At 38.1% G+C, this 121896-nt stretch overlaps 1 non-coding gene and 1 pseudogene across 1 annotated transcript; both read right to left on the bottom strand.

Annotated features, from left to right (window-relative positions):
- Positions 1 to 68471: 68471 nt before the first annotated feature.
- Positions 68472 to 120692, bottom strand: LOC122440897 (annotated as a pseudogene).
- TRNAY-AUA lies at positions 81356 to 81427 on the bottom strand. The gene has a single exon. It is a non-coding gene; the product is annotated as a tRNA-Tyr (tRNA).
- Positions 120693 to 121896: the final 1204 nt, after the last annotated feature.

Raw genomic sequence — 121896 nt, forward strand, 5'->3', positions numbered from 1 at the left:
TCCGAGAGCATTGTGAACCCCAAATTCTACTTCCAAATCTTTCTTATTTCCTATTTCAGTGTATATACTCTATGAAATAATTCATATACATATTGCACAGATGTTATAAAGGCAATGCCACGTATACCCAGGAGCCTCTTGGTTTGAGCTTCATCTACCAGCTGTTGCCACCTAAGTACCAAATATTGTTCTCATGGCAAGGTTGAGGAATGACGGTCTTTTTTGTCAGAAGAGAAGAAAATGTACATTTTTATGTCACACATGCAGTGTTCCTCACTTGAGTTATCATTGTGATTTAAAACATAATTGTTTTAAGGAGTTTCAGTTATGGGTGGGTATAACAAAATCCCTATTTCCTTTCCTATAAAGGAGCCCAAACGCTGTCTCCTTTATTCCATTTCTCCAGGGTGAAACTGTAGCTGTGAAAATGTACTCTGCTCAGCCCACTGACAGAACACACTCACAGCCAAGAGTGAAGTTTCTCAGAGCAGATATGAGAATAAGAGTCTTGGAAATAATTTATTTGAAAATATGAAAGTAGCCCAGAACATGAGATCACTTTTGGCAGCCTGAAAAAAAAGAAACAGAATTGACCATTGTACTCATAACATGCAAAACCAGGGTCAGCCTTCCAAGAGCTCAGCTGAAGGTCGCAGAAAGAAATCAGATACAGAGAAACTTTCAAAAGAAAGAAAAGGAAAGAAAAACATGTTCGATCCCCTGCCTCTGGCCTGCACTGATGCCCATAGGAGAAGTAACAGTAGATTACACGATGGCAGAGTAATTTCCCTGCCAGTAAATAGTTCTGGGGAAAGGTGAATTGGAAAGGATCAACCGAATTAAAGGTAGAGGTTGTCTGTAGATTTCAAGTATGTGTTTCACTGTTGTTCCACTTTATCATAAATAATTATCAGGTGACAGGAAAGTTTTGTAAAAGTATATAAAAGAATGAATCAGCAGAGTTAGCAGAATTATAAGATGACTTTTCTGGTTTGTGAAATTGTTTGAAAACCGAGTATGGCCTTATACTTAACACAGAGTATAAAGGTTCAACACAGATATTATAATCTGATAATAAAATTATAGAATGTCTCTCTCTTCTTTACCTAACATAGGGTTTACTTACAAGAAAAAAACAAGACTTGGTTTCCGATAGGAATCTGGCTTCCATTCCTGACAGAGATCCAGGGAACGGAGCCTCTTGGTTTGAGCTTCTTATATTATGTAAAGAAATTCACAGACAGAGGGGAATACATTGTGTCTCGGGGGGCTCAAACCAAACTAAGGCTTCTTCAACCTATCTGTGCCACTTAAATCTTTATAAAATTCAAGAAAAGGATTTGTCTTCTCTTTCTTAAGTTCCTGGGAGAAACAAACAGTTTTGAAAGCTGGAAAACATGGACACCATTGTGCTACTGACACCATGACCTTGACAAGTAAACCCAACATCACTGAACCTATGATTTCTTTCTATATACCTGCCTGTCTTACCTCACTTAACAGGAAATAAATTCAATAAGAGAAATAAAATCCTTTTGGCTCTTTGAAAAGCAAGATGCTATGGAAGAAAGACTTTTTAGATAATTTCTTCTACTGCAACGGGAGATAGAAGCTAACACAATGGCCGGTTGTGCATTCACGCATGTTCACTTCCCAAGTCTTCCCATTTTGACTGTTCCCCTTGATCAGAAAATATAGAGTGCAGCTGTGTGTTCCTAGATGCAGCAGAAATAAACATTCACAAGCTTCAGAAACACGCATGAGGAGGCTTCAGCTTGCATGATTCACTACCGCTTTTGACACTCTTCACAAATCAAGTTTGATTGGGTTTCTCATTGAAGCGATCTGACAGCCTAACCAAGAGCCCTCCTGGGGCTGTTTTTTTTTCTTTTTTTTTTTTCCTTAGTAATAGATAAAAAAAAAAAAAAAACCCAGAAACCAGTAGGTTGGAAGTATCCAAACTTAGTTTTCTTTTTTATTTATTGTCATGCAATTGCTTCTTTAACCCACTCTATTGATCTTGAGTGGGAGGAAGAGGGGGCTGGATGGAAGGGGAGCATTGCTCAGAGTCAGGCATCTGTGGTTTGGTCCTGAGGGAAAGAAATAAATAGTCCCAACCTAGAAGATGAGGGAGGAGAAGGTTAAAAAAAAAGCAAAACAAAACAGAAGATTGACTGGCTTGCAAGGGATCCCAGTGGATTCCTGCTTACACCAGAGCATCATTTAAGCCTATGTTCTTCCATCTACCTTGTTTGCAGTAAATAGCTGCCCATTATGTCAGGTCAGGCAAGTGCCGGGGCGTCACAGCTCAGTGGCCGTGATCTGCCCGCAGAGCAGCCAGAAAGGTCCCCCAGAGAGCGCATGCGTGTGTCAAGTTCTGGAGCTGTCAAGGTTCTAAGCGACAGCTTATCTTGAGGGTTTAAAACATGCAAGCTGTCCCTGCTTGCTTCTCTCCTCCCCCACCCACCACTCTCGCTCTTCTCCCGTTTTCCCGTCCCCTCCTCCCCAGCACTTTTCCCTGTTGGCAATCTGCTTGAAAGAAGACAGATGCTGGAACAGTTTTCCTTAAGTCGGCTCTAATTCCATAAGGTACAATCCACCAAACGCAACTCTGTCCATCTTTTGAAAAGGCTAACATCCCGAGGCAGCCCCATTTATTATTTGTCTTGACACTAACACAAATATCTTCAGATGGGTTAGAGTCTGTCACTTTACCATCCTTATGTTCTTTGCCCTCAATAAATAAGACACATTAAAGTTCTTAAAGGCAAACAAAGAACTGTATCCTGGGTACCATTTGTCCTGCAGTTGCCATGTTTAATTGAACATTTTATAGCACTCTAATGCCATGTCAGATTCTTAATGTGACGTGTGTTCCTCTCTTACATTATCAGCGGCTAAGAACATCACAGAATCTTCCTTGAATTTGTGTGTATGAGAAGTAAGATTTATCCTGTGCACTTCACTGAATCATTTATGAGTTGCCTTATCTCACCCAGGCAATTTTATAACTTGTAAATGGCCCCTCTGGTCTGCTGTCTGAATTTTGTTTACTCTAAAATCCCAAAATAGTAGGACTACTTTCAAGATAGCAAGCTAAATTTTGCTGCAGTGTAGAATTACCCTGTATCTGTCCTTTACTTTGCCATTTTGGGGTCCCAGATAGAAGGATGGACCCAAATGGGGGGTGGCAGACAATAGACAAAATAAACATATTTCAGAGATGGTTTATACAGGCAGTGTGGTTTCTGCCAGTCCACGGCCATAGTGTGAGGAGTCTAAGTTTCCCAAGTCCTCTACGTAGTCTTGAGTTTTTCTATGTATTCTGACAATAAATGCAACTTAATGTTTATCTCTAATGTCTATTCATTTCAGAATGACCCCCTTCACTTTTGGAAGCTCCATGTAATCTATAAGATGTGTGAAATAGTCTTTGCTCTGAACCAAAAGCATATCTTTTATTTTTCAAAAATTACCTTTAAAATTAAGTTATGAATATGACACTAGAAATGGTTTTTCAGGTATTTTTCATGGGGGGCAGTGCAGCACAGTGAATTAATCTGGATTTCATACCTGTGTCCGTCATTTTCTTCTCAAGTCTCAGTTTACTCATCCATAAAATGTAAATAATGAGCTTTATATGGTAAGCCAGTTATAAAGACTGCATATGAACTGTTTAACCCAGTATCTAGAACACTCACAGGCACTAAATAAATGCCTACCGTTATTTTTGTTGTTTTTACCATTGTTAGATTTATGTAAGTCTGATTTGTGAAACCCCAGAATAGACTGTGTATAAAATATTGTCAGACACTTTCTAACTGTATTTTCCTTTAACTTGCCATCATAGATCATGGTAGTAGCAGAATAAGGGTGACGTGGTTGCCTATACTCATTTATTATTTCCACAAATGTGTATTGAGTGTCTGCCATGTACAAGCATTATGAGAAGATGAGACGGCAAATACTCCTGCTAAATAGTCATGAGGGTTATAGTTACAACTGAAAACCAGTCCTCAAGCTCATATGAAATCTTCTGATAGGTATTCAAAGGGATAGGGAATCTCTGGATTCTATCCATGTTAGGAAATCCACTAAATCCGATGATTCAGACTTTTTGGTCCAAAGTTCACCCCATTCCCATAGATATGTCTAAATTTCTTTAAATTTCCACGAGTAACATTTTTTTAGTTGAAATATAGTTGATTTACCATGTTGTATAGTTTCAGGTATCCAGCAAAGTGATTCAGTTCTGTGTGTGTGTGTGTGTTTGTGTGTGTGTGTGTGTGTATACTTATCCTAGAGAAGGGCATAGCAACCCACTTCAGTATTCTTGTCTGGAGAATCCTATGGACAAAGGACCCTGCAGGGCTACAATCCATGGGGTCACAAAGAGTCAGACACCACTGAAGCAACTTAACATGCATGCATATATACTTTTCCATTATAGGTTATTGTAAGATATAGAATATAGTTCTCTGTGCTATACAGTAGATCCTTGTTCATCTGTTTTACATATATTAGTCTGAATCTGTTAATCCAAAACTCTTAATTTATTCCTCCCCCTCTTCCCCTTTGGCAAGCATAAGTTTGTTTTCTATGTCAGTAAGTCTGTTTTTGTTTTGTAACTAAGTTCATTTGTATCATATTTTAGATTCCACATATAAATGATATCATATGATATCTGTCTTTCTCTTTCTGACTTATTTCACTTAGTATGATGATCTCTAGGTCCATCTATGTCACTGCAAATGGCATTTTTCATTCTTTATAGGCCAAGTAATATTCCATTATATTTGTATATATCTCTCACATTTTTATCCAACCATCTGTCAATGGACACTTAAGTTGTTTCCACATCTTGGCTATTATAAATAGTTCTACTATGAACATTGGGGTACCTGAAGCTTTTTGAATTAGAGTTTTCATCTTTTCTGGGTACATGCCCAGGAGTGGGGTTGCTAGATAATATGGTAGCTCTATTTTTAGTTTTTTGAGGAACCTCTGTGCTGTTCTCCGGGGGCTCCCCAGGTGACACAGTGGTGAACAATTCACCTGTCACTGCAGGAGATGGAAGTGACTTGGGTTCCATCCCCGGGTTGGGAAGATCCCCGGAGAAAGAAACAGCAACCCAGTCCAGTATTTTTGCCTGGAAATTCCATGGATAGAGGAGCTTGGCGGGCTATAGTCCCATGGGATGGCAAAGAGCTGGACACAACTGAGCCACTGAGAACATTACATTATGTCAGAAATACTGTTCTCCACAGTGGCTGCATCAGTTGACATTCCTACCAACAGTGTAGGAGGGTTTCCTTTTTTCCACATCCTCTCCAGCATTATTGTTGGTAGATTTTTTGGTGAGGGCCATTCTGACCAGTGTGAAGTGATGCCTTATTGTAATTTTGATTTGCATTTCTATAATAATTAACAGTGTTGAATATCTTTTCTTGTGCCTGTTGGTCATCTGTATGTCTTCTTTGAAAAAATGTCTGTTTAGGTCTTCTGCTAATTTTTTTATTAGATTGTTTGCTTTTTGATACCGAGCTGTATGAGCTGTTTGTATATTTTGGAAATTCAGTCTTTATTGGTAGTATCATTTGCAAATCTTTTCTCCCATTCTGTAGATTATTTTTTCATTTAGTTGTTGGTTTCCTTTGCTAGGCTAAAGCATATAAGTTTGATTAGATACCATTTGTTTGTTTTTATTTCTTTTTTTTACCTTCACCAATGCCATCTTAATATAAAAATATTATTAAATCTTTTTCTTAATCAAAGTCATCATAAAGGAAGGCTGACAGATCCATTCTTATCTCTGCATCCTTTCCAGTCATTGTAGCAACCCCTGTTATTAAAATGTTTTTTTACAGATGGGCAATTCATATCAAGCCTGTAATAAATCTTTCCCCTTTCCCCAGGATGCAAATGTGAGAAATATCAAAGAAATTCAATTACAAAAACCTATTTTCATTCAGTTAAGGACAGGAAAATTTATTACTGGTTGCTATTTTCCATGTTTCACACAAGCATAAATGAATTCAATTTCAATCAAGGTATCAGCTCTGTCCTATTAAGTTTTGACTGGACTAAACATAAGCCTCTTGGCTTGAGAGGATGCAGTTCTACAAGTAAGCTTACAAAAATAAAGTTAGATACATGGATACATTTACTATTTGGTTCTGAGCATCTTTAAGCAGGGTACATATGAGGTAGGACAGTTAAGATTTTGATGGGTACCTTTTGTTCCACATTAGCAGTCTAGTCTTACTTGAAAAAGAAGAGGAGGTAAGAGGCCCATGACCACTCTCTTGGGTACCCATTTGCTTCTTAGAAAGACTTCAGCTTGGTCATTCCAGCCAGTGCTGCTGAGTAAGGGATCTTGAGGTGTGCTCAAACATCTGGCAATCAAGGGGCCTTGCCTTCTTTGTAATAGGCTGGATTATTCGTGGGCCAGCGGTATATCCTTTCTCTACAACGCCTCCTCCTTCAGCTCACTTATTACAGGATGGAGCACAGTGAAGTTTTATTTTTTTCTTTTAAGCCTAGGGTCTGAGTAAAGTGTTAAAGTGAAATAATTCCAAAGAGAGTTCAATATAGGTTATCTCAGTACCCCATATCCCAGGTGGCAAAGTGGGTCATCAGCTGGGGAGAGCATATAGGTACAACCTCATGTAAAATAATTTGACATTACTTTCTTATCATTTAAAGTCTGCACGACTCAGGTATATACCCAATTCCACTCCCAGGGATACAACGTGGAGACTTTGTTGCCTCTGTGGACCCAGAGAACCATACAGGAATCACCTTTGCAGCAGTGTTTGTGATAATAAAAATTGAGAACCCTTAAAGTGTCTGATAGAGTGAATAGGGTTGCAAAGTGTAGGACAGGACCGAAGCGACTTAGCACACATGCAGGCAGTATTTTCAAACAATGGATTGTTGCAAAGCAATGAAACTAAATATATTCTGTCTTTCTGCAATAGCAATATTAATATCATAATGGGGTCTGAAAAAACAAGTCAGAAAACTATATTATATATACATATACATGTATGGGCTCCCCTGGTGACTCAGAGGTAAAGTGTCTGTCTGCAATGTGGGAGACCTGGTTGGATCCCTGGGTCGGGAAGATCCCCTGAAGGAAATGGCAACCCACTCCAGTACTCTTGCCTGGAAAATTGCAAGGACAGAGGAGCCTGGTAGGCTACACTCAATGGGATGGCAAAGAGTCATACATGACTGAGCAACTTCACATCTCATGAATATTAATATCATAATGGGATCTGAAGAAAACAAATTAGAAAACTATACAATATTTACATATACATGTGAGATACATGTAAGATACAATTTTTGATAAAGCTTGGAATCCTGAAAAAACAAAGTCTAAGATAGTATTTACCTCCAAGATGGTGTAGGTGTGGGGAAGAGTACCTTAGTAGTAACAACAACATTAGTAATTTCTGTAGTCTTCAGTTGAGTAGTAGATGTGCTAGTAATTAGGGTTCCTTGGTGGCTTACACGGTAGAGAATCTACCGGCAAGGCAGGAGACCCAGGTTTGATCCCTGGATTGGGAAGACAATAATAATTTTATTACCATGTCTTATGATTTACACATATTCTATTGTGTGTATGAAATAGTCAGATGATTGAAATTCCATTAAAAAAATCTTAGCTAAGATTCCCTGGTGGTCCAGTGGTTAGAACTCCCTGCTTCACTGCAGGGGAGATGGGTTCCAACCCTGGTGAGGGAACTAATATCCCACATGCCAAGTGGTATGGCCAAATAATAATGAAAAATAAATAAATAAATAAACATAAAAGAAGGAAAAGCATTTTAAAGCCTTTAAAAACAAAAATATCTTAACCTAAAACAAAATTTCAGTGGAGTTCATATAAAACCATATATACATAGACCTCATCTCGAGAGATAATTTCTGAGCACTTGACAATGGAGAGATATATAAGTAGACATAATGAGGATACAACACACAGTACTATTTCAGAGTTTATCTGCAACTCTTGCTTTCAATGTGCCCATGTTACTTATAGGCCTTTTTTCACACCTACTGTAGCTCATGAATGAACTTCTAAGGGTCACATTTACTTGATAAAGCATCTAGGAGCTCTTTCATATTGTTATGCTTAAAATATCAAATGCAATTGTCCATATTCCCATTTGGGATCCCAGTAGCATCTTATTCTTCCTAAGGGACTTCCTAGAGCTTTACCTGCCGACTCACAGACAAAACAGGTTTTCGTAATAATAAACTTACAGTTTAAATGCTTATAAATTCCCACAGTAGCTCTTTTTTGAAAACTCTTTGTTATTTTCTTCTACTTTAAAATAAGATTGTGTAACCTGTTTTATTTATCAGTGAGATAGGAAACTTGTAAAAATTATATGTGTTCAAGGTTTTGAACCCCAGAGAAAGGCACCATTCAAAGTCATGAGGAATTATAACAATGAATGCAACTCCATTCCTCATATATGTAGTTGAAATGTATAGACATTCAAAATAAAAAATACAGAAAATGAAATATGGGTTAACAGTGGCTAATTCTTTTGCAGCTGATATCGTAATGGCAAGTGTTTTATCCCTTTAGTCTGAAACATTAGAAGTAGTTTTCATAACATTATGGAAAAATGTCAAAAAGAAAAGAAGTTGTTAAAGTTCTGGAAAAATCCTTAAGATACCGATGGAGCCCCATTATTGCAAGTGTGGGTATTTTCACCCAGTGATTAGAAAGTGCCATTATAAGAGGAATTATTGGTTGTAAAACCACCACAAAATACATTGACCTAATGGCAGTTTCTCAAAGCTAAGTCAAAATGTTCCATGAGCTTCTCTTTATTGATTGTTGTTCCCATGTGCACCTCTGGGAACAGAACAGCAAAGAAATGTTTTGATCGGAGAAAGAGTGACCTTTTCTATGGAAGTGTTTTAATGCTGTGATATGCTGAAATAACTAACTGAAAGGATAACAAAGTGGGGGAAAAAAACCTTATTATTCTGTAGCCCATGGGGAAATGGGCATTTTTTACACTTTTCTACAAAATCAGGGCTCTGATAAAATTCTTGAGGCTAGCTCAGCAATACTATGCTCTTGATTGAAGTAGGCATAATGTCATCGCATAACCAATGGCTTGGTAACTCAAATAACTGATTAGAACTATAGAAAATGATTTAAAAAGAAAATGCCACGTACCTGAATGGTAGCAAATAAATGTTTCTCAGTTCAGTTCAGTCGCTCAGTCGTGTCTGACTCTTTGTGACCCCATGAACTGCAGCACACCAGGCCTCCCTGTCCATCACCAGCTCCCAGAGTTCACCCAAACTCATGTCCACAGCTTCAGTTTCAGTGCTTGTAATTGGGTTGTCCATAATTTCTATTTCTTCCTGGTTCAGTCTTGGAAGATTGAACTTTTCTAAGAATCTGTCCATTTCTTCCAGCTTAACCATTTTATTGCCATGTAGTTATTCATAATAGTCTCTTATAATCCTTTGTATTTCTGCATTGTCTGTTGTAACCTCTCCTTTTTCATTTCTAATTTTGTTGATTTGATTCTTCTCTCTTTTTTTCTTGATAAGTCTGGCTAAAGGCTTGTCAATTTTGTTTATCTTCTCAAAGAACCAGCTTTTAGTTTTATTAATCTTTACTATTGTTTCTTTCATTTCTTTTTCATTTATTTCTGCTTGAATCTTTATGATTTCTTTCCTTCTACTAATTTTGGGGTTTTTTTGTTCTTCTTGTTCCAGTTGTTTTAGATGTAAAGTTAGGTTGTCTGTTGGATGTTTTTCTTGTTTCTTGAGGTAGTGTTGTATTGCTATAAACTTCCCTGTTAGAACTGCTTTTGCTGCATCCCATAGGTTTTGAGTTGTCATGTTTTCATTGTCATTTGTTTCTAGAAATGTTTTTTTTTTCCCATTTGATTTCTTCAGTAACCTGTTGGCTATTTAGAAAGGTGCTGTTTAATCTCCATGTGTTTGTGTTTCTTACACTTTTTCCTTGTAATTGATATCTAGTCTCATAGCATTGTGGTTGGAGAAGATGCTTGATATGATTTCAATTTTCTTAAATATACTGAGGTTTGATTTGTGACCCAAGATGTGGTCTATCCTAGAGAGTGTTCCATGTGCACTTAAGAAGAAGGTGTATTCTTCTGCATTCGGATGGAATGTCCTGAAGATATCAATGATATCCACCTCATCTACTATATCATTTAGGACTTGTGTTTCCTTATTAATTTTATGTTTTGATGATCTGTCCATTGGTGTGAGTGGAGTGTTAAAGTCTCCCAGTATTATTGTGTTACTGTCAATTTCTCCTTTTATGTCTGTTAGTGTTTGTCTTATATATTGAGGTGCTCCTATGTTGGGTGCATAGATACTTGTCTTCCTTTTGATTGATCCCTTGATCATTATTTAGTGTCCTTCCTTATCTCTTGTAATCTTTATTTTAAGGTCTATTTTGTCTGATATGAGGCTTGCTACTTGCCAGTTTTCTTTTCCTTCCCATTTGCATGGACTGTATTATTCCATCCTCTCACTTTTAGTCTATATGTGTCTTGAGGTCTGAAGTGGATTTCTTGTAGATAGCATGTATATGGGTCTTGTTTTTGTATCCGTTCAGCCAGTCTGTGTCTGTTGGTTGGAGTATTTAATCCATTTACATTTAAATAAATTATTGATGTATATGTTCCTATTGCCATTTTCTAATTGTTTGGGGTTGACTTTGTAGATCTTTTGTCTTCTGTTGTATTTCTTGGCTGTATATATAAGTCCCATTAACATTTGTTGTAAAGCTGGTTTGGTGGTACTGAGTTCTCTTAACTTCTCCTTGTCTGAAAAGCTTTTTATTTCTCTGTCAATTCTGAATGAGATCCTTGCAGGGTACAGTAATCTTGGTTGTAGAGTTTTCCTTTTCAGTACTTTAAGTATATCCTGCCATTCCCTTCTGGCCTTCAGAGTTTCTGCTGAAAGATCAGCTGTTAAATGTATGGGGTTTCCCTTGTATGTTTCTTGTTGCTTCCCCCTTCTGCTTTTAATATTCTTTCTTTGTGTTTAGTCTTTGTTAATTTGATTAGTATGTGTCTTGGCATGTTTCTCCTTGGATTTATCCTGTATGGGACTCTTTGTGCTTCTTGGACTTGATTGACTATTTCCTTTTCCATTTTGGGGAAATTTTCAACTATAGTCTCTTAAAATTTTCTCATACCCTTTCTTTTTCTCTTCTTCTTCTGGGACCCCTATAATTTGAATGTTGGTGCATTTGATATGGTCCCAGATGTCTTTGAGACTGTCCTCAGCTCTTTTCATTCTTTTTACTTTATTCTGCTCTTCAGAAGTTATTTCCACCATTTTATCTTCCAGCTCACTGACTCATTCTTCTGCTTCAGATATTCTGCTATTGATTCCTTCTAGAGTATTTTTAATTTCAGTAATTGTGTTGTTTGTCTCTGTATTCTTCTAGGTCTTTGTTAATGTATTCTTGCCTTTTCTCCATTTTGTTTTCAAGGTTTTTGATCATCTTTACTACCATTATTCTGAATTCTTTTTCAGGTAGTTTGCCTGTTCTATTTCCTCTTCATTTATTTGGACTTCTGTGTTTCTAGTTTGTTCCTTCATTTCTGCGATATTTCTCTGCCTTTTCATTATTTTTTTTTTAAACTTATTGTGTTTGGGGTCTCCTTTTCCCAGGCTTCAAGGTTGAATTCTTTGTTCCTTTTGGTTTCTGCCCTCTTAAGTTTGGTCCAGTGGTTTGTGTAAGCTTTGTATAGGGTGAGATTTGTGCTGAGTTTTTTTTTTTTTTTTCCCTCTGATGGGCAAGGCTGAGTGAGGTAGTACTCCTGTCTGCTGATGATTGGATTTGTATTTTTGTTTTGTTTGTTGTTTAGATGAGGCATCCTGCACGGGGTGCTACTGATGGTTGGGTGATGCTGGGTCTTGTATTCAAGTGGTTTTTCTTTGTGTGAGTTCTCACTATTTGATACTCCCTAGGGTTAGTTCTCTGGTAGTCTAGGGCTTTGGAGTCAGTACTCCTATTCCAGAGGCTCAGGGCTTGATCTTTGGTCAGGAGCGAAGATTCCACAAATGGTCTGTTATGGCATTAAGTGAGATTAAAACAAATATCCAAAAACAATAAACCAAAGATGAACCCCAGACAAATGGCAGTTACAAAATCAGGCAAATAATAATAAAATAATGGGATATATACGTATACATATGCACCCACGAGCAAAGTGAACGCAGTCCAGCAAAAAGAGTAGATCAACCTGGCAAACAAAGGAAATAAAAAATTATATTTACCAGTTAAGAACAAAACTAACTAAAACACAAACCGGAAAGCAAAACTGAAGCAAGGTGCCAAGTGGGGACTAAGACAATGAAAACAAAACCAACAAATATGTTGAGAGGAAAAGTAAGAAAGAAAAGAAAGGAAGAATAGATACGCAAGGTTAAATAGAGGTAGTTGAAGAAGATTTATATACATTAAAGATTAACTGTGAACTACATCTTATCCAACTTTGCATCATCCTGTCCTGCTGTCATACATGTTGAATTTATTATCATTGAATTTATTGCCCATTTATTTATGACACACCAAAAATGCTGGTCTCAAAGACAGTCTAAGATGATTTTCCAGAGGAAGCATGCATAAACAGAGTTTTAAGAAAGGTTTAGGATTTAGCCAGGCAGAGTTCTTACAAATTCAAGCTCTAGTGTCAAGGATTAGTGCAGATCACATTCTTTACGAAATGAAAACTTAAAAGTGAGAGCAATGGTGCTATGCTCCGTCACGATAACAAGGATGGTACTGCAGAACACAGCGGTCTCAGGGTCTAAGGAAGCAATCTTTACTGCATAGAAATAAGTACAGCCAGGTACTGAGCTCTTTGTAGTCTTTGGGCAAGTTGACTTCAGTTCACTCTTGAAAAATAAAGAAACAAGTGATAGACAATGTCCATCAATCTCATCATCTGGATGAAGTCTAGTGCATGTTGGTGCTCACGACCCACAATTTTGAGAGCCATACTCTATTTAACCCTACAGTGGCACTATGATAAAAATCAAATTGCTCCAGGTTCCAGAATGTCACTATTTTTTAAAGTCTCAGCACATATGAATATAATAAATCTAGCCATCTTCGCAGATAAGATTAAACACTGGCAAGATTCTTTTTGTTGTCTTTATAATAGGTTGTTATTTACCCAAATGGCAGGATTTTTTTTAAAGTTTCTCTTTCTGTAGATCTTTGGAGACATAAGAGATATGCACTGCATGCTTAAAGAAAAACAACTTTGCTCTGTCCTCAAGAAAAGAGGGGTGTAGGATATTGATGCTAGGCATTTTCTAAAGCACGTATACACAGAATCAGTCTCTTGCACAGCTTTAGAAAGCTCGATGCACCTGGATTTGTTTTAGATAGCCACGTAGAGTTAGTCCATGGGAAAGCAACTTTGAAAAATTGTAAAGGCCTATGAGTTGGATGTTGAAGTGCCAAAACCAAGGTGCCAAAAAATACTTACTAAAACAATTACTATGCCAAAAATACACACAAATTAAAATTACCAAGTAACTTGGTAACGTACACTTAAAGTAGAATTTCCAGTGGCTCATGGGTCTCAGATAACAGGCAGGCAGTAATATGAGATTAGACATGTTTTCTTTTCTACTTTTCTTCTCAGCATTGCTCTTTTATGAGTCAAGTAATACATACATGAGGCTATGAAAATTTGATGATAATGAAATGAGAAAATAAAATGTGTGGGAACCATTTTGGCTTATCTTCTAGAAAGAGGGTCCTCAAGGCCAGCTTTGGCAGAAGACATAAAATGTCCCTTGTTGTAGCCCTCAGCTACATATCACTAAGCTATCCTGACTGCTACTGCAGCTTTAGCCACAGCAGGTAAGCCACCTAAGAGTTCCCAGCCTTTCCTTGGAAGCCTTCAACCTGGCTCACATCTGCCCTACAGCTGTGTACCCAAAGCAGGAGGAAGACAGTCAAGCTCGCATCGTTGATATTCCTAAAACCAATAGCAGTAGACAAAAATCTCCCAAACATATATCCCTGCCTCTATTTTCAGCTCCAGATTACAAGGAGACATCTAGTGGATGGTAAACATTCATCAAAGAAGTAAGACATTTAACCCCTTCAAGCTTGATTGCCAGCTCAAGATTTTGACCTCCAGTTTACTGAATGGTTTGAGAGCAAGTATCCTGTACCTACGATCCACAGTCCATAAAAAATCAGCAGATGATCTTAAGTGGGCCTGTGAACCCTGAGAACATAAGAAAAATTGTGTATGTGTATGCACACACATAAACACACACATGCAATTTTCAGGGGATTCTCAAATGAATCTATGATCAAAAAAATTTAAGACCCTTGGAACTCTGTTCTCTGATGCAATTCATATTGTTTGAGAATCCAGGAAGAACTTCAAACAACCATCTAGCACACTATGCGTGATGAGTTCTTTACATTCAAATAATTCCCAGATGTTAACGCAAAAGGCTGACTCAGCCCCAAGAGTAGAACAGAGATCTATACCTAAAATACAACAGCATATCAGAAATTGCAGGGTTAATTTTTGTCACATTTCTGCTATTAGATATAAGGTAGAAAAAAAAAATGAACCCTCTGAATTTCACATCTGTCTTCCACCTACCTACAATGGGGTCAAACATGGTGCAAAGTGGTCACCAAGTACCCCCTATTCTTTACAGAGCCACCAGAGACACCTTAAAGCCAATATCTGATAAAATAATAGGCTGTTCTTGAAATCTTATTATCACGCCTCTCTAACATCTATATTAGAAGTTCAACATGGTTCAAGGTGCCCCATGGCCTGTTCCTACCATATATTGAGCTTCAAGCTCCCACCACTTTGACTCTGGTACCCAGCACTCCAGCCAGATCCAGATATTTGGTGCCTTGATGTTTCCATGCGTTGTGCTCCTATACATAGCACAGCCCTCCTCAAAAGCCCGTTCATTTCTCAAATTCCCTCTCATCCTTTGAGACACAGCATAAAAGGGTTGACTTGAACTTTCTTTGTAGAGTGACCTATTTTCTTCTCTGTCCCTCAACTTTTATTCTCCCCTATTTAGTTTGTATCACACAGCTATATGCATATATGCTATTAGAGTATAAGCTCCTTGAAACTGTCTTATTTATCTGTTGCCCCCCATTGTCTGATACCTGGTAAACAACCATAACTAAGTGGCAAGTTGAATATTCTGTGGATCTAGGCAAACAAGGGATCCAGGCCAAGTGGTCAAGTAACTTAGGAATAAACAAGTGATTCAAGTGAGTGCCGTAGATCAAGTTCAACCTCCTGATTCTGGAAAAAACCATCTGCCTTCCATTCTAACTGTATGATCCCTTAGTATGGGATGATAGCATGGGATAGAAAGGAGGCAGGACACTGGAGAAGGTGTTTACAAAATGAAGAAACAGTGTGTTCCCAGTGATCTACAGCTACCACGCCCAGACTTCTACAGGCCTTCTCTTACTGTCTGACTTACCCTTTTCTCTCTGTTCCCCATCTTAGCAAGCATTGGTTTTGACTCCAACACAGATTAAGGAAAATTCTATGGAATTTCGTGGAAAATTCTGTGGAAAATTCTTAAAGAGATGGGAATACCAGACCATCTCACCTGCCTCCTGAGAAACCTGTATGCAGGTCAAGAAGCAACAGTTAGAACTGGACATGGAAAAACAGACTGGTTCAAAATTGAGAAAGGAGTACATCAAGGCTGTTTATTGTCACCTTGCTTATTTAACTTGTATGCAGAGTACATCATGTGAAATGCCAGGCTGGATGAAACACAAGCTGGAATCAAGATTGCTGGGAGAAACATTAACAACCTCAGATATGCAAATGACACCACCCTTATGGCAGAAAGTGAAGAGGAACAATAGAGCCTCTTGATGAAGATGAAAGAGCAGAGTGAAAAAGCTGGCTTAAAACTCATCATTCAAAAAACGAAGATCATGGTATCTGGTCCCATCTCTTCATGGCAAATAGATGGGGAAACAATGGAAACGGGGACAAGCTTTATTTTCTTGGACTCCAAAATCACTGCAGATGGTGACTGCAGCCATGAAATTAAAAGACAGTTGCTCCTTGCAAGAAAAGCTATGACCAACCTAGATAGCATATTAAAAAACAGAGACATTACTTTGCTGACAAAGGTCAACTAGTCAAAGTTCCAGTTTTTCCAGTAGTCACATATGGATGTGAAAGTTGGACATAAAGAAGGCTGAGGGCTGAAGAATTGATGCTTTTGAACTGTGGTGTTGGAGAAGACTCTTGAGAGTCCCTTGGACAGTAAGGAGATCCAGCCAGTCAATCCTAAAGGAAATCAATCCTGAATATTCACTGGAAGGACTGATGCTGAAGCTGAAAGTCCAATACTTTGGCCACCTGATGTGAAGAACTGACTCATTGAAAAAGACCCTGATGCTGGGAAAGATTGAAGGCAGGAGGAGAAGGGGACGACAGAGGATGAGATGGTTGGATGACATCACCGACTTAATGGACATGAGTTTGAGCAAGCTCTGGGGGTTGGTGATGGACAAGGAAGCCTGGCATGCTGCAGTCCATGGGGTTGCAAACAGTGGGACACGACTGAGTGACTGAACTGAACTGAGAAAGGAGAAATAGAAAAGGAAGGACAAAAGTTATTTTTTGACTGTACCATTATGAAGTGGCTTCATCTTCTCTGAACATCTGCCTAGAACATATCTTAAAAGGGCTAATTCTCTCTCAGGCACTTTCACATCATCTTCTGAGGTCCCCATGGAGGGACGACTTCACATCACATCCTATCCACCATAGATGGGTGGAAGACAGATGTGAAATGCAGAAGGTTCATTTTTCCCTGCCTCGGTTCTAATAGCAGTGGGAGTGCCACAGAAGTCAACCCAACAATTCTTGATATGCTGTTGTATTTCAGGTATAACTCTCTATGCTACTGCACTGCTGCTGCTCTGCCTCAGTCCCTGGTTTTTCCACAGTCCACTTACTACAGACTACTGGGATCCCACTGTGTTTCCAGGCAGTCTTAAACAAGGTGTAGAGGAGCTTCAGTCCAGCTTTATCTCCACCTGGCCCATATTTGGTCCATAAGAGAGCTCAGGCATTCTTGATCCCCACCGTTGGTGGGAATATGCTTGGGTTCTCCCTCTCTATCACCTTGGATGCAAGACACAAATTTTTGCCCTTAGATCTCTCAAGCTTGTGTCTCTTCCTCACTCCAGTGTGCCCCTCCAACCCCTAGGGACATGTTGCTCTTTAGGGGCTTTCTTAGGCCCCTTTCACCAAAATGAAGGTGAAAGGCAATCGCCACCCTTACTCTTTGAAGTGAAACTAGGACTCATAGCTCAGCTTTCCCCAATTCTCAATCTCCCTTTCCTTTTCATACCCGCCTCCAGGAGATAGCACCTAATGTATATTGGTATTTCAGTTTTATGTTCTCGTTTCACATCTTAAACCCTAAGAACCTTAAGGCCGCTGTGAGAATCCAGGTAAAGCACTTACCACAGTATGGGTTAAGCCTTTCGGAGTAACCATGCTATTTTCATAGCTGATATGCAGGCTGTTACTTTGAAATAGAGATCTGTTTAAGCACCTGTCCCTCTCAGCTTTCTCTGTTACATATTTTCATCTCCCTCAGGGAAGTACACCTTTCTGATACACATGAAAGGAGAACCTTTGCCAGCTTAAAAGGGACACAGTTCCATTCAAATGTTCAGCTGTCAGTTCAGAAATGTGTTGATGTTAAGGCTCCTTTTGCATTTTCCCTCACGTTCACTGAGGTGAAATGAATCGAATTCCCACATCCCATCCAAGATCCCATTGGAAGTGGTGGTTCTTCATTTCACATTTTTCTGCCTCCTGAAAGGTCCAAATCTCTCTCTCTCTTTTGTTTTTTGTTTTGACAGGAATGTTCCATTTTTAAATGCTATCACCCAAGCATTTTAAAGGAGGTGTCAATCATTTCATTTATATGTGTGATGAGACCTCATTCAGTCTGAACCCCCCCAAGTTCAGCTTAAATCAATATTTGTGTACAAGATGATATGTTTTAGTGAGAGGAGGAGATGGCATTTGTGGCAGTGTAGCAGAGAAGCCTCTCCACAAAAAAAAAAAAAAAAAAAAAAAAAAAACATAAAAATTCCACATGCAGTAGAACAGAAAGCACTTTTTCATAAGTATCTGAGGTTGAATTAAAAGGGCAATCAAATGTGCTACAAGTGAAAAGAGAACACAATGTTTTTACCTGATGCTGTTGAGGCCTAGGGTGGATGTAAGTCTGGAAGAAGACCCCAGTGGGACTTATGGCTTGGCGCCTCAGGGAGGAAGCTAGAGTTTTAACAGCCATGAACGTCAGTGGGGATAGTAAAGCAGACAGCTGGTCATGAGATCCCTATTCTGGCAAATGTACATGGAACATTGACTAATTTTGACAATATGTTCACCCATTAAACAGCTCTCAGTACATTTCAGAGTATTGAAATCTTATAGAATATGTTGCCGGAATACAGTAAAATTAAGGTAGAAATCTATAACCAAAGCAAACTATGCAGTCCCCATATTCTTCAATAATAAGAAAAATAACTTCTAAATTACCAATGGAAAATTAGATGGTATTTTTAATGATTGGTAATAAAATACTACATATCAAAATGTGTAGATGCTGCTAACTCATCGCCTAGAGAGAAATTTGTAGCCTTTAATTTAGAATATTAAAAATATCAGAAAAGAACAAAAGGTAAAAATCAAATAAGTGTTCATTGCAAGAAGTTAGAAAAAGAGGAGGAAATTAAACCCCAAAATAGGAAAAGGAATAGAACAAATACACAGGAGAGGGAACCCTCAAAGTCAGTTCCTTGAAAAGACCAAAAAAAAAAAAATCCTATAGAAACTGTCAATGAAAAAAATTAAGAAATAACCACCAATATCGAGGATGAAAAGAGAGACAATATTATAGATACTGCAGATATTTTAAAAATTATAAGTATATCCCTTGATATGATGTGATGAGAATGGCACTTCTCTAGTCTTCCTCCCCAAAACACAAAAGCCCAGCTTAACCACAGGAAAACATTAGAAAACTCAAATTGAGGGATGCTATACAAAATACTGACCAGTACTCCTCAAAATGATCAAGATCATCAAAAACAAAGTCTAAGAAAGTGGAATATGACAACTAAAGGTAGTGAGATACTCTAAATGAGATCCTAGAACAGATTAAAAGGTATTAGGGAAAAACTAATGAAATCCACCCAAAGCGTCAAGTTTAGTTCCCTCGTAGCTCAGTCGGTAAAGAATCTGCAATGCAGGAGACCTGGGTTCAATTCCTGGGTTGGGAAGACCCTCTGGAGAGGGAAATGGCCATCCACTCCAGTATGCTTGCCTGGAGTGTCCCAGGGACAGAGGAGCCTGGCAGGCTACAGCCTGTGGGATCGCAAGAGTCAGACACGACTTAGTGCCTAAACTACTACCATGTGTAAACATTGGTTCATCACTTGTGACAAATGTACCATATGATGTAAGCTGTTAGGAAAAATGAAAATGGGGTCTGAGCTATTAGAATAATCCTTCGTAATATACTGCAACATTTCTGTAAATATATAGCTATGCTAAAATTAAAATTTAAGAAAAATTATGAGGGTATTATGAAAAATATGCAAGTAAACTATTAATTTTTATACAATGAACAAATTCCTAGAAAAACACAATTTACACAAACTGATACGAGGAGAAAGAGTACACACACACACACACACATGAATAATCCTTGATATATGTATGTGCTCAGTCGAGTCCAACTCTTTGTGACCCCACGGACTGTAGCCCTCCAGGGTCCTCTATCCATGGAATTTTCCAGGCAAGAATATTGGAGTGGATTGCCATTTCCTGCTCCAGGAGATCGTCCTGACCCAGAGATCAAACCTGCATCTCTTGAGTCTCTTGCATTGGCAGCAGATTCTTTACCACTAGCGTCACCACCTATAATTATTTAAAATTAGACTTGTAGTTTAAAATCTTATCAAAATCTTAGGCCAAAAAGTTTCACTTACTAAATTGTTCCAAATATTTAAGAAGGAAATAATGCTATTCTTGCTCAGAACTCCTCCAGAGAACTGAAATAGAGGGAATACTTTCTAATTCATTTTCATTCTATAAAATTTGATAAGAGCCTTGCAAGAAAGGATAATTTTAGACCAAAGTTATGAAAAACACCACCACAAAAATCTTAAACAAAGTATTAGCAAACTGAATCCAGTGATATATAAAAGGGTTAATACAACAGAATACAGTCAAGTTGAGTTTATTTTAGCATTGCAAAGTTGGTTTAAAATTTGAAAATCTGTGCAATTCATCACATTAATAGAATAAAGGAGACAAATAATTTAAGCATCTCAATAGATGCAGAAAAGCCCCTGTTTATGCTAAAAGTTATTAGCAAACTTGAAATAGGAGAGAGCTTATTAATCAAACATACTTCTGAATATAAAAAATAAAAATAAATCTATAGATAAAATTTTAGAATTAGTAAATTTTCAAGATCACTGATCAGTAAATGAGATGCAATTTTATTCCTATAAACCTGGAACAAGCAGTTAGAAAATTTTTTTAAGATACTGTATATAATAGCATCAAACATTACTGGCTATCTAGAAACATATATATTAAAAGATATAAAAATCTTTCACACAGAGATCTAGACAAATATTGTTGATGAAATTATATAAAACTTCTTAAATTTACTTGCAATTAATTTAGCATAGGATGTGAGGTAAAGATTTAACTTTTTTCCAATGAGTGAAGCAACTATTTCAGCACTTTAAATATTCTTTGCTGACTTGAAATGTCACATTTCTCCCACCTTAGAATTTTTTTATTCTGAGGGCTGTTTGGGGGTTTGTTTAGTCTAATCTGGGGTTCCCTGATAGCTCAGTTGATAAAGAATCTGCCTGCAATGCGGGAGACCTGGATTCGATCCCTGGGTTGGGAAGATCCCCTGGAGAAGGGAAAGACTACCACTCCAGTATTCTGGCCTGGAGAATTCCATGGACTAGTCCATGGGTTCACAAAGAGTCGGACACAGCTGAGTGACTTTCACTTTCACTTAGTCTAATCTTGTACTGATAGTGAATGATTTAAATATGATTTTTTTATAATGTATTACATTATCCAGTATGATGATTCTGTCTTTGCTGCATTTTTAAATTCCTAGGTCATTTCATTATGTTTATTCTTTGTGATGAGCTTTAGAATTCCTTTGTTGGCTCTCCCTCAAAATAGAAATTTTTTGCTGAAATTGCAAAACAAACAAAATCAATAGCAAAACCTATTGCCTAACCAGAATAGGGAAGAAATTGAGGCTTGTTTATGATATTGAATCTCCCCATACACTAGGAATACACAGTATATAACAGTATTCATGGCAGCCCTGTGTGAGCCAGGATAAAACATGAATTTAAAATTGCTAAATCTTTCTTTGTGATAAGGATGTCTACTAATTCATGCAGGATTTTGAATGTCCCTGGTTCGAATCTCAGCTCTATCTCCTTCTAGTGGTATAATCACGGAACACGGAGTTACTCTCTCTGAGCTTTTCAATTCCCTCATAGAAAAATCCTTTTTTTAGGGTTTCTCTGAGATGAAAGAGACTATATAGAAAGTACTTGGCTCATTGCCTAGTGCCTGGTTCACATTCAGATTATACTGGTTGTCGTCCCTGTTGCTGCTGTTGTCACTACTACTGTCTCTAGCACCTCGTTCAACTTCTTGTACATGAAGGCACTCTATAGGTATCTGTCTAATGGATATATGCTCATGTTTTGATCAGTGACATTTGAAATAAGGAATTTAAATTCTCTTTAATCCATTTGTGATCATACTGGAGTTAATGCTGGAAGTGAGCTTTCTCAATAGCCTAAAGAGAAATTGCAGGACAACTTCAGCCTAATCTCCTTTCCTAGTTGATCTTTCCAGGTATCTAAATAGGGTTCAGGGCAGATAACAATCAATTGCCAGCTTGAAAAGGAGTGAAAAGAGCTCCTTACTTTTTCTAAGAACAACCTTCTATAAAGAAAGCTAGAAGGAAAATATTTCTTATGGGGGCTATTTTGGAGAAAAATCATTCATTCATTTCCAAGAATGACTAACAGGAGATATTCATTTATTTTTGTCTAGATGCTAATAGTTAAGACTTACCTGCTTCCACACATACAGAAATCTCAGACCCTGAAAAGATACACGAAGAAGATCTGAGGAGGTTCAAATAACAGAAGCATGATCAGGGAAACAGGGCTTTGCTAGTCCAAATACCCTTGTTCCTCAAAACAAAGCATGCCTCTCACATAGTGAATGAACAGAGAGAATGCCATCTTCGGATGGATGTAAGGCAGTAATAACAACAAAGAACCCTCGGGTTCATTTTGTATTCAAGGTGGGCTGCTGTAGAACATTTGTTTCACAACCAAAAGTTGACAGAACAAATCCAAAACATTTCTGTGTACATGTTTACATGTGCAGCGATTGGCATCCGCTGTGGGTCTGAAGGTGTTCCTCAAGTCCCTTATGCTTTTTGTAACATTTTCAAATTCATTGCTGTCTTCCAGATGACAGGAAATGCAGGTCTGCCTTCCTCCTGGGAGATCTTTATTCACAGACAAGTCAAAAACCCTTGACAAAAGGCAACCAAGGGAACTTGTTGACCTTTTAGCTGTCTGGCTAACATCAGTGCAAGTATTGTTCCATGATAAAACAAGAAATTCAATTTAAGGGGAAATTTAGAAGGCATTTGAGGCACTCTCATTTTATTTTACCTCTTGGGCTGTCTTTCAAACTGAGAACAAATGTAAATAAACAAGAGCTGCACTCTCATTCCACAGATAAAATAACAAATATCTGGCCTCACAGCTTGATGTAAATGAGACATGGTCCCCTTGTTTGTTTCTCCTTTCAGCCATTTGTAGAATTTTTTTTACCCTTTTTCTCTCTCTCTCTCCCTCCCTCCCTCCCTCCCTCCCTTCCTCCCTCTCTGTCTCTCCCTCCTTCTCTCTCTCTCTCCCTCCCCCCTCCACACACAATTATTGAGAAGTTAAAGCTTTCACTTCTTCAACTAGATGATTTGTTTTCTTTTTCCCTTTCATTTGTTACATCTTGAAAAGCTATGTTCTTTTATAAATGAGCTAAAAAAGAACAAATAACATGCCCATAATGCGCTCTCAAACATTTATTACTTGTGTTATGAATCTAAAGTGAAGATTTTCAAGTCAAGAACTTGCTAATCTCTATTACACAGTGATTTTTTTTTTAGTTTGTAATAATTTTTATTTTAACAGACATTGTGTCATCAAAATATTTTTCTCCACTGGAGTTGATGAAACATTCACTCATCAAACAATTAAGTGTCAGGCACTGTACATACTAAGGTGCTTCAGTCATGTCCAACTCTTTGTTACCATATAGACCACAGCCCCCCAAGCTCCTCTGTCCACAGGATTCTCCAGGCAAGAATACTGGAGTAGGTTGCCATTCCCTTCTTCAGGGGATCTTCCCAGCCCAGGGAAGAAACCCATGTCTCTTATGTCTCCTGCATTAGCAGGCGGGTTCTTTACCACTAGCGCCACCTGGGAAGTCCAGGCACTGTGCTAGGAGTATAAAATCAAATCAGGAAGAAAGGTGCGAGCTAAATCTAGATGCCAAAGAGGGTAATGCAAGCTAGATCTAGGTGCTCACCAAGGGACATGAATTGCTTTCACAGCTATAAGGATGCTCCCCCACACAAAACACTCGCAAAGTATTCTATTTCTGCTTAATAGCGTCTCATATTACCATAATTTTTACAGAGACCTCACATTTGAACCCCTTCAGCTAAACTCAGCACTTTTGAGTAATATAATAGTTCAGTATGTTGTGGGGAGTGCCTTGGAATAGGGTGGAAGGAAGAGAAGGAGAAAGGAGTCTTTTTTAGATCTATCGTCTTCCTTCATTAAAATAGGTTTAAAGCGTTTGTGCAACATAGCACAGGAAAGCATAATAACGGGAGAGAGTCTGAGAGGCCCTCAGAGTCTATAGAATTATCAGTTACTGAGAGGTGTGAGCTAAGGGTGCTCAGCAAAAGATTTCTACCTCTTTCAGAGCAACAATTGTTGGGGAGAAGGTGATGGGAGACTAATGTTACCTTCTTTCTTTTACTATTGTACTCTCCATTGCATCATGTCTTGTCTACTAGGCCTGGTTTCTAACAATAGCAAAGCTGTCATAGAACACAGTGGCTCTAGCTAGTGACTAAGCTAGAAAATAAAGAGGTTTGGGGAGTTTGGTCCTTCCAGTGAACCCAATGCTTTGACCTCAAAGATTCAAGCAAGGAGTAGGTATATCACTACTTATTTGGCTTCATTCCAGTTCACCCACTAAGAGCATAACTCCAGTCCAGTGTTTTAACCCGTGGACACGTAAACTGGGAGCAGCTGGGATGGAGAGGATGGGCCAGGTAGGACAGCTGGCCCTTGTGAGTTTTGCTGTTGAGACTCCTGAGGCCTTCCTGGGCAGCTGGAAGCCAGGCTCTTGGAGCCACCCTGCCCCACCCCAAGATGGCAAAGGGAAAACAAGCAAAGCTACCTGTGCATGACTATTCCCAGAGTTCTGTCCCTGGTTAAAATATCATTCCAAGGAGCCATTCCTTGCGAAATTCTACAATTTCTGAGCATAATTCTCAAGGGCTCACAATACTGTGATTAGGATGTTTGCCCAGTGACCCAGTCATGTAGCTCCTAGCTCAGGTTTCCTACAACCATGATGTTCAGCCTACAGCCTGCAGCAACAGTTGTGGCATGACCTGGGTGTGGGCCAGACCACGAGACCGGATGGCAGACGGAGAGAAACCCCAGGCCTTTTCTGGAAGCTTCACCAGGAGGGTCAACTCAGAGGTCTTTCAGTTTGTTTTTATCTTGACTCAGTAACTGAGTAAAAAGTAACATTAACATCACAATCCAGTACACACAAACATACACAGAGTCATAAAACTGAAACAAAAATTTCATAAACACACAATTATACTTACAACATGCCCTGTATACCACTTTTAATTTTTATTTGATTCTTTGTGGCATTTTATTTTGTATTGGAGTATAGCTGATTAACAATGTTGTGATAGTTTAAGGTGAACAGCTAAGGGCCTCAGCTATACATATACATGAAGGGCTATACATATACGTGAAGGGCCTCAGCTATACATATACATGTATCCATTTTCCCCCAAACCCCTCTCCCATCGAGGCTGCCACATAACACTGAACAGAGTTCCATGTGCTATACAGTAGATCCTTGTTGGCTATCCATTTTAAACATAGCAGTGACACATGTCCATCCCAAATGCCAACTATCCCTCCCCCCGGCAACCATAAGTTTGTCCTCTAAGTCTGTGAGGCTCTTAGGACATGGAAGCAACCTAAATGTCCATTGACAGAGGAATGGACAAAGATGATGTGGTACATATATACAGTGGAATATTACTCAGCCATTAAAAACAATGAAATAATACCATTTGCAGCAACATGGATGGACGTAGAGAGTGTCATCCTGAGTGAAGTAAGTCAGAGAAGGAGAAATATTATATGGCATCCCTTATACATGGAATCTAAAAAGAAATGATGCAAATGAACTTAGTTTATATTTTATTTTTTAGCTATTGGTTTTGACCCTCTAAGTTGATTTTAAGACTCCATGGTAGTAAAAAAATAAAAATAAAAAACAACTCCATGGTTTACCACTTGTGGTTTAAAAGTAATCCTGATCTAATTACCCACCCACCACCTCCCAACACACATGCCTTGCTTGTTCAGTAGTTTTGAGACTGTTAGTAGTAGTGATATTAGTCAGTCAGTCATGTCTGTCTCTTTGTGACTTCATGGACTGTAGCCCACCAGGTTCTTCTGTCCATGGGATTCTCCAGGTAAGAATACTGGAATGGGTTGCCATTCCCTTCTCCAGGGGATTTTCCCATCCTGGGGATTGAACCTGGGTCTCCTGTTGATGGATACCAAATCCATGGAATCAGGAAAAATGTGTGGTATGAACAATTAAATGCCTATTGTGAGAGACTTTATATGCATGTTTAGCGGTAGACCAGGATGTTGAATAGGGTTCAGAATCCTTCTAAGAGGAGATCCCTACAGTCATGTAAAAGGAGGAGGCCATCACTCTCTAGCCCTACCATCTACCCAAAGTTTGAAAGGAAGAGAACAAATCTGAAATACTTATTCTCTTTGTCTGTCTCTGGTTTTGCCCTACCCATTTTCAAATAGTGTGTGCATGTATGTATACACATGTGAATTAACCATATTTCCTCTTTACCTAAAAGCTCACATCCAAAGTCAAACCTTCTATCATGTGTGGTACCACTATTTAACAACCCTGTTGAGGTGTCTATTGCATAAAACTTCAACACTACCAACACTTAGAGAGTTTGGCACTGCGTGAGGCCTGCTTACTCTGAGCTCCCATAGTAACTAATGTATTCCGTTCACACTGCCTTCATCATATTGGTGGTGGCTGCAGCAAAACTAGGTACTCAAGAGTAGGAATCATGTCTCATTCATCTCCTGACTTTAACTGAGAGACTGAGATGTAGTAGTGTGAGGCTGCGCCATGACAGGCAGCCTAGATTAGGAGTAGGCCTGGTTTTCCAGGGTAACATGATTATCAGGCCACCTGGAGCCAGCCAATCAACATGTGCCTAGCAAGAAAAAGGGAACCTATCGGGGGAAAGCTGAAAAGCCCGCGAACGCCCAAGTTTGAAAAAAGCCCGCGAAGGTTTGGGCCAATAAGATTAGTTTGCAAACATGTAACCAATCTGCTTAAGCCAGCTACCAACTGCTTATGCACACCTTATAAATTGGGTAACAGCTTGGGCTCAGTGCTCTCTGACCCCGTACCACTGCGTTGGACGCGCGGCAGGAGCCCTGACTCGAGTCTGCAATAAACTTCCCTTTCTTTGCGTGTTGCATTGTCTTGGAAGCCTTCTCTCTTCCCGCTCGGGGATTCAGACATCGGGCATAACAGTAGTTTCTCATTAATTACTTATTGAGTAAATAGATGGAAGAACGGATGAGAGTGAATGGATGGATGCAGGAATGATATGAAAAAGCTTTCTCAATGTTCTTTACCTCAACCAAGCTAAGGATCTTAAGACAGCTTCTCACTGGGAACACATCTACCCTTTAGAGAAACTGTCTTGTTTAATTTTAATTTTCTGTCCTGTGATAGTAAAAAATCTGCCCTGAGCCCTCTATATCTACTGGAAATGGATCAAAGAATGACTCATGTGTGATCCATTTGTGAGATCCACATCCAAGTGCATTTACAACTCACTGCTTAATGCACCCTGCGCCTTGTTTATCACCCAAATTCACCCACCACCCACAACAAAAGTTTTCTCATGGATCCTGTCTGTAGGCAAGGCAGTGTTTGTTTGAAGAAATCACTATCGATGGGATTCAAGGTTAAGGACAGATCTTCCCCCTCATCTCCCACAACACTTTCGACATGTCCCAGCCTCAGACAATTATAATGTTTAAACTTTAAGTAAGGATTTATAGTTTATAAGACAGTCATGTAGATAATCTCAGTTAATCCTCATAACAGTCCTGTGAGGTAAGAGGGATCCTGCAGATTTAGAGTGACCCTGTCCTGCTTTTCTCTTCCTGGTCTTTCATTCTGGTGAAGTGTAGCTTTGCTCCCTTCACTATTCCAGGGTTGGTAAGTATTAGCAGATTACTCAACATTGACCAGCATCTGACATCAGCCAGAACTTATTCCTGACAGTGTTCTATAAAAGTTCGAGAGTTAATTTATATTCCCTTAACCATCCATATGGCCCTGATCTTATTTTTGTATCTAGCCAATTGATATTGATCATCTCTTCTATGAAATGCCCAAATAGGATCCTTAGTGAATAATGTTTATAACAATGATACAATCCTTGTGGGGTTTTTATTCTTCTAGGAAAACATTAAAGAAAAGGAATATTCACACATATTTTATTGCATATTTATTTAATAAGAGAGAGCAAGAGATTGGGTGAGATGAGTGTAAAAAAGGCCCCTAAGAAAACGCTAAGGGGCAGGAAGTAGGAGTGAGAGAACTGAAAACACAATACTGTCAAATTCCACAGAGCCATCAAGGGAACCAGTTAAATGCTGATGAATAGAACCCTTTCTTCCTATACATAATGTCCTGGTACTGACCCCATCCTGGCTGAAGTTTAATATACTCTGTATCTGCCAGTTCTGAAGGCTATTTCTACCACTTCGAACTGTGAGTCAACTCTAGCTGTAAACTTAGACATAGCAAGTTTGAATTGATTAAGACAGTGTCTGAGTCTGTCGGGCCTTAAACAGACTTGTCATCACCCACTGGGAGACTAACGCCCGTGTGTTATACTGGGTTTCGGAGAGTCCTTGTGTGGAGATGGTACTGCTTTGACGTGGCCTTAGGAGGAATTTGCAGATAGGATGTCAACCTATAATGATCAGGTTTAACAATCTGCTTCAAACTCAGTTCACAGCCTTGTCCCTAAAAGGGGGGATTGCCCTGTCAGATTAGAGAGGTTGGTGAGCGCACTCTAGGACACGCCCGCACACAAAAGGACAATGGCGTAGAAAGGGTCAAGTGTGCTCTCGGAACAGTTTGTTTCTTTGACTTCACAGACAAAATGCAAAACTGCATTTTATAGAGTATGCAAAGGAGTAAAAGTCTAGTCATCTATTCTTGCTTGACCAGCTCTCTGTGCTGTGTTTAGTCACTCAATTGTGTCCAACTCTTTGTGATTCCATGGACTGTAGCCCGCCAGGCTCCTCTGTCCATGGGGATTGTACAGGCAAGAATACTGGAGTGGGTTGCCATACCCTCAGGGGATCTTCCCAACCCAGGGATCGAACCCAGGTGTCCCGCATTCCAGGTGGATTCTTTACCACCTGAGCCACCAGGGAAGCCCAAGAATACTGGAGTGGGTAGCCTATCCTTTCTACAGCAGAACTTCCTGATCCAGGAATTGAACCAGGGTCTCCTGCATTGCAGGCAGATTCTTTACCAGCTGAGCTACCAGGGAAGCCCAGCTGCTCTCTGTTTCCCTCAAATTTGACTCCACAGTCTTTAGATGTTACTCCTGTAGAGAAGTCTTACTGGCTCCCTGACACCCTTAGGAATCGCAGGCAGACATAGTCTGGAGAACCATCCTTGCTGATTCTCCTTGATTACAGATCAACCCCGATGTAGAAGCCATCTCCTTAAGAAATTAACAGGGAAGATGGGTATTTCTCAAATTTTCACGTGGGATCCCAAAAAATATGGTGATGGTTAGTTGCTCAGTCGTGTCCAACTCTTTGCAACCCCATGGACTGTAGCCAATGGGATTTCCCAGGCAAGAATACTGGAGTGGGTTGCCATTCCCTCCTCCAGAGGATCTTCCCAACCCAATGATCGAACCCAAGTCTCCTGCATTGAGGGAAGATTCTTTACCATCTGAGACACCAGGGAAGCCCAAAAGATATACTTCTTCCATTAGCACCCTTTCCTTTGCTAATATCCTGGTAAGCACAAGATGAATATTCAAACTGACCGCTAAGACTCTGAGGGGTTTAAGAAAGCTGACCTTGGGAGGAATGTCTTCAATGTCATTTAGTGTACATTCTTTTCTTTTAGTTGTGAAGTGCCCGAGTACCCAGTCTTTGTTTGTTTTGGCTTTGTTTTTGTTTCTTAAGAGAAAATCAGTGATTACTAGTAGCCTATTTGACAACAGTATAATCCATGCAGATTTTTAAAAACCAATGTGGCTGTAAGTTTTTATCTCCCTTCAGATACGTAAAATAGGCAAGTAGTGCTCTGATTTCCAAAGAAGAGGTGTTTGCTCTTAAAAGTCTATGAAATCCAAGGAGACGGTCCAAATTATTTTAAAGACCCCCTTGTGTGAAATTTGCCATTCACTTTTGCAATATGCCAGTGTCACAGCTGCCCTCTGATGAAGCCTGGGTTCCAATCTGTGCCTCTCCCGCAGTCTGTGTGCCCACTGCTGCCAGGTGGCATCGGCTCGCTCACAGCGTCCTCCTCCTGTCTGCCATGAGGGAATAAAGCCGCGTCTCCCTGGGAAGCTTCCATCGGTGGCTCGGAAGAAATCTGTCTGCAGACAAGAGATGGCAGGCGTACTTGGAAGTTTGAATTATTGCTGTCATCAGCACATTGCCTTCCTTTCGTATTGAACCTTTGACATTGAAACATTTTGCCTACGTGTAGTTACAGTATTTGTCATTTGCCTTGGGCTTGCTGAAATGTAGAGATTCATGGTTGTGGCTTTGTAGGAAGCAGAACATTGTTCTTTGTAAACTTAATGAAAAGAAAATTAGCAAATGGATGCTCAAGTAAGTTGCCTCAAAATGTTTGCAATTATCAATTTATTTTTTTATTTTTAGAAAGTACCATCAGAGAGAACTACTCTAAATTAACAGGCTAAAATGTGAATATATATAATCTCAAACATCTTTGCTATTCCAAAGAAAAGTAGACAATCCTTGGTTTAAAATTTAGCATATCCCCCAGAGAAAGAAGAAAGAATGACAAAGGAAAGAAAAATGCTGAGACCACCTGTGAACTTGGGTCTGCATCTTTGCACTTCAGGGACAGTTGTGGCAATTGTGCTGATGAAAGGGAATTTATGGATGTAAATCATTTGTGCCAATATAGCTCTAGCATATATAGCTGTTGGTGCAGTTGGTAAATGCAAAATCAGCCATTTGCAAGGAAACAGTTTTTCACCTTCCGAACATCCTCAAAGGTTTTCATTATGAAATAATCCATATCTGACTTATTCCTTCTTAGACCAGTGGGAAGATCCTTGATCTTGAAGAGATCCTTGATCAATTTATACCCCAACATTGCAAGATCTTAAGGTAGAAATTTTCAATCACTTCAAAAATTAGTTCTTAAGCAACTGACTTGCTTAAACTGTTACGGTGAGAATTGATAAAGTAGGTTAAATAAGTAAGTGGAAAAAGTGTGATGGGAAATCACCTTGTTCTTTAACCACAATATGTGACCATTAAGAAAATGTTAGCAAAATAGTTTTGATTTGGAAGAATGTTTAAATAGAGATGTTAGGCAGATGTTTTCCTATCATTGGTTCTACTTCACTGCTCCCGAACAGTGTTAATTGTAGTTTTCTTATTAATTTAATTTATGTAACCTGAGCCTTTTTTTCATGATGGAGAGGGAGATTTAACATAAGTGCCAGGTAATAGAGAATAATTAACAACTGTTTTCAAGGCGATGCTTTGTTTTAACAGTAACTGTTCGGTCACTCAGTCGTGTTCAACCCTTTGTGACCCCATGGACTTTAGCATGCCAGGCTTCCCTGTCCATCACCAACTCCTGGAGCTTGCTCAAACTCATGTCCATCGACTTGGTGATGCCATCCAGCCATCTCATCCTCTGTCATCCCCTTCTCCTCCTGCCCTCAATCTTTCTCAGCATCAGGGTCTTTTCCAATGAGTCAGTTCTTCGCATCAGGTGGCCAAAGTATTGGAGTTTCAGCTTTAGCATCAGTCCATCCAATGAATATTCAGGGTTGAATTCCTTTAGGATGGACTCGTTGAATCTCTTTGCAGTCCAAGAGACTCTCAAGAGTCTTCTCTAGAGTTCAAAAACACCAATTCTTCAGCACTCAGCTTTCTTTATGGTCCAACTCTTACATCTATACATGACTACTGGAAAAACCATAGCCTTGACTAGACGGACCTTTGTTGGCAAAGTAATGTCTCTGCTTTTTAATATGCTGCCTAGATTAGTCATAGCTTTTCTTCCAAGGAGTGAGCATCTTTTAATTTCATGGCTGCAGTCACCATCTGCAGTGATTTTGGATGAACTCATGGTACCAGATGCCATGATCTTAGTTTTCTGAATGTTGAGTTTTAAGCCAACTTTTCACTCTTCTCTTTCACTTTCATCAAGAGACTCTTTAGTTCCTCTTTACTTTCTGCCATAAGGGTGGTGTCATCTGCATATCTGAGGTTACTGATATTTCTCCCAGCAATCTTGATTCCAGCTTATGCTTTGTCCAGCCTGGCATTTCACATGATGTACTCTACATATAAGTTAAATAAACGGGGTGACCATATATATCCTTGATGCACTCCTTTCCCAGTTTGGAACCAGTCCATTGTTCCAAGTCCAGTTCTAACTGTTGCTTCTTCTTGCATATAGATTTCTCAGGAGGCAGATCAGGTGGTCTGGTATTCCCATCTCTTTAAGAATTTTCCACACTTTTTTTGATCCACACAGTCAAAGGCTTTGGCATAGTCAATAAAGCAGAAGTAGATGTTTTTCTGGAACTCTCTTGCTTTTTCTATGATCCAACAGATGTTGGCCATTTGATCTCTGGTTCCTCTGTCTTTTCTAAATCCAGCTTGAACATCTGGAAGTTCTCAGTTCAAGTACTGTTGAAGCTTGGCTTGGAGAATTTTGAGCATTACTTTGCTAGTGGGTGAGGTGAGTGCAATTATGCTTTGTTTTAGTTTTTGACATATTATTAATTTTCAACATACACAGTACACTTAACTCATACAACTGATCTTTCTCTCCAGGGCGAGTACTGAGGTGCAAAACTTAAGGGGACAGGCTCTCTCAGAGTCAAGTGAATGCGCTTCAACTTTGCCCTCTGGGTGCCTTATTCGCCGCACTTTAGCCCAGGCCCTATTGGACCTAGACTAATGGTACAACAGCCAGTCTGCTAAATTCACATTCAAATAGCTGTTATTTTGTCCAATCACAAGTGTCTGGCCATATTTGCTTCCTAACTCTCCATCTAAGTGAAAGATAATGATAACTAGCTTCAAAGTCTAATTGCCAGCTAACAATTGTATGATTAATTTCTATTTTATATGGTAAGAAAACTCATACCATTTTGCTCAGAAAACTTTTTTCTTCATTTTGTGTTGAAAATATCTTCTTATTTAGTCACTAAGCTGCATCCAACTCTTTTGTGACCCTATGAAGCCTGCTGGGTTCCTCTGTCCTTGGAATATATTCTTGGGTGCAAATTATTGCATGATCCTGTTTTCCTAATGACTTAGGGAAATATATGATTTGTGTCAAAAAGTGAAACTGGCCACAGGATTAATGATCGTTTTTTTCCCATCACTGATTGTGATTGAAGCAAATTACAACACCATGTCTTCTTATATCTTTTTTCATTGATCCACATTCATTCCTTGCTTTTAATGTTGAAACATACTTTTTAGATTTATCTCCAGCATTGAATTACCTCAGGCAAGTCACAGTTCTTCTGTGCTTTATTTGAGTTATCAAATAATGATGAATCTATGAAAATCTAAGCTCTTTTGCTGTAACAAGATGGAAAGTAATGAGAGCATTTAGAAAATATGACTTAATCTTAAAATATTGTGTTTGATTAAAAAAATACATATCAAGTTGTGGTCTAAAAGATTTTGGTGACATCATTGCAAAGTCCTAGATGGGACCTCAGACAATTGCTTATATGGCAAGTCATTGCTTTCCAATCAATGCATGAGGCCCAGTTAGTATCTTTATTAGTAAAGGATCTTGTGGAGAGAAATGTTTGGAAGTCTGTTTCTGAAGCATTTCAAAAATACTTACCTAAACACTGAAGCGGTGACTCTTTTCCCATGGGAAGAATTTAGAATTACACTTCATGGAGTGGGCATGACAGCAGGAAGCAAGGGTTTGTCCGTCTCTGGGCTTGAGAATATAACGGAGTTGCAATCGCCTGTCCTTATCCACAGAATCTGGCTAACTTTTCTTTTCATTGCATTATATTCCTCTTCATCATGTTCAGTGAACACTGCTAATGTTGTAGCACATAGCATTCATTGTGCAATGTTTATGAGTGCGTGTGTGTGTGCTCAGTCATCTCTGACTGTTTGCCACCCCATGGACTGTAGCCCACCAGGCTGCTCTGTCTGTGGGGTTTTCAAGGCGAGAATACTGGAATGGGTTGCCATTTCCTCCTCTAAGGGATCTTCCCATCCCAGAGATCAAACCCAAGTCTCCTGCATCCCCTGCATTGGTAGGTGGATTCTTTATCACTTGAGCCACTTGGGAAGCCCACATTATGTTTATATAGGCTTAAAGAAACTGTTAGTTCCAGTCAGGCTCCCAGACTAGTGGGAGAAAAAGGGCTTCCCCATGCTTCCCATGCTCAGGGGTTGTCTTAATGCTACTCACACCTCCAAGCCAATTGAAGCACCATCTCCATTTTTGACACTTAGCCCCTGTGTTGGGTAGAAGCTTCTGGAAATTCTCCCAGCAGAAGCCTAGGCTTTCTGGAAACTGTGGTGGAGACCTAAACCATGGACAGTGCTATCAGTCAGAGAGAGGAACAAGCCCTGATAGCAAATCCACTAGAAACCTCACCATTTTTTTCCCCCTAAAGACCTTTTCAAACCCTTCTCTAGTCAGAGAATGGAAAGCAGTAAATTAGAGCAGCAGGCTCAGAATTTGGAAGGCTCTGGCAAGTGGGGAAGGCTGAGTGATTGTTTTCTGTAACCCTCCCCCCTGCCCAGGAGTCATACATAATGGAGAAGGAAGTAAATAAGAATTAAATACCTGCAGTCTCTTTTTTCTTCTGTCCTTTGATTACACCACTATTTTATTTATGATTCCCTAAAGAGAAGGAAACTTCCCTTATGTGCCATTGCTTTTGTAAATTGTTAAAGAATCACAAATATGAAATACTTCACAGCGGGTTTTTCTCTATTGCCTCTTTCTTGCTGAACCGATCCCTTTAAAGTGATGGTCTACCCATATGTGCTCCCCTCCTCCACAGCCACCCTATCCACACATCCTCCGAATAAACCGCCTTAATTTCACTGTGTCTTATTTACTAAAGGAGATCAAATACGTTTCAAGTCCACATTGAGCTAGGTGCTGTGCTCACTGGCCCTGGCCAGCTTTTTCATCATATGATACTGTTCTGCATCTGAGGGGCAGTGTTTCAGGTAGACAATCTACATTCTTTGTTTTGTATTTGTATAAGAACTGAGTGAGCAACTGTACTTAATTCTGTGAACAGTGAATAGAGGAAATGCAAACAGTTCAGGTTTGCTTTGGTTTTGAATACTATTATCCATAGCTTGGGTTGGGGGAGGCATGTAAGAAAATGTTTATCTGAATTATCTGTGCAGTCTCTCAAAGCTTCACATTTCTTTGTCCAAATAGATAGAATTTGTTATATGGGAGCTCTAATTCTGAACCTGTTTGGGAGTTTCCAGCATTTGACTCTTGTCTTTAAACAATATTTCGGGACTGTTTTTTTGTACTCCCACCACCAGGAAATTTAAGAAGTTGGGGTTACAGATTCTTCTTTCGTGTTATCTTCCAGCTAGAGGGAATTCCTTTTAATAGCAAGGATTTGGACTGTGAATAAGGTTAGACGATGTCAACGCATAGCCCAACATGATACCATAGTGATGAAGCCTTCATGTAATAATTCTTAGTGGATTTTAAGGGCCAGGAGGCAGAGGTATGAAATGCAGTGGGAAATAAAGTCTGCCACACATGACAGGCAGGATTTTTTTTGACATAGGTTACCAAATATTCTGACTTTCTACCCTTTGAGATTTTCTACCATGTCTCAAGCAGAATAAGACATGCTTAAAGAAGAATAAAGCATAAGATGGAGGACGAGTGACAATGGAATGGCATGAAGGGTTATTTCACTCATGGGAGTGCAACTATAGGAACTCATAATCAAAAAAATTGAATGTTGCTCTCTTACTCATTCACTGAATTCAATTTAAGCTTTTCAGTCTAGCTACTGTGAAGCACTGGAATTTTTTTTGCCCCCTTAGTGAATTTCAGTCCTATGTGCCTTTTTACTATGTACACTGTATTTTTTCATACTCTATTTTGTATTATCTGTTACTATGTATCTTACACAAATATGTATTTAAGGGTTCAGTCTCAGTTCAGTTAAGTCGCTCAGTCGTGTCTGACTCTTTGCAACTCCATGGACTGCAGCACGCTAGGCCTCCCTGTCAATCACCAACTGCCAAAGTTTACTCAAACTCACGTCCATTGAGTCGGTGATGCCATCTCATTCTCTATCGTCCCCTTCTCCTCCTGCCTTCAATCTTTCCTAGCATCAGGGTCTCTTCAAATGAGTCAGTGCTTCCCATCAGGTGGTCAAAGTATTGGAGTTTCAGCTTCAGCATCAGTCCTTCCAATGAATATTCAGGGTTGATTTCCTTTAGGATGGACTGGTTGAATCTCTTTGTAGTCCAAGAGACTCTCAAGAGTCTTCTCCAACACCACAGTTCAAAAGCATTAATTCTTTGGTGCTCAGTTTTCTTTATGATCCAATTCTCACATCTATACATGACTGCTGGAAAAACCATAGCTTTGACTAGACGGACCTTTGTTGGCAAAGTAATGTCTCTGCTTTTTAATATGCTGTCTACGTTGGTCATAACTTTTCTTCCAAGGAGCAAGTGTCTTTAAATTTCATGGCTGCAGTCACCATCTGCAGTGATTTTGGAGCCAAAAAAACAAAGTCATCCACTGTTTCCACTGTTTCCCCATCTATTTGCCATGAAGTGATGGGACCAGATACCATGATCTTAGTTTTCTGAATGGTGAGCTTTAAGCCAACTTTTTCACTCTCCTCTTTCACTTTCATCAAGAGGCTCTTTAGTTCTTCACTTTCTGCCATTAAGTGTGTGGTGTCATCTGCATATCTGAGGTTATTGATATTTCTCCCAGCAATCTTGATTCCAGCTTGTGCTTCATCCAGCCCTGCGTTTCTCATGATGTACTCTGCATATAAATTAAATAAGCAGGGTGACAATATACATCCTTGACGTACTCCTTTCCCAATTTGGAACCAGTCTGTTGTTCCATGTCCAGTGCTAACTGTCACTTCCTGACCTGCATACAGGTTTCTCGGGTCAGGTGGTCTGGTATGCCCATCTGTTTCAGAATTTTCCACAGTTTGTTGTGATCCACACAGTAAAAGGCTTTGGCATAGTCGATAAAGCAGAAGTCAATATTTTTGTGAAACTCTCTTGCTTTTTTGATGATCCAACAGATGCTGGCAATTTGATCTCTGGCCCCTCTGCCTTTTCTAAAACCAGCTTGAACATCTGGAAGTTCACAGTTCACATACTGTTGAAGCCTGGCTTGGAGAATTTTGAGCATTACTTTACTAGTGTGTCAGATGAGTGCAATTGTGTGGTAGTTTGAGCATTCTTTGGTTTTGTCTTTCTTTGAGACTGGAATGAAAACTGACCTTTTCCAGTCCTGTGGCCACTGCTGAGTTTTCCAAATTTGCTGGCATATTGAATGCAGCACTTTCACAGCATCATCTTTTAGGACTTGAAATAGCTCAAGTGGAATTCCATCACCTGCACGAGCTTTGTTCGTAGTGATGCTTCCTAAGGCCCACTCAACTTCACACTCCAGGATATCTGGCTCTATTTGAGTGACCATACCATCATGATTATCTGGGTCATGAAGATCTTTTTTGTATAGTTTGTCTGTGTATTCTTGCCACCTCTTCTTAATATCTTATGCTTCTATTGGGTCCATACCATTTCTGTCCTTTATTGTGCCCATCTTTGCATGAAATGTTCCCTTAGTATTTCTAATTTTCTTGAAGAGATCTCTAGTCTTTCCCATTCTATTGTTTTCCTCTATTTCTTTGCATTGATCACTGAGGAAGCCTTTCTCATCTCTCCTTGCTATTCTTTGGAACTCTGCATTCAAATGGGTCTGTCTTCCCTTTTCTCCTTTGCCTTTCACTACTCTTCTTCTCTCGGCTATTTGTCAGTCCTCCTCAGACAACCATTTTGCCTTTTTGCATTTCTTTTTCTTGGGGATGGTCTTGATTACTGTCTCCTGTACAATGTCACAAACCTCTGTCCATAGTTCTTCAGGCACTCTATCAGATCTAATCCCTTGAATCTATTTGACAAATAGTATACACTTCCACTGTATACTTGTAAGGGATTTGATTTAGGTCTTTGATTTAGGTCACACCTGAATGGCCTAGTGGTTTTCCCTACTTTCTTCAATTAAGTCTGAACTTGGCAATAAGGAGCTCATGATCTGAGCCACAGTCAGCACTGGGCTTGTTTTTGCTGACTGTATAGAGCTTCTCCATCTTTGGCTGCAAAGAATATAATCAATCTGATTTTGGTGTTGACCATTTGGTGATGTCCATGTGTAGAGTCTTCTCTTGTGTTGTTGGAAGAGGGTGTTTGCTATGACCAGTGTGTTCTCTTGGCAAAACTCTATTAGCCTTTGCCCTGCTTCGTTCTGTACTCCCAAATTTGCTTGTTACTCCAGGTATTTCGTGACTTTCTACTTTTTCATTCCAGTCCCCTATAATGAAAAGGACATCTTTTTAGGGTGTTAGTTCTAGAAGGTCTTGTAGGTCCTCATAGAACCTTTCACCTTCAGCTTCTTCAGCATTACTGGTTGGGACATAGACTTGGATTACTGTGATATTGAATGGTTTGCCTTGGAAACGAACAGAGATCATTCTATCATTTTTGAGATTGCATACAAGTTCTGTATTTCTGACTCTTGTTGACTATGATAGCTACTCCATCTCTTCTAAGGGATTCCTGCCCACAGTAGTAGATATAATGGTCATCTGAGTTAAATTCACTCATTCCAGTCCATTTTAGTTCGCTGATTCCTAAAATGTTGGTGTTCACTCTTGCCATCTCCTGTTGACCACTTCCAATTTGCCTTGATTCATGAACCTAACATTCCAGGTTTCTATGCAATATTGCTCTTTACAGCATCGGACTTTGCTTCCATCACCAGTCACATCTACAACTGGGTGTTGTTTTTGCTTTGGCTCTGTCTCTTCATTCTTTCTGGAGCTATTTCTCCACTGATCTCCAGTAACATATTGGGCACATATCAACCTGGGGAGTTCATCTTTCAGTGTCCTATCTTTCTGCCTTTTCATACTGTTCATGGGGTTCTCAAGGCAAGATTACTGAAGTGGTTTGCCATTCCCTCCTTCAGTGGACCACGTTTTGTCAGAACTCTCCACCATGACCCCTCCGTCTTGGATGGCCCTACATGGCATGGCTCATAGTTTCAATGAGTTAAACAAGACTGTGGTCCATGTGATCAGATTGGTTAGTTTTCTGTGAATGTGGTTTCCAGTCTGTCTGCCGTCTGATGGAGAAGGAAAAGAGGCTTATGGAAGCTTTCTGATGGGAGAGATTGACTGAGAGGGACGTTTTTAAGTACTATAACATTAAATACTTAAGTACTATAGTATTTAAGGGTACTATAGTCGTACCTCTTCATATCATATATATAGCAAATAGAACCAAAATCAAGTTCAATATGGGCAGTTTAATAAGAGTTCTCAAGAGTACTTTTGGCTCTACTCAATTTTCATTTTTCACACTGACTCTACAAATTAATCCCAATGTATGATCAGTGTAATAATTATGCTGTTTTGATTAGCTTTAGGTGCCTAAGCTCAGACAAATCACAGCTGCAGTAAATGAAATACTCTGCAGGTACATTCACACAGAGTCTGTCAGAGATTTTTGAGGAATCACAGAAAATGGAAGAGATGCCAGAGCAGGAAATAGAAAAATGTACCAATTTTCAAAAGGAGACGATATATTCCAGAAATTAAAACCATAAAACTCATTTCATCTGTAGCAACAAAAGACAATTTTAAGATATTTAAATAATTTGGAAGCATTTTGGAGATGATTACAATTAGCCAGCATGGCTGCACTAAGAATAATTCATAAAAAGGGAAGCTAATTCATTCTCAGTCATACTATTCAACTGTTTTTTAAGGAAAAGCCTTAAAGATGGCATACCTTAATTTGTGATAGAGGGAAAGTTATGACCAACCTAGACAGCATATTAAAAAGCAGAGACATTACTTTGCCAACAAAGGTCCATCTAGTCAAGGCTATGGTTTTTCCAGTGGCCATGTATGGATGGGAGAATTGGACTGCGAAGAAAGCTGAGCACCAGAGAATTGATGCTTTTGAACTGTGGTGTTAGAGGAGACTCTTGAGAGTCCAAGGGACTCTGCAAGGAAATCCAACCAGTCCATCCTAAAGGAGATCAGTCCTGGGTGTTCATTGGAAGGACTGATGCTGAAGCTGAAACTCCAGTACTTTGGCCACCTCATGCAAAAACTTGACTCATTAGAAAAGACCCTGATGCTGGAAGGGATTGGGGGCAGGAGGAGAAGGGGATGACAGAGGATGAGATGGCTGGTTGCCATCATCGACTTGATGGACGTGAGTTTGAGTAAACTCCGGGAGCTGGTGATGGACAGGGAGGCCTGGTGTGCTGCAATTCATGGGGTCGCAAAGAGTCGGACACGACTGAGCAACTGAACTGAGCTGACTGAATGGGAAAAAATGAAAAATAACATTAACTTATGAATTGTCATCAAGCTAGAGGGAGTTTTTCATCATGTCCTTCACTACTTTGCACTGAGTTTCATCCTGTCCAGTATTTATCTTTAACATCTTACATGAAAAGTACAGAGCAATTGTACCTTGTTTGTGAATTACAAAAAGCTAGAGGAGAGAAAATTCAGATAATTAGTATTACCCCCAAAAACACTGAATTTGAAGAACAAAGCTTATAAAACTTCATTTAATTAGGACAAATGTGAAGCTGGTCACTAAGTGCAAATCTTAACTTTACATGCACAGAATTAGGCAGATCTGTCATGAACACAGATCTTCTGGAAAAAATTGGACTTTTTGTTGGTTGAAAAGTGTATTGTGAGCCAATCACATGATAGTTTGCCAGGAAAACAACTGCAGTCTTTGGTTACATTTGCAGTCCCCAAGAAAGTGAGAGATTATTGTCCCATGAACTCCATACCTGTTGACCACATGTGGAGTATTGTATTGACTTCATGGGAACATGTCTTAAATCTAATCCATCTTAAACATGACAGCCCATCAAATATTTGAAGACAGCTTTCAAGCTGCCTCCTCTAAGCTAAGTATCCCTCTTCTTAATAGAACGAGATGTTATGTCACCAGGACAATTCCTTATTCGTAGCATAGCACTGCCCTCTGCACATTTGTCAACAGTTCTTTGTAAATGTGTCACACAGGACTGGATGTGATACTAGACCTAGAATGGCTAGCCTAGAAGAGTGTAGGAACTTCACCTGCCCTGTGAATATTATTTTTATATTTATTAAGTCTAAGGTTACAGTGAAGCTATATCACACATGCATGTAGTTTATAAATACTACTATGCATTTCAGCAAAAATAAATAAAAAGGAATACTGCCCCGTAAACATATGCCTCTGAGTAAGCATGAGATGAGAAATGTGAATCTGGACACTTGTGAGTCATAAATTTAATACTTCTTGTAGTCGGGGTTAAATATGACTTAAGAGTTTAAAAGTGAGTATTTTTCCTCACCCCAAAATCCATTGCCATTCTTTAGGGAAAATTTTAGATTTTCAAGGTACTTTTAATTAAGTGACAATCTTTTTTGAGATTTGATAACTAGGTAAGATGCAACTCTTTTGTATATCTTTTTCTTCTTGGCTGTAACCTCACGTCTTTTTAACTTCTAGATACTTTTTTAACATCACCAAATGCTTGTTACAATAATTTTACTCTGTATTATATTTTAAAAATTTTTTGGCTTTATTTTGTTTGAACCTAAGTATAGAACTTTATGTTTATTCCTAGTATATTTCTTTTTATTATATTTGATTCATCATTAAAGACTATAGCTTTGGGGGATCAAATTGCTATTATACTCAACCTTCTGTCATCCAGTTTCCATGATAAGCCAAGGCCTGACCTTTCCTTTTTGGTTGCCATTAGAGATTCATTAAGACCCTTGTATGAACTGTATTTCACTGATTCTAAAAATGTACATTTTCCCACACCTTTAAATCATTAAAATTATGCCTTAAAATCAGTGAGATTGTCAAGAGACTAAGAAGACAAGCCATAGACTAAAACAAAATATTTGCAAAAGACATCTGATAAAGGACTATTATCAAAAATATGCAAAGAACTCTTGAAACTCAACAATAAGAAGATGAATAATCCAATTAAAATGTGAGCCAAAACCTTAATAGATATCTCAACGAAGATTCAGATCACATGTAAATATAAAAAATATGTTCAACATTATATGTAATCAGGAAATTGAAAATTAAGACAACAATGGAATACCACTACGGAACTATTAGAATGGCCAAAATCCAGAACACTGGCAATTCCAAATGCTGGAGAGGGTGTGGAACACTAGGAGCTCTTATTTATTGCTGGTCGAATGCAAAATGATAAGCTACTTTTGGAAGATATTTTTGTGGTTTCTTACATAACTAAACATACTTTTATCATATGATTTAATAATCAAACTCTTTGAATTGAAAACATATATCCACACAAAAAACTGCACACACACACACACATACAGCAACTTTATTCATAATTGCCAAAATGTAGAAACTGCCAAAAACCCTTCAGTAGGCAAGTTGATAAACAGTGGTACATTCAATCAATGAAATATTATTCAGCATTTGAAAGAAATGAGCTATTGAGCCATGAAAAGAATGGAGGCACCTTAAATGAATGTTACTAAGAAAAAGAAAGTGAAGTGAAAAATGGCTCAGTCACATCCGACTCTTTGCAACTGCGTAGTTCATGGAATTCTCCAGGCCAGAATACTGGAGTGGGTAGCCTTTCCCTTCTCCAGGGGATCTTCCCAACCCAGGGACTGAACCCAGGTCTCCTGCACTGCAGGCAGATTCTTTACCAGCTGAGCCACAAGGAAAGCCCAGGAATACTGGAGTGGGTAGCCTATCCCTTCTCCAGCAGATCTTCCTGACCCAGGAATCCAACCAGGGTCTCCTGCATTGCAGGTGGATTCTTTACCAACTGAAATATCAGGGAAGCCCTACCAGCCATTCTGAAAAGGCTATGGAATATATGATTCAGACTATTGAATCTGGAAAAGGAAAAACTTTATACACAGTAAAAAAAAAATTAGTGGTTGCCAAGGTTGAGGATAAGAAAGGATGGAAAGGTGGAGGACAGGTTTTTTTTTAATTTTTTTATCTGAAATGACTCTGTACGATACTATAGTGATGGATACATGTCATCATACATTTGTCCAAACCCATAGAATGTACAGCACCATGCATGAACCAACTTTGGGTGATAATGAAGTTTATCTGTTTTAACAAATATACTGCTCTGATGTAGGAGGTTAATAGTCGGCGAGGTTATACATATGGGGGGACTAGGGGTATATGAGACTCTCCACTCAATTTTGCTATTAACCTAAACAGTTTCTAAAATATTCAGTCACTCAGTCATGTCCAACACTTTGCAACACTATAGACTGTAGCACACTAGGCTCCCCTGTCCTTCACCATCTCCCAGAGCTTGCTCAAACTCATGTCCATTGAGTCAGTGATGCCATAGGACCATCTCATCTCTGTCATCCCCTTCTCCTCCTGCCTTCAATCTTTCCTAGCATCAGGGTCTTTTCTAGTGAGTCAGTTCTTCACATCTGATGGCCAAAGTATTGAAGTTTCAGCTTCAGCATCAATCCTTCCAATGAATATTCAGGATTGATTTCCTTTAGGATTGACTGGTTTGATCTCCTTGCAGCCCAAGGGACTCTCAAAAGTCTTATCCAACACCACAGTTTGAAAGCATCAGTTCTTCAGAGCTCAGCTTTCTTTATGGTCCAACTCTCACATCCAGCATGACTATTGGAAGAACTGTAGCTTTGACTAGATGGACCTTTGTTGGCAAAATAATGTCTCTGCTTTTTAATATGCTGTCTAAGTTTGTCATAGCTTTTCTTCCAAGGAGCAAGTGTCTTTTAATTTCATGGGTAAATTTCTATCTAAAATATAGGTTTATTAATTTAAAAAAATGAAAAGTCGATAGGATCTTAAAATCCCTGACTTAGTGATTATTACCTGTGCATGCACACAGTTAGTGCTGCTCATATTATCAGCACTTCAAATGAGTTATGTGCAGTGTTGGGATTTTTCTTATTAACTTTAAAACATCTTCAAAAAGATTATACTATGATTCAAATTGGGAACAAAAAAAGTTATTATAGATGTGAACAGTTCAGAAACAGATTGGTGGGGAGGGCGGAAGGGGGCTGTATATTGTGTGGCAAAGAATTGCCATTGGAGGAGATGACCAAAACTAAATTTTTTTTTGAGAATACAGGCCCTAGGTAAAGATAGTCACCACACATCATGAAGTCATGCTATATTTTATTTTTGAGATAAGCATGAAAAGACTAGCATATGGCAGCAATGTATGTAAGAGGAATTTTTAAAATCCCTAAGACTAGAGCAAAGAAATGTTAAGCAGTAAGAAAAAGCTGGTGTGACAATGTCATGTAACTTAAGTGATAAAAATATAACACCAAGTCGAGTCAAATAGGAAATGCTGACAAAGACTGAAGCTTCTTTAACGTGCCTCAGGATTAAACTGTCAGTGCTAAAGGAACTGCTAAAGCGACCTAGGAGCATAAATAAGTCTAAAAGCCCTTTCAATAAGTGTAAAATAAAAAATTCTAAGTGATTATAAAGCAGCATAATAGTTTAAAAGGCAGGACTTTTTTCTTAGTAGTATACAAAATAATGGTAAATCTTATAATCAGTAGCACCTCAAGTCAAAGAAATATGTACCAGCTTACAGACTTAATCCATACATTCACTGATGATAAAACTCCCATCTTCCTTTAGAACAATTGACAAGTGAACTGGCTAGTAGGCATTTTCCCTTGATATATGTGATGGTCAATGTAAAACAGTGCACATGCGAGATCTACACAGGACAATAGAAAAGACTTGTACATGGTTGTTAAAGGGCGAATACAATCAACAGAGCCAAACTAATTAAACTAAGTGATTCAATGACAGAAACTTGATGTACTTGGGTCGGTTAGAGAAGAACCAGCATAACTCCTCTTAAACATATTGTTTTGTTGAAATTTGTGTACCTGTGTCTGTACACTTTGAAACATTTGATCAGTTAAAAGAGTAAAATATCCTGATCTGGGAGGCATGAATATTTTCAAAAAACAAGTTGCTAGTGACAAGACTCCCTCGTCTAAAGTTGAAAGTAACTAATCTAAGCACCTTCACTAGTAGAATTGCCTCTTAGTTGTTCTACCTACACCCTCTTTTTCTTCCATCAATGTATTCTCCATGGTATTTTAAGTGCAAATGCACATATACTAACCTGTTTTAACATCTGAGTCATTTCCTACTATTCTTAAGAAAAATTCAAAATGCCTTTCCCTGGCTTGAACCAGATTACCTTTCTAGCCTCATCGTACTACATGATTGTGTTCTTGGCTCTAGATATTTAAAAAGAAATTTCAGTACTGTATTTGAGCCAGGTTCCCAGTCATCAGTGATTTCTCTGCTTGGTGTTCACTTACCATTTTCCCTCATTCAGTAAGTGCCTCTCCATCTTTCAGTGGCAACTCAGTTGTCACTTTCTGAGAGAAGCCTTTCCCAGTCTCTCTGACTAGGTTGAGTTCACCCGTCTCACACACTTAAAGTACCATGTCTTTCTAAATCTCATTGTAGTTAACATAGTTACAATTTTTCACTTATTTGTGCAGTCTTTAGATCAGTATTTTATCTGCTCCCTCCCCCAGATAAACTACAAGCTCCATTAATATAGGGACCATCTTCCTACTCAGCAGTGTCATCTCTAGTACTGTTCCTGAATTACATAGATGCTTAATAAATATTGAATAAATTAATGATTATAAGACAATAATTTGAAATACAAGAATTATTTTTTCAAAGATAAACATGTTTATAAACCCAAACAGTGTATAAAATAATAATAACACAAGCAGAGTTAAGGTACTAGAAAATAATAGGTTTAAGTTATAAGAACAGTAATCAAATTTAAAATTTTCTGGGAGTTTTGTATATTTCAAGAGAGATGTTGAAATATTATTTAATTTCAAACTCTTAAGCCAGACATGCTTGACACTATTTCAAGACTAGAAACTGAAAGAATCAAGTAGAATTGGAATTTTTAAGTCCCAAAGAAGGAGAGATAAAAATATGAAACAAAATAAAACTCTATAAAATATTTAAATGGATTACACTCAATAGTTAACAGATTATGAAATGACATGTTTTTAAATCCAAATATATCCTCCTGAGAAGAAACATCTAAGTATAGGACCACAGGAAAGTTTAAAGTAAAAGGATGGAGGTCTGTATCCCAGGTAACTACTAACAAAAAGGAAGCTGGACCAGCTAGTTTAATGGTAGATAAAATAAGTTTAAGACAAAACATCTTGATAAAAATTTCAGTTCACCAGAAATACACTACATTCAAAATGTATATGTACCTTTGAGACTGTAACCAAACAGTCTCAAAATATTTAAAAAAAAATTGATATGACTGGAAGTTGACAAATCCACAACCTTTCTCAATTACTGATAATTCTAGCAGGAAAAAATCAACAATGAATATGAGCATGAATTAATAAAAATATTAAGACCTTTACATGGAGCAGTCAAAAATATACAATCTTCTTAAGTAGACAGAATATTTGTGATGCTTATCTCTAAACCAGGTCATAAAACCAGATTCAAAGAACAAATAACATTGTTTGACCACAGTGTAATTAAGGTCCAACTTAATTACAAAAATAAAATGTTTTATAACATTCGTCTGTTTGGAAACTATTTTGGCAGTACCTCAAAGGGTAACTTAGAGTTACCACATGGACCTCACAATTTCCATTCCTGGGTATATAACAAAAGAATTAAAAACATATGTCCTTACAAAAATGTATACACTAATGTCTATGACAGCATTATTTATAATAGCCAAAAAGTGAAATCAACCCAACTGTCCATCAATTGCTGAACAGATAGACAATATGTGCTATATCTACCCAACCGAATATTATTAAGCAGTGAAAAGGAATGAAATGTTGGCACATGCTTTAACGTTTGCACTTTGAAATTATTATGCTATGAAAATGAAGCCAGCTATAAGACACCGTATATTATATGATACTGTTTATCTGAAATGTCCAGAATAGGGAAATCTATGGAGACAAGACACATTAGTCATTGCCAAGAGATGGAAGCATAAGGAAATGGGGAGTGACTGCTAATGGGTATGAAGTTTGTTTTTGGAGTGGTGAAAATGTTCTGTAATTAGTAGTGATGTTTGTACAATTTTATGAACCTGATAAAATCACTATATTGTATATTCTATAGCACTGACAGTGATATAAGTAGAACCACTCCTGTTTCTACCCTTGGTTCCCAGATTCATGAAATCTTCCTATACTGGAAGAGTACCATTTAAAAGATCTTTGATTCAAAGTATACAGTGTTCTGTGTTCTGAGGGATGGCCCTTAATCCTTCTCAAGTGTTGCCTCTGAGCTGGCTCTTCAGTTCTCTTGTTACCAGGTCTTTTTAACTCTCTATCAGGCCAGCAATTGCTAGGTAGTCTAAAATATGATGGGGGCTTCTCTGGTGGCTCAGATTGTAAAGAATCTGCCTACAATACAAGACATCTAGGTTTGATCCCTAGGTCAGGAAGATCCCCTGGAGGAGGAAATGGCTACCCACTCCAGTATTCTTGCCTGGAGAATCCTATACACAGAGGAGCCTGGCTGGCTACAGTCCATGGGGTCACAAAGAGTTGGACATGACAGAGCAACTGACACTTTCACTTCATAGAATATGATGGTCCAGTGGAACCCAGGGTCACGGGCCTGCTTCCTATCTTTTTATTCTGTAAAGTGGGTCCCTGTTCCGGTGGAATATTGTGTGGAATTCAGTTGATCAAACACAACGAGCCTCCAGAGAATAGTATTGGAGGAAAAAGAAACTCATACCTAGATGTAAGTTTGTTTCTGTCAATATGAATTGCTGGTCCTTCCAATGTGGAAAGTTTCCAGTGTAAGCCCTGCAAACATTTTCTCCCATCTCACTGCCTATGACTGGGTTATGCACCCATACTTAACTAATCATTGTGGCCCAGATGGTGGAATTGGCTGACTAAACTAAGTCGATTATATTCTGCTCAAATCACAGTGGTAAGGAAGGAGAGGGAAACTCACCTCCCAAAATTTATGATGTTATTAGGAAAAAGAAAATGAAAGGTAGGCAGTCACAAATGACAAAAATATGGGATAGGGAAAGATAGATAAATAAATGGATAAATAGATAGACAGACAGACTAGATTAAGTGGTTCCTCCTCTCACTCTTCAAAAAGTTGTTTTCTTTTTTTGGATGGAATAATGTAGAGCTGGAATTCCACCAATGAAGAACAAATCTTTACTAATGCACTTGTTACCAAAAAACAGCTGCCTAAATTTAAAAATCATACCCATAGAGGAAAAACATTTCCCAAGTTTGGCAAATCTATTTATCTGAGATTCAAGGCCACAGAGAAGTCAAACATAATGTATGAACCATGCACTATTGGGGAATATAAACACGAGTAAAATACAGTCTTGCTCACACACAAACACACACACACACACACACACACACACACACACACACACACACAAGACCTTAAAATTCAATGGAGATCATTTGAATTTCAGACAAGAATTGCCCATACTCTCTGGAAACCAGCAAAAGTCTGCCCTACTGTCTTAAAATTTTACATATTTTCTAAAGATCCTAGGTGTGTTCTCTTGTTCTTCACTAAATTGAATGTTAGGCAGATCCTGGCTAATGTTACATGTTAGCTTAGTGATGATAATTGCCCTTTAAAAAGTAGCAGAAATACTTAGAAAAAAATAATAAAACATTTGGGGGGAAAAAATTACTTTGGGGTAGGGAGTCACTACAATTTTTTTAAATTGAAGAGAAAAATACTATAATCTAGTTTCCAAGATGAATAATGACTTGAGGTGGTGAAGCCCAAAAAGTTGACCAACTAAAGGCTAGGGGATCTTCCTGGCCCTTCTCTGAGACCTCCTACTCCTGGAATCTCCATTTCTAACTTTCACACTACATATAGGAGGTCAAGTGATAATTAATATCACACTCTAACTGGCTTCCTGTGGTTTTTAAATTATCTACTTAAAAACAATACATTGTGGATTTCTAATCAATTTGACAAAATGAGTGAGACAAGATATAGCAAGACATTTTCTATTACCCAATTTTAAGACAAACAAACAAATACCCCGTAATAAATCTGAAGAGGGAACTTGGAGTCAGAGATTGACAAGTTGCATGAGGTGAGTGATTTATAAAAGAATAATAATAAAAAAAAACTAGAGCTCCTACTGTCTGGGACCCAGAGCTTTAAAGCTCATACCAGTCAGAGAATCCATGCTTGTGGTCTATGCACATGAAAAGCCAGAACTGAGATATCCACTTAAAGCCAGGAGTGAAGACAAACTTCTCTGTTCTTGAGATAAGAATCAGAAGATTTCTAATCATTGTCTAGAGAAACAGTAAGGACACCTGCTATATACTAAGAATTATGACAGAAAGAGTCACTCTTGAGAAATCAGAATGCCAAACTCTACAAGATAAAGGTGTGAGGTACCCATTCATACCACCCATGTAGTATAACTCATTTATACACCAAGAAGTTTATAATCTAGTTAAAAAACTAGTTAAAAACTAGTTTAGAATCATTGAAACTTAGAAGGCTGTGACAAAGGTGAATGCAAAAAGTTGCTGAGGACTCTATCACATAAGGAAACCAACCCCAAGAGGGAGATTTAGCAGACAGAACAAGCAAAAGGATTAACAGATCCTCAACTGAAAATAACAATTTGTTCTGAAAGAGGCTTGAAAGTAAGTTAAATACCCTAAGAAAGACACAGGAATAGAAATCAAAAGACAAGAACAGGATAGTTCAGAAAAAGGAAAGAGAGCAGATTTTAAAAATTGATATTCTAGAAATTAAAAGAAATGAGCTTTGACATTACAACTTATGATGTAAACCATAGAGAGAGAACTGAAGAGAGATTTAGGAAATCAACAGATGGAGTTTGAGGAAAATTGCCATAAGGCATTGCAGACAGATAGAAATAAATGGAAAATATGAAAGAGAAGCTAAGAGACATAAAGGATAGATGAAGAACTTTGAGAAGACTTCCAAAAAGAAAATATAATGAATGAGGGAGGAAATTTTTTGGATAAAAAGGGCTAAGAACTTTCTAGAGTTGAAGAAAGACATAGTCTGACATTGAAGAAACCTGTGAAACCCTAAGAAAAATATAAAACCAAGCCTGTACCTAGAAACAAATCTAGACCCAGACACTCATAAATAAATTGTGCAAAATAAAAGATAAAAGTAAAAATCTTACTTAGAATGCCAATCAGATTTAGAGAAGAGGGACTACCCTGGTTGTCCAGTGGTTAAGACTCCACACACAGATTTAGAGAATTCTGGTTAGAGCAATAAAAGATAATAAAAGAATATCTTGAGAAATGAATGAAAATATCCTTATATCAGAATTCTTTAAAGCACCAAACCAAGAATTTAAAAAATCATTTTCAAAGGTTAAGAGACTGTACTACTTAGAGACTGCAATCGTTAATTTTATGTGTCAATTTAGCTAGACCAGAGTACCCAAATATTTGGTTACACATTATTCCAGGTGTTTTGATGAAGCTGTTTTTTTTTCCAAATGAGATTAACATTTAAACCAGCAGAGTTTGAGTAAAGCATATTACTTGCCATGTTGTAGGTGAAGTGGTTGAAAGTGAAAGTGTTAGTTGCTCACCCCGTGGACTTTATGTACTGTAGCCTGCCAGGCTCTTCTGTCCATGGAATTCTCTGGGCAAGAATACTGGAGTGGGTTGCCATTTCCTTCTTCAGGGGATCTTCTCAACCCAGGGATCAAACCCAAGTCTCTGCATTGTAGGCAGATTCTTTACCATCTGAGCTACCGGGGATGTAGGTGAGCCTCATCTAATCAGTTGAAGGTCTTAATAGAAAAAACTACCTGACCTCCCTGCAACAGAAAGAGTTCTGTCAGCAGATGGCCTTCCAACTCAAACTGCAGTTCTTCCCTGGGTTTCCTCCACAATCTCATGGTTTCATGAGCCACTTCAGTCTTTTTCTCCTCAGGTCTGTTTTCTCATTTCCTCCCCTCCTCTCCTCTCCCCTTCTCCCCCACCACCTTTCTCTCCTGTTTCAGTGGAAAGCCCTAATATATAGACCTACAGTAAAAAATCATGCATTAAAAGCTGTAGTTCAATAAGGAAAAAAAATAAATGAACTCAGAAATAAGGGATGAATTACCATATGACAAGGATAATAAAGAGAAAAAATAAAAACAAAAAACCAGTAACATGCCAACAAACATAAATAAACATCAACTGTTTAAAAAGAAGGAACAATAAAATATTAAGACATCAGTACATGGGAAATAGGCGGGAAGTACTCAGAGTAAAAATGGTCTAAGTTTCTTATATCAACAACCTTGGCCTCATCAAGTATACATTTAAAATTTTAGGGGTAGCCACTTTAAAAAGTAGGTTTTAGATTACTTCTGAAAGAGCAGATTAAAGAAAATTTACTTAAACCAAGACAGAAAAAGAAAAGAAGTAAAGCAAAGGAAAAAAAAAAGAAAATTTGAAAGCATGGTAATAATAAATATCAATAATCTCAATAAATGTCAATAGATTAAATTTGCTTATTAAGACACAGAGGTTCTCAGATTGAATAAAATACAAAATCCACATGGATAGGTTTTATATAATGTGGACTAAAAAGAGGAAGTTATAGAAAGAGAATTAATGTAAATTTTGTAAAACTCCCAAAGCAATTCTTTATATATAATACATACATATTCAAATACTAGTCTATAAGATATAATATAAAACAAATATGTAATATATTCAAATATGCCAGAAGTACAAGAATGCAAGCACACATCTGTTAATATTTCAGCTTGGTGCTTGTCTCTGGGGAGCGTGGAAAAGGGCTTTGTTTTAGGAAGGGTACAAAAGAGAAAAACACTCTGTTTTGCAGTTTCAGTACTTTCTTGGTTATCACCTGCCATGTCAGGTGACTACCATCTGGATGCCCACCTGTCCTATGCCAAGGTTGAAAACAGATTCTACAGTGTTACCTGGAATGAGTTAAGAAATGGTCTTTGTGGAGCAAAGAGAAAACTTGTGTAGAGGCCACAATCTGCCAGTGCCGAGTCTCCATCACTCCACCATCCTACAGAGACCTGTGAGTCTATGGGCTGGTGGAGACACCCTGCCCTCCTGTTTTTTAGAGGGTAAGGCAAGAAAGCTGGTCTATTAGTAGGGGAATACACTGGTTGCTTCACTGCCAGGAGGTCAGGATTTTGGATGTCAGCTGTTTACAGCGTTGTCTGGGAAGATCAACTGGTTTTCACATGAAGGTCCTGGGCCCACAGAAATATGCTGAACCCCTGCCCAGGTTGAGACCAATGAGTGCCGAGGGAAGCTGAACTTGGGTATAGACTCTCCAGCAAGGAGATGTGGGTGCTTCTGGTTTCAGATGCACTGTTGCCCAAGCAACCTGGCATGGACCCTAAGATCATTTTCAGAAAACGTGTATCAATGCACTTCAGATCTGTAATGTTTTATTTCTTTAAAAAAAAAAAAAAGCCAGGGGGTCGGGGGGCAGAAGTGGAGAGGAGCAAGGAATCTAAAACAAAGACCACAAAACACTAAGTTGTTCAGTCTCAGTGATGTGTCGATGAATGCTTGTTTCACTCCCTTCTGCACTATGCTTGAAAGACAGTCTATAAAGTGATATTTCAAAGCCCCCTTCCCCATCCTCCAATCCCACCACTTCCCTAAAATGTAATAATCACTACTAAGATTTTGTTTTTTTCCAGATCATATTTTTTCTATGGGCTAAAATATGAACACATACAAATATGGAGATTGTGTGTCTGGTGGAAGAGAGTTGTTTTTGCTGTCATTTTGCGTTTTGATGTTTCCATTTGAACTTCTGTAGCTTCCGGATTGTTACATGTTGTGTTGGCTTTATGCCCCTTTGTGACTATGATAGATTGGGAATTAGTCTCTGGTAACATAAACATAACAGATAAAAAGCCAAAGTCTAATTCATGCACTGTAAAAAGATGGCTAAGAAATTTGATCTGAACGGTTGCTGGATAATTTGTCTTTCATTGTCATTATCATCCATCAGAAGTCAAACAGATCCTAAAAATGTTCTGTTTTGTTCTCCACGTACAACCTAGTTTTGATCAAACATAGGTCTTGTGACTAACTTGCTTCCTGTGATTTCACTTTTACTTTAATCTCGACCAAAGGAAGGGAGCATGTTTTGAGCATGTGCAGAGGCACATGTGCATGCTCTGTCACTTTCTCGTGATACTAATATGTTTTCATCTTTTGCTTCCTTCACTGAGAACAAGAAAAACATTCCTTTCCTCCTTGGTTGAAGCACTAATTCACATTCTTCTTATTTATCACTTTTTAGCCTATTCTAGAATGTCTCTTTCTATCCGTTGAAGAGGGCTAAAGTAAAATGCCTCATTTTACACTTCTTAAGAGTAATTTTTTATTTATACCACAACCCTGGAAGTTTCACTTTTTTTCCTGAAGGAATCTCCCCCTGGCCACTCGCTTCCCTTCACAAAGTCACTGTTTGATATAGTTACATTTTGACATGGAAAATAGTTTCAGCGGTTCTGGTGAAAATTTTGCTGATTTTTACAAAGAATAAAAATCAGAAATGGCTGGTGCATTTGGCAAGAACCCTTAGACCTAAGGAGTTAGTCGCTGATATATTCCTGCTCCATAAGTAATTTGTTTTGCTTTATGAACTTGGCCAGCAACTCTTTCTCTTTCATGGCAAAACAGTTGGTAAAGGGGGAAAGACCAGCACACCAGGAGGGAGCACATACTCTGTTCTTTAACCAACTTTTAAAAATATGTTTCATGTCAGTATCTAAATTACATAGCTCGGGCTGATATTTTTTATTTTTATTATTCAGACTCTTCTGAAAGTGGGTGTGAACTAATCTTTTTGTTTTTATTTCTGCGTTGACGTTGATGAGTTAGATATTATATATGACTGGTTCAGATGTCATGTATTGATGTGAGGCATAAGTGTCAGCATTTAGATGGAGAATAATTGGATTCATATCTGTGTTATGTTTTCAAATTGCTGGGTCAGTTCTGGGTCTCCTGCTGTAAATTTTTCACTGCAGGTCTAAGTAAAAGGAATGTGACAGATTTAATACCTAGAATAAGTTATTAACTGTAAAGATGCATAAAACAGTGGCACTGCCAAGCAGAGAACATTGCACTGCTCATAATTTTATAAATGAAAACTAAAGTGTTTTTTATATCAGTGAAATATTTTTCTTCATTAACTCTCTTGCATTACTCAAGAAAAATCTTTATGTCTGATGTCAAGTGGAACAATCACTTTTATTTGGGCATTTAACTCATGAATGTTTAAACTCTAACATCCAAGTGTGAGAGGATGAATCTGCTAAGAGAAGAGAACTGTTTGTAATGTTTCACTCCCTTGGAGGTCAAGTGGCTACTGTTGACCACAACCATGATCTTTCCAGAGAACCATAGCTAGGCTGAATCCCATTAGAAAGACTAAATATTGTCATTTGTGATCACAGTGCACTTGCCTTTCTTTCATGGACAAAAAGAGAGAATTGAAGTCTAGCCCCACCAATTTAGAAAATCATTAGACAGGAAGAAAGGAAGGGACAAAGAAGAAAACAAAGAAGCCAAGAATCCAGGAGGAAAAGAGATGGGTGTTTTCCATACCTCCTGCAAGCACCAGCATTTTGAGTAGTGGGTGGTACCAGTGGATAGGTTGGGTTTTTCTGTGGCAGAATGTCAGCAGTGACCATTCTGTACCTGTGTGTCTACGCCACCCCCAGCCTGAGAAAATTCTCCATTTCTGCAGCATCTTTTATCACACACAAGTAAACAGGGAAATTCAATGCTACAATTAAATTCACTCTGCCATTCATTTTATTAGTTAAACATTGACTGAATACCCCCTGCAGAAGAAGCCAGTCCCAGTTAATAAAGAGTATAGTGTAAGTTACACAGGAGTTCCTCAAACTTCAGTCATTCAATACCACTTTCTCTATTTATTTAGCATACTTTTATAGAGGCACCATTTTAAGCACTTTATGAATATTAGCCCACTTAATCTGCTTTAACAGTCCAGTGCCCCCCTTTATTACAGATGATGAAACTGAGGCTCAAAGAAATTAAGTAACTTGCCCCAGGTCACACCTTCACAAATATTGCCATATCCATATCTCATTCATATGTTATTTATCTATTTTTTTAATTACTCACTTTTTCCTACTTAAAGGGTATTTAAGAAATCTTATCAGTGCATAAATGAAAAGCAAACAGTCTCTGTGTCTTAATATGAACACTGTATTTTCAAATATATTTGAAGATAAATATTTATGACATTTCATGTAACTCATTAGTGTGGCTATAATTTTTTTTTCATGAAAAATAACAAGTGTTGGTGAGGAAATGGAGAAATTGGAACTCTCATATACTGCTATTAGGAATGTAAAATGGTGTAGCCACTGTGAAAACCAGTTTGGAGACTCCTCAAAAAGTTAAGCCTAGAGTTTCCATAAGACCAGCAATTCCACTATTAGATACATTACCCAAAAGACTTGCAAATGGGAACTCAAACAAACACTTACAGATGGATATTCATAGCAGCATGATTCATAAAAGCCAAATAGTAGAAACAACCCAAATGGCCATCAACTGATGGATGGATAAACAAAATGTGGTACATCCATACAATGCTATATTATTTGGCCATAAAAAAGAAACAAGTATTGCTATGATGAAATGGTTGGATGGTATCACCGACTCAACAGACATGAGTTTGAGCAAGCTCCAAAAGATGGTGAAGGACAGGGAAGCCTGATGTGCTGCAGTCCATGGGATCTCAAAAAGTCAGACACGACTGAGTGAAGAACAGCAACAGCAATTGGCCGTGACACAAAATGGATGAACCCTGAAAGCATTATGCAAACTGAATGAAGCCAGACCCAAAAGGCCATGTATTGTATAACTCCATCCATAAGAAATATTTTGGATATGGTAAATAAGGTAAAATAGGTAAATCCATAGAGACAAAAATTAAATTTGTGATTTTCAGGGGCTGGGCGAAGGGGAGAATGAGAAGTGACTAAATGGATTTTCTTTTGAGGATAATACACATGTTATAGAATAGACAGTAGTGATCAATATACTTTGTGAATAAACTAAAAATCACTGAATTACATGTTTTAAAAGGGTGAACCTGTTGATATATGAATTATATTTCAATAAAGCTATTTAAAAAGAAAATAATTTAAAAATTTAAAGCTGCTTCAAGGATACTGAAAATATTTTATTAGTAAGGAAGTTGCTTTTCTTTACAAAATAAGAATTTCTCTGATGCTTTTCCGCTGAAGCAAACCAGGAAAAAAATGGATGATAAGGCCAGTAAAAATGAATTTATAGATAGATATACATATAATTACATTTAAAGGATGTGTTTGTGTTCCACCTAGAATAATTTTATATATGCTTTTGTTGTTGTTTAGTCGCTAAATCGTGTCCAACTCTTTGCGACCCCATGGACTATAGCTCACCAGGTCCCTGTCCATGAGATTTCCCAGCTAAGGATACTGGAGTTCCTTCTCCATGGGCTCTTCCCAACCCAGGGATCCAACTGGCATCTTCTGCATTGGCAGGCAGATTCTTTACCATGAGACACCTGGGAAGCCCTCATATAGACTACCAGAGATAAAAGTACCAAAGTTTGGGGAACACTGCTGAATATCATAGAAGTTAAGTTCTAGTCTCAGCAAGCTTGGGTTTGAATCCCAGATCTATAATTCACTATGTGAATTAGGAAAATTCCCCAATATCTCTCAACCTCAGTTTCTTCATCTGTGTATGGGGATAATTCCTGGTTTGGCCAGTATCAGGGAAGCCTGGGTTATTAACTTAAGAATAACATGTCTTACACCTCTGTTCTATGCTAGTAAGGCAATATGCTAGAAATATTATGTGTAATTTCATTAAACCCACACAGAAACCTCATGAGATCCAATTTTAATATAGAACCAAGAAGCTAGCCTTCACATGCGCAATTCCACTAAGTACTATTGAAAACCTAATGCCTTCTAATCTCACACCAATGCAGGGGATTATGGATGCTGAATTATCACCTTCTTCAGTTCCTTAAATTCAGAGTCTATATCTTATGGACCATACTTAGTTTTTACAATTTTAGAAACATCAATTTATTATAAAAAGATTATGTCATTATTCTAATCTCTCATAAAAGCTGTAACAAAGAATTATTTACATTTTATTTACATTTGATATTTTACCAGTTGCTAGTATCCTGCATATACACTCAGAAAAGATTATATCTTAGATTGGTGGAAGAATGTACCTAAAACTCTATAATATTTACCCAAAAGAAAAGATAAAATGCAGAAACCATTACTCAACTTTTAATTGACACTGGGGTCTTGATGTACCCTGTTGGTGTCTGAGAGACCCACTTATGTACAACAGCATTCATTAACCAAAAATAAATTTCACATGCGCAGATTCAGTGACAATAATAATAAACAAATGCCAAATTACTAAAATATATTACACCCTTGCACCAGCAATTGAAACGAGCTTGGAGTCTCTTAAAGTCCATGCAGCAATAAAAGTATGGCCCCCAACTGAATCAGACATGTGAGCATGAAAACCCTTTTTCTTTTAAAGAGTCTATAACTTGTTCTGAAAGTAATAATTCAAATACTAAACATACTATTACTTCTATCTCTTGGTCTCATGTGTGACTGAATGCTTAGGAACCTACCTCACAGGGAGATGCTATGTCGACCACTCAACTTGGCAAAGCAGTCAAAGTTACTAAAACAGACTATGTTTATAAGGCAAGGTCAAAAAGAATTTAAACAACTCTTAGTGCATCTGAGTTAATCCCTATTTTAGTTTTTCCAAAAGTTCCCCGTCTGTCCTTAATTCTCTTCAACTCACCCTTTACACATACAGAGCCAAGTAAAGAGAATTGGACCCATGGGTTTTACATTTTCATTAAAAGCCAGAAGTAACATACAGCTGACTTGAATTGTGGGTGGCAGCTCACTTCATGATTTCTTTGGAGGAAATGTGACTGAACACAAGAAGCTGGGCTTTGCAACAAGATCACTATTTGCTTTGCGAGTGGGTGCATGTAAAATGCTATTTGGCAAGCAGTCACCAAAACTCATGTTGGCCCACAGCTGAATTATTGTCCTTTTTGCTACCTTTCAGTTACCAAAGTAAAAATAAAAGTAAAAATGTCAGTTTCTTTATACTAAAAAATAATGCAAATTCTATTAGCAATAACTGCTTGTAACACACTTCCATTTCTATTAACCATGTTAGGGTAGTGTTACTTCCTATAGTACATATGTTTTGTGAGCTGGATAAATGCTCCCTGACAATTCTAAGCCATAATATATGTATATCTATGAATATATGTAACAGTATACAAAGAATCAAATTTTTAAAAATCTGAGTGTGTGTTTCCACAAAAGTATTACTCTTTACAAGTACCTAAAATGTAAAGGTAGATAGATGTAAATATATAAATTAGAAATGAACAAATTAGAAAAGTATAAAAGTAAATGTGTGTCTTATAATACACATATGGGTTCTAGTTTAAACTTTACCTAATGGCTCAATACTTAGAAAATATCTGCTGATAACAATGAAGTACTGAATATAGTTATTATCTGACCCACATTTGTTGTTGTTTAGTTGTTTAGTCATGTCTGACTCTTTGTGACCTTATAAATTATAGCTCGCCAGGCTTGTCTGTCTATGGGATTCTCCAGGCAAGAATACTGGAGTGGGTTGCCATTTCCTTCTCCATATAAGGATATCCACGTAAGCACTCCTATTTCATTAATGGTTTTAGATTTTTTTTTTCTGTGAATTGAATCAAGAAAGAGCAATAACAACAAAGTCTCCCTAGGAAACTTATCTCTAGTCATTTTTTTTTTAATTGGAGATTTTAAAATTCTGTCTGAAAACAAAAAAGAAAAACAAGATAAAGTGAACTAGAAAAACTTTATGATGTATGTGACAAATTAAAATAGAATAATGAAAACATAAATAATTTTAAATATATTTTGAAAAGATAACTATCTCAGTAGAAATGTGGGCAAAGGTCATGACCAGGCAAGAAACAAAAGAAAGAATATAAATAGCCATAAACATGTAAAAAGACATTCAACCTTACTTATAACCAAAATAAAGCTATTTTCTTACCTAGAACAATGCCAAGTATTTAGAAACTGGTAACACCAAGAATTGGTGATTTGTCTCAATGAAGGCACTCTAATTTTGTGGGCCAGGTGATAAACTGGCTCTGCTGGTTTTGGAGAGCAATCTGACACTTTTGTATCAAGATGCAAAGGTGCTTACCTTCAGAAGCCACAAGGAAATTCTTAAGGAAATAATCAAATGAAAGAGCAAAAAAGTATACATATATGTATCATATAAATATATGCATGTGCACACATAGATACATATTCATATACGTGTGTGTATGTATGTTTGTATGCATATAGTGGCATTGATTATAGTATTTCAGTAATGTGGGAATAACCCAAATCTGCAAAAAGACAAGATTAAATAAGTAATTCATTATGACCCTTTCTTACAATGAAATAAACAGCTATTTAAAAAATGGTAATGTAGTTATATTTATTAACAGGAAAACTCCAAGTTCTTTTAAATGAGAAATCAATTTTTAAAACAGATTTGGCCTTATTTTTCTGTTTTTGCAAGAAATAGCAGAAAATCTGAAGTATGCTAAAATAACATTTTTATCTATAAGCAGTAAAAATTTTTGTATCTTTTTTTTCTTTCTATATAGTTTAAAGTTTTTGCAATGTATATGCTATGTTTACATTTAGAAAAATAGCTAACTTTTATTTGCAACTTAAGGAATAACTTGAGGAATAACAAACAACATATCTGTACAAGTCAAGCTGTCTAGTACTAAGCCTCTCAATTATCACTTGTCACTTTAACCATTTCCTCCTCTCTATTTAGAAACATCAAATTTCTAAGTGATAGTTTTGAACTGTCCCTTGATCTGTGGAACACAAGGAATCACTTGGAGTGATAGTTATTTCTTTTCCCAGCATTTCTAGTACAGTTCTGGCACAAATACATACATTATTTACTCAATAAATATTGCTTCAGTTGTAGTTTCTCAAGGACCCTGGAAACTTTCCAGTGCTGTACATGGTGATCTGATACCCATTTAAGGACTAAATTGGATTATCTGGGAGAATGAAACTATATTTCCCTGCAATTCCTTCTAGATCAAACTAATTAGAGTTAAACTAGAAATATGTAAGAGGAAGAGATAATTCTCATTTGAAAATGATAAAACAGAAGAATCATCAAACTGATAAGACAGTTATTTTTTTTTCACATTACTAAACAAGTATGAAGCATGACCATGTGGAATTAGGGTGTATTTTATAAGAACCTCTTAGCAGAGTTGGTATGTGACTTGGGGGCTGAGTTCAGAGTACCCTTAAAGACCTTTTTCTTGTCATCCAGCGAGAAGCTGTCACAGATCAGTAGGCAGGAGCCCACTAAGACGGTGAGATGGATGCAGTGTTTTCAGTTTGCGGCAGTAGAGCAGAGCATGGGCACATTCATCTTGTAGAGTTGTGTCCTAAGACCTTTTAACATAATAAATACAAAAAATTATATCATCCTTTCATCACTAGCCAAGTTTTAAAGAATGATTCAGGTCCTTATAGATATTGGATCATATTGTAATTCTTTGCTAGTGACTCATCTTTAACTAGAAAACTCACTACATTGCTCAGTTTTTATATCCTTATCTGTAGTGTTAAGATAATATGTAATCCTTAAAGAGTTTGCTTTAGACAGCTAGACTGAACTCTAAATAGTATGCTGCCATCCAGGGATCTGTTGTATTTATTACTGTGTTCTTTAGGCGGAGGAGTTCTTCATTTAGAACTTTTTTTTTTTCTAATTTGAAAGTAATACACACTGATTGGGAGGAGGAAATGGCAACTCACTCCAGTATTCTTGCCTGGAGAATCCCATAGACAGAGAAGCCTGGTGGGCTACAGTCCATGGGGTCACAAGAGTCAGACACGACTGAGCAACTAAACCTACACACTGATTAAAGAAGAAATTGTGACAGTTCATGAAGGAATAAAAATGAAAGTAGCTTAACTAACAGCATTACTGTTTTGGTATATTTCATATAGCCAAGAAGTTAAGAATGTGAGCTGTGGAACCAGACTGCCTAGGTTCAAAATCCAGATCTACCATTTACTAGCTTTGTGACCTTGAGCAAACGACTTAGCATCTCTGTGCTTCCGTTTCTGAAACAGGAGGAGGGCATAAGAGAAGGTATTTTAATAGGGTGATTATGAGAATTAAACAGGTTAATATGTACGAAGTGCTCAGAACAATGCCTGGCACATCATCTGTCACAACTATTTAGCTATTATTTACTTTTTCAATTTATACATTAAATACATACTGTGGATTCATACTGTTTGGTGTTTTGCTTTTTCACCTAATCATGTACCTTGGACATGTTTTTCTTTTCCTTTTATTTAATGATTATCTTTCCATGTCAATTAGTACAGAGCTATATTATCACTTTTAATCACTACATAGCATTCAGTTGTATGGAATAATAAAATTATTTAACCAATCAAAGGAAACAATTCTAAAGAATCTATTCTACCATAATATTGTCTAAGGATAGAGGTCCCAATTAGGTTAGTAAGTCAGAAAAGTAAAATGATACCTGCTAACAAATCTTTATTTTTTTTTAAATGGCTTTTAAAACTAATGTAAGAAAAATAATGGAGAGGGGAGGTAGCAGCACATAATGATCACAAAAAAAATAAAAACTTTTGAAAAAGCACACTAATATGCAATCTTTACTATGTTCTTTATCGCTTATCCTTGGAAAATAATCTTAAAGGCTGTTAAAAATCTTTTGGGTTAGTTTTGGATAGTTTGACCACCTGTAAAATCTTTCTTTAGATTGTTTCAGAAGGTAAATTATCAATTAACTCTATCAACAGTGTACGAAAAGTAACTAAGAAACAGCAATTATTTATAAACTAAATTTTATTAAGAAGAGGGTCAAATCAGGAATGATCTCAAACATTTGTGTTATAAAATATAGCAACACTTGCAGTACATATATCTATACAGATCTTCTTTGGTTATGGGACAGTATAAAGTTTATGGTCTTATAGAATTTGTATTGCTGTCTATAATGTTTACAGTGCTGATGTCAAAAAAATCATCTGCTTAGTCTTAACACCCAAGGTTCGGTTTCAAGTCAGATCAGACATTTAAGTTTTAAAGCTACCTTCCTGCAGTCTGGGGAGGATATATTGGATTGGCCAGTAGTATCATTTCAACAGTCTTAAAGACCAATCCAAAAAACTCCCAATTCCATAAATATTTCACATCTCTTTTTCATTAGTTCTTTCTGGGTTTACCAGTCATCATATTAAATAGCATGGTGCATCTTTAATCCACAGTGCAGGGGGCATGGTCAACTTTAAATAAATAAATAATAACTATTATGTTCTCTTGGCCCAGTCCAGTTTTTTATAACCCTGAGTTTGTGCTAAATTGGAAATTTTTCATTATGTGACTTGACTTACCTTCAACCTTAGTACTTTGCACTTGGCCAGGTTCATTCACACTTACACAGCATATGTATATTTTCAAAGCTGGGACTTAGCTTGTGACCACAGAACATACCGACTTAGTTAAGAGACACTGAATGCTCAACTGGGGGCCTCATTTTTTTTTTTAATATACTTACCGGAAGATCCTAAATTAGCCATGACTGAGAATCACTTCAGAAATTTTTTTTTAATTTATTTTTTTACTGAGGGGTAATTGCTTACAGAATTTTGTTGTTTTCTGTCAAACCTCAACATGAATCAGCCACAGGTATACACATATCCCCTCCCTCTGAACTGCCCTCCCATCTCCCTCCCCATCCCACCCCTCTAGGTTGATACAGAGCCCCTGGCTGAGTTCCCTGATTTAATGCAGATTCTTAGAACCAACCTCAGACCTATTGAATTAGAAACTTTTTAGGAACAGAGCCTAAGAAATTTGTGTTTATAATATTTTCCCCAAGAAATAGTAATGCAAACAGCAGATACCTGTCTCTGGACTGCAATTTAGGAGCCTCTTCTCTAACTGCCTAGGTTTGACAATATATTTCATTTAACCATATATTTCTAAAATCTTATTGTAGATATTTCTGTGGGTAATCCCTATCCTCAAGTGTACTGAGCCAGAATTTCCCAAATACATCTCATGAAATGTATAGAGGTACTGCACAAAAACAGTGATTCATGATCAAATAAATGTGGTAAACTCTAGATTAAACAGATTTAACATATCTCTTCACTTCAGGATATATCAGGGCTTTTAATATGATTTTCCAAGAGGGAATGAACACTTTTTCATATGTGGAATTCTTTTTTCACAGGGTATAGCTTAAAGCTAGTGATTCAAAGAATACAGTTTTGGAAATGCTAAACTAAATTATCTATCTTATAGACAATAACCATGACTTTATAGATTTTTAACCCTTCATACTACATAAAAAGTCTTAATAACACATGCAAAATTAGTTACTTTAATAAATTCTCAAAATCTAAAGGATAGGTTTATTATCCAAGGTGATAAAAATTGCAAGTGTCAACAGAGTAAGTCTGCCATTGATTACATTAATTATTTGTATTTCCTGTCCCTTTTGGAGTGTTGGCTCATATTGGTGCCACCAGTGAAGCAGTAGTTCACTTCTGAATTACCAGTCCATTTGTCTCCTACAAATATTCAAAGATTAGGCTTGTTACATGCTAAAAATTGATGCAAAGGAAGAAGGTGGTGTTGTGGAATAATATTGGAACTATGGCAGCACAAACACCATAGGAAACAAGGAACTTAGCATGCTTTGAAGGTGAGAACGTACATACATGCTCCAACTTTTCTAACCAAAGCACATCAGAACTTATACAGCAACATAAGATTACCAAGAAAGAATATATTTCCTAGTCCAAGGAAAATAGCTTACTAGTCCTGTGGCTAATTCTAGCATTAATACTTTGCTGGGCATTATCTGGCAGATAGCAGTACATAAAACCATTGCATAGCATGGAAAAGTGAACTTGGCAAAAAAGGGATAAAGGGAATATCAAAATAACAATGCCTCTCATCATTTCTCCTTTTGCAGGGCTGAAGCACGATCGTTTAGTATTTTAGTTTGCTTCATTCTAAATGACATGAAAATGCTTCCATTTTACTGGGGGAGAGCCAGCTGGCATAAAAATCAAATGACTGTGAACTGAGGTTTTATATTTTAACTTTCAATATAGAGAAGAAAAGAAAAGTGATCATATCTTAGGGTGGTTTGAAACCAAATTGTTTTTCATAGTCTGCATCATGCTTTGATGAAATGGGGGTGGTTTTCATGATGTCATCCACATGTTTAAATAAACAGTGTACTAAGGTTAATAAGCTGCAATCAGAACTAGTAGGGGATTATAGTTGAGCTAATTTGATCAATTACTTTCGGTTCTAGAGGTCTGTAGATGAGACAGAAGCCAGTATACACATTTTGGCAGTTGAAAAATCAGTTTGGTCAACACATACCTGAATGGTAATGAACATTCTTTCAAGCTTCATTTTTCATCTGCAAGGGAGGAGAATCCCACTAATGCCAGTCACTGCTACTCAAAAGCAGCCAAAAAGATAACTGTAAATATTTTTAGGGTCCGGAAACTTGCATTCCATCTGGTAGACTGAGACTAGTCTACTGGTTCTTCTTTTGTGCCTTTAAAGGTGGAAGTTTACCTCTCATTATTTTCTCCTGTTAAAAATTAACTGGAACTAGAAATAACTATCTAAAGTTTTTAGTCACCATATGCTCTGTCCTCTTTAAAAGTTTGTTTTCTAATTATAAATATTAATCACATGAAACTTGTACAGTTTCATATACATGGAGTATGTGAGTGAGCTGAGTGGTAAGCTTTAGATACATGAGTTGGATTTAGCAGCTTTCTAACAGGTTGAATGAAAAGAAATAGATTTTTTTTTTTTGGTATATACATAGAAGAAATGGATGATAAAAGAAAGAGAGGTATTTAAATACTATAGCTGCTCACTACACAAGATACTAGCTTGATGAACAAGTGACAAATTTGTGTAAGTTATGGACTCTGACCTCATTGTCTACTAGAGATGATGACATGTACATCAAACTATAACACTAGTAGATAAACCACAGAAGAGGCATAAAGAGATATCTAGAAGAGTCAAAAGTGGCAAGAGTGGCAGGAACTTCATCTGGTTGCAGGAATTAAGAAAAGATTCCTGAAAGAGTTCTCATTTGAGATGTTCAGGTCAAGATGCAGGCATTTGAACATAAGGAATAAATCATAGGTGGCATGGAGAGAGGAAACAAGTTACGAACAGGAAATACTGGGGAGTTTCTTTTGGCTTGCCCAGAGAAATTGTGTAACACAGAAGGAAACAATAAGGGTAGTAAGGTAAACTGGGACTATTTTTTGAGCCACTTGGAACTACATGAAATTTAAAGTTGTACAGAATAGTGTAAGGAGTTACTGAAAGCTTTTTCACAAGAATATATCAGAATAAAAAAGTTAATCTAGAAACAGTATCTAGGCACTGTTGGAGCTGGGAGAGCTTAGCAGGAGGGAGTCAGGAGTGTTTATTAAGAGAAGTCTGGTTGAAAGGTAATGAGACTCTGAACGGGATGCAGTGGGAATTGAAATGAAAACACAGAGGTACTTTGCAAGCAGAATCAATATGACTTGGGAATTCCCTGGTGGTCCAGTGGTTAAGACTCTGTGCATTTACTGCTGAAGGCCCAAATTCAATCCCTGGTAGGGGAGCTAAGATCTCACAAGCCATGTGGCATGGCCAAAAAAAAAAAGAATCTATAGGACTTGACCATTGCTTATGTGTATTAACGAGACTGGAGAATTGAAAAGACGGATTTCAACTGAAGATGGCTTAAAAAATGTTGGTGCCAGGGAGTTCTACTCAGTACTCTGTAATGACCTATGTGGGAAACAAATCTAAAAATAGAGTGGCTATATGTATAACTGACTCACTCTGCTGTACAACAAAAATTAACACAACATTATAAATCAACTGTTATCCAATAAAGCTTTAAAAAATGGTGGTGTCAATATTAGTGCTACCAAAAACTGAGAAAGTGGGGTTGTTTGATGGCTTTGGTTAGGTCCATTTAGAATTTGGGCATTCCTACTCCAAACAGATAATCATGATGGTGTTATCACTCACCTAGACCCAGACATCCTGGAGTGTGAAGTCAAGTGGGCCTTAGAAAGCATTACTACAAACAAAGCTAGTGGATGTGATGGAATTCCAGTTGAGCTATTTCAAATCCTGAAAGATGATGCTGTGAAAGTGCTGCATTCAATATGCCAGCAAATTTGGAAAACTCAGCAGTGGCCATAGGACTGGAAAAGGTCAGTTTTCATTCCAATCCCTAAGAAAGGCAATCCCAAAGAATGCTCAAACTACCGCACAATTGCACTCATCTCACATGCTAGTTAAGTAATGCTCAAAATTCTCCAAGCCAGCCTTCAGCAATACGTGAACCATGAACTTCCAGATGTTCAAGCTGGTTTTAGAAACGGCAGAGGAACCAGAGATCAAATTGCCAATATCCGCTGGATCATCGAAAAAGCAAGAGAGTTCCAGAAAAACATCTATTTCCAAAAAGACATCTATTTCTGCTTTATTGACTATGCCAAAGCCTTCGACTGTGTGGATCACAATAAGCTGTGGAAAATTCTGAAAGACATGGGAATACCAGACCACCTGACCTGCCTCTTGAGAAACCTGTATGCAGGTCAGGAAGCAACAGTTAGAAAGGACATGGAACAACAGACTGGTTCCAAATAGGAAAAGGAGTACATCAAGGCTGTATATTGTCATCCTACTTATTTAACTTATATGCAGAGTACATCTTGAGAAACGCTGGGCTGGAAGAAGCACAAGCTGGAATCAAGATTGCTGGGAGAAATAGCAATAGCCTCAGATATGCAGATGACACCACCCTTATGGCAGAAAGTGAAGAAGAACTAAAGAGCCTCTTGATGAAAGTGAAAGATGAGAGTGAAAACATTGGCTTAAAGTTCAACATTCAGAAAACTAAGATCATGGTATCTGGTCCCATCACCTCATGGGAAATAGATGGGGAGACAGTGGAAACAGTGTCAGACTTTATTTTTCTGGGCTCCAAAATCACTGCAGATGGTGACTGCAGCCATGAAATTAAAAGACGCTTACTCCTTGGAAGGAAAGTTATGACCAACCTAGATAGCGTATTAAAAAGCAGAGACATTACTTTGTCAACAAAGGTCCATCTAGTCAAGACTGTGATTTTTCCAGTAGTCATATATGGATGTGAGAGTTGGACTATAAAGAAAGCTGAGCGCCAAAGAATTGATGCTTTTGAACTATGGTGTTGTAGAAGACTCTTGAAAGTCCCTTGGACTGCAAGGAGATCCAACCTGTCCATCCTAAAGGAGATCAGTCCTGGGTATTCATTGGAAAGTCTGATGTTGAAGCTGAAACTCCAGTACTTTGGCTACCTGATGTGAAGAGCTGACTCATTTGAAAAGACTCTGATGCTGGAAAAGATTGAGGGCAGGAGGAGAAGGGGATGACAGAGGATGAGATGGTTGGATGGCATCACCAACTTAATGGACATGAGTTTGGGTAAACTCTGGGAGTTGGTGATGGACAGGGAGGCCTGGAGTGCTGTAGTTCATGGGATCACAAAGAATCAGACACGACTGAGCTATTGAACTGAACTGAACTGAATTCCAAACTTAGAAAGTTTAGTAGGGGGGAGATATTTTCAGAGTTTGGGTAACAGCTGATGTAGAATGGAGTACGAGTTATCATCAGCAAGAATTCAGGGTTCACATTCAACAAATATTTAATAAGCTGTAATATGCACCAGGCATTGTGCTGGGTATGGTTAGGAAAACTTAGATATATAAAACAGAGGCCTTAGGGGGTTTAGAATTAAGTAGTTTCCCACTCTGGTTTTTACCACTTATTTGCTGTACAACCAGAAGCAATTAACATTTCTGGGATACTTCACTTATTTATATCTTGGGACTATTGCAAGGTACATATTTAACACTTAAGTGGTGGTGGGAGATTTTTAGGAGTAAAGTTGTTTGGGATCATGGGGGAGTTAATGGGAAACGCTGCTACGAACAGTCACGAGAGCTAACAGAGGCAAGAAATGAGGTGAACGCCAAAATCACAGTCAGAGTTAAGCGAGCAGGACCCAGAGGAGACGTTCTAGTGAAGTCTCTGAGGTTAGAACCGAAGCCAAAGCTTCCCGCTGGTGCGTCACTTTCCAGCAGCGCGAGCCAGCAGCGGTTCTGAAGCACTCCCACGCCAAGTTGAAGCCCTGGATCCAGAAGCCAGAGGAATGACATATAAAATTCTGAAAAGAGACTCTGTACAGTGGGAGAAAGTAGAGAAACGTGAAGATTGTGGGAGTCTTCTTACAGTGATGGTGTTCAGTCATTCAGCTGACACTTATTGAGCTCCTGCGGTGGGCTTGGTACTACTTGCTGAGTGAACAAAATAGACATGGCCTCTGACATCATGGGTTTCGTAGACTAGGGCAGGAGACACATGTCAATCAGATCTTCTCAGGGCTGTGATAGGCACCATAAAAAAGAAATGCAAACTTCAGTGAGAGCCTTTAAGGAGAGGCCTTTCATTTAGATCAGGGTATCAAAAGGGCTGCTCTAAGGGAATGGCATATTAAGAAACCAGGGATAAAGCCAAACTTGAGTAAAATCCTTTATTGGGGTGGGAAGTGGACCACTGCTGAGACCTATTCCTATTCTTGACTAGTAGAACATCCAATTGCAGAATCCTGAAAGAATAAAATAGCAAAAGGTTAAAAACACTAAAGCTGAAAACCCCATGATGGCTGTAAAGAGAGAACAGAAGATATATGAGGTTTAGCCATGCTTATCACGAGGCCCTGTGTAGTAAAACCAGAGTCTGCTGTCAAACTTCATGTGACGTGAGGCAGAGTATTGAGTCTGTGTAAGCCTTGGTTCCCTCCTCTGTAAGATGGAAATCATAAGAGTACGTATTCCTGTGGTTGTTACCAGAATTATAGAATCCAGAAAAGTCATAGTACAGCGTCTAGCACCACCCTTTAATAAATGTCAGCTATTATCACCATCTTGGAAAAGGATTTTTTATTGAGATATAATTCACATACTATAAAATTCACACTTTTAAAGTATGCAATTTAAGGTTTCGGTATAGACATATAGTTGTGCAGCCATCACCACCAACTAGTTTCAGAACATTTTTCTCATTCCCCAAAGAAATCTCATCCCTATTAGGAATCATTCTCCATCTTTCCCTTTCACAGTCCATGGCAAACACTGATCTACTTTTCTGTCTTTATGGATTGGTCTATTCTGGACATTTCATGTAAGCAGAATCAGATACTATGTGGCCTTCTGTGTCTAACTTCTTTCACTTAACTGTTTTCATATTTCATACACATTATAGGATGTATGTTTCCAGCTCTCTTGAGTTTAACCTAGGAGTAGAATTGCTGGAAAATATGAGAATTTTATATTTAGCTTTTTGGGGAACTGCCAGGCTGTTTCCTAAAGCCATTGCCCCATTACATTTCCACCAGCAGTGCATGGGGATTCCAATTTCCCCACACCCTCACCAACACTAGTTATTATTTGTCTTTTTTTAGGTTAGCCATCCTAGTGAGTATGAAGTGGCATCTCACTGTGGTTTTAGTTTGTATTTCTGTAATGATAATAATATTGATTATTGGCCACATCTTTGGCCATTTATGTACTTTCTTAGGAAAAGTGTCTAATCATATCATTGCCTGTTGTTTAATTGGGTTATTCATCCTTTTAGTGTTGAGTTAGATAAATATTTTAATATAAGATTTTATTCACTCCCACTGATCTGGGGGAAGAAAATTAGCTCTCTAAGATAGAACAGGTTATTATTACTTGCTAGTTGCTTGGAGACTCTTTATGGCTAGGCAAAACAAAACAAAGTAGACATGTTCTCCCTCCTCTTACCTCCCCTTCTCTAAATCCTGGCCCTCCTCCCTCTGCATGTTGAGACTCTGTCTTGCCCTCTTTTTCCTACTCCTGAGCACTCCCATTTCTGTCTCATGTGCCATCTTTAATCATGTCTATAGACAGATAATAGTCCAAAGAGGCAGGAAATTAGAAGTTTGTCTGTCTCATGACCCTTCCAAGCACAGGGCCTGGAAGATGGTAAGAGTAAGGTCAAATACCTTTCCTTTGCTGACCTCTTGTACTTAACTCTGAACCTTGTCATTGACAACGCTGGCAGAGGCAACATGAGGGTGGAGGTGGGGGCAAGAGGGAACCCAAGAACTAGTGACAGAAAATGAGTTCTTCTTCCTTAGGAACTCTGTGTCCTAAGGCAAGTTACCTACTTTCTCCAAAGCTTGATTTTCTTTACCTGCAAAATAAGGTGATATTTTGCAAATAATAAGTTTGGATTTCCTCTACCTGTCTTGCAAGAATTTTGTGATGATAAAAGGAACTAATAATATAAAAATGCCTCATAAAATGTAATATAAATGAAAATTTTATTGTCTAGGAGTAAGAACTCAACTTCTGTATAAAGTCACAATTGTAACTGAGTGAGCTTTAGAAAAATAGATATTGTAATACAGCACTTCTGAGTAACTTCTCACAATATGTAGTTTATATATGGAGTACAGTTTTTCATTTGAGAGTATTGTTTTATTTTGTAATTCCTAGTTGTTTGCAAAAGTTTTACACAAAAATGAACTAACAAGTTAAAATTCCCTACATTCAACTTATTCACAGAAGCATGTTAAATAAGAATGTTTAATCTCTCTGCACAGATATTTTATCTTCAAACTAAAATATGTATTCAATATTATATACTTTAAGTCAAAATCTGAACTAGGATTTTTATCGAGTTTATTTTGAGCACTTCATACAGTCCTAGTAGTATGATAAGCATTATGTCATTTAATCCACTTAATGTTCACATTGGAAAAAAAGGATATTCTCCCCATTTTTCCTCCCCATCTTCCAGATAAGAAAACTGATACCTAACTAAGTCATGGTCAACCGATAATAAGAGACTAAGCTGGGATTTGGAGTTCAGTCTGTTTCACCCTGGATCTCACCCTTAGAACCCCCATGTTTGTGATACACCAAAGAGAAAAAGAATGCTGAAGAACTGGAGGGTGATTCTTTTGCATTCATTTGTGTTATTTTCACATTTCATTAAAGGATTGTTTTAGAAAGACTACAGGAAAGAAATCGAAAGAACTGGAAAAGATAATTTATTTATGGACAAGGGCTAATTGCTTCCTACTTGGTCTTTAGTTAAGAAATGAAGGAAATTTTACTGAGAGTCAGAATTGTTAAAGGTATGAATTATTAAAGGGACTTGCAACATCTACTTTTCTGAAGGACTCTACACAGGTTAAATTTCATCTTCAGCAGACTCTGTGAAATTCAGTTAGGAAACTAGAACCAAAGGAGTGACTAAAACTAGTTCAGTGATAGCCATCACATGAATATGATAGCTTATGAATGTTTATAAAGGGAAATTTCAATGTAAAATTTTTCTTTAAGAAAAAAAAAACTAAAAATACCTTAGACACCAATAATGTTACTTACTAAAAGGATAAAAAGAACTTAAAAAAGCATCAGTCAGTTCAGTTCAGTTGCTCAGTCGTGTCCGACTCTTTGCGACCTCATGAATCACAGCACGCCAGGCCTCCCTGTCCATCACAAACTCCCGGAGTCTACCCAAACCCATGCCCATCGAGTCGGTGATGCCATCCAGCCATCTCATCCTCTGTCGTCCCCTTCTCCTCCTGCCCCCAATCCCTCCCAGCATCAGGGTCTTTTCCAATGAGTCAACTCTTCACATGAGATGGCCAAAGTATTGGAGTTTCAGCTTCAGCATCAGTCCTTCCAATGAACACCCGGGAGTGATCTCCTTCAGGATGGACTGGTTGGATCTCCTTGCAGTCCAAGGGACTTTCAAGAGTCTTCTACAACACCATAGTTCAAAAACATCAATTTTTCGGCGCTCAGCTTTCTTCACAGTCCAACTCTCACATCTATACATGACCACTGGAAAAATCATAGCCTTGACCAGACAGACCTTTGTTGGCAAAGTAATGTCTCTTGCTTTTTAATATGCTGTCTATGTTGGTATTTCCTTCCAAGGAGTAAGTGTCTTTTAATTTCATGACTGCAGTCACCATCTGCAGTGATTTTGGAGCCCCAAAAAATAAAGTCTGACACTGTTTCCACTGTCTCCCCATATATTTCCCATGAGGTGATGGGACCAGATACCATGATCTTAGTTTTCTGAATGTTGAGCTTTAAGCCAACTTTTTCACTCTCCTCTTTCACTTTCATCAAGAGGCTTTTTAGTTCCTCTTCACTTTCTGCCATAAGGGTGGTGTCATCTGCATATCTGAGGTTATTGATATTTTTCCCAGCAATCTTGATTCCAGATTGTGCTTCTTCCAGCCCAAATGTTTCTCATGATGTACTCTGCATATAAGTTAAATAAGTAGGGTGACAATATACAGCCTTGATGTACTCCTTTTCCTATTTGGAACCAGTCTGTTGTTCCATGTCCATTCTAACTGTTGCTTCCTGACCTGCATACAGGTTTCTCAAGAGGCAGGTCAGGTGGTCTGGTATTCCCATGTCTTTCAGAATTTTCCATAGCTTATTGTGATCCACACAGTCGAAGGCTTTGGCATAGTCAATAAAGCAGAAATAGATGTCTTTTTGGAAATAGATGTTTTTCTGGAACTCTCTTGCTTTTTCGATGATCCAGCGGATATTGGCAATTTGATCTCTGGTTCCTCTGCCGTTTCTAAAACCAGCTTGAACATCTGGAAGTTCATGGTTCACGTATTGCTGAAGGCTGGCTTGGAGAATTTTGAGCATTACTTAACTAGCATGTGAGATGAGTGCAATTGTGCGGTAGTTTGAGCATTCTTTGGGATTGCCTTTCTTAGGGATTGGAATGAAAACTGACCTTTTCCAGTCCTATGGCCACTGCTGAGTTTTCCAAATTTGCTGGCATATTGAATGCAGCACTTTCACAGCATCATCTTTCAGGATTTGAAATAGCTCAACTGGAATTCCATCACATCCACTAGCTTTGTTTGTAGTAATGCTTTCTAAGGCCCACTTGACTTCACACTCCAGGATTTCTGGCTCTAGGTGAGTGATCACAACATTGTGATTATCTGGGTCGTGAAGATCTTTTTTGTACAGTTCTGTGTATTCTTGCCACCTCTTCTTAATATCTTCTGCTTCTGTTAGGTCCATACCATTTCTGTCCTTTATTGAACCCATCTTTGCGTGAAATGTTCACTTGGTATCTCTAGTTTTCTTGACGAGATCTCTAGTCTTTCCCATTCTGCTGGTTTTCCTCTATTTCTTTGCATTGATTGCTGAGGAAGACTTTCTTATCTCTCCTAGCTATTCTTTGGAACTCTGCATTCAACATAAATACATAAACATAGAGTCATATGCCCACCTTTAATTATATATATGAAATATATAGTTATATATAATTTTAAATAGTTCTTAGCAGCAAGGATAAAAATTTTGTTGTAGAAATAATAATATCAACCCAAGCTAAGTTTTACAAATGTACTTGCATGTCACACTCACATCATTCTAACTCCTACCTCTTACATCTTTTAAAATCTTAATTTCCTTCTTTTTAATTCATGTCTCATCTTGCCAATTACAAACTTGCTGTTTTTAAATTATTCACTTGGTTCAGCCTTTAAAGGAAAAGATGTGAACTCTTCTTCTGCAAAGTATAAAATTAAAAACATTTATTGCTTTTAAATCACCAGTTTAAAATAAAGCCCAGCTGTGAGGATTTTTAAATTAAAAGCTTCATTCTGTTCCCTCTTACGTTTTCACATACAATGCTGGACAGAACATAGATTTTAACATGAACAATGGAGTGAAATATGAGTGTAGCCTTGAACCTCTAATGAGCTATCTAATTCTTTTTCCAGAAGGTTAGACTACCAGTTTGCCCAGCAAGCTGTAAAGAGGATTTTTCAGAAATCCTGCCAAATCAAAACTTCCTTTTTATCAATGTAGTTTCTTGTTTTCATTCCAGTTGGAGAATTAAGTTTGAAATACTGTCTGGAGTATTCTGCCTCAAAGTGTAAGTCGACTTTGTTTGATGGATGTCAGGAGCCTATTAAGTATAATCACAGAAAAATGTATTTACTATGGAAGCAGTTAAACTATTCCAGGAGTCTCAACAAACCAAATGTTCCCGTGAATAAAAGCTGAGTTCAATCAGTGCTTCAAACAGGCTTAGACTAACTTAGGATGTAAAAATGCAGGTAACTCATGACTAATCATCAATGGAGACTGGTTCGAAGAGTAGCCAGCATCTTCACAGATGGTTTTCACTGAACTAAAATGTGCACTTTGGGACACACACACGTACAGATGCCTGAATCAGGGATAAATCCATTCTGAAATAGCCCATTTTAATGACCCTTCCAGATATTTAGCTGTGGAAAGTTGTCTGATGCCAATTTTACATGGCCATATCATTCCTCAAATACATTTTTGGAAAATAAAATTTTTGCTAGTAAAAGCATGGATTTAAATCTAATACTTGGAGATAGTTATTAAAATGTAAGCCCTAAATTATTTTAAGAAAAGTTACCTATGTGTTCTCAATAATTTAGTTTACTCTTCTTTTGAGTGGGGGTTGGGAGGAGCGTGTGTTACATCTAAAGTATTTGTTAAACGCATGTTCACATGAGTTCCTTGAATAAGGAGAATCTAAATGCTGTCCGGTGGGAAAATGTTATCCTCATTGCTCTTTTCCCTCCCTTCTCCAAGACATGACTCATAGACATTATAGTTCTTGGTTTCCAATGTGCTCATTTGAAATAAATGATGATAGAATTCAGTGAATCATTTAAAGCCACTCAAAACATTTTTTAAAAGGGTTTACAGTTAACAAACCACAATTTGTCATCACAAATTTTAATCAGAATAGATGAAATAATAAATGCCTTTGAAGAGACAGGAAGACCCAGAGACCTGGAAAACTTGGCTTTGTTGCCGGATCATTTGGCCCTCTGCTTCCTGAGGGGGTGGAAAGAGAACTAGACTGGCAGTTAGAGGCCTGGGGCTCCGATCCTGGCTTCACTGTCTCTTAACTCAGCAGACTTCAGGCAGCCAGTCATCCTTCCTAAGCCCTTATTTCTTTATTTGTTGAAAAGCACAGAAAAACAATTGTACCCATTTTCTTTTCTTATATGAATGGTATGGATTCTTTACCAATCAGCTTCCCTGGCAGCTCAGTTGGTAAAGAATCCATAACCAGCAAGCAGCCTCAAATCCTTAATCTCTTCTCCCAGTGCCCCTCTGTCACAGGTCTTAAAGCCTGGATTTCCAACAAGAACACGTCTCTCAGACTAGGGCTCCTCCAATCTTATATTTTTAAAAAATTCCCTGAGGCCTATGGTTTTGGCTTTCTCATCCTCTACTTCTTATCTTTGCTATTTTCATCAATATTTTTTGTTCTTTCACCATCATTCTCCCTTGATCATCAAAGCCCTGGTCCTGGGTCACTATCATGCTCTCCAACACGTCTTCCTATTCCTCCGGTGACTTTAGATGTATAGTTAAGAGCCCAATGGGGGTGGAGGGAGGGATACATTATGGGTTTGGGATGAACATATTACACTATATATGAAAAAGGTAACTAACAAAAGGACCTACTACATAGCACAGGAAACAGTGCTCAATATTCTGTAATAACCTATAAAGGAAAAGAATCTAAAAAAGTTATCTACATCTATATAGCTAAATCATTTTGCTGTATACCTAAAACTAAACAACACTAAATCAACTACACTCCACTTTTTTTTAAAAAAAGAGTCCATTTAACATACTGTTGCCTTAGTTCCTTAATTTCCTCATCTACAGTCACTTTCTTTCTTACTCATAGGATCACTTGGTCATCCCTAGCTGCACCATCTCTGTAGTCTTAATTCATATATCCCACATTAGAGATACAAATTTCCTTTCTCCCAGAATGTTTGTTCAACACCTCCCACTAAACTTGCCTTCTGACCTCACTGGAGCCTTCAGGCCACTGATGCCTCTACTCCCCCCCAGCCCACTAGTCCTCTCCTCCCTTCACTTCCCCTACATCCAGCTTGGATTGCATTCTTTATCATTTCAATAATTCTTGTAAAAATCCTTTTGCCAAGTACCTTGTACTCCCTTATTTTCATATTACACATTGCAACATGCTAATCTTAGATGAAACCATTTAGATGGATGCATTTCTCTAGTAACTAGCAATGTTGAGCATCTTTTCATGTGCCTTTTGGCTTTTTTTTTTTTTTTTAAATACTGAGCCCTGTGTGCATGAGTGCTCAGTCGTGTTAAACTATAGCCCACCAGGCTTCTCTGTCCATGGGATTTTCCAGGCAATAATACTGAAGTAGGTTGCCGTTTCCTCCTCCAGGAGATCTTCCCAACCCAGGGATCAAACTCATGTTTCCTGTGTCTCCTTCATTGTTAGGCAAATTCTTTACCACTGAGCCATCTGGGAAGCCTGTAATATTGAGCTGTGCTTGCATGTGTGTGTGCTAAGTCACTTCAGTTATGTCCAACTCTTTATGATCCTATGGACTGTAGCCCAACAGGCTCCTCTATTCAAGGGATTTCCAGGCAAGAATATTGGAGTGGGTTGCCACGCACTCCTCCAGTGGATCTTCCCGATCCAGGGATCCGAACGCACGTCTCTGTAAGTCTCCTTCATTGGCAGGTGGGTTCTTTACCACTAGCACCACCTGGGAAGCCCAATATTGAGTTGTGTAAGCTGTTAAATGTTTTGAAGAAACCCAAATCATCCTATAGACTTAGATAAGACCTGTATGTTTATTCCAAAAAAGAGACAGTTACTATAAGGTAGACTCGTTTCCACATATGGATCCCAGTCTTGATGAGAGGCCAATCTCACAAGGAGAAGAGATTGTCGCTGGTTAAGTACAAAAAAGTAGGGGAGAAAAACAAGAATAGCACCACACAGCAACTGTGATATCCCACACTAATATTGCTGAGCTGCTGTCCAAAGAGAAGAGCTACATTGATGTCAGGCCTCAGAGCTTGATTGTCACTGTGTGTGTACTGCTTCAAGGCTACTCTCTTTGGCCACGTATAGTTAAGTCTTTCCACTGTGAAAAGATTAGAGCATCACTCTTGCATCTTCCCCTCTCACCCTAGAAATGCTTTTATATATTTTATATAGCAGAGAGTTCACAGGGCATATGAGAAAGCACAGAATGTGGAGGGCGGGGAGGGGCAGAATTGCTTAAGCTTAGAAAGGCAAATCATCCAATTTTGCCAATTATTTCTGCAATACTCCAATGTATGAACCACAATTTATACACCACTACCATTAAAAACTGCAGTATCTGTATGCAGTTGTAAAAATAATTGAACTATGGATTTAGACAGAAACTAGTGGTGAGACAAGACCACTAAACTTAAGAAAAATTTATTTAGTGTACATAAACAATAAGTCAGAAATCTTTCTAACACCGTCAGGTAATCAGTATGTCACAGCTTTCCCCCATGAGGGGAAACAAAATCTAATGATCATTGACTCCATCTGAAAACAGCCACAATCACATCAACAGATGGGTGACTGTCAATTAGCCATTTGTTAACCAGTGTGGATGTCTTGGCAGCTCTCACGCAACCTCAACAAAATGAAGGAAGGAAGGCATGAACAAGGATGAAGGGGTGAATTCTCCTTGATCATATTTTTAATTTTTCACAGCAGCTTGTATTCTTGATAGAAAATAATTTGATGGGAAAATGATAAGAGAAAAAGAGACTCTTATCCAACATAAATGGGGGCCCTTTTTCCAAGACTTTTACGGATTGCTAGGTTTCTCAGAAAAGTACCTTTTTAACTTTCAATGTGCTAATATCAGAAACATCAAAGGAAGAGATTATAGCCTTAAGCAGTTGTCTGTAATTATTTAACTTATTAACATATTAATGTATAGTAAAATTTATTCAGCTTTTTCTTCTAATAGCATTGGTTTTCATGCCAATTTCCTCATTAGATGTTGACAAATGTTAATGTTCAAGGGCAAATCTGAAGGTTTAAATTAGAGAAAACTATCTCTAAAAAAAAAGCATACCACCTTTAGACCAAAATATATGAGAATCACCAAGGTGCATGTTAAAAATGCAGATTCCAAGACATATCTCTGTAAATTTTAATTTAATGGAACTGAGGTATGGAATTCCTGAGGTCAAGGAATATGAATTTAAGTAAGTACTCCAGAGGATTTATCTGAAGAGCACACCTTAAGAAAAGCTGTCATGGAAAAAGAAATTTGGATTACTCCTACTCTTTAAATGTATTAGTTTAAGAAAATTAAAACCTTGTTAGCTCCTAAAAATGTAGTACAAAAGCAAGGCACAATATTTTAATATCCTGAATTTTTTGTATGATTTATTACCAGAACATTCCAGTAGACTCTAGATCCCATGTTTCTAATTTTAATGTTGGTAATAATCCCCTGAAGGTCTTGTTAAAATGTTGATTATGACTCTTGGGGTCTATTGCAGGGCCTGTGGTTCTGTGCTTCTAATAAGCTCCCAGGTAATGTTGATGCTGCTAGCCTGCAGGTCATATATTGAGTAGCAAGGTTCTAGATAGTGGTACTCAAATTTCGGCATGCATCTGAACCAGCTAGTCAAAACATGAATGGCTATCTCCACCCAAGTTTCTGATTCCCAGAGGCAGAGGCAGAGACTGGACTGATGAGGTTGCAAGTCAAAAACTACTGGCCACCACCAAAAGCTCCAAAAGGCACACATACAAAATGTATTCTCCCCTAGATCCTCCCCAGGAATCCAGCCCTACCAACACCTTGAGTCTGGAGTCATGCTGGAGAATTAACATTTTTAATAAATTCATCGGTGGTAATGATGCTGCTGATCTGAGGACCACACTTCATAAATTACTGTTCTAGGCCATGTGCTCAGTTGAGTACGACTATTAGCAACCCCATGGACTGTAGCCACCAGGCTGCTCCATCCATGGGATTTCTCAGTCAAGAATACTGGAGTGGATAGCCATTCTCTTCTCCAGGGGATCTTCCCAACTCAAGGATTGAACCCGCATCTCTTGCATCTCCTACGTTGGCAAGTGGCTTCTTTACCTCTAACGCCACTCCCCATAGTCTTGGGGAGGTACCATCGCTAAGAAATACCTTTCAGAACTTAGACTTTCCCCTTTTCTCAAACTCTTTAAAGAGTTCTGGCAAATAACAAAAGCAAAGTATCTCCACAAATCCTAGAGAACATCACCGTCACTGTCTCCTGTTATTTCCCTTTTCTGGTCCTTTGGGAAACAGAAAGGACATGAGCAATAAAGGAAAGTACATGTGTTCAATTTAAAACAGATGAATAAAGACTCATTTTAGGCAGAGATAAGAAGGGTTTGTGTACTTGGATTTTATAATTTATTTTAACCCTAGTACAAAGCTTTGAAACAATGTTACTTTCCTCTAAAATGTATAACCTAGGGACCATCAGACAAAAAAAAAGTCCTTTTTGTGATGGAACATGCCAGCATTTGTATGGGGCTTGAGCTAGTCACCACCATAACCTGGCTCAGGCTCCCCTGGAGAGACTGAAATGTCCACATTTTTGTTGTTGTTGTTCCTATGAGTTAAAGAATTGAGGGTCTTATTGAAATGTGTTTTACCTTGTAGGGCTAACCTGTAAACATCATTAATCTCCACCTTGGCTTCAGTGCTAATCAACAAAGAGCTTTGAGCATCTACCATGTGCCACACACAGGTCTCGGCACTGGAGATACTGTCATCAATAAGAATGACAAGATCTCAGCTCACATGGAGCTCACACTGAAGGTGGGGAGGGAGCTAGTAAATAAATAAGATAACAAGGCCATTTCTGAGAGAGTAGTCAATGATGTGGAGAAAACAGTGTGTGATGATTTTTTTTTAAGGACTGCTTCCTTACATTGGATGGTCAGGGAAAGTTTCTTTGAAAAGGTAATCAGTAAGCTAAGGCATGAATGACAAGAAGAAGCCAGCTGTGGTGGTCATCAAATTACCTAGCCACAGTCACTTTTACTATTTTAGTGCATTTTAGGACATAGGAGACACTTTCTGATGAGGGAGGAACAAAGAGAAATCAGGAAAGTCTAAAGAATTGGGGGCTGCTTTAGTAATGGGACTGGTGGATTTGTGGGCTGCCATAGAGGCCTTGGGTTGCCAGAAACTACATGAGGGCATGAGTTTTTGGGGATGTATTATATTCTGGACCACACCTCTCAACTATTTTTGAAATTCATGCATTAAAAATAGTCAGACTCCAATCTGGCGAGGTTCTAACCCCAACTGAGTCATTGCAATGGTGAAATACTTAATTATTTTCAGGTTTGAGCAGCTGTGAGGCCCAGCCCCACAGGCACACACTTCAAAGACTTGGCAGTTGTTCTCAACTTTTCCATTTCTGAAGCAACAAAGAGCAGACTGAACTTCTGCCAGGCTGGACAATATGGTCAATCAAAGTTTACTAAGGATCCTGACTAGGCAGATCCATGTCTGAGATTCTTTGGTGAATTCAAAAGAACAGTACACAGTATCCCAATGTCCCAGCTCAAAGTGCACCGAGCAACCCATTCTCTCTCCCTCCCCTGCAGTGCCCCCCCCCATGCCAGTTTCTTCCCATCATTCATTTGAATAGATTCAACTTTAAAGGCAAGTAGAATTTTCTAGTCATTCAAGAATAATAATTGACTCACATCTTGCTGATTGGTTTATCATGCTTCAAAGTGAAAGAAAGTGAAAGTGAAGTCACTCAGTCATGTCTGACTCTTTGTGACCCCATGGACAGTAGCCTGCACCAGGCTCCTCCGCCCATGGGATTATCTAGGCAGGAGTACTGGAGGGGGCTGCCATTTCCTTCTCCAGGGAATCTTCCCTACCCAGGGATCGAACCCAGGTCTCCTGCATTATAGACAGACGCTTTACCGTCTGAGCCACCAGGGAAGTCATGCTTCAAGTTTACTGTCAAAAGGTATGGCACTCCATGTTCTGAAGGGTTTCCATTCACAGGTGGAGAAGACAGGAAGAGCTTGGATGGCAGTTGTCAGTACCAGCATTGGCCTTGGTTAAATATGTGAAGAGAGGACATTTTCTATGAAGTCCTCTTCTATCTGCCTTCCTCTCTTATTCTTCATCCTCTCCCACAAGGTCCCAGAGCTTGCTTCTGGGGAACTCGCTTTCATATTTGACCTCCATTAACAAATTCTGAAAATATTTTCATTCTCCTTTCTCCATCACTGTCTGTATCTTTCCCATTTCTTCAAATCTGCATTAGGTAACTGGTTAATCTGAAAAGTTAGTTCTAGAACAGTGCCACTCAAAGTGTGAGGCTCCTACCAGCAGCATCAGCATAACATGGGAATTTATTAAAATGTAAAATATCTGCCCATCCCCAACCTAATGAATTCTGGGAGAGGGAAGTAGTAATTGGTGTTTTCGGTGTGGTTTATATGATCCTTATACAAACTTGTAACTGAGAGACACTGTTGCAGGGTATAAATAAGAGATCATGGATTATCGTCACTTCCAGATGTCATATATTCTGCTCTTTAAAGAGGCCTTGGAAGTCTTATTCTAAAAGCATGGCTATGTGAAAACTGGACAGAAGACATCCTATTGTATACCGTGAGAGTTGGACTGTGAAGAAAGCTGAGCACCGAAGAATTGATGCTTTTGAACTGTGGTGTTGGAGAAGACTCTTGAGAGTCCCTTGGACTGCAAGGAGATCCAACCAGTCCATCCTAAAGGAGATCAGTCCTGGGTGTTCATTGGAAGGACTGATACTGAAGCTGAAACTCCAATACTTGGGCCGCCTCACGCGAAGAGTTGACTCATTGGAATAGACCCTGATGTTGGGAGGGATTGGGGGCAGGAGGAGAAGGGGACGACAGAGGATGAGATGGTTGGATGGCATCACCAACTCGATGGACATGTGTTTGAGTGAACTCCGGGAGTTGGTGATGGACAGGGAGGCCTGGTGTGCTGCGATTCACGGGGTCACAAAGAGCTGGACACAACTGAGCAACTGAACTGAACTGAACTGAACTGAACCATCCTACACAGTAGCCCTTGGTTCCCAAGGCCCGTGAGAACCATATTGATGACAGAGAGGCTAGTTTCAAATAGGGACCTTGGAATGTGGACTCAGAAGCCATCAGAACCTCTTGCTTGAAGTTCCTGACAGGTAGATTAGAATATCGTGGCACTCAGCCACAGCCCCAATGTTCAGAAGAGAGAGAAAAAGAGCTCCTGAAATATCCTCCCTCATGATGCTAATGGCCCACCTCTAATGACACATCATTTATTGAATTGAAAGGAGTTCTGATATGGGCAAGGTGTTATGACCTGGCAATTTATTTTACTTCTTGGTGTCACAGACCTGTTTCTGTGGGCCCAGCAGGGTCAAAGAGCTTAAAATGTTATCTAGAATAAGACAAACATGTTATTTTCTTCTTGCTTTATTCTTCTATTTTTTTTTTCCTTAATGATTAATTAAGAGACATTCCTCTTCTTGAGAAATTTGAGATGAGGCTGTACCAACCATTATGGTCATTCATAATAGCTAATGTCTACAAAATTAAGCTTGGTTGGGAATCCATGGGCCGGAATTTCCAACTAAAGAATTTTTACTAAGCCTATGTACCGCCACCCCCCTCCCAAATCTTTTCTGTACCGTATCATCCTCTCAGGCATAAATTTTCCACCAGAGAAGGATTTAGCCTTCTCTGTAAAGTCTTTTAGGATGATGTGTCTTCTGGCTGGCAGTGTTTGAAAGTCAAGCAAACAAGCCTTCCAGGGCTCACATTGAGTTAAGAAAACATTTTCTGCATGACATTTAGGGCCAAATTAGGGACCAAAGTCCTCATTCTTTTACTCAAGACTAGGTTTATGTCTCCACAGGCAATGTGAAATGGAGTGTGGAGAAATGATCTCATGAAATAAATTAATTTAGACAGGATGCCTATTTTGTTCATACCCCACAGAGAGAGAGTGTGTGTGTATGTGCATGCCTGTGGGCTTAAGAGCAGGTTAGGGAAACAGTAACAATGAAGAGATGAAGGGAAAGAGCTCTAAGTAGTGGTAAGATCAGGCTTTTCCTCTAGGCATTACTACTTACCAATCATATGACCTTGGGCAAGACTTCTTGAGCCTCTATTTTCTCGACTGTTAGATGATTTTATGAAACCCATTTGACTACTTCCCAGGGTTGTAAGGAATAGGATAATTAACAAATGTATTCCATATAGATATATCAAAGTTGAGTGTTACTGTCATTAACTATCCCAATATTTGCACCCAATTCTGTAGACACACATTTTCTGGGGGATGTGTTCACACACCATGACTTTGAACTTTTATTCTCTCCCACCCAGACATTGGAGCCACACACTTACCAGCACTAGATGAACTTGCTGTCCCAGTAATGATCCTAATCATAGCTGCCCCCAGAACAAGATATCAGAATAGGAAATTGAATCTGAGATTCTCACATGGAAGGCCAAGGCATTAGTCATGGTGAGCACACTGGGGGTTTTTCATCTGAGTTTGACTGGTTGGGTTCATGAAATCACTTTCATTTTTCATCAGGAGATTCCAAGTTTTATATATTTATTATCCCTCTCATTATTTCACAGCCAGCAGCATATTTAACTTGTAGCAGTGCCTAACTTGGAATAATTTTGGAAACCACAATGCTTATGAGGCATGGCTTACTGGGGCACCAGCAAGCAAATCTTGCTCTTTATTAACATACTGGGTTAAATATTGCTTACATTTGCACCCTGATGTGCCCTGTCATTTCAGCTTTTTTTCTCCTTAACAACAACCAGAGAACATGGGGATAATTCAACCTGGGCCTCCCCACCCCCCTGTCTCTACCTTGTCACAGTTTCAAGTAAGCTGGTGCAAATATAATTTATGTAACTCCCTGTATTCATACTGAAAAGTATTGACCATTGAGTGGCAACGGCAATAACAGTTATTTTCATGGCAGATGTGCTTCAGTGAAATATAGTACAGGGTTGCCTCTGCCTCCTTCAAGCCACAGTCTACTCTTAAAAAATTAGTGTCCATGGGTGGTTGTCAATATAGATCAACCTAAGGGGGAAAATATGTTCACTGAGAAGTTCTTTGGCCTGAGACTATAATACACAAGGAACATGGTGATTACAGATGGATTTTTGCCTCTTTCTATGTTTTTATTCTTTTCCTACACTGCCCCCTCTGTGAGTTCATTTGGCTCATATTTTACTAGTGTAGCCATAAAGGAGTGAGTTAAGGTCACCCAATTTATTTAATAAAACACAATTTAAGTCTCTGCCTTCAGAAATAAAATGTCTATATGTTTCACTTAGCGTTATTTTTATAAATTTAATGAGATTATTGAATTAGCACATTTTTCGCTAGTAGGAAAGATTTAGGTCATTTCTCTGATTTCCCATTCAGGCAGTAATATGAGATGGAAGGAGGAGGAGGAGAGTGGTAGTATTAGAATAAGAGAAAGAGAAAAAGGAGAAGGTTAAGAAGGAAGGTAACATTTGTGCTAATTCACTTCAGAATCAGGAGGGTAATATAGAATCTTATACAAGAAGTATCTGGAATGTGACTCTTGTGTATCCAAAGGACCCTAAGAAATCAGTCACACTGTTCTCTTTACCTCACCCTGGAAATTCATGACAACACCACTGTTTAAAAATCTCAGAAAAAGACAATCCTGTAACTTTCTGAGTTTAAACTGGGCTAAAAATGGAGTTGTTGAATTGCTTTATTCCAGCATGTAGCACAATGCCCAGAACACTAAAAAAAAAAATTTTTTTTTTAATAATGCATGAGTGAACAGAGAATATTTCCCTTGGATCTGTCCTAACTAGCTCAGGGCAGTATAGTAAAATGATTATGAATTAGATCATGAAGCCAAATTTGGTTTCACATCTCAGTTCTGCTATTTCTTTGACCATTAACTTTTTTTTTTTTTTTTTTCCTTATCTATGAAGTGAAGATATTAGGGTCTCTTCGTTGGATCATGGTGAAGATTGAGTAGACTCTTCTTAGAATAATGTGTGATACAACCGAAGTGCCTTCAGGGCCACCATGCTGTATAACTCTATGGAACACTCTCCACAGCACATCTACATGAGGAGCACTACCTCCCCCACAGAGTTGTGCAAGGTCACTCAATAACCCTGATCCTTTGCTATTGCTATTATATTATTTTATTATTATTTTCATATTCTGCTTAGGCCTGTTTTTCCTTTGTCTTTTTATTAATATCTAAAAGCTATGCAGAGAAATATTAGCATACATTATGTGAAGTGGAAGGGAGAAGGAAATGGAAAACCACTCCAGTATTCTTGCTTGGAGAATCCTGTGGACAGAGGAACCTGGAGGGCTGCTGTCCATGGGGTCACACACAGTCGGACACGGCTGAAGCGACTTAGCATGTATGCATGCATTGGAGAAGGAAATGGCAACCCGCTCCAGTACTCTTGCCTGGAGAATTCCAGGGATGGAGGAGCCTGGTTGGCTGCCGTTGATGGGGTCGCACAGAGTCAGACACGACTGCAGCAACTTAGCAGCAGCAGCCTGTGAAGTGAAAAATAAGGAATACCTTTTGTACATAAAGAAGAAAATAAAAGCATGTTCTGTATTATGTCTCTTTTAAAGTAGTTTCCTTCTCCAGGACAAACATGTGGAAAAACCATCTTTATTAACAATGAAGATCTCTTCATTCAGGTAATAGCAATACATTTGGCTCAGGACCAAGTTAGTCTTTTCAGGTTGAGAATGTGCATAATTGCCAGCCTAAATGTTATTCTGTGATAGCCTGGAAGAAAGGAACAGTGTTGAGAGAGATACAAAAAAAGGCTGACCAGAAGTATGTCCAACAAAATGTCCAGATCACATCACCAGAAATTAGGAACCACTAATCAGCTAACAGAACAAAACAGAAACCACCATAATGCCAATCCCTTCTGACTGACCATAAGTTTTGCCTCATCAGAAACACCCAAACTGCCTAAAGAGCACAGAAAAACTAGTTTCCACCCTCTTGAGTTCTAGCCACTCCTTCTCTCTCAGTCTTCACCTCAGTGTCCCATCATTGCTTACAAGGACAGCTTCACAAACAGAAAGATGTTTTTTTTAAAAAAACTATATAAAGGACCCAAATTAACTTTAGAAACTCAAATTCTTTTCAGATGGAGAATTCATTTCCTCCAAGAAATGTGCATTTAAAACTTGTTAACAAAAGTCTTCTCAGAAGCTGAAGTTTGTCTTTTACTATTTTCCACAAGGTAATTAAATAGCCACTCGCAAAAGTCCAATGAGGAAAGGAAGATGCATAACCAAGAGGAAAGATTTTATTTTTTTATTGCCACTATTAGATCTTAAAAGCAAAAAAAAAAAAAAAAAAAAAGACACACACATTGTTCCTCTCCCCAAATTATTATGTAAAAATGGCTGGATAAATGGGGATTATAATCCCTAGAATTACAGAGAAAGAAAAAGAGAATGGGAGTGATTTCTTTCATGCAATCTGTTTCTCCTATCACACTACCTCAATGAAACATGTGACAGAAGAAAACGCTAAATTCTGGGTCAATCTCAAGTTGCCATTGTCTAAAGTCAAAAAATGAGGAAGAAATGAAGAGACAAGGAAAAGAGAGAAGGGAAGGAAGGACAGTAAGAAGGAAGGGAAAACAGAAGGAAGGGAGGAAATGAAATTGGAGGTAAGACATTCAGTATATTTGCTTTCTGAAGCAAATAATAGAAAATGCATAAGAGATTAGCCCCCCCAGGGTTGTTGCATCAGGTGCAGAAGAAACTTTCCATCTTCTCACTCTTCATCCTTGGCATGTAGACTTTTATCCTCGAGGTAATGAGGTGACCAATCACCTGTAGAAATCACATTCACATTTGAGACAAAAATAAGGCAAATAGGCCCAAAGCCTTTTTGAAGGGCTTTGTCTTTTTATTTGTAACAGGAAACCAATCTTAGACTATTTCCCTTTATATCTCATTGGCAGAACTGTGCCTGGTGACCAGCACTGGGTGAGGCAAGTCTAGGGGATCGCAGATTTCCATTTCTGAGTTAGAGAAAAGCAAGGAAAATGATTGGGAATGAGTGTAGATTCAGCCAACCCAAGTCAGCAAAATGGACTACAACAAATGCATTTGAAATGAAAGTAACTGAATTAAATTAGAAACCTTCCAGAATGCCCTTAACTGTCTTAGAGCAACATCTGTTCCTTCTAAACACACAACTGTTCCTTCTCTGTGCAGGGTAGATGATATGGCTCTGGGAAATCTGGAGAAAGGGAATATTTGCAATTGATCGAACCCAGTTGATTGGGCTCTATTCTAACCTTTGTTATACTGTATGACATAGGGATTAAGAATATGGACTTTGGAGCCAAACAGGCCAAGGTCAAATTCTGACTCTGTCACTTACAAGCTGTATGACCTTGGATAAGTAATGGATTAGTTTCTATAAAATCCTATTTGTTCAGAGTAGTTCAGCGTAAATCAGATAATTACGTAAAACATCATGGCAGATTCTGCCAGCTGTGCGTCACTTCCTTCACATGGTAAAATTGTACTTGGAAAACAGCTGCCAAGGCATTGACTACATTTCCCAGAACTTTGTCCAGCCAGGTGCAGTCATGTGACTAAGTCCCAGCCAACAGAATTTTAAGCAAAATGACACTTTTCAGCCCATAAACGCTGCACAACACAATCCCCTATGCTAAATTTCCACTTCCTGCTTACTGTAATGGCCCCAGAGAGACCCTTGGAGACCACACAGACTACTGTGAATCTGAGTCCCTGAATGACTGAACAACTAACCCAGACTTTACCTAAGAGAGAAATAAACTTTGACATTCCTCAAGCCACTAACTTATTCTTTAGTCTCATTACAGTAACTTCACCTGCCTAAACGTTGGTCCTGGCACACAGTAAGGCCCCAATAAATTGTACCTACCCTCCAATAATCAGGAAGAAGGAAATGTCAGTGCAGTTTTTTTTTCCTCTGTGATGAAATCATGGTATTAACACAAATGAGCAACTGAATCTTTTTCCCAGTTCTAAAATTCACTAAGTTATTGTTTTACAGAGAACATTGCATGTTTATTAAATTAACCTTTTTAAAAACCATTGAGCACCTAAGGCTAAATTCTAATAGTTTAGTGAAAAATAATATAATGGTGAGTGTTGACACAATTACCACATTACTCTTACACAAGAATTCTCAAGCAAAGTCTGTTGTTATTGAAGAAATAATAAGAATACACTAAGAAAAATCAAGGAATAAAACCCTTAGGGGAGTTCTCTAATCATATAGTTTCAAGTAAAACTCTAGTGATTCAATCAGAGCCATATTGACTTTAAGAAAATAGTTACTTAAGTAATCATATTTGAATTCCATTCAAGTAAAAATATTTAACATGCTCAAGGTTCAAATATTTTAAATCATAAAAATAAATTACCCAACTACACAATGATAGGAGAATTTGGCGGGGGAGGGGGTTGTACATCTTTTACTTGTTAGTTTTTTAAACCCCTGAAGACTTTCCTTTCAGTAAAAGAATTTATGTAAAATATGCTTCCTCTCTTTTGACCTCTCCTCTCACAACAAGGTAGGAGAGTGCTTTATAGAATAGAAAGTGAGGCAGTTATATATACATACGTATCCCTTTTTTCACTCACAATTTATAAATCTAAATTAGCTCTTCTTGCTCTGGGAAGCATTTTAGAGCAGTCCTGAAAGAACTAACCGACTTGAAGCACAGAGTATCATGGATTCTTTCGATGCATGATGTATGATAATTAAACAGGGACATTTGATTTTTTCTTAAAGTCAGTGTAGATATTCTCCTTCTTATAGAAATCAGTATATGAGTATAGTATATATGAGTATAAGGATGTAATCTAATAAACAACTTGCTCTCTCAAGTCCAAAATGAACATACTTTTCTTTTTAAAAAGGTGCAGTTATTCACAGATTCCTTATTTTAAGGAAGTATAGTAGTTCCCTAAGAAATTTTCACCTAAAGGATTTTTTTCCCTTTGATCCCTAGAGATCTATATTTTCTGGATTAAATATTTAGGATTAATACCAAGATTCATAAATATGTTCTTTTAGTGTGACAAATTGCCTTAAGCTTTGACTTTTTCATTTTATCCACATTTTTTAAGATGAATTTATAAACATGAATTTAAATTTTAGCTATATTTCAATACTTTAGATATCTAATTGAATATTAGATAATTATATACTCAAATACTTCTTTAGCACCTACTAAGTGTACAACACTGTAGAAACCACTCCTAGCTCCTGTTAAAAAGATAGAACTACAAAGTAGAGCTCCAAAATCACTGCAGATGGTGACTGCAGCCATGAAGTTAAAAGATGCTTGCTCCTTGGAAGAAAAGATATGACCAACCTAGATAGCATATTAAAAAGCAGAGACATTACTTTGCCAACAAAGGTCACTCTAGTCAAAGCTATGGTTTTTCCAATGGTCATGTATAGATGTGGGAGTTGAACTATGAAGAGAGCTGAATGCTGAAGAATTGATGCTTTTGAACTGTGGTGTTAAGAGAAGACTCTTGAGAGTCCCTTGGACTGCAAGGAGATCCAACCAGTCCATCCTAAAGGAGATCAGTCCTAGGTGTTCACTGGAAGGACTGATGCTGAAGCTGAAACTCCAGTACTTTGGCTACCTCATGCAAAGAGTTGACTCATTGGAAAAGACCCTGATGCTGGGAGGGATTGGAGGCAGGAGGAGAAGGGGATGACAGAGGATGAGATGGCTGGATGGCATCACCAACTCGATGGGCATGAGTTTGAGTAAACTCTGGGAGTTTGTGATGGACAGGGAGGCCTGGTGTGCTGCAATTCATGGGGTCGCAGAGTCGGACACGACTGAGTGACTGAACTGAACTGAACAAAGCAGAGCACTGGGCAAGACCTTTGAAACCTCCAGGCTGACCAACCTCTATTTCTGAAGAAGGAAAAAAACTCAGAAGCAATTTTTCCAATATCCAGGATCACAAACCCAAGTCACAAAAGCCTAACTCTTCTCATTCCCAGTTCAATGCTCTTATTGTCCCATATATATCATTTATTCATTCAACAAAAATGTTTTATCAAATACCAGCTATCTCCAGTGCTAAGAACTGAGGATGTAAAATGAGGTGGGAAGTTTTGAAAAACTTTGTAACAACTGTTCTCAAAATGCTTCTCAGAGAGAGAATGGTCTTGGTTTGGGAAAATGCCTTGATAGAGGTTGAGGGTAAAAAATAATCTTTAGGAAACTTAGAATTGGCTGTGCCAAAGCTTCAGAAAAAAAAAGCCTATTGATGATACTGTTGGGACTTGGCAGTTGTGTGGAGGCACACAATGCATTGCAGTTTTCTTAATCCTTGTAAACAAAATGGAAACAACTGAACTACCTATTAAAATTAGAATAGAAAATGACTTTCTAAGAGCTATTCCATAAAGTGCTAAAGAACAGCTTAAAATAATAAAGTCAATTATATGTACTAATAGGGAAAACTCTTTAAGACATATTAGCAAGTGAAAAAGCTAGCTATGGAAAAACGCAACCATTTCATACCAGTTGTGTTAAACATACTCCAGGATGCTCTATACTTTGCAAAGGAAATATATATACCAAAAGCAGTTAGCTGAAAGGGTACACTCTAGGCAGACAGCAGTGCTCACATCATCTCAGTAGAAGACCTAGATTCCAGATGCTTGTTGGAAAAACTTGACCTATATCTTTAGAGTTTTCATTTTCACCAGGAGTCTATATTCTTTTGTTGCTTATGTAATCAAACTTTAAATATTTTAAATATAATTTTTAAATGAACTAAAACAACATATTTATGAATTCTTATTTATGGATTCTAAGTTTAAATATTTCTAAATAAACCAACCTTAACTTGAAATATTTTAACAGCTTTAAAGCAAAATATAAAGGATGCTGACATAGTAGTTGAATATTTAGATCCATAACAAAATAAGCAAAAATATTTAATAAATCAGAATGATTATTAAAAGAGATATTTCATATTCTTAAATTTTCTTAAAATACTGTTTCATAAAATTACTCTCATAGGTCTCACTTTCATATTATATTGATTTATTAATATTTTCTAAAAGAATATTTATAACCTAAAATGGTTTTGACCGTGAAAAGGATTAGCTGTTTAGTGGACTAAATATTTGTAGTGCCATGAAATAAGTAAGACATTGTAAAATCTAGCCCATTTTTAGCTTTAAGAAAGACCAGTAAGCACAGGAAGGTAACAAAATATACAACTCAGTGTTGGATCAAGAACTTTTACTAAGTTTACATGTCTTGGGGAAAATATATTAAAATACAGTTTTAATGAGAATTTTTGAAGTTGTTTGATTTCCTTCCTTTCGATAATCAAGACTACCAGTAGAAGTCTCTTCTTCCTGTACAACAAAAGTATTCTGATTCTGTGAGAGTTTCTCCCCGCTTTAGCACCAGCTCTCTAACTATGAGTTTTACTTATAATCTTATGAGATCATCTTGAGTCAGTCTTAAGAAAGTTGTATTTAAAATTATTCTGAGACAGTAATTTCTATGAATTACCTGTCACTGCAAGGAACATGGGGATGGAGAACTAGATCGAGCCTGTTGAGATTTTTTTAACTTGTTTTTCCAGAAATATCAGATCTGAATTTAACAATTATCCATCTAAGTAGAAGGGAACAGCCAAAAGTCATTTCTGTTTTAATGTGGAAGGCATTAGATAATTTCTGAAGTAAATTTGCCTCCTTAATTATGTTTGTTTACACGGACTCTAAAATGAGTGTGGTTTGCATTCCTGAGCATGTATGGATTGATTTTCAGAGAAGGTGCTCAGAAGTAAGTCATGAATACACATGGTTTTAATAATGACTGTGGATACTCTAAAAAGTATGTAATCCACACAAGGATAATAAAAGACCTTTTAGTTCACTCAATTATCTGGTTAGGTAAATATAGACTAGCCAGGCTCCCTTTGTCCACTTAGCACACTTCTGGGGGGCCTCCTTCTAGGTTCGTGGGTGTAGGCTCCAGGGATGCATACTCATTGCAATTCCAGGTAAAATAGTTTTTACAATCAGTGAATCATTAAACCCAGTGAAGGTCACTCACCCTGTTAATATTTTCCTCAAGATGTTCTTACACAAGATCTGGGTAAATAGGCAGACAAGAATTCAGTCTATATGAGTTAAGGACATTTATGAATCCTCAGAACCAAAGCTCCTGCCATCTTGTCCTCCTGGCCTTCATTCTTATCCTCTCTTCCTTCTTCTTTCATCCAGGCCAGATGCCAGTTCTCCTAGGACATGATATGTTGGTTTCTCAAGGGAAATGACTTCTCTTAAAGTTTTTTAAAGCCCAACCCCACATGAAAAAAAAAGAACACAAAACTAAAGACACAGAGAGACCACCTTTCTCCTTCCAACTTTAATTCAACTTCAGATTATTCACAAAGTCTCAAATAGAATTATATATAGTTAAATATATATAAATATATATAAAACTGTGAGAGGGAAGGTGTCAGTCATCTAATGCAGAACAGTCGTTTGCAAATGGGAAATGGAGTCCCACAGAGAGTGAGTGATTTGCCTAAGTGCACACTGTGAGTTGATGGCCAAGTGGGACTAGAATTCTGATCAGCTGGAACAAAGACCTTAAGACTTTCGTGGGAATCTTGGCCAAAAGAAGTAAAATTAAGAACGATATTATTTTGTAATAAACTATAATAAAAGGAATCTAAAAAGTATATATATAAAGTTTATATGTGTGTGTTTATGTGCATGTATATATATATATAAAACATTTATATGTATATAAAACTTTGCTATACACCAGCATCTAACACAACACTGTAAATTAACTAAACTTCAATTTAAACAAGTTAAATCTCCTTCAGAAAATATTTGGCTTCCCTGGTGACTCAGATGGTAAAGAATCTGCCTGCAATGCAGGAGACCCAGGTTTGATCCCTGGGTCAAGAAGATCCCCTGAAGAAGGGAATGGCCACCCACTCCAGTATTATTGCTTGGAGAATTCCATGGACAGAGGAGTCTGGAGGGTTGCAGTCTGTGGGATCACATGTATCCTGGGCATCCAAAGAGTCGGGCATGACTGAATGAATCTCTGTCAGAAAATGTTATATATTTCAATATAAACCCTAAGACAGGTAGGTTCAGAACTATGTCTAATTTGGGTTTTTCTATAGTTAAGTGAAAGAATGTGTTTTTTATAGTATTCTTGTCAGTTAGAATATTTTCTCAGCATTATGAGTAGCACCTTTATCTAATTCACTCAACTCTAGCATCATTTCCTCAGCAAACATGATTGATCTTAGTTAGATACTAAGAACTTATAAACAAACTCTGAAAAGGTAGATTTCAAATCAGTGGGAAAGTTGATTATAAAGGTAATGATGGTGAGGCTCTCTAGAAAAAGGAAAATTCTGATCCCTATACATACCAGATTTTAGATTTGTTAATGATAAACATAACAGAGAAAAACATAAGTGAAAATATAGCCGACATTAATGTGAGGAGATGTTTAGGTACTCTGGCAAAGGTAGACACTATATGGGAATATGGTGATATTTTGACAGTCCCAGAAATTTGAAAATGTGTAATGCAACAACATTAACAACAACACTAAGCAACATTTATTGAGGATGGGTCATGGTTGAGACCGTGGTTGAGACTGACAAAACATGGTCCACTGGAGAAGGGAATGGCAAACCACTTCAGTAATCTTGCCTTGAGAACCCCACAAACAGTATGAAAAGGCAAAAAGATAGGACACTGAAAGATGAACTCCCCAGGTCGATACATGCCCAATATGTTACTGGAGATCAGTGGAGAAATAAATCCAGAAAGAATGAAGAGATGGAGCCAAAGGAAAAACAACACCCAGCTGTGGATGTGATTGGTGACGGAAGTAAAGTCTGATGCTGTAAACAGCAATATTGCATAGGAACCTGGAGCCTTAGGTTCATGAATCAAGGCAAATTGGAAGTGGTCAAACAAGAGATGGCAAGTTTGAACATCAACATTTTAGTAATCAGTGAACTAAAATGGACTGGGAGGGGGCAATTTAACTCAGATGACCATTATATCTACTACTGTGGGCAAGAATCCCTTAGAAGAAATGGAGTAGCCATTATAGTCAACAAAAGAGTCCAAAATGCAGTACTTGGATGCAATCTCAAAAACAACAGAATGATCTCTGTTCGTTTCCAAGGCAAACCATTCAATGTCACAGTAATCCAAGCCTATGCCCCGAGAAGTAATGCTGAAGAAGCTGCAGTTGAATGGTTCTATGGCTCTACAAGACCTTCCAGAACACCCAAAAAAGATGTCCTTTTCATTATAGGGGACTGGAATGCAAAAGTAGGAAGTCAAGAAACACCTGGAGTAATGGGTAAATTTGGCCTTGGGGTATGGAATGAAGCAGGGCAAAGGCTAATAGAGTTTTGCCAAGAGAACACACTGGTCATAGCAAACACCCTCTTCCAACAACACAAGAGAAGACTCTACCCATGGACAGCATCAGATGGTCAATACCAAAGTCTTATTGATTATATTCTTTTCAGCCAAAGATGGAGAAGCTCTATACAGTCAGCAAAAACAAGACTGGGAGGTGACTGGCTCAGATCATGAACTCCCTATTGCCAAATTCAGACTTAAATTGAAGAAAGTAGGGAAAACCACTAGACCTTTCAGGTATGACCTAAATCAAATCCCTTATGATTATACAGTGGAAGTGAGAAATAGATTCAAGGGATTAGATCTGATAGACAAAGTGCCTGAAGAACTATGGATGGAGATTTGTGTCATTGTACAGGAGTCAGGGATCAAGACCATACCCAAGGAAAAGAAATGCAAAAAGGCAAAATGGTTGTCTGAGGAGGCCTTACAAGTAGCACTGAAAAGAAGAGAAGTGAAAGGCAAAGGAGAACAGGAAAGATAGACCCATTTGAATGCAGAGTTTCAAAGAATAGCAAGGAGAGATAAGAAAGCCTTCCTCAGTGATAAATGCAAAGAAATAGAGGAAAACAATAGAATAGGGAAAACTAGAGATCTCTTCAAGAAAATTAGAGATATCAAGGGAACATTCCATGCAAAGATTGGCACAACAAAGGACAGAAATGGTATGGACGTAACAGAAGCAGAAGATATTAAGAAGATGTGGTAAGAATACACAGAAGAACTATACAAAAAAGATCTTCATGACCCAGAAACTATGATGGTGTGATCACTCAGCTAGAGCCAGACATCCTAGAATGTGAAGTCAAGTGGGCCCTAGGAAGCATCACTACAAACAAAGCTCATGAAGGTGATGGAATTAAAGTTGAGTTATTTCAAGTTCTAAAAGATGATGCTGTGAAAGTACTGCACTCAATATACCAGCAAATTTGGAAAATTCAGCAGGGGCCCGGAGGACTGGAAAAGGTCAGTTTTCATTCCAATCTCTATAAGAAAGGCTATGCCAAAGAATGCTCAAACTACCGCACAATTGCACTCATCTCACACACTAGCAAAGTAATGCTCAAAATTCTCCAAGCCAGGCTTCAACAATATGTGAACTGTGAACTTCCAGATGTTCAAGCTGGATTTAGAAAAGTCAGAGGAACCAGAGATCAAATTGCCAACATCTGTTGGATCATCAAAAAAGCAAGAGAGTTCCAGAAAAACATCTACTTCTGCTTTATTGACTATGCCAAAACCTTTGACTGTGTGGATCACAACAAACTGTGGAAAATTCTTCAAGAGATGGTAATACCAGACCACCTGACCTTCCTCCTGAGAAATCTGTATGCAGTTCAGGAGGTAACTGTTAGAACTGGGCATGTAACAATATACGGGTTCCAAATAGGAAAAGGAGTACGTAAAGGCTGTATTTTGTCACTCTGCTTGTTTAACTTCTATGCAGAGTACATCATGAGAAATGCTGGGTTGGATGAACCACAAGCTGGAATCAAGGTTTCCAGGAGAAATATCAGTAGCCTCAGATATGCAGATGACATCACCCTCATGGCAGAAAGTGAAGAAGAACTAAAGAACCTCTTGATAAAAGTGAAAGAGGAGACTGAAGAATCTGGCTTAAAACTCAACATTCAGAAAAATAAGATCATGGCATCTGGTCCCACCACTTCATGGTAAATTGATGGGGAAACAGTGGAGACAGTGACAGACTTTCTTTTTTGGGCTCCAAAATCACTGCAGATGGTGACTGCAGCCATAATATTAAAAGACGCTTGCTCCTTGGAAGCGTCTTTATGACCAACCTAAACAGCATATTAAAAGGCAGAGACATTACTTTGCCAACAAAGGTCCGTCTAGTCAAAGCTATGGTTTTCCAGTAGTCATGTATGGATGTGGGAGTTGAACTAGAAAGACAGCTGAGCACCAAAGAATTGATGCTTTTGAACTATGGTGTTGGAGAAGACTCTTGAGAGTCCCTTGGACTGCAAGGAGATCAAACCAGTCAATCCTAAAGGAAATCTGTCCTGAATATTCATTGGAAGGACTGATGCTGAAGCTCCAATACTTTGACCACCTGATGTAAAGAACTGACTCATTGGAAAAGACCCTGATGCTGGACAAGATTGAAGGCAGGAGGAGAAGGGGATGACAGAGGATGAGATGGTTGGATGGCATCACTGACTCAATGGACATAAGTTTGAGTAGGCTCCAGTTCATGATGGACAGGGAAGCCTGGCGTGCTGCAGTCCATGGGGTCGCAACGAGTCAGATACGACTGAGTGACTGAACTGAACTGAACTGATAGTGCAGTTCTTTTCTGTTGTCTTTTGTGCAACCAGAAGACTACTTGCGGTTGATGATATTTTGAAACTTTTTTCCTAATTATGAACATCTATTTATCTGAATGAGCTAATCTCTTATTTTTCTAGTATGTTCTAACTGAGTATGTGAATCTTTGCAAAAGTAGTACTTCTTGAACTATTTTCTGGACCCTTTTAAAGGTCCTGCTGTGAGAACTATTCAAGCTAGAATATGATAGTAAGGAATGGAACTCTTTCTGCTGGTAATATGGTTTCCATCAGAGCATAGTCTACTTTTGTAGTTGAAAACCTTATTAGTTGAATTACTATTGTATGATCAAAAATACTTCACATTTGCAAAAAAAGAAGAAAAACATGTTAGAATAAGGTCAGTTTGACAAAAGTGTGATAACTGCAAAGAGAGCCAAGGGTTATCCATATAAAAGGCCAAGTTAAATAAGACACAATTAGACCTCATTTGGCCCCCTACTTCTCAGGATTCATAAACTCGCATTTCAGCTGTCTTGGGGGAATGAGTTTTGCTTTAATTGTGCCTTGTTTCCCTTGGCTGATCTGTATTATTCAGACCCTTCTGACAGGCGCTTTCAGCAAATATCATTCTTCCTTGTGTCTTGCTGACCTTTTTTTCAAACTGGTTTTTCCTTTTCCTTCTTAAATGTTTTTGAAGAGATATCATATTTTATTTTGCTTAGGAAGATAAAATAAAGGATGAAAATGTATTCCTCTACATGACCATGAGAAGAAAATAGACATCAACAATGGAATTTCTACAAAAACATACTCCCAACCAGTTCTGAAGATACAGATTCATCTACGAGACTGTACATTGACCATTCAACCTATGGTCTCCTGCTCAACACTGCAATCTCAAAGAAAGATAAAAATTTCAGAGCAATAGGTCTGAAATGTCAAGAATTTGCAAAATGGAAAAATTTAGGTCAAAAGTTTACATTTCAAAGATGCTAAACATGAACTGACTTGAAGTGACATGACATCTCTACACTTCAAGAGGATCTGAAGTTACCAGGACTCGCCTTCAGCATTTCTACTTGTTATCTCTACATCAGTTCCCACTCTGATGCTTCTCACCACCTATTTTTTCTGTGTCCCAGTTACTAAGACTCACGTGAGAAAGGCTCAAAGTGTGCTGACTACAACAAATTTATTCTGAACTACCTTCTACAGGTTTATTCTAAACTACCTTTAGGTTGGTGGGCTTTCCTGATGGCTCAGGTAAAAAAATTTGCCTGCAATGCAGGAGATCCAGGTTCGATCCCTTGAACAGGAAGATCCCCTGGAGAAAGGAATGGCTACCCACTCCAGTATTCTACCTTACCTGGAGAATTCCATGAACAGAGGAGCCTGGCAGGCTACAGTCCATGAGGTCACAAAAGAGTCAGATGCAACAGAGCAGCTGACACTTTCACTTTTTCACTTTTTACCTTCAAGTCGTAGAAACACATTTGTTTTTGTTGTCCATTCGCTAAGTAGTGTCAAACTCTTTGTGACCCCATGAACTGCAGAATGCCAGGCTTCTCTGTCCACGTGGGACAGAAACACATAGGCTTTGATAAAAGATAAGCTTTCATAGTCCCTTGGACAGTAAGGAGATCAAACCAGTCAATCCTAAAGGAAATCAATCCTGAATATTCATTGAAAGGACTGATGCTGAAGCTGAAGCTCCAATACTCTGGCCACCTGATATGAAGGGCCAACTGTTTTGAAAAGACACTGATGTTGGGAAAGCTTGAGGGCAGAAGGAAAAGGGGGCGACAGAGGATGAGATGGTTGGATGGCATCACTGACTCAATGGACATGAATTTGAGCAAACTCCAGAAGATAGCAAAGAACAGGGAAGCCTGGAGTGCTGCAGTCCATGGGGTCACAAAGAGTTGGACATGACTAAGCGATGGAACAACAACCATCTTTATCATACAAATCCATCATGAAGAAAGGTAGTACCTATAATGTCTATAATATAGTGTCTAGTACATAACTGGGTCATAATCATAACTGCACTCTGACGTGGCAGTTTTTCCTTTCTTTCTGTTTGACATTGTTGCATTCTTCACAGGAGTGACTCCAGACAGCTCCTCACAGCTCTCAGATCCCCAGCCATCCTTCTAACTCTTGGCCAACTTGATGTCTGTACAATGAGGAAATCAAAGTTGTCCTGCCAGTGGTGCATGACTGCCTCTCCAGCTGTCCTGACGCCCTACTGAGCTCAGAGTTTCTTAGTACTTCACTCAGACTTTCCTTTGAGCTGTCTCATGGGGAGAAGCACCCTCAGCCCTTGCCCAGTCTTACCTCTCAGCTGTCATCTTGTCTTGTACTTGCCTTTTCTGTCACCTCTTATTCCCTTTCTCACTTGTGTGTTAGTGATTAAATAGTTACTAAAAGTGGGTTTTCTTCCTAATCCATCAGTTTCTTCCCCTCTCTGTCTCCAGGTATCCCGGTAGCCTGATTCTAAAATTAAATCTGCTCTCTTCTTGAGATAGTCCTCCCTCTGATCTTTTACCAAGTTGTTACTACTGCAGTGTTTAGGGACTCAGGAGCCAGACTGCCTCTTCCACAAACTAGCTGTGTGTTGTCCTTGGACAGCTAACTTAACCTCTGTGAACCTCAGCTCCTTTATCTGTAAGTGGTGGGGGAAGCAGTTGTTTTGGAAATAAGTGAAATTAAGCATCTGAAGTCTTAAAACAGTGTTTTTACATAGTATGTGCTCAATAAACGTGACATATTAAACTTCTTGCCAGCCACATACACTCCTCACCTTCCAGCCATGCTTCCTCCATCCCCAGACTACCAGAGGCTTGAAATTTATTTCTGAAATATACTCATGGCCTCCTCATCTCTTCTTTCTCATTTCGCCCCTCATTCTCCTTAAACTTTGTACAGTTTCACACAGCTGACACCCCACCTTTCTCTGGGATATCCCTTGTTTGGGGATAAGGGATGAATTAACTATGTGCTTTTTGTGTGACTCTCTCCTGTTCATGCGTGAGACTTGAAACTAGCTCTGCTCCAGGGGGACAGAATTCAAGTGTGAGTAGGAACTAGAGACAGACACCCTAGGGTGTTTCTTTGTTTCCCCTTCAATCAAACATGTTGGTAGCAAGGCTGTGTAATTCCCCTTCCCCCTTGCCTGGAAGATCCCCTGGAGAAGGGAACGGCTACCCACTCCAGTATTCTGGCCTGGAGAATTCCATGGACTGTATAGTCCACGGGTCGCAAAGAATCGGACATGACTGAGCGACTTTCACTTTCACTTTCCCTTGCCTGGACTGGCTCCTCAGAGTAGGAAGAAGAGGAGATCTAGTGAGCAATGCAAGATGATTGGGTGTGCCAGCCCTTTGGAAGGAGACATGGGACATGTCCCCCACCTGCAGCCATCAAGGCTGAATCTACAGACAGCAGTCAAGTGGGAAGGAAGCCACAGTAGGCCGGCACAGCCCCCATCAAAGTTTCCCTTGGGCCACTGAGTGACTCAATAAGGCAGCAATGCTCACCATTCCCCTTCCCCAGAGAGATAAGGAAGTACGATGGAAGATCATAAGGTCCAAAGGGGTCTTATGGTTGTCCTGAAAGGACTCAGCTGTGAAGGGCAGCATGGACTGAGGGACTGGAAACCTCGTGGGATTACAAACATCTCAAAGGACACTAGTGAGTTTGGAAGCCAGAAACTAAAACCTTGACCAGAGGGGCCAAAGCAGAACCCTACTAAGCCAGCCCACAGGTCTCTCCCAGTGCTCCACAGGCTACGTGCCATGCAAAGGATAAAAAGAGTAACACAGCTCCCCTAGCACAGAAACTGTCCTGTAGATTTTTGTTTACCTTAGTCTGGTGCACTCAATCATCAACAAATTTTTGTTGAATTGAGTTAATGGATTGTCTTGTTTCCTTTTGTTTTAAATTAAAGTGGCACAGCAGTCATCCTCCAATTTTTTTTTCACCTTCATCTTAAATGATATGTTAAAAAACAGTGTCAGTTCTGGATAGATGAAGAAAGTTTACGAGGGGACATATTTAAGCATCAGACAGAGCAGCTAAGAAATTAATGTGGTCTGGAATGTTCAATAAACCACCAGAGGGAGTGTGTAAACGTGTGATTGCAATAGGATAAAAATTGCTTTATAATGTTTAATTGGCGACCATGAATCATGGTTGCCAGAAACAATCCTCTCTCCTTTATTAAAAAAAAATGTAAATACTTTAAAAAGATAGAAGTGAAATATTTACACATTATTTTGAATTACACAAAAAGGTAGTTCCATCACTAGTTTATGCAGACACTGAATTTTTTAAAATATGAAATGTAGGAATTTATAACATTTATATGCTATTCAGCCTTAAAAAGAAACTTTATATGAGTTAACTCCCACCCAAACCTAATGTTATATTTTGGAACCATTCAATCAGAAATTATACTAAATCACAGCTCTCATTTCAAATTGCAGAAGGAACTTTAGTGATCATTTTACCTGTGAAGAAAAAGAGGTCCAGAGTAGTCATCAGTTATCCAAGTTCACATACCCAGCTAGCGGATAAACTCATACAAAAAAAAAAATTGAGTTGAAATGAACAGAAAAACATTTTAACAATCCAGAAGGAAAGTTATTCAGCAGATGTCCTATGTAAGATCCCAAGAAAAAAGTTTTCTTAGAACTTAGTGCATCATCCAAAAAATGCAAAATAAAATGGTAATTGTATTCCTTACCACTCAAGCTAAAAAAGAATTGCAATTTGTTTTCAGTGGTGATATACAGTACTGGCAAAAATACAGGGACATGGTTTTTCTCATTTATTTTGGTAGAAGTGTAAGCTGGTAAAATATTTTTGGAATATAATAGGAAGAATTAATTTTTAAACATAACAGATTCACATAAATATTTTCAGTCGACCATGGTCATTGCCATATTATATATATTAATAAAGTAATGGAAACCCTATAAATGTCTAACAATCAAGGAATATTTAAATATGTAATGTGCATCCAAAAGATGTGTTCTATACAACCATAAAAAGTCATTATCCTGAATACTTTAGTAACATAGGGAAATATAATCAGTATAAAATAAATTACTTACATTGAAATAGAATGTGTGTGTGTAGAATGAAAGAGAATTCTTTTTAGCAGTGTAACTCCAAGTAAATTTCTTTTTAAAATGCTTAGTGTTCTGAGTCAGTATGAGCAAGATATTTACAAGTATTTTGATTCCCAGTTAGAGAAAGTGACAGGAATGATTGCCACATACTTCCTACTCATCTCACGGAAAAAAAAAAATTTATGTATTTATTTATTTATTTTCTTTTGGGGCTATGCTGTTTCTCTAGTTGCAGCAAGCAGGGTCTACTCTTTGTTGAGGTTCAGCGGCTTCTCATTGCAGTGGCTTTCCTTGTTGTGGAGCTCGGGCTGTACGTGCCCAGGCTTCAGTAGTTGCAGCTCATGGGCTCGAGCACAGTCTCAGTAGTTGTAGCTTATGGGCTTAGTTGCTCCAAGGCATGTGGGATCTTCCTGGACCAGGGATGGAACCTGTGTCCCCTTTAACCACTGGACTACCAGGGAAGCCCTGAAAAACTTTTAAAAATTTATTTTATTGAAGTGTAGTTGATTTACCATGTTGTGTTAATTTCTACTCTACAGCATAGTGATTCAGATATATATAGATACATATGCACATATTCTTTTCCATTATAATTTATCACGATATAAACGCAGCTCCCAGTAAGGCCTTGTTGTTTATCCATTCTATATGTAATAATTTGTCAATGGATATTTAAGTTGCTTCTATGTCTTGGCTATTGTAAATAGTGCTGCTATGAACATTGGTGGTGTTTAGTCATTAAATCATGTCTGACTCTTGCGAACCCATGGACTGTATGTAGCCCACCAGGCTCCTCTGTCCATGGGATCCTCCAGGCAAGAATAATGGAGTAGGTTGTCATTTTCCTCTCCAGGGGATCTTCTGGACCCAGGAATCGAACCCAGCACAGTGATTCAGATATATATAGATATATATGCACATATTCTTTTCCATTATAATTTAACACAAGATAAACCCAGGCGGACTCCTGCATTGCAGGCAGATTCTTTACTGACTGAGCTAAGAGGGAAGCCCTATGAACCCTGGAGTACATGCATCTTTTCAAATTAGAGCTTTTGTCTTTTCTGAATATGTGCCCAAGAGTGAGATTGCTGGATTATATAGTAGTTCTATTTTAAATTTTTTAGGGAACCTCCATACCATTTTCCATAGTGGCTGCACCAACTTACATTCCCACCAACAGCCCAAGAGGGTTTAAACTTGTTATTGAAAAATTCTGTTGGTGGACTGATGAAATCAATCTGCTTTGCTTGAAATTATATTAATGCTTCAATGGTTTCATGTCACTATTGAAAAGTTTCATAACTGGCCTTGTACCAAAAATTAGGGTATATTGACTGCGGGTCTGATTAAATCCAGTGTTCAAATATTTAATTCTTTACTCCTGATTCACCTTGTCCTAATCCAACTGCCTGTGTGAAATCTTCATAGTGCTGATTCATTTGTCTCAGACCATGAGTCATTATATTTTAGTGACATGAAGCTGGAACATTGTGTGGCTGTGTTTGGTCCATTGATGCATTTTTGTGAGATATATTTTTAAAATATATATTAATAACTATAAAAGGCAAATTTCACACATCAGTGTTTTAATTTCAAAATTTGGAAACTGTTATGTGAAATCTTTACCCTGTGTAGAAGAGGGGAAAAAAGGGGAGATGTAAAGGTTAGCTACAGCTACACCTAGAGCTCTCTAAGAATAGCAAGGAGCTTCTAAGGAAGAAAAAGAGTCCTTTTCAGAGGTATTCACTCAAACCATCAATGGCAATCTGCCTGGGACTCCACAAAAGAGACGGTACACTAAGGAGATAGGTGGGACAATCTTTAAATCCTTTCCAAATCCAAGATTCTGTTATAGGCGGAAAGCAAAATAAGCCCTTTGTTGTAGCGCAGGACTCATAAAGTTTCCATAAATCACAAAAGTTATCATAGTAGAACTGATTGTAATGAAACCAGCAAAGCACCATCATTTCTATCTAATGGATCATAAAAAATTATTGATCCAAAATAATTAACACTCCATGTATATATATATATATATATAAAAAATCCCAAGTATATATAACATCATAATATTCTCCTTAGTTTTCAGAAAGGAGCTCTAAGGGCTAAGTCACCTGAATCAATTCAGTTCAGTTCAGTCACTCAGTCGTGTCCAACTCTTTGTGACCCCATGGACTACAGCATGCCAGGCTTCCCTATCCATCACCAACTCTCAGAGCTTGCTCAAACTCATGTCCATTGAGTCAGTGATGCCATCCAACCATCTCATCCTCTGTCGTCCCCTTCTCCTCCTGCCTTCAGTCTTTCCCAGCATCAGGGTCTTTTCCAACAAGTCAGTTCTTCATATCAGGCGGCCAAAGTATTGGAGTTTCAGCTTCAGCATCAATCCTTCCATTGAATATTCAGGGCTGATTTCTTTTTTTTTTTTTCTTTTTTTTATTAGTTGGAGGCTAATTACTTCACAACATTTCAGTGGGTTTTGTCATACATTGATATGAATCAGCCATAGATTTACATGTATTCCCCATCCCGATCCCCCCAAGAGCTGATTTCTTTTACGATGGACTGGTTTGATCTCCTTGCAGTCCAAGGGACTCTCAAAAGTCTTCTCCAACACCATTAAAAAGCATGAATTCTTCAGCACTCAGCTTTCTTTATAGTCCAACTCTCCAACATCCATACATGACAACTGGAAAAACATAGCCTTGACTAGATGGACCTTTGTTAGCAAAGTAATATCTCTGCTTTTTAATATGCTGTCTAGGTTAGTCATAGCTTTTCTTCCAAAGAGCAAGTGTCTTTTAATTTCATGGCTACAGTCACCATCTGCAATGATTTTGGAGCCCAAGAAAATAAAGTCTCTCACTGTTTCCATTGTTTCCCCATCTATTTGCCATGAAGTGATGGGACCAGATGCCACGATCTTAGTTTTTTGAATGTTGAGTTTTAAGCCAACTTTTTCACTCTCCTCTTTCACTTTCATCAACTGATGAAATATCTTTGATGAAAGTGATGAAAGTCACCTGAATAATCTTTAACAATAAAAACATTGCCTTAATTATTAACCTCTAGCAATAAAAATATGAGAGGAGAAATTGGTCTTTTTTTCTCAGTAGTTTTATCTAGTTCTCTAAAGGATGGCCAAAACCGTGTAAGTAATATAAAAACTGGTGAAATTCTAAAAGGAAATTAGCACATTTTAAGGTCAATGTAAATTTCTTTCTTTTGGACTCAGTTGTTGTTTTTTTAATTTCGTTTGCCTTAGATGCTGTCTTTATATTTCCAAGTTTAAGTAATGGCTGTGAATAATAAATAGAGCACAGAAAAAGTTTTCCACAGTATTTTTTTTCCTCAATGACCTAAGATACTCTTAGTTCCTAACCATTGTAACTCAAGCCTCTAATAATCCAGTCAAATTTTATTAAAACACTTTTGGTTTTAAGAAATGTTGGAAACCAAGCAAGGGTAAAAAGAATCAGTGAATACAGTGAGAAATAATGGTGAATAATGAATATAATGGTAAGAATAGTTAACAAAATCTTCCTTTTTGTAACAGATTACCAGTCAATAAAGCAAATTTACTTAGATAAAAATATCTGAATTTTTAAAGTCATACTATAGTTTTGAGATAACATCAATTTACTACTATATACCAATACTATTTATTTCTTAAATGGCTCTGAGCATGTTCTGGAAAGTAGGGGAGAAACCACATGCATGAGTTCCCAAAGACCTCCTGACTGGATACATCTCACCAAATTTATGGGCATAATTTCCCTTTCTTGTAGAGTTCTTCTCTGAGAGGAAGTGTCTAATTCCAGTTTCTTACCATGAATTAGAAAATAAGAACAGAAAAAACAGATATTTTAAAAGCAAAATGTGTAAGCATATTCTCTACTTAAAATGTTAAAATGTGAAACAGTGATTATGTTGCTAACAACTGAACTCTTAGAAAAGAATTAGTTTTTCTCCTTCAAATTATTTTTAAAATCCCTCTTTACCTTAAATGCGATAAAAAAAAAAAATTTCCCTTGTGGAATTCACAGAGATTGAATAAAGCATAAAGAAACTAAATAAAAACTGAAAGAAATCAGTTATTACCAATAACTAATTAATTACTAATAACTAATTAATTACTGGAATTAGGTTAATAAAATAAAATATAAAATTAATAATTTATAAAATATAAATTATATTTAATAAAATATAAAATCATAAATATCTCTGTCATTACTTTAATAATATATATAGTATAAATTCATAAATTAATAATTTAATAAAATATAACTTCATAAATATCTGTGTCCCATGACATAGTAACTAAAATAACATGAACAGAGAGCCAGTTTCTTGACAGAAAATGTTTTCCCCCACAAATGCTGTTTATTTAAGTCCCTAATTCTTTACTCACATTTTCAGGATGATTTAATAGATGCCAAAGCTTCTGTTTAAGTATATGACAGGCAAAAATTGTTCATTTGTAATTTAAAATAATTGCCTTGAAGTTTGGTCTCTAATAGGTTAAAATTTTGACATTTCCAGGCATGATGTAAACATTGACAAAGTACTATTTATCGAATGCCAACTAGTATATAATTTTGTTACACAGAACTTTTTTTTACACATCTCCATAAAACTCTTTTAGATATATGAAGATAAATATGTACTCAAAGCCAAAATAATTCCCAAAGACCTAAGAATCAGGTCAGAGAACTAATAGAGGATTAATCAGTTATCTTTTTTTTTTTAATGCTGCTGAGTTTAATTGTTTGGGTTTTGTTTTGATTTTTTGTTTTTCAAAGAAATCTGATCCTAGAAGGAACAGAACACCTATGTGATTTTGCCAGAAATATTTATGCTACTAAGTGCATCAGAGAGTAAAAGCCAGGTAGAATCTGTTAGAGATTCCCCAGGATTACTTGAAGATTTGGGGGTCATGACATTCTAGAGTAATCACAAACTCTAAATTCAGCAGTCAAAGTTTACAGTGATAGTTTTCTAGGTGTTGTATAATCTTTGAACCTCACTTTACTCATCCCCAAAAGGGATAGACTAAAACCTCAAAAGATTAGAGATAATATATTTAAAGTGCATAGCATATAGTGCCCACTGTACTAAATACGAATGGAAAAAAAGAGATAACAAAGGTCACTGAGGGGGACTTTGCAGAACTCTCATTCACAAACTATGCTGAAGTCAAATCTTGTGGTAATGATCAGAAAAGTAGAGAGGGGAAAAAAGAAAAAAAAAAATCATGCAAATTGAGATAATCCATCAGGGAGGAAGAGGAGAGGTACAAATAATCTAATCACTCTCTAACAGAATTTTAAAGCTCTCTTACGTAGTGATCTGGAGGTTTGATCTTAAAGTCATATTTGCAGACCTCAAATGGCAACCCGCTCCAGTGGTCTTGCCTGGAGAATCCCAGGGACGGGGGAGCCTGGCGGGCTGCCGTCTATGGGGTCGCACAGAGTCGGACACGACTGAAGCGCCTTGGCAGCAGCAGCAGCAGCGGCAAGGCCATACAGTCCGACTTCCCAGGTGACTCAGTGGTACGGAATCTGTCTGCCAGAGCAGAAGATGGAGGAGACACAGGTTCGGTCCCTGGCTTGGGAAGATTCTCTGGAGTAGGAAATGGTAATCCACTCCAGTATTCTTGCCTTGGAAATCGTATGGACAGAGGAGCCTAGAGGGCTATAGTCCATGGGGTCACAAAGAGTTGGACACAGCTGAACGACTGAGCATGCACACCAAAAGCATAGATTCAGTACAGTGTTGTAGCCAAACGTTAAATAAAACCCCAGGCCTTGTCAGGAAAGCATATTGGATACAAAACTTCATCTCAGAATTGACATATATGGAATATGCATAGAGTTCTGGTTGCTAAATTAAACTGTAATATAGAATCAAGAAGAAAAAAGATCCAGAGGGTGTACAAGAAGTTTGTGACATATAAGTTTTGCTTGAAAAGTACACATATCAGATTGCTTTCCAAGTTCAACTCAATCACCTTTGAGGGAAGGAAAAACCTAGGTGGTGCCTCTGATCACCTCTTAAGTCTTAATCACCATTTTCTTCCTTTTAAAAAGTTTATTGTGAAATAATTTTAGACTTACGGGAAAAGTTGCAAAAAGACTTCATATATCCCCTCACCCAGCTTCCCTAAATGTTAATATCTTACATGACTATAGTATAATGATCAAAACCAGGAAATTAACATTGATATTTTTACTCATGGTACTTACTCAAATTTCACCAGTTGTCCCACTAATACTTTTTTTCTGAGTCCAATCCAGTAACTCACATTGCATTTAGCTGTCATATCACCTTTTCTCCTCCAAACTGGACAGTTCTGTAGTCTTTTCTTATCTTTCTTAACCTTGACATTTTTGTATTGGCTAATTATTTGTAGCATGTCTCTTAATTTTGGTTTATCTGGTGTGTTTCTTCATGACAAAATTCAGGTTATGCAGTTTTTGGCAAGAATAGCACAGAATTTATATCATGACATTCTCAGTGCCCCTTATCAGGAGGAACTTGATGCAATACAGCTCATTCCTGATGATGTTCACTTTGATCTCTTTGCTAAGGTCAGCTCTACCAAGTTCCTCCACTGCATTAATTCCTCACTGTCACTAATCAGTATTTCATGGAGAAATACTTTTGAACCTCGGCAAATATCCTGTTTCTCATCAAAGTTTCACCCACTGATTTTAGCATTCATTAACGATCCTTCTCCAAAATGGCTGTTACTGAGGTGTTTGTCAAATGGTGATTTCTTATTTCTTTTCATTGCTTGTACATTCATTAATTAGAATTGTACTATAAGGAAGAGGGCTTCCCAGGTGGCTCAGTAGTAAATAAACTGCCTGCAATAGAGGAGACATGGGTTCGATCCATGAGTAGGGAAGATTCCCTGGAGAAGGAAATGACATCTACTCCACTGTTCTTGCTTGGGAAATCCCATGGACAGAGGAGCCTGGCAGGCTGCAGTCCATGGGGTCACAAAGGAGTCGGACACGACTTCTTGACTAAGCAATAACAACAATATGAGGAAGAATTTATGTTTATTTATTTGGCTATGTATATTATTATGAACTCAGTGCAACCCCATGGACTGTAGCCAGCCAAGCTCCTCCATCCATGGGATTCTCCAGGCAAGAATACTGGAGTGAGTTGCCATTTCCTTCTCTAGGGGATCTTCCCAACCCAGGGATAGAACCCAAGTCTCCTGCACCGCAAGCAGACTCTTTACTATCTGAGCCACCAGGGAAGCCCATTTTATCTTATGGGTTATAATTAATTACTTTAAATTTTTTTGCTCAACTGTTTGACCATTTGGAAGGACTAACTCCTTCTAGTTAGTTCCTGCATCCTTTTCTTTTTGCATTTTTAAATTTATTTTATTTTTAAAATTTCTTTAATTGAAGTATAGTTGATTTACAATATTTCTGTGTACTTTTGACATGACTTGAAAAGTCACATCACTTTTTGAGCACCTCCTTACTTTCTGGTACCACAAGATATTTCAAGCTGTGCCTTTCCTGCTTCTGTCCTGAAATCAACCACTTCTCCAAATAACCATTCTGTGTACAGAAAGGGAGAGAGTTAAAGAGAATATTTCTAACTCTAGAGTCAGTCCTGAGCTTTTTCTTATGTTTAAGCTTCTTTCTGATAGTAATACTTGCAGATTGTGATGATTAATTTTATGTGGCAACTTGACTGGTCTCAGGGATGACAAAATAGCTGAAAAAAAAAACATTCTTTCTGGCTGTGTCTGGGAGGATGTCTCTGGAAAAGATTAACATTTGAATCAGTAGACTAAGTAAAGATCACCCTCACCAATAGGTGTAGGCATCATCTAATTCATTCAGTGCCCCCAACAGAACAAAAAGCAGAGGAAGGGTGAATTTGTTGCCTCTGCCTAAGCTGGGACTTCCATGCTCCTGGTTCTTGGGTATTCAGACTTGGATAGAATTACACCATGGCTTTTCTAGTTCTCCAGCTCACAGATGGCAGACTGTAGGACTTCTCCATCTCCATAATTACGTGAGCCAGTTCCTTATTTTATATGTATGTGTATACATATATAACACATTATATATGTATGCATATATAAAATATTGGTTCTGTTTCTCTGGAGAACCCTGACTGATACCAAGATCCTTGCCAGAAAGTAAGTTATTTGAAAAATAAAAATTGTTTTAAGTCTTACAGGACCATTTTAAACTTTGGCTGAGGCCAACTTGGTTGTAATTTCCCCAGCTAACTTCTGGCCTCCTTGTTATTATGCTTCCTCATACATCAAGAAATAAGGTTTCCTTTGGGATCAGTGGAGTCCATCTACCATTTCAACAAAATATTGAATTATGTGATTCTTGGTAGAGAGTAACAAAAGCTCTCTTTTTGAGGGATTATTTTCAACATTCAAGAGAGTTCCAAAGGGCTAGCTAAATCTCTAGTCTGAGTATTTTGGAGCATAAAATATTTCAGACCCAGTGAAGAAAACTGAGGAGCCAATATAACTCATTACTGTAGGTTTACAGACTTCAAATTTTTAAAGAAATATGATTTAGAGTCAAGTAATGTGACAAAAACTGATAGCTCTTTCCAATACTCATTCACTCTTTCTTATTTGGTGGAGCCCCAGTATGTTAACTGGGCACATAGCCATCCACAGTAAAGCGATACTTTCCAAGCTCCTTTAAAGTTAGGTGTGATAGTGTGACCAAGTTCTGGCCAATGGATTATGAGTCAAAGTCACATTCACAGCTCCCTGATTATACTCAAAATGAAATGGGTCACACTCTTCACTTCCCCTTTTTCTTCTTCCTGATGGCTGGGACATGAACATGTCAGCAAGAGCTAGAGAAGCCATCTTGGGCAAAGACATGAAAGTCACATAATAAAGGAAACATGGTGGAAGGGACTTGGGCTTTAACATCATGAAAGTGAGGGTGCTCAATTGTGTTCAACTCTTTGTGACCCCAACTCTTTGTAGCCCGCCAGGTTCCTCTGGCCATGGAATCTTCCAGGCAAGAATACTAGAGTGGTTTGCCATTTTCTTCTTCCCAACCCAGGGATTAAACCCAGGTCTCCCACATTACAGGTAGACTCTTTACCATCTGAGCCACCAGGAAATCCCTTAACATCACAGAGATGCCATACTAAGTATGGTCAGCTTACATGGCTGCAACATGAGAAAGAAAGAAACTTTTATATTTCTTAAGTCAGTAGTACTTGGTAACCTTTGTTATAGCAGTTAAACCTATATCTAAGTAATATAGATTTTGTATCTAAAAGTGGTGTTGCTATAACAAAAGATATATGTGATATTAGCTTATCAATTGGGCAAAGAGCATAAAAATCTCAGATAATCCAGGGTGGAAATCTAGTGACTGTTATTATGCTAAGAAAAGTATTTGGTTAAACTGTGACCCTCCATATTTTGGGAGATAAGCCACAAACTGTTAGAGGCTATAACTCTAAGAGAATTAGTCAAAAAATCTGAGAATCTGTGTATTGGCTACTTCTTGCCACGTTAAGCCAAGTTTTACAAAAGAGATGAAGTCAGATAACTTCCCATAAGAAAGAAGAAATCAGTTTTGTTAAAGAGGCTTTCTCTGTCTTGCCTGAATTCTAAATTGAGTAGAGTATGGTAAATGGGCCCTCAAAGGGTTGAAAAGTGAACTGTACCAAACACTGAAAAAATAATAGGTAGCTCTAAAGAGCAGTTATACGAGGACCTCAGAATGTTGTCCTCAACTTTCTTAAGCATGAGACTGCACACCAAAAGTTAGGGCTCCCACAGCAACTTATAGGCCCAGATTCATCCCTATCCCCAGTGACTAGCCTGTACCACTGGGCTCACCTGAAGCTAGCCCCTCCGTCTATGCACCTGCATGCTCTCAGCCAAACTCCCAACATGCCTTCCACTGCCATGCACCTAGGGTGAGTCCCCGTAGCTGGGAGTACACACCAGTGGCCAGGGCCCCTACAGCTGTTGGTGAAACTGCTAACCAAGAACACCTCGCCTAGTAAAGTTTTCCTTCAGAAATGAAAGTAAAGGTTTTCCCAGACAAATTAAAGGGCGCTCATCATCATTAGATATACTTTACAAGACACATTGAAAGGAGTTCTTTCAGCTGAGATGAAAGGATGCCCAGTAATAAAATGAAAATGTATGAAAATATACAGCACACTGGTAAAGGTAAGCATATAGTCAGATTCAAAATATTATAATATTAATGTGTTATAATGTAAGTGGTGATGATTAACCACTTAAATATAAAGGTTAAATTACAAAAGTTTCTAAAGTAACTAGATCCCCTGGAGAAGGCCATGGCAACCCACTCCAGTATTCTCACCTGTAGAATCCCCATGGACAGAGAAGTCTTCCATGGTCAGAGGAACCTGGCAGGCTACAGTCCGTGGGGTGGCAAAGAGTCGGACATGACTGAACGACTAAGCACAGCACAGCATAGCTACAATAATTTGTGTGTGTTAGTCGTTTAGTCGTGTCCAACTCTTTGCGACCCCATGGACTGTAGCCTACCAGGCTCCTCTGTCCATTGAAGACTCCTCTGTCCATGGATTTCTCCAGGCAAGAATACTGGAGTGGTTTTCCGTTTCATTCTCCAGGGGACCTTCCCAACCCAGGGATCAAACCCTAGTCTCCTGCACTGCAGGCAGATTCTTTACCATCTGAGCCACAAGGGAAGCCCTAATTTGATAGCAGATGCACAATATAAGAATATATAAATCATGACATTAAAAACATAACATAGTTGAGGGGTTGTTAGTAAAAGTGTAGAGTTTTGTGTGTGATCATAGTTAAGTTGTGGCCAGTTCAAAATAGGTTTATGTCTCTAAGATGTTTCAAGTAAGTCTCATGTTAACCACAAAACAAAAACCTATACTATGTGCACACAAGATAAAGAGAAAGGAACAAATATATCACCATAAAAAATCATAAATTCACAAAGGAAGATAGGAAAAAAGGAACAAAGGAACTACAAAAGGGCCAGAAATAGACAAGATGGCCATAGAAAGTCCACACCTATCAATAATTACTTTAAATGTAAATGGATTAAAGTCTCCAACCAAAAGACATACAGTGACAGAATGAAACAAAAAAAATCAGGACCCAACCAGATGGTGCCTATATGATATTCACTTCAGCTTCAAGGACAGACATTGGGGGAATTCTCTGGTGGTCCAGTGGTTAGGACTCCATGCTTTCACTCTCAGGACATGGGTTCAGTCCTTAATGGAGGAACTAAGATCCCACAAATCATGCAGTACAGACAAGAAAAAAAAAGGGCACACATTGTGTCAAAATGAAGGTATGAAAAGAGATATTCCGCACATATAGGAAACAGAAGAAAGCAGATATAGCTATACCTAATCAGAGAAAATAGACTTTAAGTCCAAAACTGTAACAAAAGGTAAAGAAGGTCATTATATAATGATAAAGAGATCAATTCATCAAGAGGTTATAACAATTATAAATATATATGCACCCAGCATCAGAACACTTAAATATATTAAGTAAATACTAACAGATCTAAAAGAAGTAATAGACAGCAATACAATAATAGTAGGGAACTTCAGTACTCCACTTTCAGTAATGGATAGATCATCCAGACAGAAAATCAACAAGGAAACATTGGACCGGAATGCACTTTAAGCCAAATTAACCAAACAGACCTAATAGAGATACATAAAACATTCCATCCAACAGCAGCAGAATACACATTCTTCTCCACTATACAAAGAACATTCTCCAAAATGGATCATAAGTTAGGTCACAAAACAAGTCTTAGCAAATTTTAAAAGGCTGAAATCATACCAAGCATCTCTTCCAACCACAATCAGTAAAAGAAGAAAAACTGGAAAATGTTCAGATATGCAGAAATTAAACAAGTCAAAGATAAAATTGAGTGGGAAATCAAAAAATATGGGAAACAAATAAAAATGGAAAGGAAACATAACATACTAAAATTTATGGGCTGGAGCAAAAAGAAGTTCTATGAGTAAAGTTTATAGCCTGTGTTAAGAAAAAAAGGAAGACCTCAAATAAACAGGCTGATTTTATACATCAAGAAGCTAGAAAAACAAGAATAAACTCAGTCCAAAGTCAACAGAAGGGAGGAGATACAGATCAGAGCCAAAATAAATGAAATAGAGGCTAGAAAACAATAGAAAAGATTGAGAAAGTCAGGAGTTGATTTTTTGAAAAAGTTAATAAAACTGACAAACATTTAGCTAGACTTACCAAGAGAAAAAGAACAAGAATTCAAATAAAATTATAAATGAAAGAAGAGACTTTACAGCTCGTACCACAGAACTACAAAAGATTGTGAGAGACTGAAATGAACAATTATACATCAACAAATTGGACAACTTAGGGGGAAATGGAAAAATTCTTAAAAACATAACCCAATCTACCAAATTTGAATCATGAAGAAACATAAAGTCAAAACAGACCAATAACAAGTAAGGAACTTCTCAACAAGGGGGTTTGGGGAAGAATGGATATATGTATATGTATGGCTGAGTTCCTTGACTGCTCACCTGAAACTATCAGAGCATTGTTAATTGACTATGTGTGCTAAGCAGCTTCAGTCATGTCTGACTCTTTGCAATCCCACGGAACCCTTGTGCACTATTTGTGGGAATATAAATTGATCCAGCCACAATGGAAAACTATATGGAATTTCTTCAAAAAAATTAAAAATAGCTACCATATGATCAGCTATCTCAATAAAGCTGAAATTAAAAAAAAAAAATTACTTGGGCAAACAACAAATTCTCCCTTTGTTTGAGGAGACAAAAAAATTCTGATAGAAGACCATACAGATACGGGGAAAAAATCTACTTGGAAAAGAGAAAGAGTACTTGGTAAGATTAGAGAAGATACCATGAAGCCCATGGCAAGGTAAGAGTCTCATTTCAAATGACTGTTTATTAGGGGAAAGGCAAGGAAGAAAAAGAGAGCAAGGCAGTTCCTGAGAGAGCCGCGTTGGAAGCTTATTAAGAGAGCTGAGCCAATTATGTAATTGAAACCAGAACTAGTTGGGATAAAAGTAGAGGTTTAAAAAGTGAGATCATAAAACCAATCCCAAGTAGGCACAGTGTTTATACACAGAGATAGAATATGTCCTAAGAGACTTCAGAGGTCTCTTGCCTGTTTTCTAAGTAGGACTTGAGCTATAATGCCAGAAGGGGGACTGTAGGGCAATGAGTAAGCACATTCCCATTTCATAGTCCTCTTAGATGGGAAATTCCTGTGTGCTTTATATATGGGAAGCTTTCTTTTAAAATGCAACAATGGAGGAAATTAGGATGAAAAGCAGCAATTAAAGGTCCTGCAACAGAAACCTTAAGTTGTACTTGATTAGAAAGTTAGTCTAAATAATGTGATTTGTACTTACCATAATAATGGTTGGGCTTCCCTGGTGACTCAGATGGTAAAGAATCTGCCTGCAGTGCGGGAGACCTGACTTTGATCCCTGGGTTGGGAAGATCCTCTGGAGAAGGGCATGGAAACCCACTCCAATATTCTTGCCCAGAGAATCCTATGGACAGAGGAGACTGGCAAGCTACAGTCCAGGGGGTTACAAAGAGTTGGATACCACCGAGCGACTAAGCACACAGTAAAAATGGTTACCAGGAGGTAAAGTGGAAGAGGTATAAATTGGGAGATTGAAACGGACATATACACATCAGTCAGTCAGTCAGTTCAGTTGCTCAGTCGTGTCCAACTCTTTGTGACCCCATGAACTGCAGCACGCCAGGCCTCCCTGTCCATCACCAACTCCCAGAGTCCACCCAAACCCATGTCCATTGAGTCGGTGGTGCCATCCAACCATCTCATCCTCTGTCGTCCCCTTCTCCTCCTGCCCGCAATCTTTCCCAGCATCAGGATCTTTTCCAACGAGTCAGCTCTTTGCATCAGGTGGCCAAAGTATTGGAGTTTCAGCTTCAACATCAGTCCTTCCAATGAACACCCAGGACTGATCTCCTTTAGGATGGACTGGGTGGATCTCCTTGCAGTCCAAGGGACTCTCAAGAGTTTTCTCCAACACCACAGTTCAAAAGCATCAATTCTTCAGTGCTCAGCTTTCTTTATATTCCAACTCTCACATCCATACATGATCACTGGAAAAGCCATAGCCTTGAGTAGATGGACCTTTGTTAACAAAGTAATGTCTCTGCTTTTTAATATGCTGTCTAGGTTGGTCATAGCTTTCCTTCCAAGGAGTAAGCGTCTTTTAATTTCATGGCTGCAGTCACCATCTGCAGTGATTTTGGAGCCCAGAAAAACAAAGTCAGACATATACACATTCCTATATATAAAATAGATAACTAATAATAATCTGCTGTACCGCACAGGGAACTCTACTCTTCTGTAATGGCCTAGATGGGAAAAGAATCCAAAAGGAAAAACAAAGAGTGGATATATTTATATATGCAAGATTTACTTTGCTGTATACCTGAAACTAACATGACATTGTCAATCAACTATACTCCAATTAAAAAAAAACAATTTTTTTTTAAGAATAATTAAGGGGAAAAACTCAGGAAGCAAGATAGTTCCCTCATGGACCTAGGGGCCTGTCATCTGTTCACAAACTGAACTAAAACTAGATATTCACTATACTGGTAAATATTTCTTCTTATTCCCTTGATAAATCTTCAGCTGCTGAACAGAGGCCATTGATCACTTTAAAGAATACTCATTACCAATATCCTAAATGTAATATTAAAAGATGAAAAGAGGCAGTAAGTTAAAAAAAATGGTTATAAAATAAAATTGTAACCTAATTTTAGGAATTTAAAATGGAATAGTCTATATAAATTTTGTACATTGATTTTTCAAAATATTTTCTCGCCAGTGTATATCTCTCAATTAGAAGTTTCAGGGTCCTTTTGTTTGTTTGTCTAGAAATCTTTTTATCATTAGGGTATTGACACTTTTCAGAACAAGTATAATTTTCAGACATTATACAAGGCAACTTATCATTAAATATCAATATTTATCAATGTTCTGTTTAGTTGAAATGTTATTTTAATTGTAAAAACCATTTTCATTTATAAAAAATAATAAAAAACCTTGTTGATTTTAACTTGCCTTTACAAATATCCTAAGGCTCAAGCTAAATGATATTTTAAGTAGAAAAACACTATTTTTTAAATAATTTGGTATATTATTTTTGTGGTTTATGTACACACATTAACTGGTTTCTTTTATAGGAAACCTGATAACATTTATCACATTAGGTACTATGAAATAAAGGCAAGAGCTCATCACCTTTTAACAAAAATACTCAGTGCAACAATTCCAAGAACCATAGATATTCTTGTTTAGTGGTTGATAATGAATTGCCTGCTATGCTGTGCTTTACTTCGTCTCTCAGTTATGTATGACTCTTTGTGACCCCAGGGACTGTAGCCGGTCAGGCTCTCTGTCCACAGGATTCTCCAGGCAAGAATACTGGAGTGGGTTGCCGTGCCCTCCTCCAGAGGATCTTCCCAACCCAGGGATCAAACTCAGGTCTCCCGAATTGCAAGTGGATTCTTTACCATCAGAGCCACCAAGGAATTGCCAGATACAAAATACAAAAAAACAAAACAAAAAAAACATATACTGGATTGTTTTTCAGCAGCTGCCCTCTGGCATCCAAAGCAAGGATTTCCATAAATAAAAGCTGCAAAGGAATTCACATAGTGGTTAGTTTAGGCCAATGCTTTTTTTCACCTTATTATTCGTTTTGTTTTCTCCACTACCCCCATCCCCTGCAGTGACACAGTATTATTAAAAACATTAAGTCCTTGGGACTTATGCCTCAGATCAAGACATCATTTGAGTATTTTCAAATGATGTACAGCTCTTCACATAACAAAGATGTGGTGTGGTCGTAGTTACTTCAAAAATAATTATATGAAAATAACCTGACATGTCATGCTTTACCAATTACAGAGCCATGATTCTGACACATGGAAATGCTAAAAGATGTGAATAGCTGTTCTTCCATTTAAGTTAGAGTGCTGCAAAATTCCGATAATGACTTCATCTTTTCAGTTAACATAATCAGTCCACAATACAGCATACTAAGTCATAAAGTGCAAATCCAAGGAAGATAATACCTTCACTAAGTTACAGAACTTTGGCAAATCAATACAGTACTCTTTAACACAATAACACGTACTTTTGTTGGAGCTGTTTATTTTATACAGTTAATGTCTTTTTAAAATACAATTTCTCCTTTAAAAGTGAGTTCCCGCATGTAAGATCTCTAAGTTTACTGCAGCAGGGCAGTGGTGCATATGTAGAGGTGGATCTGCTCGGTTCTGGCATTGGTACAAAGCCTAGTAGAGTTCCAATGCATGAAAAGCTTTAAGATTCTACCTCAAGGAGGTTTAATCAGCCAATATCAATTTCCAAGTATACTTTAAAAGTTGATGAATTTTCGCATTAATACTGAAATCCTCAAAACCAGTCATTTCAGTTCAGTTCAGTTCAGCTCAGTTTCTCAGTCATGTCCAACTCTTTGCAACCCTATGGACTGCAGCGGGCCAGGCTCCTCTGTCCTTCACCAACTCCCAGAGCTTACTCAAACTCATGTCCATCGAGTTGATGATGCCATCCAACTATCTCATCCTCTGTCATCCCCTTCTCCAGCCTTCAATCTTTCCCAGCATCAGGGTCTTTTCCAATGAGTCAGTTCTTCTCATCAGGTGGCCAAAGTATTGGAGCTTCAGCATCAGTTCTTCCAATGAATATTCAGGACTGATTTCTTTTAGGATTGACTAGTTTGATCTTGCAGTCCAAGGGATTCTCAAGAGCCTTCTCTAACACCACAGTTCAAAAGCATCACTTCTTCAGTGCTCAGCTTTCTTTGTAGTCTAACTCTCACATCTGTACGTGACTACTGGAAAAACCATAGCTTTAACTATATGGACTTTTGTGGCAAAATAATGTCTCTGCTTTTTAATATGCTGTCTAGGTTTGTCATAGCTTTTCTTCAGAGGAGCAAGCGTCTTAATTTCAGACAACACTAATTTCAGCCGGTCCCTTTTATTTAGAAACTCTGCACCTCTTTGTTTTGATCAAGTCACAGACGTTTTCTTCAGCTTATTAAAAAAAGAATCCTACCTAAAATAGAGCTGTATGCTTTAAATAACAAATAAATATAATGCTGATTGTAGAGACCTGGGGAATTGCGTGTTGTATATGAGCTTTCATTACCACTTCTTCACAAATACTGCTGTTCCCATTGGTGTCCATTTGCTCCTTCTTGCCAAAGCCGTCAACTCCTCCATTTCAGCATTTAATTTATGTATTACCTACTCCATGGCTTCTCAGCCTTTGTTAGCATTTGACAATATGGTACTTGCCATCAGCCCTTCGAGGCAATTGCCGAGACTGACTCCTTTCACCGTAATTATGGCTTCTTGAGTCAAAATAGTGCTCTCTGGGTCTTGAGGATGTGGTTTATATATAAATGTCTCATCTACTGAAACCAAATTTGTAAATGAAACATTCATATTTAAATTCCATGGTTTTCTCTACGAGATCCACTACAGAATATTCTTACACATATGTTTTGGTTCTTGCTCTACCAATAATTGATTTCACAGTGGAAGACAGTCCCCAATCTGTGCTGAGAAGTCTGTGGTATGCAGCTTTCCAGGGGGATCTATGTGTCTGCCCAATATATCAACTCCAACCACACTTGGGTTCATAGCGTGTGGATATTTCTGCATTGCACTTGTTATAACAGTTTTCCATAAGTGGTCAATAACGTGCTCTGAAGTCCAGATCTTCTTGGTGTTGGTGGCCCTCACAATGTTGGGGTGGGGCTAGGGCATAACGGGGCAAAGATGTCAATCTTGCCCTTGCCCCACCCCTCAGCCACTCAGGGTCCTTTTTTCTATGGTAACTGGGGAATTAGCATAGTCAGTTTAAGTAATGCAGTGCACTTCCCTGCTGGCTCAGACAGAAAGAATCATTCTGCAGATCAGGAGACTTCAGTTCAGTCCCTGGGTCAGGAAGTAATGAAATATGAATTATGCAAATGATCACCATAATTAGATCTGAAAGCCTGGCTTTGTGATTTTCTCACCAGCAATTAATTCTAAGACCACTTCCTCTGTCTATAATCTTGCACAAGTCACGTCTCTGTTTATCACTTTTGAAAATGAGAATAAAAATACCATTTTTTACCTACCCACATAGTTTGGGTAAGCAGAACTGAGAGAATATTTGTGAAACTGGACTATAAATTGGTAAGTACTCACGAACTCCAGGGTTTCAATTTAGGTAAAGCTGCTTCTAAGAGCTTAGGTTCTCCAACTCCTTTGCTTTCTCAGATAATAATACCAGACTCTCTTCTTACCTTCAGGTTCTCACATTCTATCTCCCTCAACTCTGTGTGATAAACAGGGATTCCATTATCTACCTTTTGGAATCAGTATGAAGACAATCTGGACAGTCCATGCAGTGCTTAGCACGTGGTAGTCTCAAGAAACTCAAGTAGAGATGACTTAGAGCCTCAGAGACCATCTAATGCACTTACCTCCTTTGCATATAAAAGAGTCCAGAAAATTATAGAAATTGCCCAGAGTTATACACTGAGTATTGGATCTATATTCGATCCCAGGTCTCTGAAGTCTGAGAGCTGTTTCAGCAGAAAACCCCTGCAGACTGTGGCGGCATAAAAACAAATGACAAGGGGCAATCATGAAGGCACAGTTCCTAGTGAAGTCTTCCAGTGAAACTAGTATGAGGATAAATTGGAGAGGAAGAGAGGGAAGAAGAGACATTCAATAATCTCTTTTATAAATGTGGTCAGTAATATATCACAGCCCCCTCCTGCCCAAATCTTCTAATTAAGGGTTTTATTTTTTGGCAAAACAGATTCTGATACATTCACATAACAGAATATTATCCAACCACTTAAATATGTGAGGTAGAACTGAATGGGTAAAACATTTGCAAATGATAAGACTGACAAGGGGTTAATTCCCAAAATACATAAACAGCTCATACAGCCCTACATCAAAGAAAAAACAACGTAGTTAAAAAAAGAGCAGAAGACCTGCATTGACATTTTGCCAAAGAAGACTTACAGATGACCAACAGGCACAAGAAAAGAGGCGCAGAATCTTTAATCATAAAAGAAATGCAAATCAAAACCACAGTGAGGTATTGCTTCACACCTGCCAGAATGGCTATCATGAAAAAGACAACAAATTAAAATGTTGGTGAGAATGTGGACAAAAGGGAACCCTTGTACATTGTTTGTGGGAATACACATTGATGCAACCACTGTGGAAGCGGGATTCCTCCATAAACTAAAAATTGAACTACTGTATGATTCAAAAATTCCACTCCTGTGTATATATCTAAAGAAAATGAAGACATTAATTTGAAAAGAT

The sequence above is a fragment of the Cervus canadensis genome, chromosome 4, assembly GCF_019320065.1.
Source record: "Cervus canadensis isolate Bull #8, Minnesota chromosome 4, ASM1932006v1, whole genome shotgun sequence".
Lineage (NCBI taxonomy): Eukaryota > Metazoa > Chordata > Mammalia > Artiodactyla > Cervidae > Cervus > Cervus canadensis.